The sequence below is a fragment of the Ictalurus furcatus genome, chromosome 3, assembly GCF_023375685.1.
Source record: "Ictalurus furcatus strain D&B chromosome 3, Billie_1.0, whole genome shotgun sequence".
NCBI classification, from domain to species: Eukaryota; Metazoa; Chordata; class Actinopteri; order Siluriformes; family Ictaluridae; genus Ictalurus; species Ictalurus furcatus.
In genome coordinates this window covers 2,274,731-2,418,909 of record NC_071257.1, presented here as the reverse complement: position 1 = coordinate 2,418,909, position 144,179 = coordinate 2,274,731, and the positions used below count along the sequence as shown (strand labels likewise).

Below are 144,179 nucleotides of genomic sequence, written 5' to 3'. Positions count from 1 at the left end.
CCTCTCGCAGAAAACGTCAACATTTACACACATTTTCAAAAATTTGTCCATGTGGAGCATCCGACATACAAATCCCTATGTTAACTGTTGCAGTAGAAACAATAACGATTTAGAACGAGAGCATCAATACAAACCTGGGATTTGCTGCTATATAAAATTAACCAACAGATTTTGACCAATCGGTGTTGAGAATTCGAAATCACTGCGGTGTTGCACGCGACGCTTATCGTACATATCTGATCGACATACGATTGACGTCTTTTACCGCTAATGCTCGCACACTCTCAGATATCGCACGTGTATGTAGATTAATTGGTCGTTCTCATTTAGTTACCTTACCTAAAGTCTCACTCTCACCGCACACGCATCATACACACTTCCCCACATGAACACAAGTGAAATTAGCGATGAGGGAGCGCTCCCTCTGGCTCTTGCCTCTCCATTGCAGCAGCACTCCATTCATATTCATGCACTGACATGCTATTTATAAAGCTCTATTCCTAAATTTGCAACTATTCTATGTGGGTCACATGAAACTCCAGGCATGTAGAGAAATACAAACAAATAGCAGCACGTTTCACTAGAGTATTTCCAGCTATTATACACACTACAGTCTGCTGCTATGACATCCACGTTAAGTTAGAAACGGTTGGCATGAAAAACGTATTTGCCTTGTGTTTACCTCAGCACCTGCTCTGGGTCTGTCTTGTCCAAACACCTAAACGTCTCAGATTGTCTCAAAATGTTGATATTATTTGTCATGTGAACCCTAGCTATGTTTACTGGTTCTCCAATGGTCTCATTTCTCCTAATCATCTTCCCGTATTCATTTCCGACCGTCGTTATTTCATCACTGGAATTGATATTAATATAATAACAGCAAATGTTGCCACCTCACAGGTCCAGGGTTCCTGGTTCAATCGTGGGCTCAGGTAACTGTCTGGACTTTCGCATGTTCTCCCCATCCCCATGTGTGTGGGTTCGTACAGTAGGTACGCAATTCAGAGTACTCAAGGATCGTGTACAGATACAGCACAGATTGTAGAAAGCATGTAATAACAAGAGTCATCAAATCTAAAGAAAGGAAAAACAATATATCTATAAATTTCATGCTAACAGTAATAACACGGGTAGAACAAATAAACAATCTGAAGTGGAATCAACGCAACAAGATCACATTTGGCTTGTTAGGCTTTCTTCCCCCCGCATAATATCACGGAATCTGTTTTCTATTTAAGACGTTGTGTTTACATCCTGTTGCCTCTGACTTATAATGTCATATAATGTTGAACTTTTTCTTTAGCTTTTAATTCATCTAAGTTTACCCGCGCTCGCTTGTTCAAATTGCTGTGGTTTTGGCTTGAGATCACATCAAACTTGCCGTTGACAATTAAGACCAGGAAATTAAACATCCTTTTTAAAAAATAAATAAATAAATAAATAAATAAATAATATTTCTTTATTTTTTTTAGCCAGCTAGTCATGAGGACGCCTTGTTCAAGATTTCAACCACTTAACACTGAAAATGTGACCATGTGAGCATACTACAGAAATACCGTATACTCAGTGTAAACTAGACGGCGTGAAATCATTTAGAACAATAGATTTTATTATCTGAATAACAAGCTCAACTCCAGATTTCACAAGAAGATTGTAGAAGTGTCCTAACATACCAAAATCCCCTAAAAAAAAAAAAAAAAAGATCCTACATTTACGATAACCCTAATGGTGGCTTAAAGTTCTGTTGGTTTTTTTTTTTTTTTTACCAGAAGACAACATAATTTATTTACTCACTTCAAACAGCACAACAGTATGACAGTTATTTATACTTCAACCCGTAGACACTTCATGATTGAAATTCTTGTAAAAGCTGCCCAAAATTATTTGATGTATTTCCATGGCAAACCAGTTATTTGGCAGCTCCAGCTTCCACAAGTTGTTAAAACTGGCTTTGAAGAGACTAATAAAGCAGTTTTGCATTTTTTTTTTGCTGGAAATGGCTCCCTACTCCCTATGTAGTGCACCCTATGTGGCTTTTCATAATGGTTTTTACATGTAGTTGTCACGTTACAAAGAGAGATACGGAAGCAAGCGCAGATCTTCTAACGTTTAATAAACAAGCAAACAAACAAACAAAATACAAAGACACAATAACACGAGGCAAAATACTGTGGCAAAAACTAAACGTGGAAGCATGGACAAAAGCATAGCTAGACGATACGTAAGACGAGGAAGCAGTACAAACAGTGGCTATATATATATATATATATATAAGTTAAACAGAAACGTGATACAGGTGCGGGTGGTCATGTGACAGTGATGTAGTATGGTGCAGTGGCTGCTGGGAAATGAAGTCCAGAGTTACTTCCGTGATATGTGACAGTAGCGGTGTATATATGCATGAGTGTCATTTTTCTGATGAACCATTAAATGTGTGGTCTGGTTTGTCTAACAGCTGCGTATGCATCATCACTTGCTAGGAGTTCATACAGTATAATGAGATACAATATACCGTCCGTGTTCCTGCGTTGGAGCTGTCGCAGAAACTGGTTCAAAATTTCATAAGCCACCGACGGAGGTGACTAGAATCATTTTCCCCGGCTTGCATTCACGGAAAAAGATATATATTTAACCGATATGACAATGCACACAATATTTCAAGTCTCTTGGTAGTCAGATGCGATCTTTGTAAACTGTACAAATGCATATCTTTCCTCTCAGCGTGGTTAGAAAAGACACGTCACATCGCGAGTATAAGTGCGAGCGAGAACGAGCGGCTTCAGTCTGAGACGTCTCTCTTTTATCCTCACCCTCACTTACTCTTGAAACACCACCTAGTTGAGAGAAAATCTCTCCTCGCAAAGTATGACTGAGACGAGAAGATTTTGTTTAGCGCTGTATTGTTTTCATCCTCTTTTCCATTTCATCTGTCTCTCCCACTCTGTCTTTGTGCTGCCTCTCGTCAGTTTGGAATTCTGGGCCACGGCTTCCTTTGATGCTTTATCTATTCTTATGCATATCAGCGAGGAGACTAAAGTCCAAACACCTTTCTTTATACTTGCTGTGTGTGTGTGTGTGTGTGTGTGTGGGTGCGTCTGCTGTGCATGAAGACGAAGGTAATTTGAGTTGGTAAGAGAGGGAATGCGTGCGAAACTGCATGGCTTTTTGCTGCCTGCAATACAAACTAGCATAATGGCAGTGCACTAGCTGATTCATTTGTACTCTTGCCAGACTCGCATTGTGTCGAGCAAAGTGAGCCGTGCCAGGACTAATCTCCTCTTCACTGTGCGGGAAGGTATTAATATTCGTCAGCCTGCTGATGAAGGACACACATTCTGTCTCTCACACGCACTACTCTGTGTGAATTGTAGTAATCTGTATTCGGTGTTACACAGTTAAAAGGGCACTGATGTGCATTTACTGTGAAATTGTTACTTACCGTATGAATCAGTTTTACGAATCCGTTTGAACTTCCTCCTCGCGCTACGTTTCAGTCTAGCGTTCCTTCGTAGCGTGGCGTCTCTCGTTGCAAGTGTGTAAGAATTTGCCCAAGTGAACTTGTACGAAACGCTGCACATTGCTAACCGTTAGCGCTTGTGGAACGTCTAGAAGAAAAACTACTATTAAATTGAACAAAATTGCTCTCGCTCTGTTTGTGAGTTTCCCGGTTCCTTGTTCAATTGCTAAGCCATAGATCTTATTTCTAAGGACTAATCAACCTGTATCCATCCTGATCTTTCAGAAGTTTACAGCAAGTGCGAGGAAATCCCTAGGATTACTTATAAACGAAGTAATAAGAAAAGTTATGCTGGATAACGCTGCCTCGAAAAACATCAGCGAGTAGTTACCGCGTTACCGTGTCCACCCTGAAGTCGATTCATTTCCGATAACCGCACCCCTCGAAGCGTTTTATTCCGTTCATACCACAGCAGTTTGCAAGCAATTAGAATTTTCTAGTGATTTAAGAATAATAATATATATATATAAAAAAAACAACAACGAAGGCTTGTGATGTTACTGAGAAAAAGGGAAGAGCAAATTCCTCTGTGCTGAAGACTTTCCTATGAAAGAAAATGTGGCGGGAAACATGGAGAATATAGCATATGCGTTATAGAAAAATAATGAACACGTTCTGACCAATCAGAACTGAGAATTCAACAGGGTTGTGGTGTAAATAATAATCAATGCTGGGGATAAATCTGATGATATATTCGCCAGCCAACATCAGTTGAGCTTTAAGTTCACGCCTGAGTCTACTTGTCTGATTAATTTGGGCCGGCACAGACTTTAGCTGCCATTAATCCACTGTACCTAGGAGGTAGCATTTTAATAATGGACCTATTAACCCTAACCCTAATCCCTAACCCTAATCCCTAATCCTAACCATAATCCCTAACCCCTAACCCTAATCCCTAAACCTAACCCTAACCCGAATCCCTAACCCGAATCCCTAACCCTAATTCCTAACTCTAACCCTAACCCCTAACCCTAAATCCCTAACTCTAACCCTTATCCCTAACCCTAATCCCTAATCCTAATCCCTAATTCTAACCCTAATCCCTAATCCCTAACCCTAATCCCTAATCCTAACCCTAACCTGAATCCCTAACCCTAATCCTAACCCTAATCCCTAACCCTAAGGTTTAAAATGAAATGCACAAATAAGTGTGGCTCGTCCAGCTCTTGTGATGCTGTTGGCATGAGGAGTCTCCAGCAGCCTTGATGAGGCTGGTAATGAAAGCTTTTAAAGAGATTAAGGCTATAGCTAAAATAAACGAAGCAAGGAGTCCTTCTCTTCTGCTGTCTTTCTCTCACGTTCAATTTAATTAGGGAAGACAAAAGGTATATTGCAAATGTTAGTGTTTGAAATGGTTATTATTAGAATCGGGTTTAGCGAGTAATGATCATTGAGGAAATTTGAAAAACAAATAAAACATGTTATGGGCTGTGTACAATTGGAGCAAGTAAAAGAGCCTAGGAATGGAACTTATTCAGTGCCTAGTTAATATGCCAATTAGCAGCGTTATGCAGCATCATCACTAGTGTGGAAGCTTTTGTTCTTTTTCCTTTTTTTTTTTTTAATTGTTTGTCCAGCATCCTCTTTTGATTATTATTTTTAAATAGAATAATTAGTCATAAATGTGGCATCATACCTCAGTGTTCATGGGAAATTAGGACATTTTTGCTAGAGGTTGTAGTGTAGCCAGTTAAAAAAAATTTTTCTGAAGCAGAATTAATGTAAATGAGCTACAATTTTGGCGCTATCTGCATTTTTAAAGTATCTGGACTGACATTAGCAACGAAACGGATAGCACTAAAGATAAAACCTCAAAGCGAATACAGGGAAATATGGCTTGTAGCTACATGCTACAGATTATGAACTTACATGATACATCTCAAAAAATTTCAAAAAGTTCTCTCTTTTTTTCCCGTAACTTAATTCAAAAAGTGAAACTTTAATATATTCTAGATTCATTACACGTAAAGTGAAATATTTCAAGCCTTTGTTTGTATTAATGTCGACGATTACGGCCTACAGCTCACGGAATTCAACAACACAGTACCTCGAAATATTCTCCAGTCTTCCTCCAGACTCTGGGACCTTGATTTCCAAATGAAATGCAAAATTTACTTGTATCTTCCCCGTGATTGTGGTTGTGTACTGACTGAGAGATTTAAATGCTCAGGAAGCTATTGCGGGTGTTTTGAGTTAATTCGCTGATTAGAGCTCTTCTCAGGTCGACATTTCTGTATCATAAATGCTTTATTCTAATATTTTAAGACACTGGATTTTTGATTTCCATGAGCTGTAAGCCGTAATCAAGACTAAAACGACAACGACGACGACGACAACAACAAAAGCTTGAAATATTTCACTTTGTGTAATGAATCTAGAATATATTAAAGTTCCACTTTTTGAATTAACTTACGGAAAAAATGTACTTTTCCACCATATTGAAATTTTTTGAGACGCACACGTATATATCGAGGAACCTGGTAAGAACATAGGCCTTCAAGCATTTGAAATATTTGGTATCGTGTTCTAGAAAGAACCCTAAGTAGCTTATTTCAAGCGCCTGTGACAAGTCACATCTGAACTGATATTGCATTTTCAACACGATAATTCACACCTAGGGTTAATTCAGAGTCAACAGTGCACCTACCATCATGTTTCTGGGAGGTGAAAGGAAACCAGAACACCCAGAACAAACCCACATGGACATAAGAAGGACATGTGAAAGACCGTAATCTGAACCCAGGATCGATGCAGGGACCCTGGAGCTGGGAGAAGGTAACCCCTACTGCTGCACCACCATGCTTTCAGTTTTATTATATTATTTATTTCTAAAAACGAATAATTAGTTAATTCCAGATGTGTGTGCGTGTGTCTGTCCCACAGGATTAAAAGAAGAAAAATATAGCTATTAAAAATTTCTTTAAAAAAAGAACAATACACACCGATGCAGAAAGGATCATATGAATAATAGCAGTTTTCTCTTTATTTTGCAATGTTTCAGTCCCTTGTTAATTTAAACGAGTGAACCATTCACAATGCATAATCACCTGCTCGAATACTGAAATTTAAAATGTTCCATTGAAAGCAAAGCTAAGGGCCATCAATAAAAGCTCCCAGGACGAAATGTAGCTTTTACAGCAATTTCATATAAAAAGCCTGTGTTTGAGTGCTTCGAAGATTAAAGCCGGCCTATTTCCTCTGAAACAGATTTATCATCTCTTGTCACTCAGAAAAGTGCCACAAAACACAGGTGGCATAGGCTATAATTAGTCAGCATGCGTTGGCACTTAAACCTATTAACCGTAACTGTTAGAGACGGGTACGAGGGGCTGACAGCACTATTTTCACTAAAGCAACTTATTAGTGAGCATGAGACGTTCCCTGTGGCCTTCCGTGCTTTTCCACCGTGTTATTTCATAATTGTCCGTTTTGAAAAATCGTCCTCGCTTTTAGTCTCTGCAGATTATTTATTTTGACAGTATTAAATAATATCCGCTTTTCACAAAGACGGTGTATGTATTGCTCAACGTTTTCTGGCCATTTACGCAATCTAGGCACTCCTATGTTCTTTCCCGACAGCACATTGATTAAGGAGCGTTCGGGTCGAGCACTCAGTGACCGCTGAACTAAAGCATTAGTCTCCCTGTGGATCCCGGAGAGCTAAAGCAGCAGTAAACACGGTCCAGCCCTGTGATCTCCGCAGTTCTTCAGCACCTCCCTTAAGTCACATCAGCCTTCAAAATACTTCTACTGAACACAAAAAAACGGGCCAGGAAGAGGAGGTGTACTCGATACAACAGCTTGGATCGATCAGATCTACATCCAAGCATGCGTTCACATTTGCAGGTTTGTGTGTTGCAGTTATAAACCGGTACGCGTAGAGTGGGATGGGGTTCACAGCTGTAGCCTTTCCCAATCCTTCGTTTGTATGCAATCCACTGAAATTCTTTCAGATTTTGCACAAGGTTGGGTTGTCATAGGTCACTTGGCGTGGTGTGCTGACGCTGAGTTATAAGGAAACTCTCTTCCCTCCTGATCTCGTACTCATCTGAAGTTTTTTGCGACCATGAGACTAGCTTCGCATAATAAACCGTGTTTTTGGCTGCAAGCTTTTAATTCGTAGACATTCACAGAAACATGAAACACTTACACCCTGCTGAAGTGCTAGCTTCAGTAGTATAGCTCTCCAAAATGCCTCTGAAGTCACTTTATAGCTACACGTTACATGCCATATGTCGACCGAGTACGGTTAAATCAGAGCAATGCCGTAATTTAAGAAGAAGAAGATCTGCTCTGATTAAACAGTTCGCTTAAAAACCCTGTAAGCTTGTTAAAGTGGGTGCACATCCATGTAAGTTGGTGGCTGATCACTGTTAATTACAAACTTATCTCCACGGTTCCTCATTCATGTACCTTCACCTGGTGGCTTTGTGGTGTGAGATTAAAGACAAAAGAGCATGGCAACATTGCCATAGCGTGCAATCTAGACAGGGGACTTGGCATCGTTCTCAGTGTGCATCAAAGGAGCTCTGACAGTGAAGGCTCCCGTAATGTGTGTGTATACATGTGTTAGTGGAGGTGTAACATTTATCATGTCTGACAGATGCGACGCTGAAGAAAATGAATTGTTTCAAGTGACAGGTAGACAGTTTTTAAGTGAAAACTCTGGATGCGCATACATATTCATTAGCAGCTTCCCTGTGCTGAGGGCTTGGGGAAAAACCAAGGAGTGATATTCATTTATTCGTTCATTTAGTTACTCTTATATTTATACAGCACTTTTCTGGACACTCAAAGCGCTTTACATTGTATGGGGGGGATCTCCTCGACCACCGCTAGTGTATGGCGTCCACCCGGATGATGCGACGGCAGCCATAACGTGCCAGAACAGCTGTTAGCGGAGAGGAGAGAGTGATGTAGCCAATTCAGAGATGGGGATTATTACGGGGCCATGATAGAGAAAGGCGAATTTCGCCAGGACCCCGGAGTTATACCTCTACTGTTTTACGAGAAGCGTCCTGTGATTTTTAACGACCACAGAAAGTCAGGACCTCGGTTTAACGTCTCACCCAAAAGACTGTGTTGTTTTTACAGTATAGTGTCCCCATCACTATAGCGGGGCATTAGGACCCACTCAGACCACAGGGTGAGCGCCCCCTGCTGGCCTCACTAATACCACTTCCATCAGCAACCTTAGGTTTCCCCAGTAAGTCTCCCATGACTGCATTAAATATTTAATTCATTAACAGAATAAAATAAATATATTGAGTGATAATAATGAATAATGCATACAAAAGCAATAATCCATCCGTACGTCCATTTTCTATATCACTTAACCGACAGGATCGTGGGGAACGTGGAGCCTATCCCAGGGAGCATGGGGCACAAGACTTTAAGTATTTAATTAGTTAGTGTCATTTGTGAACGACTCTTTATAGCTGCTATAACGTAAGTGATAACAGGAAAAACATGTTTTGTAGACCTTAACAACTTTAATCTATAAACTGATAAAAGATTGTGCTGTTATAGGAAAGTAATCAACTAATGGTTACCATTGTTTGTCATTGATTATGTATATATAACTGCATACTTTATGATGTTTTATTCCTAACAGTGTTATCTGTAGCACATAGCCAGGGCGTATAATTGTTCACTTTTTAGCGAGTCATTGTTGTTGTTGTTTTTTTTGTCGTTTTCATAGGTTTCGACGACACATTCTTTGAAGTTTTCTTGCGAGAATAGATTCTATAAAAAGCTCCTTCTATCAGACACTAGACTTACAGATTCCGTCTCTATTCCTTTCTTCCTTCTAATTGCTGCCCTGACCCTTTCTTGTCTAGCTTTTTCCCTTATTGCACACAATAATACATCATATTGTTCATAATCTCCCCCAGGTGCCGTCTGGAGTTTACAGACCTACTGCAAAAGTCTTGTGTTCACAGTTCAACCATCCAGAAACATCATCCCTCGACTTCATGACAAGAAGAAGCGCCATTGACCACCACTGGGCGGATGTTTAGTTCTCCTCTCGCGCATCCGCCTCGCTTTGATAAATGAGGTGAAATGTGAGCAAGGAGTAACGAGCACTGCAGCAGGAAGGCAATGTACAGAGACACAAGACAAGTAGCGCACGGAAAGAGAGATACAGAGTTATAGAGCCAGACAGAAGGGAGAGATCGGGTAAATTAGAGTCAGATAGTGCTGACACCTGAAATCTGGCTGACAGAGAAGGTTAGTGCACTGGGAAAATCAAATGCCAATCGTAGTGAATGTAGCCTCATCGCTTAAGCTAGATGTCTTGTACTTGCCAGTGAAGGACTCAGCCTGCATGGAGCAGACATCCTCACTGATCTAATGAACGTTGAAAGGCTTGATAGTTCTGCTGTGATTTGTACATTGTGCAGCCATTGGCCACAAAAAGAGTTTTTACTGATGTCTGGAAAGGCCGGTTCATAATCGAAGTGTCCTACTCCCACCCTAAAGAAATGCATGCTTTTAGCAGATACTCTTGAACTATCCCGACAGTCTCATAGAAAGTCTGGTCAACCCCTACCACGTATTTCTGGGGTTTTTTTTTTCCTAGTATACCACCGTACTGTTGAATTCTCACTTCTGATTGCTCAGAAGGTCGCGATTAAGAGCAGAGATGACAGTTCTTCTGGATGCAAGGCAAATCCCACCCGGAAGAAGACATTTCTTTAACATTTATGGAAGGAGAGTCCAGTGTCAGCACTTTATAACAGGCCAGAAAGTCTTCAGGACAAAGTATGCACTTTAGGTTTTTTGGTAAGATGACAAGTTGTGTTTTTGTTTTGTTTTTACTTCAAGAGAGAGAAAAAAAAGAACGACTGGTGATGGAATGACTTTATAGCTGCTGTAACGTAAGCGATAACAGGAACTAACTTTTTTATGGACTTTTCACAACTATAAACTACATTATTGGGGGGCAGTGGTGGCTTAGCGGTCAAGGTTCTGGGTTACTGATCGGAAGGTCGGTGGTTCAAGCCCCAGCTGTTGGGCCCTTGAGCAAGATCCTTCACCCTCTCTGCTCCAGGGATGCCATATCATGGCCGACCCTGCCCTCTGACCCATGCTGGGGTATGTTAAGAAAATCATTTCATTGTGCTGTAATGTATAGGTGACCAATAAAGACTCTTAACTCATGCAATAAAACAATGTGTGATGTTGTTTTAAAATAAACAACTTTAGATTTTGCATTACGCAGCATCACTCCACCCAGTCACTGATCCAGGATTTCACGATCGCACACATTAACGCAAAATCAAGGAAACTCCGCAATATCCGAAGGAGCTTGCAATTACCGCAGATTTGGGGGGCACACTGTGGCTTAGCGGTTAGCACGTTCGCCTCACACCTCCAGGGTCGGGGGTTGGATTCCCCCCGTGACCCTGTGTGCGCGGAGTTTGCATGTTCTCCCCGTGCTGCGGGGGTTTCCTCCGGGTACTCCGGTTTCCTCCCCCAGTCCAAAGACATGCATGGTAGGCTGATCGGCATGTCCAAAGTGTCTGTAGTGTATGAATGTGAGTGTGTATGCAACAATCACAAAAGAAACAGTGTGAAAATCCTGTATGGACTGAATGATTATTTTCCATTAACACCGCATTCCCAAGTGTTTTATTCTTTACTTATACAACTTAGTTCCAACTAAGCAATCTGGTTAAAAAAGCATTCTAGACAACATGTCTTCTTATCATATTCGGCATGTTGCACCAAACCTGTATCATTCTGCTGACCGTGGGTTGCTAAGCAGAAGCAATGACTGTTACTTCAAGCTGTTTTGAACCTAAAAATACCTTTAACAGAAACGAGGTCACTTTCCAACCTTATTTAAAGTGTAAACAAAAGCAATCAATATATATCTTAAGAAATACAGTCACTCATGTGCACTACTGAAGTTGCAGACTACAACCCCCTTGATCCTCTGTCCACAACCTCATCACAAGAATTCCAGTCAAACACCTGTCCCCACAGTCGCCTGATTACTAATGGGACTCACCTGGTCACCCTCGTTGCCATTAATGACCCAGATTCCCAAACACACCTTGAGAAACCTGTGAAGTTGTTCAATTGTGTTACGTATGAAATGAAATTGACTTCAAAATGAAGGGAAAATTCCATGACTGATACTCAGTGGGAGAATATGGCACTGGGAATTGTGGCTGCAGTACTGCACTGTGGTCTGTATTATAAATTACTTTGATATAAAAACCTTCTGCAAAACCTTGAGCTATAACTACCCTGAGTGGAATGTGGAGTTGACTGAGGTATGAATTCGGGCAGTTTTTTGTTCTTTTTTCTTCAGTGCTGAAAGAAGGAGACAGGAAGTGAGTGGAGTGGTGAATGATGAGCATGCTTGTTGGAGTGTTTGTGGAAGACTCTGAGCTTTCATCTCTGCTGTGCTCAAAGGCACAAGATTATCCAAAGACTGCCAGCAGCACAAAACCTATTTGTTCCCAGAGAGAGAGGCTCTCTTTGTGCATATAAAAGGGTCTAATGCAAGGTCAGTCACTTTTCCTAGCTTCTCCTTCCCTTTTAGTCCTTTTTTTTATTTTATTTTTTATTTTAAAAAAAGGATGCTGATCAGAATGCTTGTTTTGCTAGCGGCCACTGTATGTGTCCCTGGTCCTGGTGATTATCAACCTAGCATTCAGATAGCATTCCGACCTCTACTGTGATGCATCCATATTTATTATTATTATTATTATTATTATTATTATTATTATTATTATTATTATTATTATTTCTTACAACTTTGGTAAGCGTCATAAATGTGTGCCTTCAGAACTAGTGCTTTAGAGTAAAAGGTAGATACTGTTTATTGGCTTCCGTGATCTTCTGCTCATAAAGGAGCAAAAACAAAAAATTCAGGAAGAATGGCCAAATATCGGGGTGCTCTTGGCAGAATGCTTCGTTGCACAGCCTTCCAACACCCCAAATGGTACAGGGTGGTATTTTACTATATTCCAATTGGAAATACAGTGTCTGTGAAGTTAGTTTGCTATCTTGGAGTGAAATGTGAAACCCTCATGTGATGTACCTATACATTTACCCACTTCATGTTTCCATCCTATTTTGATTTTATTTTTTCTAAAGAAAGACTCCAAGGGTTTTCGAAGCTGGCAGCATGCTGTTCACGCTTTACTCTCTTGCCACAGTAATAATGCAATTATCGAAGGAACGCTGTGCTTTAGGCACTTATTTCAATGGCTCTACACACAAAAAATATATAGTATTGTTCTTGGGGCTCTCAGAACAGCTTTCTAAAACAGTGATTATCATCCAGATATTACATGCCACCGTTTACAATTTGAAAGAAAGTAAGAAATTACATTTGTGTTTTGTTTTGTTTTTTTAATGCAAATTGCTGCAAAATTCACACAATCTGCCATGAACAGTGTAGTTTATTTCCAGCTTTAGCGGAGCATGTAAATAGTTTCTCTGACAGTGAGACGGCTAATGCTAATAAAACACGCATACACAGTTTGTAAGTGATTTACAAACCGTTCTGTCGGTGTAGCGAGCGCTCGTGTGAAGAGCTTTTGGCAAAGTGCCAGATTCCGATGCAGTCCAAGTTCATCATCCGCATCCTCTTTCTGCTCATACTTACTCCCTGACTGATTTTTCCCGTTTAGACGATTTTATTCAATTATTTTATGATACAAGGAAATGTCTTTGAATACAGAGCTGTATAAAACATTAGCAAAAGCTCATTTGACATTTATTTATAACTGACCCAAGATATTCAGATATATGACCTCACTTCATCTTGTCTTTCCAGCTGCAGCATCTCGGTGTGTTTGATACATATCTAGAGTCTAAGTATAAACCAGGTATTCTAGTCCTCTCTGTCTATCTATCTATCTATCTATCTATCTATCTATCTATCTATAGTCTGTTGGACTTGACTGTATTTATCAAATCATTGCTAATGGTCTAGGAAGCATCTCATTATATGCTGTCTTGCCTGTGCTGTTTGGTTTTTTGTGTGTGTATGTGTGGGGGGGGGGATTCTGAAATATATATTCTCATTAATATTAACCAAGTTCTTTGAAGTTCAAAGCCATTACTTATTATAAGGTATAGTGCAGTAGATACATCCTAATTACTGATAAACCTTCTGTAACTTACACTTCCTCATTGTGTCCATTGGTCATATAGTTTTAACACTGGACCAGACCAGTCATGCAGTACCTTATCTATTTATTTATTTACTTCCTTACTTATTCGTTTATGGATCATTCCTTGTCATTCAGCAGAACCGGAGCCCAGCTTCCATAGAGGGCATTATATCGGTGGTTCCCAAACTTTTCCAGGGCAAGGCCCCCTAAATGGCAGTAACATTTGACCGAGGCCCACCTTTTGCAAGATGTCTTTAAAACACATTAGAAATAGACTTCTGAATATATCCCCCTTTTTTTTATTATTAATAATTACATCTTTCATCTTTACATTAGGAATTATATATATATATATATATATATATATATATATATATATTAAAAAATCATGTATTTATTTTTCACACCAAATTGTTGAGGCCCCCCGGGCGCCCCCTGGTGGCCCCCACTTTGAAAACCACTGCATTATATAAGTTGCCCCGTGACTTTGATCATCGATTCATTTTTTTTTTTTTGGTAAAAGCAGCTCGGACAGTACATCTGGCCACAGGGCCGTCCGTGGAAATTGCTTTGAAATGGAAATTGTATCAGATACCAATGCCAACTGCATCTACAGTTCTACTGATGCAAAACGGTGCTTAATACTGAGAATAGAATTTAATTAATGGGAAATGTTGTGTATGGCTGTGTTGAGCCTTTTCAGAAAGCCCTCAGTTTTTATCGTCTTCCTAAATCTAATTCTAGTAATGCAACTCGTATCAGATAATCCCCATGTAGCCGGACGATTTGTCTGCATGTAGCACGATTCCATGTACGTAAGTGGTTTTTGTTTTGACTAAACAAAATCAAATCGGAGTCGTTTCTGATTCCGTTAACGTTTTAATTTCGCGTCCGTCGTATCGCAGTGCGCTGATCGCCTGTTCGGCGACCGAGTTAACACGGTCTTCTTATTAATCAAAGTAACACGTTATAGAGAAACGTCTACATGACGGATTACGAATATGATGATGAATGACGGTAGTTTTATGTTCACTGTTGCACTGTCAAAGTAAAAAGTTTTACTAGCAAAACAGTTTAGCATGTCTAGAAGACTTAAGAAATATTTTAATTGCTCTGATATGTACACTACATCAGTTATTTAGAGTGTGTGACTGGCAGGATTAAACTTTGTCTGATGATGCAGTCTGTCTGCAGTCCTGATGTATGTCTGAACGAGTGAAGGGATGATTGTAGGCAAAATGTTAACACTGTAATGAGGACGGGGCATTTTAGAAAGCAAACCGTGATACTAGAGGACTAGCCTAGCTTCACAGCATCCGCTGGGAATGAACGAAACGCAGGAGTTTGAATGTGGAATAAGTGAGCAATAAGGTTAAATTGATGTATCGTTGACCGGCACTCTCCGTGGTCACGGCCTCGTGCGTTAAACCTTCTGAACCCTGTCAGCAATTATGGACCTTAGAGGCTGGGTGCAAGTTTTAAGCATCAGGCTTAACCCTGCATGTAAGAGCCTGTCTGCCATTTTATTTTTTTTTCCAAACGAAGACGAGAAGGACATGTTCCAGACTCGTTTAAATTGAGAGCTTCGGTGCTTGTGAACATTTTTTGACTGATTTCAATGATGTGCATCTGTATACTATGGATTTGCTCATTTAAGGCTTTCTGGTTGGTTTTGAGGAAAAAAATATATATTTCTCTCTCCCATGCATTATGTTGGAGGTTATGTTAAATTAAATGATGTAGCTCACCTGTTTATTAGTAATTGTTTTCCAGACTTGGTAACCAGTCGGTATTTTACTAGCCGAAACATATCCACTTCAAACCTATGTGTAGGGTCTCCACTTTACTCAAATACTTTATACCACGTTGTTGTTGAATTCTCACATCTGATTGGTCAGTCGGCGTTAACCTTCGATAACATCAGCTCTGACGTTAGTTCCGGGAAATCAGTTTAATATTAACGCAATTCTAATACATTATCAATATTATGACTAATAATAGTATTATAATAACAACGACTAATAATAAACTATTTTAAAAAGGTGTTGTCTAACAAAGAAAAAAAAAAGTTGAAACGTTAATACGGTAAAGCTTTTTTTTTTATTTTTTTTTTTAAGAAGTTATAACTAACTTAATAAATTTATCACTGGATGGTGTATATCCACGAGTAGGCTACCTGTATGAAACGCAAGACTGCGTACTAAATTACGTAAAATGTTCTCATTTTACCAACGGTCTTGTCAAAATCTTACTCGCGAAGCTCACGAAGAAGAACGCTAAAGACATGTAGCATTGGCGTAATCGTTGCTTTCTTTATATTTAATGTTTAGGTGAAAGTGCCAGCAAAATATCAAAGTGGTGTCTCATCTCTTCAGACAGTTCAGACCGATCTAGTGACCCGCATCTAGCCGACACTGACAGAAGGACAGCGGGGCAAGCACAAGGTCAATTCATCTGCAGAAGAGCATCTGCGAAGCTGTCCTTTCCATTCACTGATGTTCTCTGATATCACGCTCTGAATTATACCTGTTCTCAGAGCAATCATAGGACCCTCTCTAGGAGTTTGACAGTAACGGCATCTATTTAGTGCCGCCTCTAAGCCGACGAGGATGTTTTATCCGGGTCAAAAAAAAACCCTAACTAGGAAGACTACCATAAACTTCTCCTGTCTAGTTAATACCAGAACCCCTCGACGTGGGGAGTACGGTACTGAGATAATAGTACTGAAGAAAATGATCTAAATGTGTAATTTAGACGGCTCATGTGTTTAGAGTCACTGCTGCAGTAAAAAAAAAAAAAAAAAAACAAACCCTGCAGTATTTCATCCAAGAAAGCTGCAGTATTCCGTAATTGCTACAATACTGCCGAAAGCTTTTGGCAACGATATTTCACAAAATTACATCTTGTGTTCCAGATTTATCTTGGCCAGGAAATTTGATCGTAGAAACTTCACGCTGTCGTTTATGTCATTTGTTGTATCGGCCAGTAGCCAAACATATTTGGATGACATTTAACAGCACTATTACTCCAGACTTTCTAGCTATATTTAGTGATTTCAGTGCAACGTACAGTAGCTGATTTGAAACTTCAAATCCAGCCCATACCTTCAGTGTTCCTGCCAAAACCACACTCCTTGGCTAGAATGCTTAAATGCAAATCCAAGGAGTAGACTCCTGAATTGACAGGAAAGTAAAATGTCTCATCTTGATTAGTTGGCTGCGGGTGGTTTGTCTTGTTTTTTTTTCTCTCTCTCTCTTTTCTCGCATTTACAGTGACCAGGATGTCTTCTTTGAGCAGATATAGTATATTATTCACAGCTAACGCCATGTTAGGATAACTTATGCTAATTTAGTCTTCCGTTCTTGTAAGTCTAATCGCTAAAAGTGACTCGGAATCACCTCCCCCACGTTTACGTCTGACGCACCTCTCTTTAGACCGCTTAAATGCTTCAGTTTTTCTTGATGTGTGTTTTCAGTGTCACCGTTTCTCCATTCTGTATTATGAAACTGACATTTGCATTCAGTTGGGTTAATTGGGTTAAGGGTTACCTAGAAATTGCAAACACACATGTTCGTAAACACACATTTGAGCCGCGTGCGAGGTTGAGTTGATGATCTGTTCCTATTTCAGTGTATTTCAGGTTGTTCAGGCATGCCCAAGACAAAGTATACGGTCCCTCCAGGATCTTGCGATCGCAGAAATGAACGCAAAATCAAGCAGACTCCGGGATATTTGTAAGAGCTCGCAATTTTTCAAAATTGCCACGGATTATCCGCAGGTTTGGGCCACGCGATGTCATCACAACGAGCATTCAGCCCTCTTCTTCTATTCATGTGTGTCAAACATCAATAGAGCCGGAAGGTCTCATTTACCAATAAACATCACCGTGAAAGACCGTGCGAAGCAATTTAGTGCAATTTCGCCAATTCAAGCAGGTTTCCGCAGAAGAGCACACAAAACTCTTGCAAAATTTGAAAAATACATTCCAGACCGAGTACGTTTTCAATGGCTTAAACGGTTATCTTTTCACACAAGCGTACTGCTGAGTCGGTTATGTATCATTACTTTGTATCATGCTGTACTGAGCCTGTATGAAAACTAATAAGGTTTTTGTACTTTGATACTCTTTTATAAAGGTGTGGGGTTTTTTTTTTTTTTTTTTTTTTTTTTAAACGGCTACGGTGATGGAGAACGTTTTAACTCTAATGGTCCGAGGCCATCCGACGGTAATTAGCAGTCTAAACAGATACGGCTGCTTTGTCATTTAACTGAGCAAGAAATCCGATTATGATATGTGGCCAAATTACATCAGACCATCGCACCTCTGAAGATATTCCAAAGGCTAAGTTAAAACTAGCGCTCGTACCACGGAAATGTGTTTAATCGACAGATTTTCGCTGAGATTCTTCGCTTCAAAGCTTAATCGTACGTCCACCGAGCACGCCGTTCGCGAACATGCGTAGTGCGACCGATACGAAAGTGTGTTTTGCGCGCAAAAAAAGAATTCTAAACATTTTCTTTAAATTGCGCCGTATTTTAAAAGTAACCCTGTGTTTACAATTACAATGACTCGCACTCCTTTCGATCGTTGTCTCATGGGTCTTTATAGTGCTGATGCTTTATGGATGATTCCCAGGCTCGTTATCACTCAGTGGGGGGGGGAAAGAAGAAGAAAATCACAGGAGATGACTGCCTTTCCTCTGAGCTTAACCTTGGAATCACATGGAGACTGAAGTGTGGCTGATTGCTGCTGGGGAACGCTCATCAACGTGACGGATGACCTTGGTGTGGCGTGATGACACTTCACCTCAGGAGGCTCTTCATAAAGGGCCAGGTGGTGCGATGAAGACTGGCTCGCCTCGCTAAGGCATCTGCTATGTGTCCTTTGTGTAGTATTCACGCTAGTGATGCGTCCTTACTGTTTTACCATCTTAAAAAGTGCTTCCTCTGGTTTTTTTTCCCACAAAGGCTTCATGAGCTGTTCCTTAAGGCTGAATGAATGGAAACACAGCAACACCCTGAAAACAAATGAATAAAAAGCTTAGCAAAAAAAAAACAAAGTTGTTTAGGAAGTCATATCTAAGCTTTACACTCCAGTATGATGATATAAATAATCATGTAAAATTCAACTTCCAGGCTGTTTTACTGGGAATGCCTAAACAGCGCATTTATAATCTTAACTTCCATGATGTGGATCGTTCTCCGTACGAATCCCTGTGAATTAGCGGTCCCTATAAAAACATTCCATACAGAACATTATTCAAGTCTTTCTGATCACCCAGAGTTAAGAATACAACAGAGCTGTAGTAGAAGTGTTTGTAGAGAATGCTTCAACCTTAAGTTCATAGATGTTTATGCCGCTTATTCACATGCTTCCATTTACAAAACCGTAGCATTCACGGGGGTCAATCATCCAACCGGCTCAGGCGACCAAACCGCGCTTTAACGAGTTTGACGTTCCATTAGCTAAAGAGCTCTTTAGCCTTCTGACCATCCGTGCTCTGATTTGATTGTGCCTTGTAATTAATTCATTTGAGATAGACATCTGTGGTCACCCAGAAAATGTGTTCGTCATTACAGATGTGTTCATGAGGCCACAGCGGTGTGTCGTGTTGGATTAACGCTAATAAAAATGTGTTTGAATTACACTTGCTGTCAAAAGTTCGGATCCACTGAATCGTTTCGATAAGGGTGTTCTTTGCTCTGTTCTACGTTTTTAGGACCGTAACGAAGATGTCAAAACGACCAACACACAGTTGCACGGTGACCGAAAAGGATACGATCACCGACGTGCACGCTGTTGACGTTCTAGACGTCCATTTTGAAAAGATTTACACCGATTGGATGTGTTCAAATTTGTAAATAAATAAATCCATGCACATGAATCAACTTTGCTACTTATATTTGTGTTTTCATGTAAATCCATCCATCCATCTTATATACCGCTTAATCCTTTTCAGGGTCACGGGGAAACCTGGAGCCTATCCCAGGGAGCATGGGGTACACCCTGGACAGGGTGCCAATCCATCGCAGGGCACACAAACACATACACACACTCACACACCCATTCATACACTACGGACACTTTGGACACGCCAGTCAGCCTACCATGCATGTCTTTGGACTGGAGGAGGAAACCGGAGTACCCGGAGGAAACCCCCGCAGCACGGGGAGAACATGCAGACTCCGCACACACATGGTCACGGTGGGAATCGAACCCCCGACCCTGGAGGTGTCAATCTATAATTGAAATAGTTTTTAGCTTGAATTGGTATTCGCTAAAACGGTAAACGCGATAATTAGCCACACAAACATCTCCCCTGTGCCAGATAATCTTTTAATTATTCCATGTCTCTATTGTTGGGGCTCAGTCCAGCAGCGAATGCTCTGTAAAGCCACTTTTGGATCCCTCATCAGACCAAACCCGGGCAGCATGCGCTTAATCGGCTTAATACAGACAAAAGCTGGGACCTAGTAGCATGTGAAATGTATCAACGCATCTACTCCCAATTACACGAGCAGAACAGAAGGCCTACTTTCTTTGTTCAAGTTCTTTTTCTGCGCTCACGTTAGCAGGAGTAGCCTCGCTCGTACCCGAGTGCACGACCAAGCCAAAGCTAAGCGGCGATTGCTCGCTCATTATATTGAGTTCATTCACTTTTGCAGTGACCCTACAAGCCCTACGCGAGGATAATTTTGGTAAAAGTAAAATAGTAACGTTTTCATCCCATTTCAGGATGCTACCTTTTACCTGATGAGCACTCTTCTTTGAAGTCAAGTGCTCATCCATCCTGTGTTTTCTCTTCAGTTGTTGCCATAGATAAGGCATATCTAGATATCTCAGAGCAGGAACTTCAGATATTACACCAGCGAGTGTGTGTTCGAAACGCTTGTTGACCCAGATATTTGTGTTAGACTGTCTCATGTACGTTTTCGGCATTCGGATCTTATCCAGAGAGACCTACGTTTATACAACTCAGCGGTTGAGGGTTAAGGACCTTGCTCAAGGTGTCCAGCAGTGGCAGCTTGGTGGTGCTGGGATTTAAACTCACGACCTTTTGATCAGAAGTCTTAATCACTGGTAATGGTTTATTTCTCAGCCAAAATACTTTGATGAAAGCTGTTTTTTATGGCAGCTGATGCATATTGGAATAAGATTTTATTAATGTTTATATCAATTCAGCTATGTTGTCACGAAGGGATTATTTAGATTTCATGTGGACCTTCGAACGTGTTATGTAAGCGGCTAAGAGGTTTACTTCGACTAATAGAAATTGTGTTTAGGGGGCACTGTGGTTAGTGGTTAGCACGCTCGCCTCGCGTCTCCAGGGCTGGGGGCTCACGTCCCACCTCTACCCCGTGTGTGTGGACTCGGCATGTTCTCTGGGTTTCCTCTGGGTACTCTGCTTTCCTCCCCCGGTTAAAAGACGTGTGTCGTAGTCTGATTGGCATTTCCGAATTGTCTACGGTGTGTGTGATGGGTTTGCACCCTGCCCACAAAGTCTTTTCAAAACCACTCTCTCTTATTCCACTCCGCACTTTTAGATGTTGCGTTCTCTCAGCGCTACCATATTTAAGCTCTTAACTTCTCTAGCACCAGTGCTTCTCTATTCAAAACTGTAGCCTACAGCCATGATTTATAAATGTTTGTTTTTTTTTTGTAGCGGGAGTGTAAATGACAGTGAGCGAGTCGTCATTCGTAATCTGCATACACTCCACAGTTGTGCATCTGTCCTCAGGATTTATTTCACCCTTCAAGTGATGGCTGTATTAGATTGTGATTTGAGGGTGTGCTTTGTTTTTTTTTGTTTTTTTTTTTTTTTGTTTTTTTCCGTGATCACATGCTGTTAGAGTAACGCCCGTGAAGATTAAAATGTGACAGATGGAGATTGCATTGGATTAATCCAATGCGTAGCCAGCTCAGCTCAAAGTAATAGAAATTGGGTGGAGTGGATTGTAGTTGGACTTCATACACTTAAAAAAAATAAATAAAAAAAAAAATACCCTAACCTTTTTTTTTTTTTTTTTTTTTTTTTTTTTTTTTTTTTAATACAAGGTTGTGAGAGTCCTTATGAGGTTAAAGTCATCTCAGTATAGATTTCACTCATGTTTCTTCTGTTACACTCGATAGCCATGTCCTCTTTATGTTACATGATCGTTGTTTCTGGTGAAGTCTATTTAACTTTTACACCTAGCATGCGAATTCTCCCATGAGAGAAATAAGAGCAGATGGTTTTGACCTCTTTTGCACGGGCCTCCAGGCTAAATAACTCGAATGTATTGTGTCCTCTGCAAAAGTAGCACGTAGCATGTCTCTCTGTTATTATATTCGTAGGGGAACTTTTTGACATTTTCTACTTGTATATACTTCAGAAAACTAGACTTTCCTGACTTGAAATATGTTTGCACATAGAGTCTCTCATCCACAAATAAAGTTCTAGCATTTTAAAATCCGTTTACGGCCAAACGCGGGTTCCTTTCCGATTTCCATTAAAAGGTGATTGTCTAAAATCAGTTAATTATATTAATTCATTTGGAATAAATATACATACAATAATGAACAGGAGGCTCATTGTTACCCGATGTTCGGGAAAAAACCCCCAACTTTTTTCTGTCGCCATCTCTCAGTGTGAGCGGGTGTATCTCGAGGAAGTCTACAACTGGTTTTTAGACCATTTACAAACGGATTAGGCCCATGTTCATATCGCTATGGCATGATCAAAGCATGACATTCACTGTCTGAGGAAATCACGCATAGCTAGTGAGAGCAATTCAGGCAGGCCGATCATCCCATTACTTACCCGATGTGATCTCTGCAGGCAGAAAGCATACGCACGGTTATACAATATCATTTGGTGAAATATTTGTTTCTGAAAAGTTGAGGTGTCAAAACAGGAAAAAAATTTTAAAAAATCTTTGTTTAACCCATCCCTCCCTCTTCTAGGATCACCGCACATTTGTTATGGTCATAATTAAAGAATTGTCTCTTTATTTGTTGTCGGATATTAACAGTAATGTTGTCATATATTTTAATTGTCGATCACCTCCCTGATGTGGGCTTAGCGGTTAGCACGTTCGCCTCACACCTCCAGGGTCGGGGGTTCGAGTCCCACCGTGGCCCTGTGTGTACGGAGTTTGCATGTTCTCCCCGTGCTGCGGGGGTTTCCTCCGGGTACTCCGGTTTCCTCCCCAGTCCAAAGACACGCACGGTAGGCTGATTGGCGTGTCCAAAGTGTCCGTAGTGTACGAGTGTGTATGTGATTGTGCCCTGCGATGGACTGGCACCCTGTCCAGGGTGTTCCCCGCCTTGTGCCCGATGCTCGCTGGGATAGGCTCCAGATTTCCCCGTGACCCTGAAAAGGATAAGCGGTATAGAAGATGGATGGATGGACCTCCCTGATGTAAGCTGTAGCTACAGTGTTCTTAATTACAGCATCAAAGGTAAATGTTTTCCGAAATTTCTTTACCAAGCCGTAGGGTCCATTACTTCAGTATGTCCAAATATTACTCCACGATAGCTGCGTCCATATGCTATAATTATATACCGAACATGTGTGTTCATACAGTAGATCGTACAGTATGGGAAAACCGGCAGAAAGGTCCTGCATTTTCATGGGAAAACATTTGCGCGGTGAGAGCGTGAGTTGTTTTTGTATGACTTGCTTTATTCGTTTGGTTATTACAAACAGCTGTTTAAACGTTTCACTGCATGAAGAGGCGTTTGGATCATTTTTCAGAAGCGATTAAACCCGGTGGGTCAACATCTGAAGAAAAGCTGGTTTTGCCTTACAGACGTACGTGTGTGGCCATCTGTGCTGATGTCTGAGACTGGGGGTACACGGAAGTATAGCATATGGAAGCAGCAAAGACTGAAAAGTAACTATGAGCAAACATGACAGGCTTTTTAGTCTTTTTTTTTTTTCTTTGTCAAGCTGTCAATCTGTAAAGGTTATTTCAAATGATTTTCTTCTTCAGTGATATAAGTTAAGATTCTTTCTTATTCACTGACATTTGGGGCAATAATGCACAATGCATAGAGCACTATAGTAATTGATTTATTTGTTTATTTATTTCAGCTATTATCAGATGTTAGTCGTTAAGTAGTTATGACTGTTTCTTTAATCCGACCCCAGTCTATTCCCATAGAAACGCTGACTATGCCTGATTGCTCCCACGCATATTCTTGACCACTCTTGTACACGCCTGCGATATTTCCGAGCCTAGTTCATCCAGTTCTCCTAGATATAAACAAATCTGTAGTTTAAACATTAAAACTGAAGAAGCGGTAGGTTTGCATCCGTTTTATGTTTTACGCGTACTGAGAATTCGGACATACGTGTCCTTTCGCGTACTGCTTTCCGCCTAGTTTGGTAGTAGGGTTATTCAGACACCATTCGCCTTTCTCGTACTGTATGTGTCATGTTTTCTTAGTCTTATAGCGTTCACAAGACTAGTATTACAGTGTAGCATGACTCCTCTGCCCATTGTGTTTGGACACCCTCGTTCAGATGACCTCAACACAGAAGACGGATAGACTCATTTGTAACCTTAGTCTTTACACAATTATGTTCCACTTATGCCTGGTAATTGTCCTCATCTGATGGTGGAGGATCAAGTGGACTACAAAGGCTGGAGTTGTTTCAGGGTCACATACACCCACACCGTGAGAAGAATGGCTCTGTAGTTCTTCTGTGGCTAGCACAATATGCTTCATCACTGCTGTAAAAGACCAGCCTTTATATTTCTCGACCGAAACTGATAGAGACGCACAATAGCACTTTTATGTCACAGCATCACGCCGCTCGAGTGTCCTTTTGAATGACGGTATATGTCATGGAGTATAAGATCTCCGTATTGTAAGAAACCCTTTCGTTGCACGTACAATATTTTAGGAGTTTTATTTGAACGCTAAGTAAGGAATAAAACAAAATGGCGTGTGCTGTAACAGGAAAACCTTCATAAAGGGTGTGAGGTGTCGTTACTACACTTAGATTCATTCATTTACAATACCAGCACATCCCAATGTCTTTTTATTCCTTTTATACCACAGCAATTTGCTAAGGATGACCAAAGTCCCCGTTATCCGCTGTTTTCAACTTTTATTTTCGTCACAGATTGCCCATCTGTGAGACTCCTTCCACGTTCTCCGAATAGAAAACTTCTCAACATGTCACCATTATTTTTCAAATTTTAGTTTATTATTGAAAGAACTAATTGCTATGAAACATGACGTGTTTCTCCTTGGTAACTGGACCGAATAGTGGGAAGGACAAAAAAAAAAAAAAAGCCTTTGAGTAATGGATTTGTGAATATAAGAGCGAAAACGCTTCAATAGTCCAATGACGTTTACTTGTTGTTCTTATTTTCATACAAAGGCCAAAGCGAACATAAAAGTGGTCTTTCGAAAAAAATAAATAAATAAATACACACAAACCGAAGCTCTTAGTAAGGCAAATATCGTTTCCGTATTGTCGCCTGGAGGTTAGTGATTAGACTTTCATGAGGTGGCTGTTCATTATGAGAGTGTTGAGTGGTTGTTGTGTTTACCCAGTGTAAACTAAGACTCCTAAGGCATCCCTGTTACACCACCAATTATTACTGCTATATTATCAACAGTGGCTTCTTATTACTTCTGAATATTCCATCCGCTAAACATTATACTGAAGCCACTGGAAGGACTTTTCATCCGAAAATGGCGCTATGGATTTTACGGTACCTCAGATTTAGTGCGCATGTTTGGTGTGCAGATTTATTTAATTACAGCAGCTGTAGCTCACAAGTACTGCTTATGCGTTTACTAGGACTTTGCAGTTAGGACTTATGCTAAGACTTTGAAGGATTTGTTAGAAACTCCTCCAGGATTATTTCCCGAGAAGCAAATGAAGTGAAATATGAAGACCGTCAGCCATTACTTAACAATAACCTGATCTCAAGTTTTATTAAAATTCCTAGATTTTCTTTGAGCGAGTATTTTATCTTGACGTCGTGTTTATGCCGGTCGCGTCGTTCACTTCGGACGCACCTTCTGCTTCTGTGGATGCTCCCACGTAAATCTACCTAAAGATCTGCACTTCCCAAACACAGATAATACCCACGTCTCACCCTAATCTCACCTGGATCATGTAGATTTGCACCTGCGAAACGCTGCCGTAAACATAAATCCTGTCCTATGCTCATCTGTTCATACTCAACATCCTTTCAACACACTTAATACTGTTTGTCTTTACTCTCCTTCACCTGTATACAGCGACGATCGATAATCCCACTGTCCGTGTCACCCTCGTGTCATCTCAGTGTCGCCTCTGGTTTGATCTTGAAGGATCTAAATCTGCGTCCGGATTTCTGTAAAGCGTAGATTCGATAAGATCGAATTGAATTGAAGTGTTGCATGAAGTGTATAATGAAGGGATCATGAAGCACATCACATCTCTAGTAGTGATTAGTCATGAAATTAAACCGTGTCGAAAAGGTGAAATTTCTTTTCGTCACGTGTGTTTTAGTGTCCGTTTCAGACCTGTTCCCGTGCTGATGCGTGTTTAGTGTTTAAAAGTTCAACTCAACTGGCCAGATCATTTTGAAATCAAGATATTCTTGATCTAGCATATGGATGTTATTAAACAGCTTTTATTGTCAATTTCCCTTAGAAAATAGTGAGTACAAGCAATTTCCTGTTTTTTTTTTTGTTTGTTTGTTTGTTTTTTTGCATTAGCTATTGTTCCTTGGTGGTGAGTTTGACACGATATACAATATATATCTAATCATTAGGGTTAGGGTTTTCATTCCAACCAAGCAGAAGCCACACCTGAGTCTATCGAAAGCCAAGATCAACTGATTTATCATATATTTTACTTTGGACTCAAATGGATTATGAGTTGCAGGGATATTGAATATCATTACAAAACCTTTGTTCCTTTACATGCTACTTCCTTGGTTGTCTGTTGTTTGTGGTTTTGGCTTGGTGTGTACTCGGTATTGAACTCTTTCTTAACTTTGAACTCTCATACCTGGATGAAGATTCACTTAGCATTCAAGTTCCTTGTATTTAACTTCCTTATTGCTATTAGGCAACCTGTATAGCCTCCTGTAGTTTTATTTATTTATTTATTTTTATCACAAACGTACTGTATATACAAATTATATATTTCCTTTACAGTACATACTTTTGTGCGTATTGTAAAACAAAATTGTCGTTTTTAATACTCGGTTCATTTATTTCCCATTTAGCTTACTCTACTCTACTCTTTTTTTTTTTTGTGCTTTGTTTTAGAATTGTATAACTTATAATGCCAAATGAATCCCATTCTGAAGCATTCACCATAACTACAGTTAAATAAACGGTCTTCCTTTAGCTCTTCCACCACATCTGTTGATGAGTAGCACTATCACCCAAAGCTAAAGAAAGAAAAACACAGTATACGGTCGGATGAGTCACCATTTTAATCAGTTTTCATAGAATATTTATTTGTACATTTTCACAAGCTAGGAAGAAATATGTCAGAGGGGGAAACCTTTTTATTTATAAACAAGAACAAGTCGTTCATTTTATCAACCGGTATAATGTGGGTGTGTAAGATTATTATTATTATTATTATTATTATTATTATTATTATTGTTTTGCTTTACCATGTTCTGACCCAAATTTCCACGAAACAGAACCAATTTTGCAGCATACACTGAGTGTGCAGAACACTGTAAAAGTGTGCTTATTTCCAGAAACTGATTAGCTGGATAATACTATAATCTCCACTTGATTTTTCCCTGGTACATCCACTTTGATTAGTGTAAATGAAGTTAGGCGAAGAGGTTGTTTCTCAGTACCAAGAATCTGAAAAATGGATGAAAACTCTTTTACAAATGACCTTTTAAGACCGAACTCGAAACAACAAGAATGAAGAATATTCCTGTAACAATTTGAGACGTGCTGTGTTCTCGGCTTTAGTACTAGGAACTTTTAAGCCTTGACACATGAGAATGCAAACTAGCTACTGTACGACTAAACTCCAGAATTATTAGCACTTGTCGAGAGAATATCCAAAAATATATGTCAAAAGATATACAAGTAATTGTATAAAATAAACATACACAACGATTATGTACAACATGAACCTTCGGTAAGTTTCTGTAACGCATCCTCTGTTGTGGCTTGTTGCAGCCAATCGCATGCAGTTACGCAAGTATGTAAAATATTTATCTGAAGCCAGCTCATGAAAGAAGGGGGGAAGGGGTGATTTAAAGACGACTGAACAGAGAAGTATACGTTAAAGCTTTGATTCAGGTTGAAAACAGACTGTGGCGTGAGTCTGTGGCGCTAATTAAAAGCGGTAACGTTAAGTGTCGGTGCAAAATGAAACAAACAAAAAAAACCCTTCAAATTATGTTATTTATAACCATGAATTAACCCCTAAAATAACTAACTCGGAAAATGTAGCACTTGTACTTCAAGATTTGTAACTACTGTACATATTAAATATGAACAAACAGACTTTAAAATAAAACTACAGCTATAGCATTCCTCTATGTTCAAGCTTACTGTAACAGCCCTCATTTTCAAGGAGGATGCCAATAATTCTGGATTTGCCTGTATAGGTGTTCCAATGTTAAGGACACATCTGAAATATTTCTGTAGGATAAGTAAAACAGTGCTGGGTATTTTTATACATCTTAATACTTCTTGGTATTAACATTCTCCAGTATTGAAATTGAATTTAGATAAAAATATAATAATAATAAGAAAAGAAAAAATGCCAATGGATTGTGGCAGAAGATTAAAAAAAAAAAAGAAAGAGAAATGAATTGTGCAGGTTAGCAGATGGCCATAATGAGAAGTCAAGTAGTCAGAAATTGCATTGTAATATCCAGAAGCATTGTGTTTTGTACACTCAGTGTAGCCCTTACTACACAGAAGGGCAATGCACCTGCCCCTAAAATGCCCATCTAGACCTGCTAATGCCATCTCTAAAACCGTTAATGCAACAGTTATAACCCATATAACTTTGTTACATGGCATGGGCAAAAGTTTTGTGATAAATCAACTTCACAATGCAAAAGATACAAAAATAAGAGATTTTCCCCTTCTTTACTTTCCCTTCTTTTTTTTCTTTTTCTTTTTTTTACACCATTAAACAATAGTATTCAATTAAATCTCTGTAGTACACTTTAGGGCAGCAGTCATTATAGGTGGCGTCTATTCTTTTATACGGGGTGTGTGTGTGTGTGTGTGTGTGTGTGTGTGTATGTTTATCTAAACAAGTCATTATGACCTTATGCAGTAGGATAAGACGTTGCAATATCCGATCAAAATTCGTATTTATTTTCTCAGTCTGTTTTAAGTAAATACGTCTCTTAAGATCTGGATGCCCTGTAAATAAAGAGAGCGATGCGCTTCTGCGTTTCTTGTTATTTTCAATTTAAAAAAAAAAAAAAAAAAAAGCCAAACATCATGTCATAAATGCTTCAAAGGTGCAACAGCTGTTCAATCTGCACATGCTTTGAGTGTGCATCGCTTTTCTGGTTCGTTTCAAAGGAAAGTCGAACCTTCTTATCCGATTAGAGCGTACAGCCATAACGCAGCCTCTTTCTGTAATGCCTGGAATTACGACACAAAAAAAAAAACCAAAAAAAACGAAAGAACACTATAATATACATAGAGTATTTCATTTGGACGCAAAGGGTCCGAGCACGGTCTACACTGCAAAGGCATTATGAATGTGCACTCTGAGGACGGATGAGTTTGGACCGGTGACGGCTACAATTACAGTGAAGCTTCATATGAGAGAACGTAAGCGTTTGAGGAAATCATATACAGCACTGGTGACTGTTAATAGACTTGGAGGCACTCTGCTCAGTGCGTTTTAACTGGCACTGCCAAACTGACCCAGGCACTATAACCCACTCTTTCAGACACTCCCCAAAAAAGTAGGATCTCAAAATATATACTGTACACATATGAATAGCTATGCAACCCCCCCCCTCCAACCCACCCCCCAAAAAATCAGATTAAAACTTCAATAGCAATCGTTTTATAAGAATAATCATGCACAACAGAAATGCCAGCAACCCAAATCGTCCTTGGACTTTGTGTGTGCCTCCAAATGTTACTCCAAGTCTCTGACGTTATGTGTTTATGCTAAGGGGGGGGGGGGGGGGGGGGTGAAACTGACAAAACCTCCCAGAAAGCCTCTGTTTCGTGTGCCAGTTAGAAGTCGACGCATATCATACCGTACACAACGTATGCAAAAAACACACAAGATTCGCCAAACACTTAAGAAAGCTGCTCATCTTGACCACCGTTGCAAATGATCTCTCACCCTCGAGACCAGGTTGCGGTTCGGCTCGAATCCTTTTTTCGAGGTACGAAAAAATCCCGACGGGGGAACGGACAGAAAACTCAAATTACACACGAAATCACTTTTCCGCATAAACCGAAGCTCATAAAACTCAGAGCTGTAAAAATACAGAGAGGAGACAGTGAGAGAAGGTGATTACAACAGGTAGACCTGGAACATATATATCGGAGATATATTTTTTTTTTAAAATACAAATTACGAGCGTCCATGTGTTGCATTGGCCAGGTGGCTACAACAGCGGTGCCAGGTTGGGTGGCAGGACTGCCAGGGAGCAGTGCAAAGAGCTGAGCAGCAGGAGGAGCAGGGTGCTGAAGACTGACGGGGATGCTGAGTTCCCCGAGAGGGAGTTGGAGGAGCTGGGGTTGTCGATCTGAGGGTCCTGAGAAAGACATGATGGAGATCAGGAAAGAAATTCGAACGTGTTTATGTGCTCATCAAACAAGCCAGATCAGAAAGTAAGCTCTCGATTATTGTACTAGAAAATGTAAAAATGTGATTCTTTCGCCAGGCCCTTATCAGATAAAACTCTAGAATTGAAAATGTTACTAAAATAATTAACTGAATCCAAACTTTTGTTAAATAGTGATATATGAGAACTTTAATTGAGTTTATTTAAGGACAATTGAATTTATTCTTTAAACCCTAATTTAAACCCACAGCTGTAAAAGTCTCCTATAAGAAAAGTTCTCACCATAAAATTGAACATTTAATGTAATCAAATTTAAATAACTATCTACAAATCTTACAAAAGGTATTCTTAAAGTGGCTCTTAGCTATATATGAGTATGTACACACAGTTGTGCTCAAAGGTTTGCATACCCCTTGTAGAATCTGCTAATTATTGATACTGTTGACAAAATAAGACGGATCATAACAATCCCGTGTTGATTTTTATTTAGTCCTGTCCTGATTAAGCTAATTCACACAAGCTAGTCCACAAGACAATAGCTGAATTTATAAAAAAAATTTCCCCCTTCAAAAGTTTACGCACCCTTGATTCTTAATACTGTGTGTCGTTACCTGGAGGTTTGTCCTGAGCAGTTAAACTGCCCATTGTTATTCAGAAAAATCCTCCAGGTCCTGCACATTCTTTGCTTTTCCTGCATATTTGACCCCTTTCCAACAGCGTCTATTTGATGCTGAGATCCGTCTTTTCACACCGAGGACGACCGAGGGACTCGTCCACGACTATTACAAAAGGTGCAAACGTTCACTGATGCTCCATAAGGCAACACGATACATTAAGAGTCGGGGGGGGGGGGGTAAACTTTTAAACAGGATTGTCTTGTTAACTTAGAGAGCCAGACAAAGGAGAGGCTGGTGAAGGAGTGACTGTTTATATCTGCTATAATGTAAAGGATAACAGGAACTGACCTGTTTCGCAGACGTTTTCCCCAACATTAAATAAACGTGGCGCGATAAATGAATAAAAACTACGGTATGGTGTGCTGTTCTTTAAGTAAATAAATTGTAAATGTCGGCATATTGCTGTGGTATAAGAGGAATAAAGTACTTTGGAACATGCAGTTATTTGAAAAGAATAAACTTCATAGTTGAAACAGTAACAGAAACCTTTGTTGATTATTTTCCTATAACAGAAGTAGCCATTATGTCTTATTCTATACTTATTAGCGATTAACCTTACTATTTATTAAACCTTTATAAAAAGGAAGAAAAAAAAATCGGAACTAAATCTCTTTTCTGTGAGAAATTGTACAATATCTTAATATAAAATAATCCAAATGCAGTGCTTCTTTTCTCCCACTAAAACTTTTTATACATCACCACAATGCTGTTAAATCAGACGTAGCACTAAAGCCCCAACATACTATAAAGTGACTTACACTGATGCGTTTTTAGTTACGAGCCGATATAAAAATCCCTCTTCGTATTTGATGTACATTACACAGATGAAGACGAATAACGCCGTGATGAAACGTAGAATCTGAAAAAGGCTTGCGTGTGTGCGTGTGTGTTTTTATTTATTTATTTTTAAGGCTGTTTGGACACGCCGGAGTAGCACTAAATGTCACTCTGGCGTGTAATGCTGCTTTTATTACGTACAATGACATTTACTGAACTTTAAAAGCCGAAAGATAAGCAACGTTTCCAATTCAGCATTTTGCACTACAAAGCCCACAAGCAGGAAGTTCGCTTGCGGGTGAGGTCAAAGATCGAGTGGAACTTTCCACTCGATCATCACAGGACAACTAGCATCTTTTGGTTATCAGCGCCGACGCATAGCAGAGTTACTATTAGCACCATGAAGTTCATTATTCTCCGATATCGGCGCGTCTCGACGTGTTTTATTCCTCTTACACCGCAGCATTTTGCCAACAATTATTTTTTTTTTTATCTATTAACGTATGCCATTTAGTTTAGTTCTCTCCTTCAAGAGAATGTAGTGATGATGACTGTTGTTGTTGTTGTTAAGAACATGCACTGTCCAGCGTTCTTTAAGTTCCAGTGAGAAACAAGAGGAGCCAAAATGTACAGCATACATCCTACTATATGATTCATACACCCCTCTTTTTTTATTTACATGTTACATACCATGTTTAACTTTTGTTGGCGAATTTAACCGTACTATCTACAGTACGTACAGCGTCACCAACGAAATCCACTACTTCATTCCAAGCTTAATTTATCTCACTGATGTCTGTATGCACATTGAATGAGAGGTCATTCATGAGGGAATAAGATGAAACCAAGAGTTTATGTATTTCTTCCATTTTTGATACGTCAAACCGTTAAATAATCGCATGTAGGAACTAAAGTTGTGAGTGGAGAACTGAATATAAACATCTGGTTCGAGCCAGTTGTTTAGATTTGTTGTATCGCCCCCTCATGGAAAAGTTTCACTATAATCGGTGATTACACACGAATTTTAATCCGTTCATGTAGAGCATCTTCTGTTCAAGTCCCTGTGTTGGTTGTTACTACAGAAATGATGAACATAGTAATGTAAACCCGTCTTGCATAACGGCTGCTATCGTCAGAGCCGCTGTGAGAGGAAATGAATCCACACCTTCTGGCCAATCAGAATGGAAACTTCAGCAGGTACAAATATGGCTAGCGTGAGTTTGATGTTCTAACAAGGCAGTCACACTTACCACACATACCACACCTATTGTTTGGTTGGACTTCAGCTTCTGTGCCTAGAGAGAGAGAGAGAGAGAGAGAGAGAGAGAGAGAGAAAGGCGAGAGTGAGAGACGTGTGTACACGAGATAGTTATGGCATGTCCTAGCACTTCTGCTGCTACAAAGTGTACGTGAATGCGCCCATAAATCTGGACACCCTTAGAAAGCTACATAAAAAAGCTGAGTTATGAAGACGGAATTGAGGCAAACTAGAGGAAATTGAGGGACCGTCATCACCACAATCAGACCTCAAGGAAAAATTCAGGTGGAAATTGTCTGAGTGCATCCCCCCCCCCCCCCCCACCTTCCTGCTGCTGTGTCCTTTTGTTTATTACAGGCATTAAAGAAGTGCAGATGCAGCTCGGCCTAATGCACGGGGCTTAAACACGGCCCTGATCATCCTAAATATGACTCAAATGGACTGTGATTTAGTACTGACTTGCAAGATCGCGGTTTTAGAGGCTATAATATCCCGCAGTAGAGTTTCCTAGAGCAGAAGCAATACCCTGCAGTCCGTAGGGTCTTAAAGAACGAGTCCACTAATGAGAATTGTGCATAAAAAAATGCACATCCGGCGCTTATTTTTACGGAGCCTCTGAGACGACGGAAGTTATATTTCAATAGAATCGCTTGTTTACGAATTAATACACCGAGACCGCAAGATGATAGTTCGTGGCCACGGAGTACTTTAGTTTAGTATGAAATATTACATCACGGCGACGATCTATGGAACCGGAGCCCGTGATTAACATGTTAAAACCGTTGTAGTTTTTGGCCACAGTGAACAGGCTGCATTTTTGTCTATGAAGACAAATGCGTAAGTCATAAACAGATAAAATATCATGATGTGTCATCCTTAAATACATCAGTTGGAAAATACTCGACGTCGGAGTGGTAAAAGTCACTCTGCGTAATGTCAGGCCACGTCACACCACCCAGTCGTTTATGATTTTCCAATAACAGCACACCGCGATTATTTATTTATTTATTTATTTATTTATTTATTTATTACTTATCTACCCACGATAGCATTTACATGTCACTGATATTTAGCTCAATTTTACATTTACTCCATTTGCCTGAATTAATATATTGCGGATATGAATTATTTATTATTATTATAATTACAGCCACTCGTGTAACTTGACTCATGAGCTCATGACTTGATATGCTGTGGAACGTTGTACTTAATATGTGGCCTCTAGTTAATTATCATTACTAGCTTGGAAAATTAGCAGAACGGCTCGACATTGCTTAATTAGCTCGACATGGTGCAACGCCAGTGACCGTGACGTATCCATCGTTCCGAGCTGAAAGCAAAGTCATCTCCAGGCTTACGGTTCGAGATTATAAAATACAACAGTTACCACGTGTTAAGTACTTCATAGAAACAAAATCGATCTTGAGAGACTTAACCCGCGGCCTTCGGTATATTAACGCGTGGCCACGCCTTATTATAATTAACCACCATGTCACCTCAGTGGCTCTGTATATTATTAGTAAAATTCAAACGATTTGACCATCAGACTGGTTCTCTGGCAAACCGAGAATTTGAAGCATTTCCTCACAAGAACCATCACCGCTGAGTGCTAGCACAGTGTGCTTTTTGTTTCAGGATCAAGTCTTTACTAAATACCTACCTCAAATTCACTACAGTACGTCGTCTATGATGCGGTGGACGTGCGGATAGATAAACAGTTGCGAGAAAGATTTAATGAGTTCACACCATCTCACGCCCTATTGAAAATCATTTCAACCCTCCAGACGTTATCGGCACACCATGTGGTAGCTTGCCGTTGGCGTGGTGAAATCTGGCCGTGCGCTCGGGGGAAATGAGTTTTATGCAGATGAGCAAGAGCTTCTGTTAGCGCTCTGTGTGTTTGGCGTGGCCTCTCTCTGTGTGCCTAACATGAATATGTGAGGAACGGTGGTTTTATAAGAGGTTGGGTGACAGTATAATGAATCGATTCCTGCGTATGCCCGCGTGTGATGGTGGAACCGACAGAGCCAAAGACCAGGATGATAAAGTGGTGCCTGATCTGCGCAAAAAAACTGTTTATAATTTATGATTCACTTCCAGAGAGAGGTCCTGACCTGACACTTGGATAAAAGAAATGGAAACAAATGCTTCAATACATCTAAATGTTGCATCATTTATCACCATTAAGATAGGAAAATGTGCATAGTTGTGATCGGGTATAGCATCCATAAAGCCATTACTGTACACTAGAAGAAGCAAAAATATGCGATAACAGTCCAGTGTACATGACATTAAATAAATGCACTGCTCTCTCCGTTAGCTTTAGCTTACTTGTTTGTAATGCCCGCTGGATCATAAGTTGGTTGCTCAGTTTTTTGGATGTTTTAAACGTCTCCTTTGATCAAAATCTGACGTTTTTGTCTTAAATATATGACTTATTTGAGTCATTTACATATATATAATATAAAACACCACTTTAGCCGCTCTAGTAATACATTTCTGAACACCTTCTTGTGTATAAATAAAGAAGATACCATATTTGTTTATAATGTGGTATATTTGACATTTTCAAAGGGTACAAATAACCCTCAAAATTTTATGAAATGAAATGAACCCAGCGTTATGTGAATGAAAATATCCTTTGGGTTGAAAAACAACCCATTTACTGGGTTAAAATTAACAAGCCAACTCGATGGGTTAGTTTAGCCCAAAATGTGTTCTGTCCTATATTTCCCCAGCCGTTGGGCTAAAAATAACCCGATTTGGGTTGATTTTAACCCAGTGGTTTTTTTTTGTTTGTTTGTTTTTAGAGTGTATAACCAAACTTTGCTGTGTGCCATGGCACAAAGATGGCCGTTGTAGTTAAACCAAGTAAAACAAAAATAAAATTAAAAATGGTGGTTTTGCAATGCCTAGACATAGACTCAAATAAAAATTTAAAATGGTCAAGCAACCAACTTTGCAATTATTGGACCACTTGAGATGGGATGACCCTATCACTATAAACTATCAAGCACATATGAATTGTGCCTTTAAAAATAATAATAATAATAATAAAAAAACAGCTCCCCTCATTGTTTATAATATTATTATATAACTTTGCCACGTCTGCTCAGCTAACTCTCTGATAAGGCCCGGGACTGACCTGCAGGCTTCCACAAAACTGATACAGCGGGTCGTCTCCGGGGTTCAGGTGGTTGCCGTGCGAGTCCGGCTCCAGGGAGTTGGGTGATTTCTCATGTCCTCGACCTCTGTGTGACGGAGTGATCACGGTCGTGGTGCTCTGCACTGGAGCCGAATGCCACACGCTCACATCTGTCCCGTTTCCAAACGCCTGAATGGCATTACCTGCAGAAATAAGACAACGTTAGCGTGACATCAAAGAGCCTAAGAGCCAGATATTTAAATAATAAAAAAAACAAAACAAATAAAAACAATAAATATATAAAATAAAAACAATCACTTTGGCTGATTGTTGTTGTTATTCGATAGAATAATACATTATCTTTTTAATAAATAGGACTGTCTTGTAACCCACTTCACAACCGTTATTATGGAAGATTTAAGGTTCTCCAATATATACAATATTTATACAATATTCCATCACCTGTCAGAAAACTTTTGACAGATTGCCGTGGTACCCAGAGAGTACACTTTGGGACAGGCTGTTATTGGAACTTCAGGCTGGTAACACTAACTCAGCTTCTCATCTCAAGCTGTTGTTTATTATCGTTAGAATAGTTTTCACACACACATATATATATATATTCACAGAACATCACTAACAATTAAGAAAGCCACAGTTTTCCTGCACTAAGGCTGAACAGTGGTATACTTTGCCTGACACTACCGTAGGTCTCTAGACCAACAAAACGATGAGATTTTACCCTGCATCAACTGTGGTGTGGTTTTAGAATACGAAACCAAATCATTTCTATTTCCCAAGTAAGATTCACTTACAAGCTTTTTCACTGGCAGATGCTCGCATTGCCAGACATTGTAACGACCAAGAGAATGAAAATAAATGACGTATTAAATGCAAACGTGAACGTGCAAACCGTGTGTTAATTAATTAGAAAATGGATACGTTTATGTAAAAAAAAAAAAAAAAAAAAAAAAAAAAAGGCATGCTAAAGCACTGCTTTGTGCTGTTAATCACACTTCCGGGCTATTCGAACGATGCTTAGATGTCATCGGAGCTTTCATGAGGTTATTAAATAATATTATACCAGCACGACAACATACGCGAGATGCCATTGTATTAATTAAGCTTTTGTTTATTTCAATCATGTTGTGTTACATTCTTTCAACACTGGCTATAACGTTCAGCAACTTTTATTATGGAAAAAAAAAAACCAACCTTAATTAAACCTGACTTTAATTACATCTGAGTTCTTATATAAATAAAAGCCTAGCTCTAAATGGTGCTCACATGTGGGTGAAGCTTTATTAATTAAACGTCAGCTCGATATAAATAATGAATTAATTAATAGTTAGAAAAACAAAAGGTTACGGTTGGAGAAAAGGTTAATCTGTGTTGAGCTGACTTTTATTTGACTTCAAGTCTTCCAGAAAGAGTATTATGATTGGTAGCAACCAAGACGCAAGCAGCTCTAACTCAGATTTGCAAGCACTGCTGAAGCTAATTCACCGTTTGCGCTTAAATGTCATACGTCCGTCTCAGATTTGTCCGAGACTCTTGGGAATAAGTGCTGATTCAACGATATCCGGGAACGAGATTTTTACTCGTTGTAACATCTGATGTGTACTCGTGGAGGACGGCGCTTTCATTTATTGACCTTCATCGATCCTCCAGATCGATGCCTGAAATATGTCGATTTTTTAAAATTTTTTGTTACCAAAGTACACACTCTTGTCTCGGAGCGAGGTGTGTTTGTACTCGAGAGATTAACATGCCGGACACCGCCGCCGTGCATGTGGATATCTAAATTCTGTCCCTGACGCCCCACGGAAGAGTGATACCGTACCCTTCAGCTGGGTAAATATTGGGTCAGACCGATGATTAAGCGCTGCTGATTGTACAGGATGTCATTGAAAGGGGAGCAGTTTGATGATCGACTGTTCGTTGTCCATGAGCATCAATCACGATGGAAATAAGCCGGACTCGACTAGTTAATTATTAACGTAGTGTTTGTTCCGACCGGCCTGATCTCTCCTTCTCTGTAATACGATACCGATCCTTCCTGTTCCTGCGCGATTGGAGCGCATATTGCGATTAGCAACGTCTTCAAGGACTTCACGCCGAAACATTCGAAAGGGATTTTTTTTGTATTCGTACTGTACCGTAGCGGCGTTTCGATTTCTCGGATCGGTCAGAAGGTGTCGGTTCATTTTCTGTAACCGGAGCACTGATATTAATGCTAGCTAATGGCACATTATTGCTCATTCGCATGTACATGAAGTGAGGAAAGAAACGTGCGTTACTGTTGATATGGTGACGCTTTCTGTGAGGCGTTTATTTGGCGTTTTTGGAAAGGAGTGCTTTGGAACACTGTGTTCACACTAGCACACGACCAAGGAAGGAGGACTTTGTGTTTTTAGGTTTCTCAGTAACACAACAAGCTGATTTTTTTTTTTTTTTTATTTCAATTTATGGTTTGTTTTTTCATCTCTGTGATATTCTGTCTCATTACAGAAGCAGGACTGTTAGCAAACTTTGTTAGCCCCGCCTTATTTTCTCGCCCCCTCCAACGACTGCTCAGCGGAAGTTGCTATCCGCTATTACCTCAGTTGCTTCAGAAAGTTACCTCAACTTCCACCTCTTTAGCAGTTTCTGCCCAATTTCCATGGACATGTTTTGCATATTAAGCTCAGAAAACATGGCAGTGGTATAAAAAAAATGTGTCAACAAATGTTTTTGTGTGAAGGTCTGTGTGAAAGTCCTCAGTATCACCATAATCAGTGACACCTCTTCTGTCTGCTTCACGGTGAGTCATTTCATCTGCTGTGTACTCAACCCTAATCTACTCTAATGCTAGTCTGACTATGAAATATGCTGTGTGTGAAAATACCCTGTCTTAGTAAACTAGCTAAAATTAAATAGCTAGCTAGTTAGTCTTTCGTGAACCATCCAAATTCTCTACATATGAAGCAGGTGGCTTTTGTTTTTTTTTTTTGTTTTTGTTTTTTTAGCTAAGTCTAATGTCTTATTAATGTTTTTACTACATCATCATCTATTATCATTGTTAACTCTATTGTAACTTCACAAGCATACAAAGTAAGCTAGTTAGCCCAGCTCAGGCGAAGAGTGCTAGCATTTGTTTTACATTTGATCTTTTCTTCACATTTCCACCTCTGGAAGTTATTTAACACTGCCATGACACAGAGTTTGCTCTCTAGCTAGTTATTTAGCTAGCGAGTTAGCTACGTTAACTCGCTTATTATTATTGTTGTTATACACAGTAACAACCTAGTCTCCTGTAATCATTACAAGATCATAAAACAAAAGTTGCACACATTTTGTTCCTCGGGTTTCTCAGAGTCGGTACTGGATGATCTAACGGGATCGCGTTTAAAGCTACTGCAATACGATGATTGTAAATGATGTATTAAAACTGTTGACCTGAAAGAGGCCTGCAGGCCGCAGAGAAAATCTCAAGCTCTGACGGCGCAAACGAGGTGCCCCAACACCTGTCACTGCGCTTAACGCTCAGCTCGGCTAATGAGACACGAGAGAGGAGAGAGACGAGGAGAGGGCTGTCTGTCTCTGTGCCCTAGTATCCGCCAAGGGGCAAAAGGAAAGGGAATGATGTGAGCGTCTGAGTGTTTTCATGCTGCCGTGACCTGGCAAAGAGTAAAGAGATGATGCGTGTGTTTGGTAGACAGATGAGAAGAGGAGAGAGGAAGCTAAAAAGCAAAGGAGAGAGAGAGAACGAGAGAGAGAGAGATGGACGGCATGCAACCCAGTTTAACCTGCAGACGAATGTCCTTCAGTTCAGACAGGAATGAATCTCCGGGCAAACACACAACCCCCTCTTAGCTTCTTATCCCAAACATCACTCCTCCGTCCCTCCAGGATTTTGCGATCACAGAAATGAACGCAATATCATGCGCACTCTGGAATATTCTGAGGAGCTTGCAATTTTTCACTATTACCTAAGACTTCCCGCTGATTTTGGCCAAGACGTGCATTCTATAAAAGCCCTCTTTTGATTCACATGCGTCGAACAGGAGTACAGCTAAAAGGTCTCTTTTACCCACAAACATCACTGCGAAACACTCGGTACGTTTGCACGGACAACAATAATCCGACGTGAACCCGATTAAGACGATACTCTGATTAAGAAACTAGCATGTAAACGGCGATTATTGATGACCTTAATCCGATTAAAGTCACACTCGAAGTAAACACAAATGGAATTAAGACGTGTGGAGTATTCCTGTTTTAGTCGCATTATCGATGTGCGTTACAGACATGTAAACACCTTAATCGCACTATTAACATCGTGTGCGAGTTTTTCACCGCATTTTGCGACAGGACACGTACACGCACGGCAGCGCTCGACCGTTTGACGACAAACAAGAGAGCACGGCTGCCTCCCAAACCGCGTCCTTACCTGCTATATAATAGGTGAAATACACGTACTTTGGCTACTATACAATAGGCAAGTATGCGGTTTGGGACGCAGCCCACGGCTTCAAGCAGTCGTCTATTTGCACGTATGGCACGACAAATAATTAACCGCACTTGAAGCTTTCGTAAAATTCTAAATAAAAACACCCAAAACTGTATACGGTACCACAACGAAGACCAACTGTATGTCGGTACGTGAAATTCTGGAGGGACGTCGGACGGCGTGGCGCGGGGACGTAACGACGTGTGACGTTAATCGATTCATGTTCTATAACATAGAAAACGGGAACATGAAAGGAATATTCTAAACACGACTCATGTAAACACCTTAATCACAATATTGTCTTATTCAGATTAAGGTCAAAAATTAGATCACTGCTGTCCGTGTAAACGTAGTCAGTGTTCTGCGATTGTAATTTCGCCAGTTCAGGTTGTTTTATGCAAAAAAGCCTCAGAAATCCTCATACCACAGCATCATGAAAAGTTTTGTAGTCAGTCTATTCGTCTCGCCTCACGCTGGGTTGTGTTTAATTAAAGATATGCTGAAACATGACAGGTAGCAAGAGGGAATTTGGAAAGAAAAGGAGCGTACATCTGGTTAGGATAGGCCTGAGGTGATGTATCACAGTATTCAACAAGCACAATATTGCCATTGTGGATACAAAAACAACTGTATTCCATTTGAGAGATAAACCTCTGTTTTCAGAGCAATGGCAAGAAATATGGCAAGAATAATCTATCATAATGCTTTAGGTTTGAAAAAACATTCAGTTAGTAGAAAAAAAAAAGAAAAAAAAAAGCAAATGCCACATTTTTAGAAAGCCTTATTGAATAATTGTGATACTGTATGTAAGGACCAAACCACAACAAGGTGTGCTGTTGCAGGAAAATAATCAGTGTTACGGTCGAACTGTTTCATTCCTCTTATACTGTAGCACAGCGATTTTCCGATCCCAATTTAAAAAATGTAATTTACACTTACGTTTACATTTAGTTCGGTTGATCACTTAAATAATAACCGCTACTGTATCTACAGTCACCAAGTGCTAGCACAAGCCGATACAAGCCTAGCTCTTTTTCTTCCTCCGTATAATTATAGAGCATTTAAACGTGGATTTAAAAAAAAAATAATAAAAAATTGTAATTGCGTTAAATCAAAAATCATTTATTACGCTAATGTCGAGAATAAATGGTGTAAAAGGGTTAATATCTCATCCAATCACGGTAATCAAGTCACGATGTGATGCCGCCAAGCTCCCTTTTCAGTAAATAGCTGCGTAAACATAGCGGTATAAAGATGTTGAACAATTTCGAAGAACATTTTATTACGGAAAGACACGGGATAATAAAAGAAAAAGTGGGTAAAGAACGCGATTCGACAGGTGTCAGGAAGTGGTGCGAGAAAGACACTGTGAAGAGTGAAGAATGAAGAGTGTAGGATGCACAAAGCATAAAGAACGACAGGAAACTGAAAGCTCGTGGAGATCAGACCGCGAGATACAGGGTAGAAATATTAGAAAACTGAAAACAGTGCGAGATAAAGGAGGAGAGGAGGGAGACCGTGGTGTTACTCACGCAGACAGGCGTTATCCGTGAAGAACTCCGTGAACCGCTCGCAGTCCTCTTTGCTGTTGCCGCTGTTGCTGCAGTCGCAGAACGGCGACACGCTGATTTTAGGGGATCGCAGGTAGTTTGGGGTCATCACCGTACCTGCGGAGGAGAAATACACCGCTACAGTATGATTTTCTACATTCTGAACTGTTGCAAATCTCATCTGCGACCGGTCAGAAGGTGTTGATTGATCTTCTATAATAGCAGCGCAGACCGTAGTTCTGGCTGCAAATCACAGATTTAGATGAACGCTCTTGTTCTAATATGTTATTGATTCAGTAGTTTTGGATGTTGCACATTGGTGACTCATAAAAATGATAAAGTAATGTGGATATATGTTTTGGTGAAGTCATGAGGAGATATCATTTTTGGAAGGAGTCTCCAGTGTAACAGAGTAAAGCTGTAACTTTAAGTCTTAAGGACTGGTTTCTCTATAACATGACAAGATGTTGTTTTTTTTGTTTGTTTGTTTGTTTTTGAGAGTGAGTAAAAAGAAAGGCTTCTGAGGGAACTGTTTACGGCTGTTTTAACGTAAGTGAGAACACGAACTTAAGACGTTCCACGACATTAAATATAACTATAAATAGACAGAAAGGTATTTTTAGTATCTCCAAATCAGTAGTGTTTCCACCTTCCCTTCCAAAATTCCTGTAAGAGCACAGCGACGACTCATCCAGGAAGTCACAAAAGAGCCCAGGACAAGATCAAAGGACCTACAGGCCTCTTTTGCGCCAATAAAGGTCATTGTTCATGACTCCACTATCAGAAAGACACTGGGCAAATATGGTGTCCATGGAAGAGTGGCGAGGTGAAAACCACTGCTGACCCAGAAGAACATTAAGGCTCGTCTAAATTTTGCCAAACACACCTTAGTGATCCTCGAACCTTTTGGGAGAATGTCGTGTGGACTGATGAGTCGGAACGGTTTGGAAGACAGCGGCGCAAACCAAACACCAAATTCCACACAATGAACATCATACCTACCATCAAGCATGGTGGTGGCAGTGTGATGGTGTGGGGATGCTCTGCTGCTTCAGGGCCTGGGCAACTTGCAATAATTGAGGGAAACATGACGCATCGTCTTAGCATCATCATTGGTCGTTTGTCCGGATCTACCGTTCAGTTACGTTGGTTTCCTCCCCTAGTCCAAAGACATGCTATGTAGGCTGATTGGCATTTCCAAATTGTCCGTAACGTCCGAATGGATGTGTGCGATTGTGCCCTGTGATTGGTTGGCACCCTGTCCAGAGTGTCCCCTGCTCCAGGCTCCCTGCAACCCTGTGTCGTATAAGCAGTACGGAAAATGGATGGATGGACCGAAGTAAATATCGTACCTGATGATGATGATGATGAATATTAAAATAGTGCTGTTGTTTTGGGTTTGCTTAAAGCGTATCAATCCGTGACTCATTTTAAATGCTACCGCATATATTATCATGTTCTTTGTGACTTTTATCTCCACCACAAATCCATTTGATGTCACCCAGTTTGGAACAGTTTCAACATAGAAGATTTGAATGAAGTCAGGAGAGAAGCTCTAATTGCTAACCACGCATCGTGCCCTAATCTAACCTTAATCCGTCAGCCTCGACAGTGAAGGAATAAAACCCCACAAAATCTCCTTCTTGAACAAACACATCTGGTGTGAAAGCCTTTATCTTTCTCTCTGTCTTCCCCTACATGGTAACAGGCAACAATCCAGAGGCACTCATTGATGTTGTTGGGGGTTTTTGTGTTTTCTTTTTGGCAGAACAGCACCGAGTTTGCACCAGACATATTTCAGCAGTGGTGTTTTGGCAGAATGTGATTGATGAAGTGGGAACGTTCATTTCAGTGGATGAGAAAAAGGACACAAAAGGATCTGTGTGCATACCCACCACCACACCACCACCATTCTCTCTTTGCTATTCTCCAAGTGTTTGACTTGGATTTTCCCATGTTTTTACATCATCAAATCCTATTTTGTGACTTGCTACAGCTCTGATGTTCTTGCAAAAAAAAAAAAAAAAGGCAACAGAGACCGTTTGTCTGGGAAAGATGAATTTTTTTAATTTTTTTTTTGGGCACCAATTTTGTCTCATTGTGTGAACTCAATGGAGAGGAAAGCCTCGGATTATTAAAGGAAATATACATGAATATGAATGGGGGAAAAAATGAAAGCTGGGCCTGCAGACGAACCGGGCCAACCTGATCACACACGAAATTGTGGAATTCTCATCAATGATTTCGTTCTGGCGCTTATACAAATGAGCTGATATGAAACACCATGCCTGTTAGCACCGGCTCTCGACTCGACTCTTAAGTTCAGGACGTTTCATCTGAGTTGGCTCGTGCAATTTCATGCACGTTTCCAGCTGTGATGACCAAGATGAATAGACGCCATTTGGAAGTTTATTGCTGGAGCATTAGTACTACCACTAGCGTAGCTAGGGTACAGTCACAACGCTTGCTCTTAAGCTTACTACGAATCACGAACCAGGCGTGCTTATATAGGAACGTAATCGGCGATTTTCAACGGGTTTCCAACAACAGCCGGTTTTATCCGTCGTATACCACGGCGATTTTGTCAGCAATCCGAAGTTTTGTGGTTTTTTTTTTTTTTTATCAATTTATTCATTCATTTAACATCGAATGTTGTAGAACATCTGTGAAACAAGGTATGAACGCTTATGTTATACCAGCCCACCAGTTTCTCTGTTTTTTTTTGTTTTGTGTTTTTTTCCTCGTGAAGTTAATAAGGAGAATTTCCTGTGTCCACACACGTAAAGGAGCAGCTTCACGTCTGTTTATTTAAACAGTTTATTTGGAACGTACGCCATACGAGTCCCTTTCGAAGTGCTTACTATAGAAAGGATAATCATATCGCATTCCAACGAGCATATTAATGTGTATTGATTTGTTATGCAGCTGGACCTACTATCAGACCTGCTGTTCTTGAAAATCTATCAACATCTTCTGCTCGATTTGTTTCTCATGCTTTATTGAACGATGCTGTTTGTTTTTTTTTAATTCGCATGCACGTTTAAATGCTTGATGATGCACTCGGTGGCATGTTTTTATAGCTTGTCAACTGAACTAATCTTGAACGATTTACATATTTAAAAAGTTAGACCTGGTGAGAATTTTGCGTCGACTTTCGACACACTGGATATTTCTTACCCCTCAGTAGAACTAATGAAGTGTCTCAGTCTCAGAATGAGTTTTATTACAGTCCCTTGCCAAATCCTTACCAATGAGGCCCGAGTAGGAGAGTAGGCAATCAGCGTAGCTCTCTTTCAGACAGCCAGAAAGAGAACGTGGCTCAGCCTTACAGTTGGAGAAGAAATCCGCTAGACGTGACCTGAAACACAGAGAAATTCACGAGAAACATGCTGTTTGTTTATTTATTTATTTATTTATTTATTTATTTATTTATTTTTAACTGGAATATTCCGAGATCTGCCAAACATGCTCAATAGGGGTGGCAAGTTACGGAACCTAATGGAGTTGGACCTCATCCTTTGGTAGTTTGTTAAAACAATGTAGAAATACCTCTTTTAAAAAAAATAAAATAAATAAATGGATCTGTTTTTACGGGTTCTGTTTGTTGGTCGCGAAACATTTTTAAAATCCTTTGTTTTGTGGTAAGTTGCACTATCGCCAGTCTTAGTCTTAACCACAGCCGTATTTTATTGGCTCTGGTTGCGGCGGCGTAGTAATAGGGTTCCGTGACCATAAAGTCTGTTTAAGTTAAAGGAATACTTGAGCATTTTCAATAAAAATCTGTTTATTTCCTTTCGTGGCGTACGACCGATTTACGACGGACGAGAATTTCGATTGGCGGTACACGGAGGAAACGTTACTCGACTCGAAACTCGCCATGTAATGACGTGAGTCAAAGAGCAGTTATCCGCCTCGTGTTTAAAATACACGACTGTATGACGCGGATTCGACTCTAGAAACTTCTCGTCATACTCTAATAATGAAAGCTTCAGGATAGTACAGACATGAGAAGTCTTTCTAAAGTTGTTTTCTGCATTGCTTCCAATGCTGAAGCAATAAAAAGAAAGAAGAAAATATAAAACATGACAAAAATCTAAACATATTATATATAGAAATAGTATAAAATTGCTATATTTATTACATTATTTAACATGTTATAAAATCATACATATATATTTAAAAAAAAAAAAAAAAGAAACAAAAATCTCTCTACATCTATATATTATTCCTCCTTAAAAGAATAATTAGTCTCTGAAAAAAAGCAGATTTAACAGATTTAGAGCTTAATTTACAAAGATTTATTTATTTATTATTTTTTCCATTACAAGCAAGCTTTAAGTAAACAAGTTTTTCTTTCTAAAGATAGTGGAAATTGCTGAAGCTATGATCTGTATTAATCACACACACTCAAGAGATCCAGATGCAGTGAAGAAAGGTCATGTTGAAAAATGCTCGAGTTTTCCTTTAATGTATGAAGTAATGAGTGAAAGACATTTCAGCGATTTTCTGCGCTTTTTTTTTTTCCTTTTAAGAAACCATTACATTATCTGTGTAAATCTTTCCCATCTTTGTTTGTTTTTTTTGTTTCCCACGGTATACCATTATACTGGTATACCGTCACACCCCTGACACATGCATGCATCTTCTAAATGATCTCAGCAGTGCTTTGTTGCTAAGCAGAGAGGAGGAGAAACTAAATTAATGCGGTGCGCAGTTGCTTTCGGCATATGGTGTGGGATTAGCGGGAGACTGGAGGTGTCAATCCATCTCCAGAAAACACCGCGAACCCCTGCGTGCTGCACATCAGACCTCCTACAGTAACCTCTGAAACTCAAATTGCTTCCAACCGTCTGTAGAAAAACATGCAGTCACGAGAGATAAACAGAGAGCGAGAGAAGAGTGAGGAAAAGATGGAAGTACAAAGGGGCAGGAGTCCAAATTGTTCTCTGTTAATTTGTGTGTGTGTGTGAACACCTAGTATGCAGGTGATCACACATATAGCCGTGCTCTAATTGAGCAGGAGCAGGACCTATCCCTCTTTTTATTTTCTCTTCCTGTCTTTCCTTCTCAGCTTTCAGACTTCTCAGTGCTGTGACACTTTGAGATCCCACCTCCACAGCGCCTTAATCAGTCCTTAACAAGCCACTTACAGCACTTCGGGGTGCGCTCCAAACTGCAAAATGAATTTAAGAGCTCGTGCTTTATTGCTACACTTCGCTAATCATGGTAATTGTCCTGTCTATGTTCTGTGTTTTGGGTTAATGTGCATTTTATTTCCCAGCAGAAATGCAGATAGAGGATTAACACTAGCTGTCGCCGCTGGTGATGGTGCGTAATCGCAGACGCTGGGATCCTGGGAGTCTCGGCTCCTCGTGTGGGTGTGATGTTTGTTAGCACCTCTAAGTCCTCCGCTTTACACCGCTGTCTTGTGTTAATGTGTGCTGCCGTGGAGTAGCACTTCATGCTAAGAGCTAAGACAACAGTGGCAGGGATTCTCATCGAGTTTGCGAAATTATAGTTCCTATAGAAAGTATTACAAAGTAGGCGTGGGTGATACGACAAAAATATTATATCGTATCATATATCATACGGTACTTAAAGATACTTCTACGATATGTGATATGCATCATGATATTCATATAACAAATTGTTGCATTTAAAAACAATTTTTTTTAAAAAACATCTTGGGACGTGCTGTTAAAGGAAAATAGTACCATTACCGAGCCTTTATCATGTGTATCGTGTATTCCAGTCCATACAATACTACTGGAAATCGCAATCGCACGGAATTGTTCCGCACGGTCTTTCACGGTGATGTTTGCTGGTAAATGAGACCGTTTAGCTGTACTCGTGTTCGTCGCACGTGTTTTTCGAAGAGGGCTTTGGCTGAACGCGCGTCACATGACGCGTTTCGTCTGAAATCTGCGGTAGTTTTGAGAAACGAATGTTGCGGAGTTTCCTTGATTTTACTTCATTTCTACGATCGCAAAATCTTGGAAGGACTGATGTATTCTGGGTTTGATCTCGCTTGATTTTTGCTTTTTTGGCGTTTGGATTTGCCCTGTCTAAGTGCTTTGCTGATCGCCAGACTAATGCCTGTTTATTGTTTACGTAATGTCGTATATCTAAAATAAATAAATAAATAAAAGGTATTACGCTACCCATGTTATCTCAGAAAAGGGTTTTGCAACATAATTTATCACAAAATTGATATGTGGTTATATTACCCAGCCCAACTACCTGTTTTATTTGATCATTTATCAGAAACTGTTTTTTTTTTTTAATTATTATCTACTCATACTTGGACAAGGTGACGACATTATTCACTAATAAAAGTAAAAAAAAAAAAGAGAGATTGCGCTTACTAATAATAATTGATGATGCCTGCATTTGCATGTATGGCATTTAGCAGACATCCTTATTTATAGCAACTTATAGAAGTTTAAGATTCAAATTTTCTAAAGATGACCTTATAATTACTGTATGATCAGGAATGAAGTAGGGACAGGTGTGTACCTGCAGATGTAGTTGCTCTTGCAGGAGACTTGCAATGCCAAGCAGTTGGGCTTCTCTTTGTCCTCATAGGAGCACGCGGGGACGATGGTCTGGCGCCGGCGCTCGGAGCAGGCCGACTGGTCCCCCGGAGGACACGAGCAGTACAGCATGCCGTAGCTGTGTCGGGCAGGCACTTTATCGAAAAACTGACGCAGAGCCTTGTGGCACTTGCGCTTGTTGCACACTTCGGCCGTGGAGACCCGGCTCGTGCACGGGCTGATGTAGGCCGAGCGGTACTTCTTACACGTGTCGTTCAGGTTGCACGCCTTGGCTGCGTTGAGGCAGTTGTTCTCCCTGGCCAGAGCAGGGTCACCTTTAGTAGAAAGGAGAAAAGAAAAGAAGAAGGGATTACATGTTGGTGTTTGATATCCTATTACAAGCAATAACTTCCTTTTTTCCCCAAAATGGCTTCCAGCGTTCTAAAGGCCAATTCACAGCAGATGTGTTTTTGAAGTTTTTTTTTAATAATTATTATTATTTATTTAATTTTTTTGTTTGTTTGTTCAATGACGCATTTACACTTCCATTTTCACAAGTGTTTTAATCCACACCAGAGATGTGTGGATTTACATAATATATCTAGATCTATATCTATATCTGTCAGGTTTTGTTATTTAAAAAAAAATAAATAAATAAATAGACTTTCATTTTTTTGAAAATCCCACAGAGCATCATTAAATCCGTTATTGAAATCTGGCACAACCGTGATTCTGCCTAGAGGAGGCTGTCTAATAAAAGTCAATGTCCAGGTAAAGAGGGAATTAGTCCCCAGGGGTGAGCATGTCTCAACATGATGCGATCACCACCATGCTTCATTGTGGGGATGGTGGTCTCATGACATAAATACATTCCAGTTCCAGGTTGGAGCATTAAAAAAGTGCGAAAGTTCAAGGAATCAAGTCGAACACCTATACAAGGTGATTCAGACAGCAAGATAGGCGAGGAGAGAGAGAAAATGAATTCCTAATGCATCCCTATTCCCTATATAAGTGCACTACAGGTTAGGAAAAGGGTATAGGGCACTGCATAGCGCACGAAATGCTGAAAACATATCCAGCAGGATTCAGGCGAAGGGAAAGATTCTGGATCTCATCTGACACAATAAGGTATTGAGTCATGCACGTTCCGAAGTGCATTCAAAATGATTTGGGATTCAGCCAGACAGAAAGTGAGAGACTAAGATGTACAGAAATGTTCCTTCTCCATCCTGCTCCAGTATGTATTCTTTACTGCCATATAAATTAACAATCTTTACTACAACTCTGTCAATACGGTTGATAGAAATCCTGTCAAGTACAACTTTTTTTTTTAGTAGCGTTAAATCAAACCGAACCATCCATTTAGAGCCCTGCAGGCTAAACAAACGTCCTCGGACAAAAAGCATAGTCATCAAAGATGCCAGCCACACACACACACACACACACACAAATACACACACACACTCTCCTCGCCTGTCAGCTCCCACTAATTGCCCGCTTTCTTACAGATGCCGCCATTAATTACCATTCCTGGAGACTTTTCAGAAATGCGGCGCAACAGCAGCAGTTTGGCTTTTAATAAGGGCCAATTAAAAAAAGTGCAGAGAGCAGGATTGCTGGAGAGTGGAAGTGTGTGTGTGTGCACGCTGTATAAGCATGTGTATGAGTGAGTGTGTGTGTGTATGTTTTCTGTGCCACTTTAGGGCCAATAAGCACTAGATAGAGTGTCTGAAAGAGCTGGTCGATGGGCCGTGCGCATTTTTCAGCATCACAGCTGGCTAGAAAAGATGTGCTTGTTTGTATATTTGTCTCAGGCCCAATTAAAGGCTGCCCGAGCTGGTTCTACTGTAGATCAGTCATTATAAACTGTATGACACCCAAAATTCCTTCATTCTCTTCCACGGAACCAGATGTTAAGGGTTGTAGGTCTTAACATGTGCTGATTGCTTTGTACTATTTGTCAAGATTCGTTCCTTGGCATTCTTTTTGTTTCTATATTATTTCCCATAGCAAATCACGCGTCATCGCAAACAAACATAGTCTGGCCGAGCTCCTTCCTTGCGATTTTCGGTCTTGTATCTCGAATCGAACAGGACGCGTGTGCAGAATCGTTTTACTTTGAAGCATTAATCCAACATGTTTTTGGATTCTTTTTTTAAATCTGTACTATGAACTTCGGTCCCTTGTTGGACGGGTTTTTTTTTTTTTTTTTTTTTTTTTTTTTTTTTTTTTCTCTCTTTCCCCCAATCCCCAATATCATCAAGTGATATGCAATTTCAAATCCTAACAATCAACAACTATTTGTGGTTAGGAATCCAAGCATTTCTGCTTTTTTGAATCCCCAAAGTAAATGTAGAAATTCTGGCCAGAGTGATATCATGTATAACTGGCTACAACAACAACACTGTAGAAAGACGACAACAACAACAAAAACCCCGGAAAACCAATTCATTACAAATGCACAGGCAGTCCTACTGATGATAGTTTAAAGAATCTATAACAAGATATATATATATATATATGTGTGTGTGTGTGTGTGTATGTATGTATGTATGTATGTATGTGTATGTATATATATATATATATATATATATATATATAATATATATATATATGTATATGTATGTATATGTGTGTATATACGTAATAGAAGTATGCGATTTCAAACAGTTGCCAAACTTTTTCTCCCATCACCACGGATTGATTTGCATTTTTATTAAATCCTGTCCATGGTATTAATGGTTTGGTAATCTCCCAGTTTAGAGTGCATGATGCAAGAGCAGAAGAGACAGTATGCAATGTGCAGCAATGTGAAGAGCACATGCAACAGTTCTGGTGGTTTAAAAAAAAAAAAAAAAAACAGATTTGAAGTTTTACATACTAATTATTCTTCAGTTGAACATATTCAATATTGTTGGATCAGATAGAACTTCCATTCAGATTGGCTTCATTAAGTCCACTCTGTTCAGATTTGAGCGTTTTTTTGTTGTTTTTTTTATTCCGGTAGTCGGATCAGTTGGATTAGTCATGGATTACTGTATTAGGCTGCATGTAAATGTAGCTATTGTTTGTTTACGTTGTTAAGCAGAACTCTGTATTCTTTCTTCTGTTGCTGCAAATTAAAGGATTAATAAAGTCATCTTTGGCTGTCTTATTTGCGGGGACCTTAGGCATCACCTAGCATGAAGCGATCGTCTCGAATCTCAGTCCAATATGGATACAATTCAATGTAACTCTCCAGGAAATGGTTAAATCTGAAGGGAAGAGTACTTATAACATCAAAAGTCATCCACAAAACTTGCTAACCCTTGTAAGCAAAACAAGCAGAGCGTCATGACTTGATTCGCCACTGTTGTGTTGGTTACTGTTGAGGTGAAGCCGTTGCCACGATTAGAACCTAACACTGATGAGAGTAGGAGTGTATCTGTTGTGATAGAGGAATAGCGTGCTAGTATTTGTGCAGCAGATAAAAGGTCAGTCAGCCGTTATAAAATGGCGAACATTTTCATCTATTAGCAAACCTTCTGATGCACACGGTCTGATGCTAATCGTACACACTAAATTAAAAGGTAACCTACTGTAATACTGGCCCTGAGTCATATTAGTGGGATTAAAAAGGTCACGTAGATGATGCAGACAAGACACAGTCGCTAATAATAAGGTAAACAGACCCACTTTGGAACAGCACTGGTAATTATCTCTGCCAATAATTAGCCCATCTACAGACCTTCTGCAGTATGGACCTTCTGCGAGCTTGGACCTAAGCTGATGAAATAACACGCCAGTAAGGTTTATCGCATGAAATCCTACCATGGCAATCTTGTTTTAGTGTAGCACTGTTCAATTCTTGATTCCGATTGGTCAGCAAAGCAAAGTACAGGCTTCATATTAATGTGCGCATTCTGATGTATCATTTCTATAGCAACTTACAGATATGTCAGACACTCCACACACACACACACACATATATATATATATATATATATATATATATATATATATATATATATATATATATATATATATATATATATATATGTATGTATAATATATATATAGCCTTTTTTTTTTGCTTGTGTAGTCATATCCCTTCACTGCATGGTGCTGCCATATGTGTACGTACGTATATGCATATGTATGCATATATTTGTACTCAAGATATCCAGTTTTTTTCTTAGGCAATGTTTTTATTTAGCATTTTTGGAAGGAGTCTCCAGTGTCTGCACTTTGTAGTCAGAGTTTTCCAACATGGTAAAGTCTTCAGGACAGAAGATTTTTTTTTTAAATAAATAAATAAATAAATAAATAAATAAATAAAATAAAACACTTCGGGATATGCTTTTATGGGAAAACAGCCATCTTCGGAGTGCTAACAGTAACTCGACCACATCGCACCACATAGTCACTGATTGATTATTTTCCTATAACGGCACACCCCCCAAGTATTTGACACTAATGAGGCTAACATGAGTATACACAATTCTGGGACATTCTGTTATATATGTATAATATTATATAATAAACTTATAGTGATCATCATTACTAAGAATGGCAAAGAATTTCCTTCACTACCATTTCAAAGCATTAAAGATTTCCAGCTACAATCCCTCAGAAACCTGGCTGCAGCGATCGTAGTTAAAATCGGGTAATGTTATAGTTATAGTGATGGTTGTAGTTGGATCAGCAGTCTTGTTTCTTCTCACAGCGATGTCGAAGCGTAAATAATAGCTGTTTTTAATTTCCTCGAATTTCTTGTTGGAGGTAACAATAGAATTTTTTAAAAAATACACCATTTTTGGTGTCTTATTAGTATAAGAATGTAATATTAGTATTACAGCTTATCTAGTAACACACACACACACACACACGTGCGCGCGCACACACACACACAGATACTGAAGGTATTAATCTTCTCAGTCAATAGCAGTCATTTTGCCTTTTGACCTTCTGCCCATTTTATAGGCTGCTGTAAGAGCACACCACAAAGACTCTTCTGCTTAATGTCTGGTCAGTAACTTGAAACACACACACACACACACATTCGCACACACACACACATCTGCAGTGTAGGAAAACCTTCAAGTTCTAGCAAAGTGGCAAACATTCCCACACCTACACCTAACAGACTGAACATATGCTGAGGGCATCAAGTGTGTGGGTATGTGAGAGAAGAGTGTGTGTGTGTGTGTGTTACCTAAGTGATAGGTGCATAAATATGTGTGTGTGTGTGTGTCACATTGTATACGCAGCTGTCTGCCTTTTCATAAAGAGTGCGAGTCATACCTAAATCCTGTGTGGGCTTGTGTTTCACTGTGTGTGAGCAGACAGATGGCTCTGTCTCTAACCTCCGTATCCAAGCGCACACTGACTGAACAAAACATTTTATGGAACGGTTGTGTGTCTCAAGACCGGAAATTGTGCCGAGATTACACAAATACACCTACAGTGTACTCGCACGTTCACAAAGGTTACTAAAACTTATTCAAACAGATTTATTTCCCAAAACTACTTCTTCTTATGCCGAGTGCGCAGACTTGTTTGCTCAGATTGTAGCATATGGCAACAATTCATTTATGTCCAGTGTTATGATGGGCATTAAGACAAAACTATTATTTTCCATGTAAGTGGAAAAAGGGGGCTTTAACTTTGACATAACAAAAACCGCCATGTCACATGACCAGGTGGCATGATGAAGGGCGTCATCGGAGGACTCTCAAAAGTTCATGAATTTTTTCAATATTTAGGCAAAAATGCTTGAATGAAAAAACTTCAACACTATCGGAGATAAGGTCACATTTAGTTATTTTTTTTGTCATTTATACAAGTTTATATATTTTGAGTGTTCTGTTAAATGGTAAAATGTCAACCATCAACAACATGCCATAATGGAACTGTGGTATGTGCATTCATGGCTTACACTGCAAAAAAGACACCAGGCTTCTCTAATAGTATAGTTCTTTTTTTTTTTTTCTTTTTTTTTTTTTTTAACTTGAAAGTAAGACAAACTGTTACAACTTCAGACATTTTGCTAGTGCACCAAATTAAGAATTCAAGAGAAAGAACTGAAACGATACTTCACCCAAAACATGTTGGATCTAATTTCTGTATGTATTCTGAATGAGTAAATCCCTCCAAATATTCTTTCCAACTTTAATTCTTTTTCTAGACGATATAACTTTTACCTGCTCACTAGGTGGCAAAAATTTATAGCATGAAAAATGCAGTCATTTTGTTATTCCTGACTGCATGATGCTTTCCACTTTCCACCGTTGCACACTGTTGCCATATGGCAACAAGTTACCAACTACCCCATCCCTAATTTAAAAAAAAAAAAGTTTTATATATTTGTATTATTTAGAACTAATTCAAGTAAAAGAAAACAACATAAATATATTTTATGTAAATGTAAGAACTTGCATTAGAGGGATACTGGTTGTCATGGGAACAAAGTAAGCATGTCCGAGTGATGCACAACAGACAGAGTTAGCTAGCGACGAACATGGAGATAATTCATCACCGTGGATTGTGTTGTTTATACTCGGTGTTGGTCTTCTAGCTTTCTCTATATTTCAGGTAGGAATGTTTAGTATGAGTGGTGAAGATCTAGAACAGATTACCGAAACACAATCGTCGTGACTGATTAAAAAACTACAAAAAAGCAGCTTAATTATTTATTATTTGACTTGTTACATTTAAATGACTTTTATATCCTCTTTTAAAACCTTTTTAAATTATTATTCTTTTTATCCTTCTATTTTTTTCCTGTTACTCTGTTTTACTATTTTATTTTTGTCTCCATTTTGTGTATTTCTGTTTTTTTCCTGTATGTATTTTACACTGTAAAGCACTTTGAGCTGCATTTAAAATATATGAAAGATGCTATATAAATAAAGTTTTCTTCTTCCTCCTCCTCTTCTTATTATTATCTTTACTGCTGTTAACATATAAATTCAGCACGTGCTGACACGTATATGGAGACGACCCTTTCGTAGCCTTTCACAGAAGATGCCACGTGTGACACACACACAGACACGGGTGCACGCTCGGACGAACGGACGAGGCCATCTGCTCACGTCGCTGCAATCGGAGCCCCCGCACAGCAGCTCTAGTTTCTGACACAGCCTCAAATCGATTAGCGTCACCTGTTTCCTCCGTCTCTAATTTTCAATTATCGTGGGAATGTGTCTGAATAACGACCTTGTCTCCGTCGTGCCGAACCGAAATAACACGGCACGGATTATATTGCCAGGGAGGGCTAGCGTTACGCTAATGCGCGACATGAAAGACGGCCCATGTTAGCCATAAAACCTTTTCTGCCCTTGTCATCCAGTTTGATGGAGATGTTAGCTGTTTTATTCTGGGATTAAATCTCAATCAAAAAAAGGTTCACCTGGGGCTTCGTGGGGAAAGTACGAGGTGAAATGAGCAGGGAGTTGCAGCTTTGTTTGGCCCTGTTGCGTCTGATAGTATTAGGGTCAAGGGTTTGATTGAATTGCAGGCATTATTAGAGTCTAACACGTGTGTGTGTGTGTGTGTGTGTGTGTGTGTGTGTAATAGATTGCTAGTATGCTACTAAACAGCAAATAAGATACCAGAAATTGCAAAAGTTTCTTCTCAAGTTTCACTGTGTGTGTGTGTGTGTGTGTGTGTGTGTGTGTGTGTGTAGGTGCAGCATGGAATTAATTAGCTGCAGTAATAATTATGTCAGTAGAAGGTCCTCACAACGACAGTAAGACAAATGTGTGCGTCTGTATGTGTGCAATGCAGTGCTACTATGCTAGTATACAATACAGCAAATTCATGCTAGCAAACAGCTAGTCACTAGAAATTAGCAATGGTTTGGTCGTTTACATTCACATAAACACACACACACACACACACACATCCATTCCTTGCTCTGCGTCATCTCGCTGAGGTAAAAAAGGTCAGATTCAGATTAGCCCCAGAGACTAATTATTGTGTAAACAGACCTGCTCCACTATCCGCCCTGCTAATGCTCTGCGCTAATAATTAGCCGGTGGTTTCCTGAAGAAAAAGTCTAATGGAAATGAGAGAGGGATGAGAAAGTGTGTGTGTGTGTGTGTAAAGAGATGGACTTTAACAGCTCAGATTACGTCCCATGCAGAGTAAACATGGCGGATTTGTTTGTGCCCATGTGTGTGTTGATGAATTGATGAGTGTGTTTGGAGAAGTGTGATGTAATGGAGCAGAAATGATGGTGGGGGGGGGCGGCTTGTTTTGCGGATTGGTTTTCACCGTTCTATTGGGCTAAAGTGTGCCATGGGGTTGAAAATTCTCTCTATCACACTTTCATGAGGAAAGTTTTGCAGGTTTGAGGGTTTTACTGGAGCGTTCGGAAAACACATCTTTATAAAAAATTTTAATGACAATATACTGTAAGTCAGTATGTATTTACATTATATATATAATATATACAATATATAATCATATTACCACAAAGTAGATTTATGCTTTTTTTTTTTTTTTAATTTATTAAAGAAAAAGACTCTCATTTTTATCCATTTAGCGCTGCATTTAACGTTGTAGAAGTTAACATTAACACGTTCGTTGCAACAGTTATTCTCTCTCTTTTTTTCCTCTCTTGACCTCGATAAATCAAAACTGTTGGATGTCACGATGCAGAGAAAGACCTTTCGTGCTGAAAATGTAAAGGCTGCGTTCCCGTTACGTCGTCTTGTACGCAATTCAGATTTTTTTACTGAGATCGGATCTGTCTATCTTGATGGTTCAGATTCATATCCACGAGTGAGCCGTTATACAGTATATATCCTTAATGTGAAGGCATCTCTTCCCCCAAAACACCCAGCATGCCCACTGCAGTTTCTCGGATTCAGACGTTACTTGATTTTCGCTAAGTTCCATCCAGTTTGCTTGAAATGATTGACTAATATAGCTGATTCAGTGGTATCAAATATCGAAGTATTGAAATCGTATCTTAGAAGCCTGATGTTTAATCTGCTACTGATTTGTGGAAAAGCCACATGAAGTCTGATCTACCAGTTCTCAGCCATGTCACACGGCCATAATGATAATAATTATTATTATCATCTGTCAAACTTTGATTTGATCTCCCCAAATAAGATTGTGTGTGTGTGTGTGTGTGTGTGTGTGTGTGTGTGTGTGGTCTCTCATTTCTCTTTTGCCCCTTTTCACTTCCCTCCACTATCTTTCTTTTTCTCCCACCTAATAAAACTCACCTCATCCTTATTGTCCCTAATAAAATAATTGTGTGTGTGGGTGTGTGTGTGTGTGGTGATCTCATTTGCCACTGGACACTTCCCTGTACTGTCATTTTCTCTCATGTACTCTCTCAACCTATAATAAAACTCGCATCTTCCTTATTGTTCTTAATAAAACGTGTGTGTGTGTGTGTGTGTGGTTAGTCCTCTCACTTATCACTTCCCTTCTCTCTCTCTCTCTCTCTCTCTCTCTCTGTCTCTCTCTGTCTCTCTCAAAGAGATCAGAATGCTGAGAATAAACAGTATGGCTCATTACAGAAGAACAACTGATGTATTTATATAGTTAGGTAGTTAGTCAGCTGTTTAGTTACAAACACAAAAAGCCACACATTTTTCTTTCCTGTATTGAGGATAAAGGTTGACACAATGTACGGATTAGTGTTCAGCGTTGTCTTAGTATTCTGTAGCTACACACAGCTCAACAGATATGCTTTACAAAGATAGAATTACGTGTGTGTGTGTGTGTGTGTGTGTGTGTGTGTACACTGTCCTGCTCATATATTACATTGCACTGCTGACTTCATGAAGGGGATGTTTCCTGCTCAAATGCTCAGAGTGTGTGTAAGGGAAGCCTCCTCTGGGAGCGCTGTGTGAGGATACGGCTGCAGCAGGCCTTTAATAATGTCCACACACACACACACACACACACACCCTCAGGCAGCATTCCGCTCCGGCCCCAGATTGATGAGGCTGTGTGTCCCAAACCGTCGCTTACTTCAGCCGTGCATGACGTGGGCTGTGAGGGGGGAGGGGGGATGGGGGGGGCAGGCGCTTCAAACCCATTATACAGATTTAATGTACACTAGCGGCACTCGTGCAGCACAGACACCATCACTAAATCACACAAATGCACTTTAAGGGAATCATTAGCCACTTTCATTCACACAGTCTGCTCCAACTACACCTAGAGTAGGGTGCGAAAGTCTGAGGCTACTACCCAGAACTACTTTTAGTGTGTCTTTTTTTAACTAACAGTACTCAGAAATAGCTGAGAGTAGATGGAGTGATGGGGCACGACGCAGACGAGACCATTCATTCGGTCAGTATCATGTAGATATGCAGCACAGTGACATTTGTGATGCACCATGGTTACACCATTTTTGAAGCCATTTTGCAAAAATAAATAAATAAATAAATCACAAATGTATGCTAATTTCTGTTTGAATCACAACGTACGATTCATGAGTCAGCCCGGGAAAACACTTCACCTGGTGAAACCGTGATATTGTCCTCCATAAATACTTCCACTATAAATCTTATAGCTGTTTCTATAGCTTTTGCGTATCTGTGCAATGGCTATAAGACCGCTAGGACACACAGCTACCTAGCAACTCGATCAAGGCGCGACGTTCACAAGGCGCGTGTAAGGAAACCAGACATTTTAGACATTCTTCTGCAGACTAAACTAAATACTTGATACAAGTTTTAATGATAAACTGCTGTTGCATTTCTAACACTTTTATCGTTTTTTTCCCCTCTTCCTCCACTTGGAGTGGCTTTAATAAACCCAAAAGATGTGATTTTACAGGCTATACTGCTAACAAAGTCCTTACTGTCCTCAAAAAGCCTTTTTTTTAATGTCTTGTTTTGGTTTAAATAAACAAACGTAAGTTACAATTTGACATGGGACGTATATGTAAAATTGTGGTACATGTCCTTTTGTTCTTCTCTGACCTTTCCATCGCTACGGATAACGGTGACAAAAAGAGAACGGACAGAGTCTACACTGATTTAATATCGACCGCTTTCTTATCGTTCTCCGACCTTCGCTAATCTCCACAGTTAACAGGATCCGATCGATTGATCAGCTACAACAAACTGTCCTTTCGACGTCCTGGTCAAATACACAGTAAAGCGAAATAAATAAATAAATAAATAAATATAATCAACAATTGTCTTTCTTTTCATGTCAGCGTGTTGTCTTTTTTTTTTTCTTTTAATAAAAGCGTTACATGGGGTATCAATTTGAAACTTAGACCTCAGTTTGCTATCAACAGCTGAAATGATTTCAGAGTGAAGTCACATGAATGTATAATTCTACTCGTTTTTTAGTATTGCCAATACCATGGACGTAACCCCTCCCCTCCCTTCCCCACACTCACACAAACACGTCAATCACCCCGTCATCACTCGGACCACCTGTCAGTCCTCATGCCTTATCGCTGGAGGTCGAGCCAAAAGCCGAGCGTCGACGGACACCGAGCCACGTCGATCAAACCCGCTTCCATACGAAGGCACTCCGATGGGAATTTTTTTAATTCCAAAGAATTCGGCGCAAGCTGTCTTTAAGAGTAGCGAGAAGAAAACTCGTATTTATTTTGTTTGTCCGAACTCTTGCGCGCAGACGGTCGGTGGCGTGACTTTAGAGACGAAATCTCTAACAGACACCCGTGTGCATGCTCATATAGGATGTATATGTGTCAGTGAGAGGAAATCTGTTCATTTGGGGAATTATTGACTCACTGAGACCACATGAAACATCATAATAACGTAAACCAATCAAACCAGCTGGCAGATTGAGTGTCCGTGCACACGCACTCAAAGATATCCCTGCTAAAATAAACAACAACAACAAAACAATCACAGAAAGTCTAATGGTTTCCACTACAAATACCATTACAGATTATCAGCTGTTAACCATTAAAACCATTACCATATGGTTTCCATCGCGTAGTAGGACGTATTAAGGAAGCAGGTCCTTAATGGTGTCCACTAGACATAACATGCCACCAATAGAAAGCAACAGATTACCAGGAGAAACCCACAGGGACCATTACAGTGTCTCTTAAAATCAATACAATTCCCATTATAACCAGTAAAACCATTACAAATTCTGGGAGGGTTTGTATCGGGGTTTTGACCAGAATTCTGCCACAGCGATATCAAATGGCTTTCCACAGACTCCTGGACATCGTGTTTACTAGCATGATTGCATTCAAGAAATGTATCCTCTTCAGAATGTGCTGAAGTTGGAGAATAATCAATATCATCGTAACTCCATCCCGTCATTGATTATTTTCTTATAACGGCACACTGTCATGTTTTATTCCTTACAGTCCTGGTAGCAGACTTTAAGCCCCGACTCAATGGCTAAGCTGAAGCATTGGAACAGACAATCTTAGCGAGGTGATTACGAGAAAAGCTGTGAGGTAGCGCGTTATTCCCTGGTGACATCGTTGTTCGTTTGTGTTTGGCGAGCAGCAGTGTTCCTCCTTCTAATTGGCCATGGCAGCGCCGAGCTGTATTCACAAAGTGCCGTGAACTCTCCTCCTTGATTGATGATGTTCATTTTCCAAGTTGTGTCTTCAAAACTTAAAAAGTGCATGTGACCCAGTTCTCTGTGGACTGCAACGTCCAACACGCCAAAGATGGATGACTATTGCTCCTGGATTCCTGGCATGTAAAGCTGGGTAACTTTGCGGACAGAGATGCATGGCCATCAGGAAGAGCTGAGTGTGCCGTCCTGTACGGGGGATAAACGTGCGTAATGTGCAGGGATGAAAAGGAAGGGAAGAAGTCAATGCCTAAGGTCAAGGGAAAAGAAATCAAGACGGAGATCAAATCCGGATCAAATGTGGGAAAGCTGGAAATCCTGAAGCGAAATCTCTGAATTCAAAATCCTAGCTGAGTCTTCAGTGTAGCCACACCAACAGAGGTCACTGTCCCTAGAATTCTAATCAGCTGTTTCGTCATTTCCTGTTTACTTCCCGGTTCTCTTCTATAACCGCACACATGCATCGCGAAGTCTTGCCAATAACTTCTTCGTTGTTGCACTTTATAAAACGACTCGTGAAGGTCCGGAGCAAATTTCACCAAACCTAATTTCAGTTCGTCAATGGCTTCATATTAGCTGGTAAGACATACTCGGGTTATTTAATAAGATTACATGATTAAACTCTTCGGTGCTTTCTCTCCTCATGTTCGGAGTCTCGAGTCCCCTGAAGACTACACAGCAGAGTACACAGCAAATGGTTGTTAAATCGCTCCAAACTGTCTTCACGTAAAAAGTGTCGAGTATTACATTATTGAATGTGGGTGGGACTCTTGCTTTAATTGCAGGGAAGTGCCTGTCCCAGGAGAGTACAACTTTTGGCAGGTCATTGTGCTGCTTTGTGTGAAAATTAAACACTGATTGATTTTTCTTTTTGGATCCACAGAGTTTGTGTGTTAGTTCACAACTTGGGTTTGTAAGTACTGTGACAATTAGGACTGTTGTGTTTAAATTTTGTGTTTCAATCATGGTACGTGAGTAAAATACTGATTGGATGGGATCTGATTTAGGGTTACTGTGCGGATTATTTATGATATTTATAAAGGTTAAGAGCCTTGCTCAAGGACCCAACGGTGCCAGCTTGGCAGTGCTGGGACTTGAACCCCCAACCATGTGATCAGTAACCCAGAGACTTCAACTTTGAACCACCTCTTAAAACGGTGACGGTCGCAATAAATCAATAAACACGTACAACTCAACTCCACCAACATGGACCGGAACTCCAGACTCCAACAAGTCTAGTCCTTCTTGTTACTCATTTGTACGCCTGAAGTACCCTTAAAATAGCTTTCGGACAAGAAGGAAGCTTTTAAAGAAAAACAATTTCCGACATTTGACCTTGCTGTGACCTTGATCAACTCCAAAATCTGTTTAGTTCATCTGCCGGTACAATGATAATTGTACATAAACCGTATAAACGTTCAATCGCTCGTTCTTGGGAATCTCGGACGAACGGATACACGGACAACCGAGAAAACATATCTCCACCGTGTAGTACATCCAGAAACGAGTGTTTTCTGTGTGTTTGGATGAATCACACTCGAACAAATTCAAATCCTGCTCCGAATAACACGGGCCGATCTTGAAGCGTGAACCAGTGGAATCGTAATAAAGAAGTTCTGGGCGGTGTGAAAAAACGACCTCTGTGACATCCTGTCCTCTTCCGCGAGGGGTAAAGGGACAACCAGCGAGGTCGTTACCCCCCTAATGAGATTACTCGATGATCTCAGGGGAGTTCCAGAGCCATTTACTGCCAGATTACTTCCCCTGTAATTATTTGGAAGCACTAGTGTGTGTGTGTGTGGGGGTGAAGCGGGGGGGTCTAATCATATTGTGTGAATGTTTCATGGACTAGAAATTTGTTTCAATGCCCTGTGATCAATCCATTCTAAGAAGCTAGCCATGGAATGAAAGCAGTGACACACCTCCTGATTATCCTACAGTAGAATGTCACCGGACCTTCAGTTTATAGCTCTAAATTGACTACTGAGTCAAATAGGATATAATCCAGCAAGGAGTGTATTGTATATTATGATATCAGCTTATCATAGAAGCTTCTAATATATAAATAAGCCATTGAATCCATCACTGCATGATGTAATAAATGCTTTCTGTGTTTGAATGAATCGCAGAGTCCACACGATCCAATAATCACAATTCATTTCTACCAATAATTTTGTATCACCATGATGCTGGCCTTTGATCTTTAACCGTGTCACTACGATGAAAATCAGAAATGCTCTACGTAGGAATATAATCGTAAGTATTTTCTCTATATTGCGTAGATCTGAACTTAGTTCCGAGCCACAGCTTTAGCTCATGACGTTGCTCAATTTTAAATGGATCGCAGGTATTCTTACTGCTGTTTTCCTATTAGAACTTTTATTTCAAAAATGTCCGTTTATTGACGCAAACAAGGCTTCGTTTAGTGATTTGTCGTTGTTGTTTGAAATAGTTACACGTGCATACATAATACAACCAAAAATCTAGTCTTTCGATGTTGTTAGACGTTTCAAATGTTTTCATAGTACATCATTTATGCTATTTTGCTGTGTAATATTTAGCTAACATAAATCCAACTATAATTAACATATTGGGAAATTCCTCTGTAATATCATACCTTATAATTAGGGATAAGAATGGAGAGAAAAAAAGAACTCCTGAACGCTGGTCATCTAGAACCAGAGATTGTTCGCTTTGAATATAAAACGAACTGATTTAGAGAAAAACGGTTCTAAAAATACCATGTGGTTTAATGCAGTTAATGTGGTTACGCAGTTTCTAAAGAAAATTGACATGTATATCATAATGACATATAAACTAACATATATTTCAGGAAACAAGGGATGTTTTAAGGGATGTATGACATGATGTGATTGGAGTGGGCGGAGCTTAAAGCCTTCTTTAAAGTCACAAGTGCATGAAAACATTTTTGTTGTTGTTGATTTTTTTTAATGACTACTTTTTAAGATGCAAAATTGATGTGGCCAATCAGAGTCCTGCATTAAATGTTCCGGCAAGTTTTCCTCAACCACGCCAAAAGTTATATGGCGTCTGGAACACACACACACACACACACACACAGTCTCACTAGAGAAACCTCATCCAAGAGTAGAAATGTATGCAGAAATTTCCAGACACAAACTCATAGCATCACCGTGTCAAAGTGCATCTTTCTCTGATGGATCTAATTTGATTCGAGTTCGTCGGGTCTCAGTGGAACCGTTGTGGTTTTTTACTGTGGTCATATAGAACGCTTATTAATGGCCGTTACACTGAAGGTTACCCAGGATGCACCATTGCTTTATAATACTACTCCATAAACCACCGTCTGCCCATCTGTCTGACAGCTACCATCACTCTTACAGCACAGAGAGAGCGAGAGAGAGAGAGAGAGAGAACGGGTGGAGAGCTACTGTATATATCACAATGAGGCTGTAACATCAAAATCCAAATTGAATAGATCACTCATTCATACATTCATGTTGTCCAGATGAGAAAATCGATAGCGGTATGAAACCAGGAGGACTCGGCCGACTGGAAAATAATGATCTGATGGAAAGCAATACGACGGTGGAGAAATCATTACTGAGGGAGTCAAAGTTAACAGAGTTAGCTGAACAAGAACAAGACGTGACGGAACGTCCAAAACGTATGAGCGTGCTACAGAGAACCGTTTTCATTTAATCAGTTATGGAAAAGTCAACTCACTGCACTGAAGGTTCATATTCAAGAATACGATTTGTATTTTCATATGAAACGAAAATGTACCAAAAAATCCCATTTGCCTCATTATTTCTAATATGATGCCGCTAATTCACCTACTGGTTATAGTCAACAAGCATAAACTATTTATTAACATTATTAAATTTTGAAAAAAAAAATAATGAAATAATTAAATGAAATTTGCTTTTCCTAATTTAGTTTTCCTCATTTTTAAATTCCACAACACTGTAAAATTCTTGAATCTGATTGGCCGGATGGTGTTTCCTATAAAATTTCTATAAAAATGAATTCTGTATTAATTCAAATCAGTCTTATATGAATGCGCTAGTACTAATACACAGCTATTTTTTATATATATATATATATATATATATAGTAACAGCTCATTTACAGGTATTTGTACGGTGGTTAAAATAAAGAGTGTAATTGTTTGATAAGGTCAAGTTTTCTGTGAGGAGACATTCATTTAACATGTTTGGAAGGAGTCTCCAGTGTCGGTGCTTTGTAATAGTCGAAGGTAAAGCTTTACCAACCTCTGAACATTTTCCAACATCTTGATTGTTTCTCATGAACATGACAAGCTGCGCTACCTCCCTTTACAGCTTTCTCCTATAACGCCTGATGAGGTTGGAGAATACATGGCGAGGGATCTGAGACCGTACCTCCATACGGAATCTCTCCAGATCTTTCACATTTCGAGGTCCACGCTGGTGGACTCTCCTCTTCAGTTCACCACACAGGTTTTCTATGGGGTTCAGGTCAGGGGACTGGGATGGTCAGGGCAGGACCTTGATTTTGTGGTCGGTAAACCATTTTTGTGTTGATTTTGATGATGTTTTGGATCATTGTCCTGCTGGAAGATCCAACCACAGCCCATTTGAAGCTTTCTGGCAGAGGCAGTCAGGTTTTCATTTAATATCTGTTGATATTTGATGGAGTCCATGATGCCATGTATCCTAACAAAATGTCCAGGTCCTCTGTCAGAAAAACAGCCCCAAAACATTAAAGATCCACCTCCATATTTAACTGTAGTCATGAGGTACTTTTCCATATGGCTACCTCTCTGTGTGCTCCAAAACCACCTCTGGTGTTTATTGCCAAAAAGCTCTATTTTGGTTTCATCTGACCATAGAACCCGATCCCATTTGAAGTTCCAGTAGTGTCTGGCACACTGAAGACGCTCGAGTTTGTTTTTGGATGAGAGTAGAGGCTTTTTTCTTGAAACCCTTCCAAACAGCTTGTGGTGATGTCGGTGACTCCGGATTGTAGTTTTGGAGACTTTCTGACCCCAAGACGCATCTAACCTCTGCAATTCTCCAGCAGTGATCCTTGGAGATTTTTTGTCCACTCGAACCGTCCTCTTCACAGCGCGTTGAGACGATATAGACACGCGTCCCATTCCAGGTCGATTCATAACATTTCCTGCTGACAGGAACTTCTTAATTATTGCCCTGATGGTGGAAATGTGCATTTTCAATGCTTGTGCTATTTTCTCATAGCCACTTCCCATTTTGTGAAGCTCAACAACCTTTTGCGACGCATCACAGCTATATTCCTGTGTCTTACCCATTGTTAGGAATGACTAATGGAATTTGGCCTGTGTGTTACCTCATATTTATACCCCTGTGAAACAGGAAGTCATGGTTGAACAATTTCCTGTTCCTAGTCACCCAGGTGTACTAAAGAATTATTTTTTTTTGGATAAACCTGTGCTCTGTTTGCAATTGTTTGATATCCATGAGAACAGAGTATTTTGGTGAATTTTGTGAAGAAAGACAGTTTTTCACAGCCTTCTTTACTCATATTTACCAAGGGTGCCAATATTAGTGGAGGGCACTGTGTGTGTGTGTGTGTGTGTGTGTGTGTGTGTGTGTGTGTGTATGTATATATATATATATATATATATATATATATATATATATATATATATATATATATATATATATATATATATATATAATATAATTGTATACATAATATATTAAATATATTCTGGCACATTTAGAGCACTGGATACACCTTCAGCAACCACCAAAAGTGATCCCAGTCCTCTAAGGGCGTAGGTGTTAATTCAGGGTCACTGCATGAATAGAAGTGGGAAGGAATGTTATGAAAATAGCCCGGAGAGATTCAAGAGGAATAAAGGGGCCATAAAATGGACAATACTGGATCTGAATGAAGGGTCAGCAAATTCAAAGCAGTACTCAATAATCTGAATGCTCTAGAGCCAGTGCACACTTTTAGATTTTTCGGGCGTTTTTTTTCAGGCCCTGTATTCTTAATAAAGGTCTTATCTTCACTTATTCTTATCTTCACTTTCCTGTAGTCTCTCTTCAGTAACAATATCATTCTGTTGGTATAATTATCAATGTCTACATGTTCAATTTGATAACTTAATTAAAAGCTTAATGAGAGATTCATTAAAAGTACTTACCACAAACATGAGTAATTATAATCCAAATTAGAAATCATAGGTTTATATTAATGTGCTTCTTCTAATATGCTCTAATTTCTATTGATTTGGACGACATCACAACGCGCATTCAGCCAAAGCCCTCTTAGAGACATCACTGCGAAAGATCGGGCAATTTTGCAATTTGCAAATTCATGTAATTTTCCACAACAAAAGCAAAAAAAAAAACAAAAAAAAAAACACGTCGCAAGTTGCATCGCAAATTTTGAAGAAAAAAAAAAAGCCGCAACGATCACAAAAAAAAACTCCTGGATTAAAATCCTGGATTTTATAATAATCCATGAATTGAATAATAAATCACAAAGATCTTTGACCTGGAATGAAATGCAATGCGGAGTCACAAACATTTTCAAGAACTGATTGTTTCCATTAATGGAAGGAGAAAAAAAAAAGTCATTTAGGAAGAAATACAAAAGAATAGGACAGAAAACAAATGATAAAAATAGAATGGCTGGGGAGATGCTGGCATCCTGTGTGGAGGGAGACGTCTGCCTTGCAGAGAGAGTAGGAAATTGATTAAAATGCAAATAATCGCAATGAAAATGTAGGTAGACGGTGTATGCATATCACAGAGTATTTGTGCATCTTTCCTAATGTATACGCTTCTTGAACACACCATATATTACCTATAGATTTCTGGCTTGGACTAGAGAGCACGTGTAATTTCAACATCAGGGTTTGCCCTGCAACTGTCAGACGATTGGAGCTCGACGTCTCCGGTACGAATCCCAAGCGGTCCTGCCTACAGGAAGAGCGAATGCAGAGATTAAAGTTCCAGAAGGAGCTTTAAGCTTGGGTTTTTAGATGCAGATGTAGCACTAAGTGCCAGCCTCAGGGGCATTAAAAGAAAGAAAATAAATAAATAAATAAAAACGAGTGCTAGGGCGTTTGATTCGTGCTTAGAGCTAAGTGGTCAGACCTAGTAATGTATATTTAAAGACTAGCACCTACTTAGTGGTGGAAACGCACAACAAAGGGCTCGTACAGACCTGGATTCGATGTATTTGTTGGTTCTCGATGAGCATACCTTCTTTCTTGCATCAGAACTTTCCTCTGTGGGAGATTGCATGAAGGCAGAAAGTCTAGCCAAGAGTGAGGAAAGGACTCATAAACAGATCAATACTCCTGTATTTCATGGCTTATGGAATACAAGCCTCTCACGTTTGAAGATTAGTGTTGGCCCGAGATCTGTGATAAAGGTCGACGTACACCGAGTGCAATTACTCTTTGTAAAGATGGCTTAAAGGTGCAGTTTGGAATTACCGAACATGTTTCAAGACGTATAATAATCATAAATAACAACCGCAAAAACAAAGATCTGCAATACTGCCATGACTTTGTGTTGTTTTCAGTGTTTTTCATTTCTTAAATTCAGACATCTGCTTAAATTTTTCCGGGCCAGAAATGATCACTGCCCCAGCCAAAGAAGGACCGCCCCATTTCCGTTAAAGTCCACCCACAACCCACAGTGTAGCACGTTTCTGATTTCTGAGTAGAAAAAATTTCGGAAAAAAGTCGAATTATTTTTAAAGAAAAAAAAAACAATTTAAAAAATTGTGTTTTATTCTTTTGTTTACATTTTTCCTGTCCAGAAATGCGCTCAGCCCCAGTGACAGAAGAAAAACTCAAAAGTTCTTGATTTAAAAAAAAAACAAAACAAAAAAAAACTCATAATTGCCACTTAGAAAATAAAAGTTTCTCAGGAAGCAAGAAATAACAACGTTTTATCTATTTTAAAAAGATTTACACGTTTGAGTTTCTGTATAATTCACCAAATCTGAATATAGAATATTTCCCCCGGTATCGCACAGAATAAACACCGACTTTACACGTTACCATGTATTGTTCCTTTACCTGGTCACGATTTATTTATGATTAATATCCTATTCCCCTGAATGAAAAACTATTTATTTTTATTTCCAACAAAATTTCTATTTCATTCTGTACTAGCGTTCCCCTAACAGGGATTTCACTCAGTGGTATTCCTAGACCGTGACCTCATCACCAAAACCCTAACTGAGGGAATATCTCATGGTGGCGAAATACAACACACTTTGTTAATTCTTCCTTTAATTTGTCACCCATCTGTAGGGAAAGCGTGTCCTTTAAAACCTCTTTTGGCTAATTAGCATTTCCAAATCATTAAGAGGGCCTTATTAGTCACATCAGTGTGTGCGATTAGAGCAGCTTGGTGAAGCTTAATGCTTTGTTCTCTGGCTCCAGAGACGGAGAAGTGTGAGAAGGATGAGAAAGGTGTGTGCTCAGGGCTTTAAGGAAGGCTTCGGTGTTTTGGCTAAAGGGTCAGGGCTGTGTGTGTTTGTGCGTGTTGTCATTCGCGGGTGTTAAAGCCACGGCTTTGGAGAGCTTTATGGTCGTTTTGTAGGCTAATACCTGTAGTATTACAAGGAGGAAAAGGTCATACAAGCACACATTCAAGGGTAAACAAACAAAGTTTCGCTTCGCTATCTGCTCTCTCTCTCTCTCACAACTCTGTATCTGCCTGAGGCCTTTTATTTATTTATTTTCAACAAAAGTCAAAGTTGAACCCAGAAATCTGAGCTGTTGTGTGTTGTTTTTTTTTTTGTTTTTAATTGTATTTATTTATTTTATTTAGGTCAGTAATATTGAATAATTTAATTATACAAATATTTCTAATACTTAATAATAATTATTTACCATTTAATGGTATTACAATTTAATTCAAATCTAATTAAAAACTGAATTTCTTGCTTGATTATAATTCCCAAACAAAATAAAACAAGATCGAAAATGATACACAAATGAAGGGGGGAAAAAAACAATTATACAGAAGTGTATTTATTACTTCGAGTAAATATATGGCACCGTGGCAATTTATTCAATAGACAGAACAATTCAAATTCGTCCAGATTTTAAACAAGATATTCTTGAATATATTATTAAAATGTAGCATTTATTTTATCAAACGGTTTACTAAAAACAGATCTCAGACTTTTGGACTCTGTGTAAATGACTAATTCGGGTTTGCATATGTACACGTGTGTATATTCCGTAAATGCAATTCCATAAATTGTTTATAAATTGTTTATAAACTATAACCTCAGAAACCTCAGGATTTGTTATTAAACTAAACTGCATTTCGTTCCTTTAAGCTATAGGAAATCCACAGAGCCTCATTCGATGCTGATTTACGGAGAATAGTAGGCATGAATCTGAGCCAAAGTGGTAGACACCAGCAAAAACAAACTAATAGAAAGATATATAAGTACAAGTGTAAAGGAAAGCGGGAGGGGAGTTCTCTCTTGATTAGTACGCATGCTGTGATCGGGCGGTTTGATGGAAGTTCTCGTGGAAAGAGTGGAAATTCTGTCATCCTGCACAGCAACTCTGACTTCCTACCGCCTTCATTCAGCGAACACATCAAACGCGAGGCGATGAAGGCTTTCAGTCATCCAGGTCACGCCGAACGTCTAGCAGAGAGCCGAGATTGACTGGACGGTCTTAAATACGTTTCTCCAGTTATCCAGGAGAAAATAACTTTAGAACTCTGTAAGGGTTATTCGATTTGTCTCTCTGGTGAACCCTTGAAAAAGTTCGATGTTAAACTATGTACAAAAAGTTTCTCTTTTTTAATCAAAGCTTACCTAAAGCTAACGTTTTTGTGTGTGTGTGTGTGTGGCTTGTTACGTTGTACAAGCGTCCAACTGATGTCAAATTATTTCACGATTAGCTAGAAATTACTATACGCAGTAATATCCGTCAGTATCGGTAGTCAAAAATGAAAGTAAATATAGTACTGAAGTGTCACGGTTCAAAGATTGGTGCGGAAGCAATCGCAGATTTGAAACGTTTTATTAAATAAACCGATAAAACACACAAAAGATACTATGACTAATGCAAAACACTGTAAACATAAACTAACAGAACCAAAACACGGTGACACGGACAACGGTAACGTAAGACGAGGAAGCAGTGCAAACAGTGGCTATATATATGGATATAAGCGTGCTCGTTAACAGAAACGTGATTCAGGTGCGGGTGGTCATGTGACATTGATGTAGTACAGTGCAGTGGCTGATGGGAACTGAAGTCCAGAGTTCCTTCTTGATATATGACATGAAGAGTATCCTTTAAAAAAACAAAAATCAAAAAATTACACTTTTTTTTTTTGGTAAAATTTTCTGTGAGGAGATGTTTGTTTAGCATTTTTGGAAGGAGTCTCCAGTGTCAGTCACGGGTAAAGCTGTAAGAATTTTCTTTTGTTTTTTTTTGTCTTATTAACCTCAAGAGAGAGACTGGTGAGGAAGCAGACATTTATAGCTGCGGTAAATTAAGTGATTAGCGGGAACTAACTCGTTCCACTGTAAACAGATAAAAAGTATGACATATATATATATATATATATTTTTTAATGACAATTGTTGGCAATCTGCTGTACTATACAAGCAATAAAACACTTCCGAATGTGATGTTATTGGTATATAATCAACTTTGTGGGCTTTTATTTGAAATTGAAATCCTATACTTCTTTGTCCTGTCACATAGTTTTTCCGTTAAACTTTCAACCAGACATTATTTTTGCTTGTACGGCATAACCATATTTCCTGAGAAATACGTGGGTTAATCTCCACGCCCACGCGGTTTTCTTCTTACCAGTCGGAGTGAACTCTTTTTCACATTCGCTAAAATCATCTCTGCATTAAAGCGCCAAGCGGATGATTTCCCGTTTTAGACATGATGAACTGCAGAGCACCTGAGCGCCACCGAGCAAATCAGATTTCTCCGAGATTAAATCGGATCAGCCGGCGACGGCACGCGCGTACCTTTTTATTAGAAGAAGAAAAGCGTGCTAGCGGATGTCTATTTGACGCTGCGCAGATGTAAATGTGCGAACCCCAGCAGGTGTCTTTGTATACATTATAGATTCAGCTCTGTTTGAAATATGGAGCGTTCTGATGGAGTGAGCAGAGCATGTAAAAAGCCTATTAGTCAGTCCGTGACTTCGGCGCCGCATGGCGTGTTTGGAGAAGGGAGTCCTGGACAGTGCGTTTACAGGTCTGTCTACGGGTTTAGCAGGATAGGAGGTCAAAGTGCATGACCCCAGCTGACCCATTAAGATAGCATGACCTTAGAGAGCGAGAGAGACAGAAAGCGAGAGAGATGATATCCAGATGTCACACATTCTTATGTCTGATTGTGAAAATGATCATTCCCACATTTTCTCTCTCCCTGTCAAGTTTTCTCAGATTAAAAAAACAAAACAAAACAAAACCTCATGCGGATGTTCTTTCCCGAGACTCGTGAAGAAGTGCAAGAATGTTTATAGCTGCTAAGGCTAGATTTCATGACTTTCATGAAACAAAACAGTCGGGTTCCCCCCCGACGTCTCTAAATAAATTAATCACAAGACCACTTGCTATTCTTTTTACTCCTTCAGTTGCAGTAGTCATGAGTGATTCTACGACCGAGACGTTATTTGCGTCCCGTCGATATTACGTTTGCAAACGTGGCCGCCATGGACCGCGATTCCCAGAACACGCCTTCATTCTAATCACGCACTCCTGCATCCAATCTACACTCAAAATCACACCACACATATAAGAGACCGTCCAAACACTTAGTCTCTGCGAAGTATTGCGCTCAGTTGCTCAGACTCCGTCGTTATTCCAAAGCCTTGTATCGGGTTTGCTTTTCTGGTTCTTGATTTTGCTTCCTCTGTCGATCTCGATTCTCTGCCTTGCCTAGTTTATGCCTGTTTGCCTGATCATTTGACCCTTGCCTGCCTATATACATCGATTTCTGCCTGATCCTTTCGACCTTTTGGATATTTTATTCAACTGCCATATCTGCAATTCCTTCCATCATTACATTACATGACTACCAGATAAATAACTTAAGAACTTACTAAAACCTCGAAAGTACTTAGAAAACTGTATATGTTCACTCATCCCAGTTCCCTTTAACTACATTTCACCTTGAAATTTAATCAAATCAAATACAGTGAAATACTTGCGCACAGCACTATTATCCGGTGAAATAACAGCTTTAATTGCACTTCTGGTGTGGAGTATTCGCGTAACCGACCTGCACTCTTCAATTCTTTTAAGAGATTTCATTTTGCATAATCAGATCTGAGCGATTTTTAAATTAAGACACAACCGTGGCGGATTTAGCCGTTTTTGCATTTTTTTAAAAAAAAGAAAAATCTGAAACGATGCATAAAGATGATAAACGCGTGATGAATCTGCTCTTCCTACAGGTTCCTACAACCGTGCTGCGATTGACTGTTGGAAGACGAGTAAGTCCTCAGGACAGGAGTACAGGAATCAGTTCGGTTTTATTTCTATGGCACGTTTAACAATATGCGTTGTCTCAAAGCAGCTTTTTAGAAACCGTGATGTAGATTCAGGGAGTCTACACACCTGTTAGTCTGTTACTCTTTTTGTGAGTGTGTGTGTGCGCTATTTTGCTTTGGTTTGGTTTCACACTCCACACATTTTACATGAACCAAAAATTGGGGTTGAAACCATACTCGTAAGCCCTGTTCATTCATTGGTAAGAAATACAATGGAAAAAAAAAGATCAATTTTTTTGTGTGTATTTCGTGGAGAAATCTCTACAATCACCCAAGCACGGAGAAGGTGCTAAATAAATAAATGAATCGATAATTCTATACATAACTAGCTGTGAACATTATTCTGAAGTCTTAGAACGCGACGCGGAACTATGAAAAAGATCCTTTTTTTATATATATATATATATATATATATATATATATATATATATATATATATATATATACATAATTTTTTAATCAGCGTTGTGCACAGAATTTTTATTTTTCTGCATGGGAGCATCATCAGAAGTGCACACTAGCACAGTGTAGCGTGATCAACGCACTGAATAGTGGGAGTGTATGATCAATCATTACAGTATACGGGTGTAGAAGAGTAGGAGATGCGCACAGGACAGTCTTTATGATTATAGCATTAGTTCTACAGTATCCAGATGAGATTATTTGGGTTGACTGTTTTATTGGCTGAAATCCTCAATGTTAGCCAGTTATAAATATATAAATAAATAAATAAATAAATAAATAAATAAATAAATAAAAGCCTGGCTAGCGGACCTCAGGAATACGCTTGGCACCAGTACGCACTTGGCTATTAAGGACTGATGGGGTCTGTGAAAGAGTTCGTTTGATCTGTCCTCTGAGAAATCAGGAAGAGCTCATGGCCGTTCGCCTTAATGGAGGAAAAATGGAAACAGATAGTTGGTGTATTCCCATTACTCGGTGTAAGCAGAGACAGAGAGGGAGATTTAAGCATCTGGTAATCTGTTTGCGTTCCACCTGAGTGCAGGCTGATTAGACCCGAACAGAGAGATGAGGAAAAGAAGAGATAGATAGATAGATAGAGAGAGAGAGAGAGAGAGAGAGAGAGGCGTAGAAATGTCACATTAATCTCAGCGACATCAAACCCAAAGCTCAGAGCAATGATCTGATCTCGTTGTATCGACTTCAGCGAAAAGTACATGAATGGTTATAAGTGGCATTTCAGTGACATTTTCGAGGTATAAACTGGAAGCTCAAGAGGGTGTACACTATGAACTCGGGAACAAAAAGAATCGCCAGAAACTGATTTATCTGGATATTTTATAGGAAGTTCTCTTAGAACATTTTAAATCAACCGAAATAAAGCGCTAGTTAAATGAATTAGGGGCGCAGCGGTGTTGTTTGGGTCGGAATGGAATAACAACTCAGGATTTATAAGGTAATGCGGGGGCTTTTTGTCGCTATAGTAACCGGCAATAAAGCCGTTCGGAAATGCGCATTTCATAATGAAAATCATCTCGAGGAGCAGAACGCAGGCAGCCCTGCGTATGTTATAAATCTCTGAAAAGCACATTGCTTATTAGCAAAACAAATCCTGCGACGTGAAGAATTACTGTAAGTAGAATATAGAGAATATCCTACGCTGAGATACTCTTCGAGACCAGCAGCACAGATATTGACGCATACGATTGAAGAAGCTAATGGATGTTTCGCGATGGGTGCTCGGTTGTTTGATCAGCTCTAATGTAGGAAAACTACTGATGTCTACTAAAGTAGATTTAAAGATAACCTCAATAGGCATACTATTCATAAGGTCAGAGCATGTGTGTTGCATTATTGCTGTCCTATTTGGTCATACATCTAGAGAACCTTGCTTCACGTTCACAAAGCGGGCATGTGATAGACGAGCGAGAGGGTACGTTTACATACTCGCTCGCGTATATTACTGTACATGGGGTTAAATGCGGTGTCCACTAGGCGGCATGTCGGTCCCAAGATATCTCTGTCCGTCTGGTTTCCAAGTCGAACGTGGACCGGTAATGTTAAGCGATTTCCTGCACTGCAACTTTAAACAGACTGATGCACCCGGTTACTCTTCACTCGAATTTTCTACAGTGGTCGTGATTGTTGTCGTCGGGCCGTGTCTCAAATCGAAAATGCAAGCTTAGGTTTAATTGGATTCACTAATCTAGAAAATCCAGAAGACTGGTACTCGAAACGGACATGTACTGCAGTATGAGAAACATGAGTGTTAATCATCACTAGTAGTGGTTAGTATGTTCGCCTTGGACCTACGGGGTTGGGGGTTCGAATCCTGCCTCAACTCAATGCTTTCCTCTGGGGTTTCCTCTGAGTACTCTGGTTTCCTCCCCCAGTCCAAAGATACGCATCGTACAGTAGGTACAATTGGCATTTCCAAATCGCCTCTGGTGTGTGACATGGGTGTGTGATTGTGTCCTCTGATGGGTTTGCCCCGAGTTCCCTGGGATAGGCTCCAGGCTCCCTGCGACCCTGTATAGGATAAGTGCTATGGAGAATGGATGGAAGGATAGTCAAAGTATTCTTCCTACTTTTGATTAAAGTCCCCAGTGAAGGCTGTGGTCAAAGGCAACAAATTCATGACATCAAAAAGTACAGGAAGTGTGGAAAATCAAATGTCTTCCCACTAAAAATGCCTTATTTTAGTGGTTTTCAAAGTGGGGGCCACAGCCCACTTGGGGGCCACCAGGGGGCGCCCAGTGGGGGGGGGCCTCAACAATTTGGTGTGAAAAATAAATTCTCACTCTGACAACCACACACACACACACACACACACACACACACAATCAATTCCTAATGGAATGTAAAGATGTAATTATTAATAAAAAAAGGGGGGGGGGGATATATTCAGAAGTCTGTATTTTTAATATGTTTTAAAGACATCTTGCAAAACGGGGGCCTCGGTCAAATGTTAATGCCATTTGGGGGGCCTTGCCCTGGAAAAGTTTGGGAACCCCTGGACTATTTGACCCAAAGGGTCAAAGTTCGGTCTTTGCAGTTACACATCCACAACATTCTGTAAGTAATAAAACTCTTGGGCATGTGCAGTTTTGGGAAAATAATCCCAAATGATGGGGTGCAGCCTGTCGCAAAGGCAAGTTATTGTTCCCTTCCCAAAATCGTATAATTTTCCAGTATCATCGCATCTCAAAGTGATTTATTCCTTTTATACCACTGCAGCAAGTTTCCAATGATTACAAACTGATTTATTTTTTCTGCACTTATAACTAACAATAGCCACTCCTCCAGTAGAGTGCGTTATAAATACAATCTCATCTCATCTCAAACCCTCTACCTCGAACGTATTTAAAGCTCTGTATGAGTTTATTAAACCCAAGATGACATGCACACTATCGTTTTAAACCATGGTTCTCATTACAGTAATTGAGTTAGACCGTGTTTCTCCGATTCAAACGAAAGCCAGCAAAACAATGAACGAATTCCCTTTTAGCTCCTGCCAGCGCCCATAATGGCTCAGCGTGCATAAATATTAAAGGCATGTGCACGTTAATTAAACTCACAGAGAGGTCGCGTACAATCACGATTCGCACACAATGGAATTCATTCGCCGGCCTACGGAAAATAATCATAATTATAATTACGCAGTGGAGCATCTTTGAGTCTCGACCCGACGTGAGATCTCCTTTCATTTGCTCCTCTGTCCCGTCTCCTGACCTACAGCGACTTAGGAAGAAAAAAAAAAACATGATCTATTATTTAGCAGCGCAGAGAGAAACACAGAGAGAGAGAGAGGCCGAAAGAGAGGGATAGGGAGAGAAAGAAAGTCAGAGACCGACATGGAAAGAGATGGAGACAAAGACAGAGACAGAAAGAAGACAATGAGAAAGATAGTCAGAGTTATAAGTTGCTTGTTCATCAGTTGCTTCGGTACATTTTGACAATAAACCTGAATAATTTTGATCACAACTGTATTTTCTGTAAGTTTTATTCCTCTTATACCAGTTTGTAATAATAAAGTCCAGCTGATCGACTGCTGTGAGGTCAGAACGACCATCGAAACTGTTTTTATTCCGTCTGATATCAAGAAACTACTATAAAATTCCATTGGGTTTCAATGTTATTATTCAGGAATATATTTTCTACTGGAATGTTGTGAATATTTATTTATTTATTTCATTTCATTTCATTTCCTCTCTCTGCACTGACCTGGCGTGGCGTGTGTCCCTGGCTGTGAGGTTGAAATTGAATTGAAGCCGTTATTAAATTCTGCATCGATGTTATTTTTTTTTAAAACTTGTGTTCTTCTAATGAGACACTACACGCCTAAACACTTTCCTCCTCCTCCCTGATATTCCCTCCCACTGCTGTGTCAAGCACTATTTCTTTCTTATAGCCACGTGTGTGAGAAGCTCTCCGTGTTATTAAGGAGGCTCCTGGGCAGCAGCTCGGGGCTAAAGCTCCATCCTGGGCTTAATCTCACGCTCGCTGGAGATCAGCCCCGCAGCCACTCGGCGTGTACGTGCGGCTCGGCTCGGTAATTATAAGCGTGCGGTCAGGGGGCCGTGTCTCCGCAGCGGGGATGTGAAGGACGCCAGGAGGCTGAACTGTTCCACGTTCGGCCTTTGGTCCGGCGTGTTTATGTACGAAAGCAGGTCAGGCGTTTACTGTGTGAGGAATCGTTTAGAAGCGGCATCTCGGCCGTTTGAGGAATCGGGGTCAGCGCTGTGACATACAAGCACGCTGTGTGTTGAGGTTCAAGAGGAAATGCCGGTTTACCCTTCACTCATCAAAGGCGGCGTGAATTTTAATGTTGTGCACAAGAAGGTTCAAACTTGGAATTAGAAAGAAGGAAGGAAAGAAAGAAGGAACTAAGGAAAGAAAGAAGGAACTAAGGAAAGAAAGAAGGAAGGAAGAAAAGAAAGAAGGAAAGAAAGAAGGAAAGACGGAATGAAGGAAGGAAAGACGGAAGGAAGGAATGAAGGAAGGAAAGAATGAAGGAAAGATAGAATGAAGGAAAGAATGAAGGAAGGAAGGAAGGAAAGATGGAAGGAAGGAAGGAAGGAAGGAAGGAAAGAAAGAAGGAAGGAAAGAAGGAAAGATGGAAGGAAGGAAGGAAAGAATGAAGGAAGGAAAGACGGAAGGAAGGAAAGAAAGAAGGAAAGAAAAGGAAAGAAGGAAGGAAAGAAAGAAGGAGGGAAGGAAAGAAAGAAGGAAGGAAGGAAGGAAAGACAGAAGGAAGGAAGGAAGGAATGAAGGAAGGAAGGAAGGAAGGAAGGAAGGAAGGAAAGAAGGAAGGAAGGAAGGAAAGAAGGAAGGAAGGAAGGAAAGAAGGAAGGAAGGAAGGAAAGAAAGAAGGAAGGAAAGAAGGAAAGATGGAAGGAAGGAAGGAAAGAATGAAGGAAGGAAAGACGGAAGGAAGGAAAGAAAGAAGGAAAGAAAAGGAAAGAAGGAAGGAAGGAAAGAAAGAAGGAAAGAAAAGGAAAGAAGGAAGGAAGGAAAGAAAGAAGGAGGGAAGGAAAGAAAGAAGGAAGGAAGGAAGGAAAGACGGAAGGAAGGAAGGAAGGAATGAAGGAAGGAAGGAATGAAGGAAGGAAGGATAGACGGAAGGAAGGAAAGAATGAAGGAAGGAAGGAAGGAAAGAAAGAAGGAAGGAAGGAAAGAAGGAAGGAAGGAAAGAAAGAAGGAAATAATGAAGGAATGAAGGAAAGAATGAAGGAAGGAAGGAAGGAAAGAATGAAAGAAGGAAAGAAAGAAAGTAAATTAGAGAGAACCAAAAACTTAATGTGGACGTAGCCTAATTAACTAGCAGCTTTTGTGTTTGAATAATGGACAGTTTGGACAGACAGACGGGAGCATTAGATAAAATTAAAAAGTATTAAATTAAAATGATTAAAAAATGAATGAAAGAAAGAAAAAAACCAAAACTAAAAGCATTTCATTTGAATAATGGACAGGTTGAAGAGCAGAGGAGCAAAAATACACATTTGAACAAATTAGAGAAAAAAAATTAGGTATTAGAGAAATAAAATACTGAAAAGGAAGAAAGATAGAGGGAGACAGAGTGAAAGAGAGAGAGAGAGAGAGAAAAAAAAAGACAGTCAGAGAAAGAAAGAAAGAAAGAAATGAGACAATAGTCAGTTATGGAGAAAAAACGATAGAAAGAAACAATTGGAGAAAGAAAGAAAGAAATGAGACAAGAAAGACAGTCAGAGGCAGTGATGGAGAAGAAAGAAAAACAGTTTGAGAGAGAAAGAAAAGAGAAACAAGTCTATGACAAATATGGTCAGAGTCATTTATGGAGAAAGAAAGTGAGAAACAGTTGAAGAGGGTGACAGAGAAAGATGGTCAGAAAGAAAGAGCAAGAGAAATACAGAAAGAAAGAAAGAAGAAACAAGTCTATGAGAAAGATGGTCAGAGTCAGTTATGGAGAAAGAAAGAATAGAAAGAAAGAAAGAAAGAAAGAAAGGAGAAACAAGTCTATGAGAGATGTTCAGAGACCAAGAGACAGAGAGAAAGAAAGAAAGAAAGAAAGAAAGAAAGAAATGAGACAAGAAAGACAGTTAGAGGCAGTGATGGAGACCAAGAGACAGAGAGAAAGAAAGAAAGAAATGAGACAAGAAAGACAGAGGCAGTGATGGTGAAAAAAGAAAGAAAGAAAGGAGAAACAAGTCTATGAGAGATGTTCAGAGACCAAGAGAAAGAGACAGAGAGAAAGAAAGAAAGAGAAAGAAAGAAAGAAAGAAAGGAGACAAGAAAGACAGTTAGAGGCAGTGATGGAGACCAAGAGACAGAGAGAAAGAAAGAAAGAAAGAAAGAAATGAGACAAGAAAGACAGAGGCAGTGATGGTGAAAAAAGAAAGAAAGAAAGGAGAAACAAGTCTATGAGAGATGTTCAGAGACCAAGAGAAAGAGACAGAGAGAAAGAAAGAAAGAGAAAGAAAGAAAGAAAGAAAGGAGACAAGAAAGACAGTTAGAGGCAGTGTTGGAGAAAAAAGAAAGAAAGAAAGAAAGAAAGAAACACTTGGAGAAAGATGGTGAGAAACAGTCGAAGAGGGTGACTGAGAGAAAGACGGTCAGAGAGAAAGACCGAAAGAAAGAGGTCAGCAGTCGCAATGCCAAATCTGCACACAACTGCAAATGTTTAAATCTCACGAGTGGTGATTATAGAAATAGAATAATCTTCTGAATAAATAATAATACAGTTCTGACCCTAAAGAGAACCTAATGTCTCTAATGAAGAATGAGGAAAAAAACCCAGTAGAGATTCCAGTCCGATGACTGTGACCTGAGAGTAGCGCGGCTCTCTATTTCCATAACTACCGTCCTATTGCTGAATAATTCACAGGAAGATGTGATACGCTGGCTTTTTAAAAGACACTGTACAGTAGTATTGTTATAAAACCAGGGTTAATGCTACTTTATGGTCTTTAATGCTGAAAGAGCCGAGCCTCTGGAGTGCGCGGGACGGCTTTTGGCAGCGATGAAGGAGCAAATGTACAGTTTCAAAGGTTATTAAGGATCGATTTTTCCTGGATTAAGAGGCTTCACATCATTAAGGCCTATGAATTTCAAATGTACCCCGTAATGCTGTTGTCAGCTTCAGAAGGACACACACACATCATTCCCTAGCCAAACCTTGCATCCACGCACCATTCGGTTCACTTCTTCAAATTATGTGCAGTCACTAAACCTCATCCAAAACTATTGGCACCCTGGTCTGTTTCCCGCCGTGTTTCAGAATGGTGACTATCTAGAACTCTAGGGGCGGCTGTGGATCAGGTGGTAGAGCGGGTTGTCCACTAATCGTAGGGCTGGCGGTTCGATTCCCAACCGGCATGACTCCACATGCCGAAGTGTCCTTGGGCAAGACACTGAACCCCAAGTTGCTCCCGATGGCAAGTTAGCGCCTTGAATGTCAGCTCTGCTACCATTGGTGTGTGAATGGGTGAATGAGACACAGTGTAAAGCGCTTTGGATAAAAGCGCTATATAAGTGCGCCATTTACCATTTATAACTCAGATAGCCTTAGTACCCGAATGACGCTTTCTTTTTCTCATTATTTTAACCAGCCGTCGTTGTTGTTTGGCTGTAACTGTTTCGTGAAATCCTTCTCGACCTCTTGATTAACAAAACAACTTTGCATCCGTCAAATACATAGAACTTCTGCGGCGCCGCAGTCTACAGTTTCCATCCTACACCCTATGTAAGTGTGCGAAGCCAGTGAATTAATCCACTTGGAACTGGGATAACTTGAAGATGTAGGATTGTCCATCGATCAAAAGTGAAGACGTGCGAACGTTACTCTATCCTGAGACGTTATCGGACCGATTCTGTAACCGAATTCAGCATGGGTACGTGGGTCAAGCTTAACTCGTGCGTAATCCTCGGTAATTCCAAATCACCGTGTGTCTTTCTGAACTTCGCTTTCTACAGATAGAGAGACAAATAGACAAGTACATGAAAATACCGGGAAATGGAAGTGAGAAAGAAGTATGATGGAGATGGACAGAGATTGCAGAAGCAGTAGGCAATAATAGAGATATCGCAAACGAGGACAAAACTCAATTTCATTCTGTAATACAAGTTTTTTTTTTCCCCCCATCATGTGTGATCACATTTTGAAGTGCGAGACCTTTTCAGAAGCCTTGCTCTTCGAAAAACCTTCTTAATCGCAAGAATTTTTGGATCAGTGGACAACGAGACTTCTGAGAACGGGGAATACGTTACGATTACCAATGTCACACAGTTTTTAAAGATTTCTTCTCGCCATTCTTCCATCCTTTTTTTTTTTTTTTTTTTTGTGGATGTTTCTTACTTATTTAAATAATCGTTCACATATTCAAGGTCTTTGTCGTAGAATGAGACATTTGGACAATGCTGTATTATTACCGTAGTTCCCTTTTTCGCTTAGCTTGGCACGGATGAGTCTCTCCGAATAGACCTCAAACTACGGTAGGCTGAAAGAAGTTTCATAGTTACGGAAGTAAAAAAAACAACAACAACAAAAAAACCCCCAAAAAGGATTCACTTAAAGTTCCCAGCTATGACATTTCCAAATATTTATAACCATATGGAAAAGTACCAAAAACATTTACATCAACATTTTCAGGGTCTTGTAAATACTTCAGCTTATTCTGTCACGCCTCTGTATCAGATACGGTGTGACAGAATGAATGAATAACGACAAACTTTATTAATTCAGGCTTGCTGTTTGCATAATTCTAATGTAACAGCTCTAAGCTTTGCTCATTTATTAGCAACCTTATTACGCCAGTGAACAAGGCAAACACCCGACGTCAGCGGTCACGGCTGATCAGATGCACTTGGAGTAAATGTGAGGGTTCAAGTAGGAATTTAAGTGGTGGTGGTGGTGGGGTGCATTTTCTATAAAAAAAATAAAAAAAATTTACCCATAATGTGTGAACGCTATGTGCTGAGTTTTTTTTTTGCCAATGCTGATTTTATGGAAATATGACTTTGATATACTGTACGTTTCCTTCTTGTAACTGAGTACAGTTTTCAGCGGAGACGTTTTCAGCAGTGCATTTTGGCATCAAAGCAATATAGGAATGTTTTTCTGGCAATTATATGTGTATAATGTTTACACACACAATTGCCTGGACTGAAGGAAGTTTTCTAAAACTGTATTACATTTGAACTACACAACCTCGGCTCAGTTTGCCGTTAATATAAACCGAAGCTCAGTTTCCAAGAACTTTTGTGTTGTGTAACAGCTAACAATGGCAAAGCTCCACTATTGTGAATGTGCTGCATTTTTTTTTTTTTCTAAGACCACAAAGAAATCGATCTTCGTAGCTCGACTGATCAACATCCAGATCGAGGAGCGTCCAGAGGATTTAAGTAGGACTTATGAGTACTACACGGGTGTCCGAGAGAGCTAGAGCTGAGCAGATAAAGAGAAATTTCCATGTGTTTTCTGTGTGAGTTGCGCGTATTTGCATGATGTGATCAGCTGTCCTTGTCCGTCCATCTGTCTAGGTCTCCGAGCGAGACGTTCCTCTAAGCAGATTACAGAGCACTAGCATACTCATTCAGTCCTCTCAACGCGTTCAATTTCCGCGCTCGCTTCAAAACATCTCCGTCAGCAGACTGGCACTCATCATTCATTTCCCACAAGTACACACCCACGTCGACTAAACATGGCGTCTCTCCAGAATTTCGACTCCCCCCACGAACGAACAGCTTCTCGGTTCTCAAACGGACGGCCGCAGTTCTCGACTCCAGCTGCTTCTATTTATCGAGTTTTCCCCCAAATCATCAGCACACAACACGACGCGATGTCACGAGATCGCTGATGCATTTCCCAGACGCTCATATGATAAATAACGACGGGCGAAGATCATCTCAGCTCAGACTGTATCAGAATAACCGAGCTGATCCGTTTTGGTGGAATGTTCGTTGTAAACATTTGGTGCGAGTTCAGGTTTTGATGGACGGGAACTTCACTTGGAGAAGGTAGACCGTTGACTGGGCTTATGTGTAGGGTCACTCTTAAAGGGATAGTTCACCCAAAAATGTATAACTTTCTTTCTTCTTTGGACCATAAAAGAAGATATTTTGAGAAATGTCTCAGTGTTGTGTTTGTGTGTGTGTGTGTGTGTGTGTGTGTGTGTGTGTGTGTCCATACAATGAAAGTTAATAGGCACCAAAACTGTTTGGTTACCAGCATTCTTCAAAATATCTCCTCAGAAGAAAGAAATGCGTACATGAGGGTGAGAAAAAACATGACAGAATTTTCATTTTGGGGTGAACTATCCCTTTAAAGATATATAGTTGGGTTAAAAAATAAATATATATATTTTTTTTTTAATTTCCACTTCACCCAAATGTAGTCACTTAGCCAAAATACAATTGGGCACTAATGTAGGTTCAAGTAATGGATGTCTACTTCAGACAAAATGTTTTCCTGTAAATCTCTCCTTGCATAAGTATTCACCCTGACTTTCTGTACCGTCACAGCCTGAAAGTGGTCTTAATTGAGTATGTCATGAATCTACACAATAAATCTACATGGTTTTCAGAGTTTAACCCCTACATTAGAAGTTACATAATGAGTTTAATACAGTCGACCCTTGTGAATGAAAGTGTCACGTGATCTCTGTATGAATGCAACGTTTCCTGGAAGAGCCCAGAGTTTATTAGAGACAAAAAGAAATGAAACCGCTTCATGAAGACCAACGAGCTATCGAACCAAATCTCAGACAATGTTCTAGAAAAATATCAATCAGAGATTGGTTATAAATAAAACATTTACAAAGCTGAACATTTGAAGAAGCACCATTTAAATAAATAAATAAATAAAATAATAATTAAAAAAATGGAATAAATACAGCCCAACCGTGACTCTAGGGGAGGAGGAAGCTGTCCACCAAAAGTCAGTGAGTGGGTAAAGAGGGGATTAGTCATTGAAGCAACCAGAAGGCCAAAAACAAAACCAAAGGACATAGGGAAATAAGCAGGAGTAACTTTCGGTAAAGGGTAAAGTGACATTAATTCAAGGGGGCACAGTGGTTTATTGGTTAGCACGTTTGCCTCACACATCAGGGGTTCGGGGTTCGAATCCCGCCTCTGCTCTGGATGCACTGAGCTTGCATGTTCTCCCCCTGCTTCAGGGGTTTCCTCTGGGTACTCCAGGTTCCTCTCCCAGGTCAATGACATGCACTGTAGGCTGATTGGCATTTCCAAATTGTCCCTAGTCTGTATGGATATTAATTCAGTTTGTATAGTCATTATCTTATCATCCCAATGCTTTAAAAAAAAACAAAACAAAAAAAAAAACCCAAAAACTTCTATCTTGAAAGCTGAAGAGTACTTTAGTTTGTCTTTCCGAGGGGAAACATTCTTGTACATTACTGAAAAGGTTCAATCTGTTCAGTGTAAAGCTAGAAATGAGGAATTTAGTGTTTCTCGGAATGCCCAGTTTTCAGTCAATAAAAAGTATCAGAAATATTCCGACTTTCTAAAATGCATGGATGCTTTATAGAGAAGTTCTTCATGGTGAACCTTTTGGAAACTTTACACAGTTTCCGCTGTAATCTAATCATATCCCATGTACCGTCTCAAATCATATTCGGCCTGGGCCCTGATCAAACCCAAGAACACGATTTGAACCCTAAAAGCCTGAGTTTAACGATCCCGCTTAATGAGGCGAGCTGTAATGATGTTATCGAGAAAACTCTGAGACTGTGTGTGTGTGCGTTTGTGATTCCTCAGATCCAGCTCACAGCAGATGGCAAACGGTCACATGACCCCATCCCGGCGTTCCGGCTGACTTTTCTTCCGAGGCGAGAACAGGTGTCTTCACTATATACATTCCCTGCTGAAACCTTAGCCTTTGCTAACGTTCCCTAACGCTAACAATTCAAGGCAGACTTTTATTTCCGAGCTGCTTGTGTCACACGAGACGCCGTATGAGGCATCGCGGGTCTGAAATCTAATTTAACACAAGACGTAGCATTTCTACGTGTTCTAAGCCCTGTGTGTGTGAAAACATCATTCAATTAGTGTCCTGTAAAGGGGTTAAAGCCGGTTCTTATTGCTTGGTTTGAAACATAACCCGTGACACTGTCGCAGCGGCTTTGTGTAACCAAGGCATTAAATACATTTCAGACGTGCGAGGGTTTAAAGCTGAGGTCTTACCAGGGCAGTATATCTCACAGTGTCAACATGCTTGTGTGATTTGTAGCTGTACTTTCACACTTTATTAGCTACTAGATATACTCTACAGCATGCTCGAGCAGCAATCACGTTAATTAATACTATTGACATTGACTTCCAACTGAGATTTTTCATTACTTGCCATGAGGTTCTTTTTTTTTCCTGTGGAAAAAAAAAAAAAAAAAAAAAAACGTAAAATTGTAATTTTACAAACTGGAAGTAAATTTAGTGGGTGTACTTCTCATTAGCAAGACATTATTGATACATTTCAATACTTTTACGTTCACTTCATGGCTTTACAGATAAATCTGTAGTTTGGAATGTATCTTCTTGTACATTTTTGACACATTTTTCATGCAACAAATTATTGGTGCCCAGTAGTTGTTTCTTAATTTGCTCATCACAAGACAAATTGAGGGTACTTACAGGTACATATGTACAGAAATGATTCTGAAGGTGATAGATTGCTGTTACTCGTTACCTCCTTTAGCTTCGTAATGGCTTGATCAGACTCGTTCAATCCAATAATAAACGAATTAAAAAAAAATCAAACTCTGCAAAAATATATTTTGGGAAATGAAAATATCTTGAATATGTTAAACATGGCCAAATTGATCTAATATAATATAATGAGATTACTGTAAATCGAATATAAGATTATTCGGCTTGTTTTAGGTGGTTTTTCCTCATTTTGAACTTTAAATTGTCTTAATCTTTTGGCACATACATTTGGTTTATTTCTAGAAATAAATGCTTAAAATGAGAACAATTATCTGCCAATAAAAAAAAAAGACAAGATTAAAACTGGTTAAAAAATGTCTAGAAAAAGGTTTAATGATTGTATATCTGATTTAATGTAAACTTCTAATGGGAAATACTTGATACTTAACATTCAAGGAACGAGTCTCCGGTGTCAGTAAAGCTGTATATTTAAATTTTCCATCACATAAAAGGTTTACAGGTAGGAGAACGTTGAGGTTTCTCTGTAACAAGAGGACATGGCTGTTTATAGCTGCTATAACATAAGCAATAGCAGGAACTAACTGTTTTTTGGATCTTCAACATTAAATTAGAAGATTGCTGTTGTATAAGGGGGGGAGGGGGGGTGGAGTAACATTTTGGGACATGTTGTTATGGGGAAATAATCAACTTCGATGTGGTAACAGTAACTCCGCTTCATCACACCACTTCGTTGTTGATTATTTTCCTTTTACAGCATGCCTCTAAGTGTTTTTCCCTCCTTTGTTTAAGGAAAGCATGCTATGGAAGTGGAGAAAAGTCCAAAAGGTGAGAGCAGTATCCATAAATATTGTTTATACCGCTAATAACGGAGATGAAAGTGAGATGGATTGGCTACAGATGTTATAATTGTACAGCGATACAATTTAAACAGCCGGTCAATTGGACATTTATTGCTAAGTCACGACCTGAACAGATGTGTTAAACCACCATGCTTCAGTTTTCATGACAAACCCAGTCTGGAGGAACGTTTTGTTTAAGCCGGGCTACATTTCAGCCTCGGCTGACTTCTTTAAGAGCAAAATGTCCCCGTCGCTTTGCATGTAAATCTGTGAATTAAGAGCCGAGGAAAATCCCTGGCTGGGGATTTGGCCTGTAATACAGGACACTCTACCATGACTGACGACACTTCAGGAGGGAAATAAAAATTAACCGAATAAGTCGAGCGAAAGGAGTGGCACTTTTTTCTCCCAATAAAGGTGCCAAAGCGCGAACACACACAGGTGGGAAGCTTTACTACCACGGTGTATCCGACGGAGATGTCCAAAAACCAAAACCCCAGTGGCAATCAGCTTCGTGCTGAGCTTTTTGGAGGAAAACTGTTTTGTCCGTCACTCAGTACAGTCTCAGAAAATGGCGCACAGTATGAGAGTGCCAGGTGTGAACTACTCTACATTTGTTTTTTAAATTATTTTAAGATTTTATTGGTATTTGAGCTTTAGTTATTTAGTTTAGCTTTAGTGTGGGTTTGTCTATTATACTGAGATATATATATATATATATATATATATATATATATATATATATATATATATATATATATATAGCATTTTTAGTTCTGTTAGAAAACATTCTAAATTATTACTTCATTCATGTATATATTTAATTATCTATATATTACCAGTCGAGGGCAAAAGTTTACACCCCCGTGGTAGCTGGGTGAAAAAGGAATTTGTTGTGAGCCCGATTGGGTCTCTGCTCAGAGCATAAGAAAGAGGTTGTAGACAAGTAATAAAAGTTATTAAGTGATGAATAAAACAGAATAGGGACATGCTGTAATCGGGAAAATAATCAACAACAGGGTGATGTGATGAAGCCTAACTTACTGATTTTTCCTACAACAGTGCATCCTGAAGTGTTTTATTCCTCCTATATCGCAGTATATCGACAATATTAGCGAGTTATTAACCCTTTCTCACAGTACACGTTATCGGACATTTTCGAACGGTACAAACAAAAGAATTATTTGATCACTGCAGGTTTGTTATAAGATTAGTCAGGACACCGTTGGGTTTCTGTGTGTAGAGTATCGTGACTCTGTGAGCAGGGCGATAGGAAAGCGGAGGGGTGTGAGCCCACTGCTGGGCAAATACTTCATACCTCTCTACAATAACCATGGTAGAGAGATCAAATTGACAGCGCGACTAAGGCTTTTTTTGACAGTACAACACCATATATAACTCCCACAATAAAATTATAACATATAAACTACGTAGGCTAGGTGAAAAAAGAAAAAACTTATGAAAAACTGCAAATCCTTAAAGCTCTGAGTGTCTACTTTCATATGAACCATTAACTACTACTGTGTAGTGTGACATCACAAATAAATTCAGTGCTGAACACAGGCACCCCCAAAATATAAATCAGGCAGACAGGCAGCCACTCCAGACAGGACACGCAGTCCTACCAGCGTACTCATCCTCTCTTCTGCCTCCTCATGTTTCAGTCAATCAGCTGTAGTGAATAATGGATGAGGGACAAGGTGCGAAAACCGCCAACAGTGGATCTCAACAAAAATCTCTCCACAGCCCGGTTTGACTCATCGTTCCAGGTAACAGGTGGCCTCCGTAATGAAGGTGGGGAATTAAAGCTAGCTACTAATTTAGTGGTTGAAAAACCTTTGGCTGGTCTGGGCCGCCACAGACAAACACTTTCATTACCCACACCGCCCTGCAGGATGCTCGCCATGCCAGCTTGGATCGTGATAATGCTCTAAAACTGGAACGTAATTTCAAGGTCTCTCTCTCTATCTCTCTTTCTTTTTCGTCCAGTCACCTGTCGCGTGGCGCGGATTATTCATGCGTAAATAGATCGCCCAGAGCCCGCTGACTCGCTTAGCGCCTTCATGCTTTTATAAGCACCGATCACAAATGGCCAGTGACTAAATGAACAACACAAAAGAGAGGGGGAGGAGAGTAAAGCACAGAAACAATTCCTCCCTCACAACCAGCTCGGATTATTTACACCAGGGCCACGGTGCGGTCTGTTATGCTAATGTTACGAGTTTAATTTCTGTTCCGCTGCCAAAAATACAAATATTATCTAGGGCGCCTGGGATGGGTATTTGCCTGTCTGGAGGGCTGCATGCTAATATGCTTGGGTGAAGTTTTAAATATTCATAGAATTCTCTATGAATTAATTTTTTTAATCCATGCTGTCTATCATAAAACACAGTAGTTCTAGTGTGAATGGAAAAGAACAATGTTGGGGGAATTAAGAGAGGTAGATACTCGACAAATAAGTTAACAGGTGTTAAAGGTAACAGGATCTCAGGTGCAAATGAACGCCTGGGTAGAAAAGACAGAGAAAAAGCTTTGATGGAAAGATTTCAGCACGTATGACGAATCCAGGGATTATATTGTAATGTTCTACACGTGATTATCCTATACACAGGCATTTCCTACATGAGCTACCATGACATTTGAGGTCACGTTGAAATCCAAGATTTCAAAAAAAAAAGTTACTTTGGAATACAGGATGTATTTTTTACAATTATTATTATGATTTTTTAGAAATATGACACATAAATGAGACCGTGAATGCCTGCCTGTCACGTATCATAAATTCACACCTCCATGTCTAGTGTCTCGCATTCGGAATGCTGGGTTTCTGCACATTCTCAGCGATACCACAGAATACATTTAAATGAATTGGCTGCTTTTGTCTAAATCGAGAAATACAGCTGAGCATTTGAAGGTTGGAGCCTTGCTCAAGGGCCAACAACTGGGCTTTCTGTGATCTGAACTTGTTCTGAATCTTAGAAGAACTTCTGACCTACGACTTTATTGGAAAAATAACGGAGTGCAAAAACCTGGATCGTATTTAGACTCTGTCTAGCACCTTAAAGGATTTTCGGGAAATCTTAACGATCCCCAGAGGGTTTTATTTTCAGAAACGTTTCCAAGAGTAGCGCCGTTTGAAAGCTTGAACCCTTAACCACCCAAAGAACCCGCGAGAAACCTTTTTTTTTTAAAGAATGCAATACTTTTAGAGTTCTTTTTAATGGAGAATCATTTCCCCAGCACTAATGTGTGGAAATCTAGAGCTTAAAATATATGCTTCTTGTTTTGGCTCATTGGCTCATGTATTCATCATAGCCAGTTAAGCTATTTCAGGACAGCTACCACACATGCTTCTATCTCATGTTGTACTTAATGCTATTGGGCAGCTAAACTGTTTGGAGAAGAATGGTTGCTATTTTATAGCTAACACTTGCTTGAGATTGGTTAGTATTGCTCTAAACAGCATGGAAGAGAGGAAGGCCAGGCTTTCCATCCTGAACGCAGAACCAATTCTCTTTGAGGGACAGTTTGGATTTGAAATTGTGATCTATTGATTAGAGGTCTCCACTACCGATTGTCAGACGTTTGTCTTCCAATATCTGGTGTTTACATTTTACTCATTTGGCTGACACTTTTATCCAAAGCAATACAGCCTACTACTGAGCAGCTGAAGGATAAGCCTCTTGGTCAAAGGTGCAACTGGGGCAACCTGGCAGTAATGGGACCTTCCGATCAGTAGCCTAAAGCCTTAACCACTGAGCCATCAGATTAACCTCTGAGCCAGCAGATAATACCAGATTACATAGAACCACGATTTGATCACATTGTTTGAAAAGGTTTAAAATTGTTGAGATGAGGTCAGACGGCCGGAATAGCAGTCATGGCTTTTCTTACAACTTCATTGAAGTGAAATCCATCTCCATCTTTAGGAACCGCTTTATTTTGGTCAGGATAATGGTGGATCCAAAGCCTATTCCTGGAACGCTGGGCACAAGGTTGGGATGGGATATCATTCCATCGTACTCCATGCATTCACACATATTTTGACCTAGGGGCAACACTGGACAACCCAGAGGAAACCCACATGGACGCAAGGAGAACATAAGGAAGTACACGCAGACAGCAACCCAAGCTCAGGTTCGAACCTTGAATCGGTTAACAATTTGAATCCCAAAGATGCCACACCCATCCATGGGCAGGAGTCCAAAAGAACAAAATTGCCTGTTCTGTCTGTGTGTGAGGGATGGCCTACTCTCCCTGCCCTGTCAATCACAGCAACACTAGCCAATTACGGGCATTTGTGTGCTTGTGTATGTGGAAGAGTTCTGATAGCACTTTTCTCTGAGTGTGTTACGCTGTTTCATTGTAATTACAGAATGCTTTCTGGTAAATAACTCTAATTATCCATGCCTTTAAGAGGTTAATCCTGACCAAGAACAATCCATATAAGATGTCTTTTTCTTTCCTTTTGTCTTGCAGCAGGACACGGCAGTACATCTTGTAAGTGATTGCTCAACATGTCAACAAAAGACCCATGTTCAGCAGGCCAAACGCAAAATGGCTCCTCTTCCATCACTATGCTCAGACTGTGCTAAAAGCCATGAATAATTTATACTCTGTAAGTATAGGCTTCATCAAAGAAAGGCAAAATGCTGGCGCTTTCATCTGCACTTCATATTCCACATCACTTTTTACACCTGATTTTCATTTTACTTTGGCAACTAAGAATGATCCTTGCACTAGTTACAAACCAAGAGTCCTTCTCAAATAGCCATGAGCTCAGGCATTCACAGAGTCTTACTCTACATACAGGTTCAAGTATTTGTAAAAGTTCATTGCTTTTTGTAAGGAATAAAACACTTGGAGGCATGCTGTTATAGGAAAATGATCAATGTCAGGATGCTATGATGTGAGGCGGCGTTACTGCCACCGTCCCAAAGTTGATATTTTCCGAAAACCGCACATCCTGACATGTAGTATTCCTCGTATACCGCAGCAAATTGCTAACAGTGAAGAATGTCGCTGTGCTTTTTATCCATTTACAGTTATTGTTGTGGAACATCTGTGAAACAGGATAAAGCATGATGGGTTAGGTTTTGTTGCCATGCTGAATCCATTGGCTCAACCCAAAAGTAAGCAGTACTTCATTGGGATCACAGTATTGGGGTCAGACAGTGCCCCTGGCGTATAGCTTCCCACAGTTACAGTGAATCAGAGCTACAGTGATGTAATCCTGCCTACAGCCATGACATTCAGAGAGATAGAGAAAGTGTGTTAAGTGAAAGCTCAGGTTGGCCATGCTAGTCCTCATACTTTCATTTCGAACCCCAACTCTATTCGATAATGTTGTTGTTGTTGTTGTTATTATTATACATTTATAGAGTTACAATTAAATGTAACTATAAATGGCTAAAAAACAAATTACGTTATTCTTTAAAAATGTCACATAAATAAATAAATAAATAAATAAATAATAAAAAAAAGTTGCTAGCATTGCTAGCAAATTGATGTTGTAAGAGAAATAAAACACTCCAGGTCATGCTGTTGTAGAAAATATTCCACTTCGAGGTGGTAACAGTAACTCGGTAATTACAGCTGAGTACTTTCCTTATACACTGAGTATTTTCCTTATACATAGTACTCATATTTTAGATGGTGTGATTTTTCTGCTAATCAGTACAAGTAATACTATGGCAACGAGCAGGAAACTCGTGTCAGGAATGTCTACATCACTATTACTTTTTAAACATATCTTAAAAACCTAACTTTGTAAACATGTCTTAGTGAAGAATGATGAAATCTTGTTTGAGAAACCCAATGCATTGTTTTTTTCCAATGTTTTGACTGACATGTTGACTTCGAGTCAACATCTCCGCCCTGTAACTCACACCTTCTTCACTTCTTCTATGGATCACCACTTCAAAGGCATGTCACTAGAATCCAAAGTCTTTATATGATATATGACCTTAGAGCACTCGTACACACACTGCTATCCTCTCTCTCTCTCACACACACACACACACACACACACACACACATTTTATTTTCTGCCAATTCAGCATGCAGTAGTGGGTTATTTACCCAGAACAGCCCAAGCGGGGTTTGATCTCTTGTTTCTACCAGGGTTTTGGGCCGGTGTCATGGTCGCTGGAGAGCTCCAGGGGGCGCTGTTTGTGTCTCCCTCTGCAAAAAGACTCATTAGGTTTAGATTTTATCATCGTCTCTGGAAAACTTCGATTCAGTTCTGTTCAAATGTATTCATATAACAAGACTACATTTCAAATAACGGAATGGAATCAATTACTGGTAAGGGGCTCTGACTATTGCGCCCTACTCTAAAGATCATAAGATCTAACTCATGTACATTCAAAGTGTCTTTGCTAGAATAATGCACTGGATATTCCATTGGACTTAAGATCAGAAGTCATAGTCAGGAAGGAAAAAACAGCAACCAGTAACTAAGCTCATTCAAACAGCCTGAGGATCGCAGGGTTAGTACAGTTTTAGATCTCAAAACACAAAATTCGGAATAAAACAGGAAAGTGAAACAAAAAAGTAAAGAACAACCGTCCCAAAAAGAGACCCATAGAGTGCAAGAAACATGCTTAACACACGCAAAAGAAATCATCTTTATTAAGGGCATAGGAATACACTGGTCAATTTTTATGCATTTAATGCAATTTTTATGCATCTATGAATTAATTATACCCCCCACCCAAAAATCTCATCAGCAGTCCTCTTATCATCCTCTTTTTTAAAAAATGTACACGGTCATACCATTATTTTCCTATACTCCAATAACACTGCCCCCAGTCCCAAAACAAACTTGTTTTCTGTTTATGAAATGCACAAATGAAACCAATTTCCTGTTGATCAGAAGTCACTGAGGAAACACTGCATAAAGAGTACGAATATATTTGCACTGGCGACGCGGGCGTGTCGGCGGGACGCTGCAGCTATTCTCAGCTTGATTTAAACGGAAGAACAAGTGAAAAGCTATTAAGCGGCATGTGTCCCAGAGAAAGAACCCGAGGAACAGCTGGATCCCGATGGAATACGATGGATTTGTTTGGTCGTGCTGTTTGCATTTCCTGGGGGTGGAAAAAAGCTACGAGTTCCGGTAGTAACGGAGTGCAGCTATAAATACCGACACATGATTAGAAGATTCACATCGTTCGGTCTCCATTTGTCTCGTTTTGACCTGGCTTCACAAAGCACAGCTTTAGTGGAGACCTGGCAGGAGTATAAGTTCAGACTGAGTTCTTATTAGAGTAATGGGCTTTTGAGGAGTGTTCCTCAATTACTCAAGTGGAAGCGTTGGATATTCTCCAGACAGGGTCAACGAGTCCATAAGTCCGTAGGATAAGTAAGCCAATGGTCTTAAACTGCATCAATTTTCCAGTGACATTTTTTTATTAAATAAAGAACAACACTGCATCATTTTGACTGGGGAACAAGTCAGTTCCTGTCATTACTTACGTCACAACAGTTATGAACAGCCGTTCCTTCACCAAACTCTCTTTGTTTTCTCTCTCTCGCTCTTGAAGTTAAGTGGTAGAAAGGCTTGTCACATAGTGTGTCATGTTAATGTGAAACTGGAAAGTGCAAACTGCAAAAAAAAAAAAAAAAAAAGACGACTTCCCAGTTTTGGAAAACTTACCGAGCGATACAAATCTCTGACACCGGAGACTCCTTCCGCAAACGTCTCCCTTGGAGAAAACACGACACCATAATCGACGTCATCTATGTTTTTACTGATTAAGTAGCGAAACGTTATACTTTTGTTTATGTTCAGACTGTATTATGTGGTGATCACATAACTGTGAATTAGCTGTTCCTATAGAAATGAAAATGTATTACGCCGTAACTTTGAAAACGAATCAAACACCTTCTGACGAATCAGAATCGAGGATTTAAGAGGACGTCGGGGTAACAGAATGTAATGTTAGTCATGCAAATCAGCAAGCTACGATGTACACATTCATGACGATGCAAATCTGCCAGAGTTTGGTTTTCTAGTAAGAAGAAAAACGCTGTTGTGTGTTACAACTCGGCACTATTGATTCAGCCGCTGCTACAGAAACATGAGCGTCTCCGCTGTCAATCATTCAGTCTTGCAGTCACTGTATTATTCCCTTAGTGTCTTCTCATATTGATCATCAGATCATCGATTCAGCTAACATTAGCTTAAGCAGAAGTTCAGCATGCCTCTCTCTGAACTGAAAAGAAACAGAAAATCGATACTGTGTGCTCACTTCCAGATAGAAAGGAGTGCACAAATGCATCACTTATATTTCAGGAGGGGTTTTTTTTTTTCTTTACCAGTTTCAAGACGATTAGACGAATGGCGGACGAAGACGCATTTTTGAGTGCAGCGCTCATTTTTTGTTAGGATAGAATGGGCAAAATGGCTTTTTTTTATCTCCAAAGTATTCTGGCAGTCATGACTGTCCTACTGGATAATACATTTATAATGACCTGACGTATATAATACAGCATAATAGCGCTCAAGATTGGTTTAAGGTTGATTTATGTTGCTATTCTTAAACCTGGATTATACAGGGTGATAAAAACACTTATGATGCTACAACACTGTAACACTATGTTGGAAATACTGTAACATTATAACACAAGGAGGTTAGGTTACTCCTTGTATAATGACTGACATTTCTTCTTTGCTTCAAACTTTGATTTTTACCAAAACAATTACAACAATACTACAAAAAAAAAAAGAGAGAAAAGAAACCTGTACACAAGATGACCGCCGGATATATCCTGTAGTCGTTTGGAGCGTAACTTGGAAAGTAACGCTACACATCTGCACGGTGCAGTGCCAACGTAAATGGTGTGGATGCTGTAGTATCATATCAGCACCAGAGCGAGAGAAACATACTCTCTGATTTCATGATAGTGAGTATAGGTTTTAATCCTCTTGATGCATATAAGGTACGGAGACGTCTATATACATCCATTTTCTGTACCGCTTATCCTACACAGGGTCACGGGGGAACTCGGGGTGCAAGGCAGGGGACACCTGGACAGAATGCAGGGCACAATCATACAACACACACACACGCACACCCTTCCATACACTATGGAGAGTTTGGAAATGCCAATCAGCCTACAACGCAGGTCTTTGGACATGGGGGAGGAAACACCCCGGAGCATGGGGAGAACATAAGAACTCTGCGCACACAGGGCGGAGGTGGGATTTGAACCCCCAACCCCGGAGGTGTGAGGCAAACGTGTTAGTGCTAACCACTAATCTGACAAGAAGGCTACGGTATCTCAAATAACCGCTCTTTATAACCGAGGTGAGCTGAAAAGCGTCTCGGAATGCCGAGCCTTGAGACAGACGAGAGCAAAAGCCCACATCTGGTTTCACGGGAATCTGAATCTCTGGTGGACACATGTTCACCAAAACTCTGTAGTTATAGATTGGAGAAAGAAAAAAACATCACCTGGTCGTTTTTCCCCAGTCATCAACTAATTGGATAAATACATGGGGTGAACAGGAGTTCCTAGTAAAGTGGGCGTGTATTGAAAGTTGCATTATCTGCAGCTTTAACCTTTACACAACGCTGCACTTGACATCAAATCACTGCGCTGACGTTTGACGTGAATACAATACAGCTGTTTGTGTGATGTAGGATTTCTGCTTGACAAAATGCTTGGCTAAAAGATAAACCAATGCATGGTAGCTGATTTTAAATATTCTGACTGGCCCGCTGAGCAGCACCTGTTGCCCTGGGTTATTGTGTAAATTGGCATGCATTGGTGGTGATTGACTGCGGTTTCGGCTGGCACGAGCGCCAGAGCCCCTGCTGATTGCAGCTGTCACCAGCGTCTATTAACCATGATAAATAACTCCCTTTCGTTTCAATCCAATCAAAAAGCCCTCATGAGAACTGTGGGCTGGTCAGCTTGGGATAAATGATTTTTCAGGCTGCGTGGCGTCGATGCAAGAACCGAGGGTGACACATCTGCGCACACCGTTCTGTCCTCATACTACAACTCGAAGAGTGCGGTGTGGAGCAGAGGGAACGCTCAAAACCTTGAAACGATGAAACACCTCAGAAAGCAATCTGTTCTCAGACTTTCTTAAAGGCCACAGAGGCTGGAACAGAAGCTCAATACAGGAAACGATTGGATCATAGATCATTTTTAGCACACGCCATGATTGTACCGGAACAAATGAAGTGCAAAATGGCATTTGAGCAAACTTTGCAGCTTGCTCTTGGCCCACAAAGACACTCGCATGCAAATGATAGCTTTTCCAAATCAGCAAGTGCTCAGTGGCATTGTAATCAAAAAGGCAAATTGCTCCATCACTCTGAGGCTCGGCTTGTCTTCTCACTCCGAAGGACGGTAATAAAGTGGCATGAATAAATGATGAACAGGACTGGGCATGGCAATGATACAAACTTTATCAAACTGCAGTATGCACAGTTTTGTTTTGAACCAAACTTTAGAACAAACCGGTATGTCTGGACTATGTCCAATAGGTGTCGGATAGAGGATCTCAATTTTTTAATATTGTTATACTGTACACATACTGTATATACACCAGCCATTTTAATTGGAACACTGGTACACCTGCTCAGTCGTGCAATTATCTAGTCAGCCAATCATGTGGCAGTAGTGCAATGTATAAAACCATAGTTAATGTTTGTTAGCCTGGAGCCTTTGTCAGGGAACTCGGGGCTCAAGGATGGGGAAACCCTGGTCAGACCCATCACGGGGCACAATCAGACACACACCACACACTACAGACAATTTGGAAATCAGCCTACAGCGCATGTCTTTGGACTGGGGGAGGAAACCGACTCCGGTTTCCTCCCCCAGTCCAAAGACATGCGCTGTAGGCTGATTTCCAAATTGTACACAGGGTTTGCAAGTTCTCCCCGTGCTTCGGGGGTTCGGGGGCAAACGTACTAACCACTAAGCCACAACATCCATTGAGTGCACATTTTCATAATCATAATAGAGAGTTATTTGGGCGGAAATGCCTTGTTGATGAGAGAGGTCAGAGGAGAATAGCCAGACTGGTTTGAGCTGACCGAAAGACTCAAATAACCACTCTTTACATACTGTAGTGATCAGAAAAGGATCTATGCCGAATGACATTGGGTTCTACACCCGTCAGCCAAGGGCAAGATTCTGAGACTACAGTGGGCTTGCTGAAATAGTTGAAGATTTGGAAAATCTTCACAGGATATGTGTTTCCAATCTTTAACTGTCCAGTTGAGGTTATACTAAGGTGGCCATCAATATACTTCCAGTTAGTCAGTGAGCAAAAACGTCTGATCTTTGGCGAAAAAGAGTAAACTCCATAAAGCATCTGTGTCCAGATTTGTAAACCGTGTCTGTGCGATCATCACGCCTCATAATCTTTCGCTTTCATCACAGTATGCGGCCTGCTGAGGCCGCTGGTCAAGGTCAACGTGTATCCATCTCCCACTTACTCCTACACGCTCCTTAACTTGCCACATGTCCCATCAAAGAGCTTTCTATCTCTCTTCCATCCGCTAGTCTGTGACTGTCTGACCTCCAAACTCTAGTCAACCAGATGGTGTGCTGGGCGTGTAGGGAGCTGTGGGAAGCCGCAGGTTTTACAGCTAAAGGACGAGCTCTAATGTTGCGTAAGGCCTCATTATCACCGCACTAAGCTGTGTTAACATCCCTCGAGGAGTGCCTAAATGCTCCGTCGCGGCCCTAAACGTCCCGCGCACTCCATCAATAGCGAGGAGCTGATAACAAGCTCTGCGTGAATAGCGGTGAGCTGCTTTCCTAGCCTAATGACGTGTGACCCGGCGCTCCATTTCCCTTTCCCACACTGAATTGTTCTCTTTAAAGACTCAAAACGCCTGACGTTTCCCCTCTGACTCTAGCACATTGAGCTTGATGATGCAACACTATACCTGAGCATTACAAACAGAAGGATAATCCTTTGATCCACTATTAAACAGAAGAGCTTTGGGGGAGAGAGACAGAGAGCGAGCGTGAGCGCACGAGAGGCTAAAATCGATCATTTCTTGTACACACAGCCTGGAGTTTCTATTTTAACATGGCACTCTATCGATTTGCTTTCGCAGGAGATTTCTCTCCGAGCCGTAGCCAGCTCCAGTAGGACAGCGGCGTATTTCCAAGAACAAAAAAGCCAGAAACGGAGAGAAGGGAGCTGGAAAACGATAGCTTCTCTAGCGCCTCTCTTGATGTTGGCTAACAGGGCTAATGGGATAAGCGGTCTCTAGGAGTATACAACACAAAAGAGCTTTGTGCTGGAATGAGTGACACTTCCCCAGGCTAGTGCCATGCTACACTGAGCTGCTATTGTGGAAGTAAAAAGATTCAAGTTTAAAAGGCGAGCTGGTTAGCAAGCGTCTGCCTTTCGAAACACTGTAGACGCCATGTTATCGGATTTGCTGATGCAAGTCATGAAGCAGGGAAGATAAATGAGGAACCAGAGAGCGCCTTTGTTGATTTTTTTTTCTTTCTTTTTTTTACTATTGCTTTGAACACTGAGCCTTTCAGTGTTTCTATAGGGAATTATCATGTCTTTATCCTTATTAGCTACATTATCATCATGTTACGTGAATTTCCAAAAAGTCGGAAAAAGGTGCAAAGATGAAGTACTACAAGAGTGTTCTAGAAAGACTCGCATCGTTTATTTCTAAATTGAGTCTTTAATCATACGTCTCTTTCATGCTATGCGAATATTTCTGCTCAAAACAAAACAAACGTTAAAACAAAAGACCCTTTTTGGAAGATTTTTACGCACACCCGGAGGCTTGAAGAATCTACGCCAAGGCACTAGCTGTTCTTTTGGCTGGTGATTGCAGAACAGGAACACCTCACTAACGCAGACTTTATGTTGGGTTTTCTTTTCATTGCTCACCCTTTTGACCAATTAAAGCAGGCTTAGCATTCATGACTGAATGAATGAATGTTGAGGTGTGAAGGTATTAATTGATGCTTGTTTGAACGTTAAGTACAGACAAAATACCTGCATTGTACTAAACTATATCCAGGATTAATAACCCCATATAAAGCAGCGAAAATATAACTACAACGTTACTAAATGTCGATGATTTGGTTTTCCTTCACTTCTAATTCTATTCCAGTATTCCAGTCTTTGTCTGTCTCCTGAATGTTACCATAAGAATCAGCTTCCCTCTAAAAAAAAACAAAAACAAATCACCAGCTTCTGTATGTTTTCCGAAAGTTCACGCTGTGTAAGAAAACTAGCCTCGTTTTATTTTTTCCAACAAGAGCTAAGTTGAAGAGAGGAAGACCTGTTGCGAGGAGTCTGGAGGCGATTAGTGCCGCTCTGCTGTAGCGTGACATCCTGACAGCCTCTCAGAGCCGCGTCAGATTCGGGATGTGCTGCAGAACCATGTGTCTCGTCTGGAAGGTTGCCACTACAGATGTTTCCATGTGCCCCCCCCCAAACCCCAAGTTGACACCGTACAACGCACACAGTGACAGAAGCTCCCTGTGAAAGATTGTTCCTTACCTCACACACACACACACACACACACACACACACACACACACACACATTACGACAAGTCAGAAAATTTTGTTAGGAATAAAACACTATAGGGACATGCTGTTGTAGGAAAATAATCAATGAAAGGATGGTGGGAGATTATTAAGCACATTTACTGTTACCATCCCAAAATGGATTATTTTCCTATAAGCTCCTTCTATACCCCAGCAAATTGCTAACTATGTCAGGTGTTTTATTTATCGAATAATGACATCATATATATATATTTTTTATCCGTTTATAGTTATGTTTAATGTTGTGGAACGTCTACGAAACAAATGATCACTTTATGGTTATGACGGCTAAAACCAGTCTCTCCCTCACCATAAGAAACATTACTAGATTACTAGGAATTACTACAGGAAGTGATATCACACAGCGACACACACACAACTGGAAAGATTTACTTCTGCAGCTATGTTCTAGCTCTGACTAAAATCACTAAAAATGAGAGGAATTGTATAAAAGTGTTATATAGTATGTTATATTTTAAGCTTTTACTGTGAATCCGTGATGCCCCTCAGCAGCTAGCGCTAATCTACTAACTAACTCGCTAGCTAGCTCATATAACCGAGGTGTTTTTGAAGGATAAATTTAAAAACGGTTCAATCATTTGCTTCAGTAAAGTATTGGAATGTTACTTGCTTACTTCAGGGCCTGTTTCTGCTCAACTATTTCAGTGTTTACTTTTTGTTTGTTTAGGGTAATTGTGTTTTTACTCCTAGCTCTACAGCCATGCCTAGCAACAGTTACTGCTAATGCTAATGTTGATTTTGGAAGGACAAAGTAAAGACGTTTGTGCTTTGAAACGAATTTTGTTGCAGCCTTAGTTAGCGTTGCTGTTTGTTTCCTTCTCCAGAAAGCCTTTCTTCTAACAACCCCTTTCCTGACAGGCTAGAATTGTTTGTTGTTGTTGTTTGTTTTACGGCGGGTTTCTTTTACATTTTGGCAAGTCGTACCAAACACTGTAATAATAGCTTTGTACGCTTACCACGGAGTGATGATTTTTTTTTTTATTCTCTGTACAGAATAAGAATGAGAAATTAGCATCTTCTTACATGGTAAAGAATATGTTTATTATTTCATAAAGCTTTGACAGAGTGCTGTGATTTTAGCATTTTAGCATGATGGATTGTTATAATTGTTAGAATAATAATAAATAAATAAATAAATAAAAACCTCCTCTCTGGAGAATCTGAGAACTGACTCATCTTTATTCATAGTTGCTTCTACAGATTGTCTGATGTCCACGTATTTTTCTGAGCTCTACCCCGTAATTTAAGCAATTTCAAGCCAACCAACTCTGCAGACTGCTTATTATGCTTTGTGTCACATTCCCTTCCCAGTCCCATTTTTCCTCAAAGACCTCGTAAGCGGTAAATGACAAGCAGCTGACGGCGCCGATGTATCTATCCACGAACTCGACGGTTCGACGCTGTGCATTTCCTGACAATAGATTTCATTGTTTTCATTTCAAAGTGAACATTTCCAGTCAAACTGAATTAGGCTTTTCTGACATTTTTTATTTATTTATATTTTTTTAATGGCTGGATTGCGGATTGTTTCGCAACCGAGCAGCCGCATGCAATTCCTAGGCTTTTCCGGTTGGCCGGGTTTGGAAGAGCGCATGATTGAAATAGGCGCGTGTGAAACATGGAGGTGGGTGTGTGTGTGTGTGTGTGCGCTTCATGGAGAGGTAATGTGAAAGGGAGTGGTGTACTGTGTGTTTGAGCTCTTTTGCTCTCTGCAGCTAATGGTGTGCCAGTAATACAGAGTCAACTCGCATCATGAGAGAGAGAGAGAGAGAGAGAAATGGACAAAATGTGTTCTGACTGTCTTCTACATGGATCAGTGCTTCACAAGAAATGGGAAATTACGTGTGTGGAGAGGAGCAACGTTTCATCAAAGTCTAAACCTAACAAGTGTTTACATTACACAACTCCATCCACAAATTGCTGTATTTTTTTTTTTTAATTCCATAAAATCCGTAACAGTCAGGAATTAAATCTGCCCCGGAAATGACCTTTAGACTTTCATGCATTGTTTAAATTGTTTAAATTTTCCTGATCTGTCCTGAAGTGTTTTACTCCTCTTATACCACACCACATTACCAACAATTCTGCATTAAAAATTTTTTTTAAAAAAAACACTATTTAAATATATAAACACCATTTCCTCACCGACCTCACTTTTCTTTATTATCTCTTGAACTTTGAACTATAAAAAAAAAAAAAAAAAAGAAATAAACACAACTTGCCGTGTTAGCGAGAAACCTCAAAGCGTAAACTCCTCTGTCCTGAGCATTCTCCTGTGTCAGAAATTTCTTTACATGTTTATCAGCTACTGGTGTATCAGAATGTAGCATATTGCTCTCTGATTGGATAGTAACTAATAAAATCGGTGTAAACGCTTCCAGTACCAACATAAACCTTGTAGCTCCATTACAAAACTAAAGAAGCAATAAAGATTCTGGGGTGAGTATATTTGAGGTGATTACATGTATTTCAGCTAAACTATTCACAACAGTACAATGAAACCTTGAAGTATTGAGGTATAATAGTTTCACCATATTTGTCAATTTGTGGCTAATTACGTTCAATTTGTCCACTAGTCCATCTACTGTTTGGTTATTCCCGTCTTTCTGAATTGTCCTTTTACCCACCCCGTATCTCTCTGGCTTAACATCAGAAAGAGTTTGAAATCTTTTGCTCTTAACCTTGAGCACAACCAGGAGATTCATATCCTGGTGATCTGTCTTTAAAAACTAAATATAGTTTTCCTCTGATTGCACCACGTCTGTTTACCTTTCAGCCCATTAGGAAGCAGAGGTATATATGTGTTGCGTTTATGAGTGCCTGAGTACTCCTAGTCCATCTTCTTCCTTCCAGCATACGTGACCTTTCGTCCAGGAACTGCTCTGAGTTGTTTATTTTACCGCCACTGGTTGGTGTTGGAGCACGTGGTCTGGTGTGAAGAAGAGACGGGACGAGACGTCTGATAAGCTATTTAATTGAGTGGAAACCCCATCGTTATGGCATAGTGAGAGACTCGGAGGGTGAAGGAATAGAGTAAACATGGACGCAACATGTTTCGCCTGCTTGTGGTGGTCTAAAGCCTCCTTTATCATTTAATTGTGTGTGTGTGTGCTAATGCCGTCTTGTATGCTGTAGGCAAAATGTAATCTTGCATCATAATGTAATCTTAAAATTCAACTGCTTATCTAGAACATTTGCGACAAAGTGGAATCCAATCCTAGGATAGAGCGGAGTAATTGAGGGTTAAAGGTCTTTCTCAAAAAGCCAATAGAGGCTGTCCTGGGAATTGACCTCACAACACTACAACCTTATCCACTATACTAAACATTATGTAAGGAACACTTGTTGCTGGTGTAACATGTCTTAATCCTCTTATATCACACGGCAGTTTACCAATGCAACATCGACACATCATACTACAGTATTTATCCATTTATAGTTACTTTAAATGTTGTCGAGCACCCACCAAACAAGATAGTTCCTGTTTTCACTTACAGCTATAAACAATCCCTCACCAGCCTGTATTTGTATTGTTTTGTGTCTCTTTTTGAAGTTAATAAACTCGTCAAGTTACTGATTATCCGCAAAGCGCAAACTCGTCCGTCCGGTAGACTTTCCCGTGTCGGAAAACTCAGTTACAAAGCGCTGACAATGCAGACTGCTGAGAGACTCCTCCACGATAAACGTCTTCTCACCATATTAACCAGTCCATCAAGGAATTTTTGTTGTCGTTGCAATGTTACGATCGCAGAAATGAACACGAAATCAAGGAAACGCCGCAGAATTCGGCGGAGCTTGCGAATTTTCAAAATTGGCCGCAGATTTGGGCCAAGATGCGTCACGTGACACTGCGATTTTAACCCAAGGGCGTCTTCGATTCACGTGAGGCGAATACGAGAATAGCTGAAAGGTCTCGTTAACAATTTAGTGCAATCGCGATTTCGCCAATTCAAGCAATTCGCAAAAGTACACTCGGCAAATTGCATGATTTTGAAAAAAGCCACAGCAAAATAAACCATTTTTGATTCCAACAATCAAATAAAGAAAGAAAAAAAAACTCAGCGAAAACCTATTTGAACTGATCAAGCTAATGAAACTTCCAAAAACATTGTTACAGCTTTCTCTCTGACTGACACTGGAGACTCCTTCTGTATGTACACGCTAAATACGTTTCCGTCTCTGAAAACTTCACCGTATCACTGGGCATGTGGCTTGGCGGTTAAGGCTCTGGGTTACTGATCGGAAGGTCGGGGGTTCAAGCCCCAGAACTGCCAAGCTGCAACTGTTGGGCCCTTGAGCAAGGCCCTTAATCCTCTCTGCTCTATCATGGCTGACCCTGCGCTCTGACATACATGCTGGGGTATGTGAAGAAAAGAATTTCACTGTGCGTGTGTATATGTGACCAATAAAGACTCATTATCATTATCAACAACTGCTCATTTACTTGGAAAGAGAGTTTGCCTTTGTCAAGTCCCCTGCTAGCTGATACTATAGAAACCATAACACATTAGAAGGAGTGCAATAATATAACCCTACTACCGTCAGAGCTGCTGTTCTGCAACCAATCAGATTTGAGAATCCCACAGCGCGGGGGTATAAACATGGAGAAATCATTTAAACCTCAGGCCAACAACAACAAAAAATTCTAAGGAGTGGATTCAAGCTTCTGGACTGTTTTGATATTTGGTGTTTTATTGCTAACTCCGTGCCTGAACAGAGCTAATCCCAACCCAAACAAATCATAATTCTTTCCACCCCGACTGCTGAGAAAGAGCCGCAAGCGACGGCGGCACACTCCAGAGACCCGAACACTCCAGACTCCACCAGCGTATTGTGTCTGTCTCTGGAGGCATCTTGACTCGTAAGTCCTTTTTGTAGGTTAGGAATCCCAGCCTCACAGCACAGCCGTCAATCAAAGTCGAGAGCTTTTCAATGGGGAATAAAGAGCGATCTCACATTCCAGGCGTTTCCCCCGTAAATCTCTCTGTTCTCATAGCTGCCGAGAGTCAAACGTAGAAAAGTCGCGAGGCGCACGGCATGCTATTTTAATTAGCGTAGTGTTTTCTTCGGTGACTCACGTTCTCTAAGGGGAGCTCATGATTCTTTCCGTTTTCTTTTTTTATTCCAATGACATTGACATTGAGGAGAGAGTAAGTTCTCCTCAGGTCATCAACTTACAAATTGTTAGGAAAGTAAAAACTGGGATTAGAGCTTCTGTTCGGTATTCGCCAGAACACAAATTTTGGATTTAACCACTGCATTTGAAAACTGATCGTATCATTCCGAAACTGGTATACACATGCATGTCCAGTGGTATAATCAAGGGACCAAGACCAGAACGGTTATAAAACACTGGAGACTCCTTCCAGAAATCTTTCCAAAACAAATGTCTCCTTAAAGAAAATGCCACCGTATCAACAACATTCTTTGCCAAATAAATAAACGTTAATAATCTGTTTATTATGATCCGTGTCCATCGTACAAGTCCCTGTGAATAGATGTTACTATAGAAATGATCACGTATTTCTTTACAGTAAGGTCGTGGCATTACGATCGTTTTATCTAGAACAGATTCTAGAAACTTCCAAAAATAGCCAAGGAAAGGTTATAGCTACCACGTTCCGAAAGATGTTTTGTTTTGTTTTTTTTAATTCGTACTAACTTTCAAGATGGTACCACTAATCCTTTTAGCTATGTAACATACGTTTGTCCATTTTTATAGATAACAGAAAGTGAATGTGTGGTGATTTAGACATGCAGTGATAATAAACTGGTAGCTTTAAGTGTCAGTTTACTTAGTAACATTAGCCTTGTGGCTTTAATGAAACAAACGTCAAAAACCGAATATATATATATATATATATATATATATATATATATATATTCGTTGTGTATATATGGTGGGTGTAGACATATAGGTTTGCTGTGTTCAACACTATAGCTCAGGATTGACAGGATGCAGATGATATTTCAGTTCACGCGCCATAAATACGCCACTCTCTCGAAGACTTGAAGAGTTGTACTGTAGATTCTACATCTCACGTGTCTCTCTGACTCCCGCACTAAAGGACAACGTTTAGTCTACTTGAGATGAGCAGCTCGAAACATTTGACTTCACTTGGTATCCATGAACCCTTATGCTTTCACCATCTGCTGCACCGCTCGACTGGTTGTGAAATAGAGAGCACCACTGCCACCCAGAGGCCGGTCGTGAACAGCAACATCAGAAGCAAAACACACACACACAAGATAGACACAGACAGACACACACACACACATACACAGCCACACATACAGGCTCTAGCATTCCACATCGTTAGTAATGAAGTACCCTTGAAATAAACTTCAGTCCAAACAATATCTCCTCATGCAGCGTTCCACAGCATGCAGTCACAGAAAAGGAAGTTGGAAAGCAGGAAACAAGAATGCCTGATAAATCATTCTGAAATCAAAGAGACCGGAGCAGTCCCTATGTAGGCTCTGCACAGTAATGCCATTTAGCGAGTAAAATCGGCCGGTCCTACCTGAATAGATGGGCGCCAATCGGAATATATCTGATGCACGGCTAGTCATGGGCTCGTAAGGAGATTCCTCCAGGAAATCATTTCCTGTCGAACAAACAAACACCAGGATTAAACACGTGACGCTGTGTTTAAAGCTCTGTGACTTGAATCACAGCAAAATTGCCGTGTTCATATGTGGTTCGCTTGTTTTTACGGCGCCGTTTTTAGCCCGTTATTTACATTTCCGCCCGGTTGAGCATACGGGTCAGCGGGTGAAGAGGTTGAGAGATCAAACGACTTCACACTCGATAAACACTAACTCACGTTGTCCTGAGGAATCGTGTGTGTGTGTGTGACTGGGATATAACCCAGACACCTCGCTGTGCTTTACAACAAAATGGCTACTCTGGAGTTTGAAATTAAGACCTACAGTGCTCAAAAGGGTATGGTGGTTGTCTCCGGGATGTACCTTTCACCTTTACACTACATGTACCTTTCTAGGTGAAATCTACACACAGGATGTACAAAAGGTGTAGCCTGGAAAGTACCACCACAGCAACAAGGAAAGAGACAGTGTAGTGCCCTTTTTCCTGGGAAAATGTCCCGTCTGCATGCTGCGACGGACTGTATGAGGGAGACAATGAAAAGAATTCCACGTCAAATCTTTGTAGTGATCTAAAGGGATCTAGCGTGATCCGTAGGGATCTATAGTGGTATATTGTGATCTAGATCGATCTACAGTTGTCCACTGTGATCTGTCGCGATCTACAGCAGTGTGACCTGTAGTGATCTATTGTGATATGCAGTGATCTATAGTTATCTGTGGTGATCTAGTGTGATCTGTCGTGATCACGTGTTCTCTGTAGCGGTCTGTAATGATACATCATGATCCATCGTAAACTAACGTCTACAATCAAAGGTTAGCGACTGATCTAGTGTGATATTAGTACCCATAGTGCTCTATATGGATCCATCATGACTTGCGTGTGATCTATAGTGCTCTGTAGTGATCTATAATGCTATACTGTGATCTGTGTTGATCTATAGTCATCCGGTGTGACCTCTAGTGCTCCTTAATGATCCGTTGTGATCTGCCATGATCTGCTGCTATCCGGAGAGATCCACTGTGATCTATAGCGATATATTGTAATCTGTAGTGATCTAGGGGGACCTGTAGTGATCTCTTGTGCCCTGTGGTGATCTGTAATGATCCATCGTGATCTATAGTGAACTAAAGTCATCTATAGTGGTTGATCCGGTGTGATCTTTAGTGTCAGTAGTGCTCCATATTACTCTGTAATGACCGACGTGTGATCTACGGCGCTCTGTAGTGTTCTATAACGATACACTGTGGTCTATAGTGCTCTGCCGTTACCTATAGTGATCGATTGTGCTCTATAGCGATCTCTATTGATGTGTGCACCTTGTAAATGTTGGTAGAGTCCCCAGTAGATGCGTAGGCAGTTCTTCTCCTTCTTCATGCCTCTTTTGCACCTGCAGTTGTACAGCGGGCTTTGCTTGAGCGCGTCCAGGGCGCTGCGGCACTCGTCCCTCCCCTCGGCGCTGATGTTGCCCTCCTTCCCCGTTATACACTGCCTCATAGTCCGATACTTGGTGCTGCATCCCGGCTCCTTTAAGCACAGCTCGCTGGCTCCGACACAGTCCGTCCGGCTCGCTGCAGCAAACGCGGACTTTTCTGCGGACAGCACGACGTCTGTGCGTGGAAACATGTTATCCTTAACTCGTCCGTTTACACCACATCTACAAGCCTACGATGTAAATGACTTGCAAAGTAATTTCCCCAAGTTAACAGCCATATTTATGAGACTTCTACACATCTGGGTGCAGAGGATTAACCACATACAATCTGCTTTAAAGATTAAACCCCAAACAGATCTTTTTTTTTTTCTTTTTTTTTTTATTTCTATTCAGTCTGCACTGAAAAACAAAGACTCTGGTCTCACTGGTCATTAAAATAAAACGTAAGTGAGGTTGTCGAGTCTTCCACAGCAAACACATGTTGTAATGTTGTATTGACATTGACTCATGCAGTGTTTCTTTTCCATCCAGGAGAGCACAGATTGTCTCTAAGAGTTCATTCAAGACTGGTGTTACAGAAGACTCTTTCATTGCAGTCATAAACAGTACTTTAGGTTACAGTTTAACAGGTCATGTGTAGTGTTATACTGTACTGTATGTAGACATGCTGGGATTGAAATTGTCTACAGAAATGAGAAGTTTGTGAGTCGGGGTCAGTGCGTCTTTTTAAATAAAAGAGTTGTTAGAGTGTTAGCAGGACATGTGAGGAGAAAGGGAGAACTCACCCAGCAGCAGAAACAGCACGCAAACCGTGGAGACGATCATCGCGGGTCCGATTCGCGTTTCCAGCCAGCGCGCGGTGTGTGTGTGTGTGTGTGTGTGCGTGTGCGCGCGCGCGCGTGTGCGCGTGTATGAAGCAGTTCACTGATTACAGACCCACACGCCGGTCTTTACTTCCACCGGAGCATCTCTCCTCACTCCTCACACACGCTCCTTCTTGCTGCACCGGGATTCCCACAAGTAAAAAAAAAAAAAAGTGTAGAAAAGCAGCAGTGATGGTAATAAGGTTCCTTAAAAGCGTTCCGGAACGGGATGGTCTCGCTGTGCTCGCGCATGAGGGGTGAGGCTTATAACAAGACGCGCGGGTCGCTATCCGAGGTCTCCAAAAAAATGAACTCCGGAGTGGCAGCACGCGGCAGGGCGCGCGGTGTGGCACTAAACTGGAGGGAGCGCGCGCTCCTGCGCTCTCAGCGGTCGCCCCCCACCCCTTTTTTTTCTTTTTACGCACGCGCTGCGATTCGACGCAGTAGCGGGGTTTAACTTTTATTTCCCTCAAACGAGTGCGTTTTTTTAAATATTTATTTTTATTTATGCTAACACGTGAATTATGAAAATAACTGTGATTATGCTTCTTCTTCTTCTTCTTCTTCTTCTTCTTCTTATTATTATTATTATTATTGTTATTATTGTTATTATTATTATTATTATAACACTAACAACAACAAGTAGAAGAAGAAGAGGGAAGAGGATATAATAATAATAATAATAATAATAATAAGGAGAAGAAGAAGAAGGGACAAAAAAGGAGCAGGAGAAGAACAAAGAGAACAAGAAATAAAAGAAAAATTGGTGAAAATGAAGAAGGAGTAGAAGAAGACACAAAGTAACAGTAGGAGAAGAGCAAATAGAACAATAAAGAAAAGAATAAGAAAAATTGGTTTAAAAAAAAAACACACACACACAGAAAAAGTTAGATGTAATTTACATATCAGCTTTCTTACATGCCAAATCACTTCATAAGAGAACATCAACTTATGTTGAACCAAAATCTGATCTCAACTGCGGATATAGATCAAATTCTTATTTGTAAATGTTCAATAACATTATTATTTTTTTATTGCTGAACTGTGACTGTCGTATTGTTCTGCAAAATCTTCTACTGTTCTACTCATTTCCCACAACACACGGAGTCACACAGTCACTGCTTAGAGGCTTTAAAGTGTATTAGTCCTTACATTGGCCCCTAGATGATAAAATTATGAAGTCAGCCCTTCTGAGGTCATTTTCTATTTGTAGACCCAAATGCTCGGGGTCACACTGCTCAGATGATGATGTAAGTCAGACGCCATGGTCTGTGTCATAGTTATTCATTTGACCTGAGAGAACCTTGTATACAATAAACAGCTCATGTTATACTCTTTAAGAAGAAAAAAAAGTCTATACTTATAAACTGACCTTTTTTAATAACCTGAACAGAAGCATTACATGCAGCGTATTCAAATTGAACATGTGCCTTTACTTGTAATTCATTTGGCTTCCCACATTTGGGTGATTTGTCTGAGTCACTTTTCAGCAGAAAAAAAAGAAAAGAGAGCAATATGAGCTTTAGTCCACTCATGAGTTATGAGATTAAACTGGTGGAGATTGCCATCTATTGGTGTAGGCGTCTTCTTCACTCTGGCGGTGCCCTGCTGAACATAAAGTGCACTACACATACACTTTTGGAGGGAATAAGGAGCCATTTGGGAGTCAGCCAGTGAAATAATTAAGAGTAGTGTAGAGAGCGAGAGAGAGAGAGAGAGAGAGAGAGAGAGAGGCTGACTCACAAGTGTGGCTTACTACTCTACTGCATGTACAGTATAGTGCACTGTATATTATTTCATACCCCATGTAGTGCACATATGTAGGTAGTGGGAAGCCTTCTATAGTTTGTTAATAGCTCATTCATGCATTTATCCAGTCAGCCAATCATGTGGCAGCAGCTCAATGCATAAAATCATGCAGACACTGGTCAAAAGCTATAGTTAATGTTTACATCAAACATCAGACGGGGGGGGATGATCTCAGTTGCATAGTTGCTACTGCCAGATGGGCTGGTTTGAGTATTTCAGAAACTGCTGATTTCCTGATATTTTCACATACAACAGTCTCTAGAGTTTATAGTGGAAAAAAACATCATCATCATCATCAACAACAACACCACCACATCCAGTGAGTGGCAGTTCTGCTAGACGAAAAGTCTTCTTGACACGAAATGTCTGAGAACAATAGCCAGATTGGTTTGAACCAACAGGAACACTATCATACCTCAAATAACCAGTCTTTCCAAACACGGTGAGCAGAAAACCATCTCCGAACGCACAAGACATCAAACCTTGACGCAGATGTCGCCTCAGAACAACTGTTATAACTGCTGTAGTGTAAGTGATAACAGGAACGTATTTCACAGACAACATTAAATGTAATTTTAAATGGATAAATAAGTGATGTGTGTCATTCTTTAGTTAATAAAGAGGAATAAAACACTCATACCCAGTAGTAGTAGTGCACATCTGTAGGGATTTGGATTCCTTTCTCATTCCAGCACTATGGTTAGTCCTATAGAACTAGATGCTAACATTACTTACCTTGCACATGTAACATATTAGACTTTAACATAGCGAGTATAATTTGCCCGCCATTGATTGATCTAGATGCAGCATTTGAGCTGACCAAATGGTATAACATTTCTCAAATCACTGAGTCGATTGATTGTAGATCTGCAGTGAACTACCATCGAGTTCAAATGCACATATAAATCAATGTGGTTCTCTTTCCTATCCTAATGAACTTTAAGTGGCGAGTGTATGTTTACTTACGGACGTTTGGCAAGCAGTGCTCAGGAAATTTACTGCTCTAATGACTAGACTGATTTGTATCCTTTGCTATTGAACTTAGTGACAATTCTGATTGTGATTTACATGTGTGTGTGTGTGTGTGTGTGTGTGTGTGTGAGTGTGTGAGAGAGAGATCCAGTGTCAGGAAAATCCTATTTTAATTGTTCAGTCACGATGAGTAAGCAGGTCCTGAAAGTGAAGTAGAATGTCTAAAAGGTATCCGTCTGAATCATGTGAAAAGGCTGAGTCGATATTGATGGAATAATAGTAACGAGTTCACACTTTAATGTGCTTCATGGCTTCAGATCAAACACCATTCTCTGGAAATTGGAAGAAGTAAAGGATGATGTGACAAACACTGAAGAGCCAAATGGCCCAAGATTAAAGTTATTGAATGCTGACTGTGCTTATTAATGTGAACAAACAGAGAGGCTGGTGGCTCTTGATAGTCTTTGGAGCACATCACGGGCAGTGTTGGAACTGGAAGGAGTGAGAAAGATCATATTTGGCACTGATGATCTGTTTATTTCAGAATAGTTTAGTATATGGTTCAGGAACACATTGTGAGCCAATGCACACTAATAATCTCATCATTATCTGATATAAGTGCTAATTTAGACAGCATAATATAAATCTTTTATCCGTTTTATCAGGTAAAACTGATATACAGACTGTACTATGGAAGTATAAACAGATGTAGACTTCCTCCACCTCCTTATGTAATAGGCTATGTGTATGCCCTCTAAGTTGAAAAAGAAAATAAATAAATAAATAAATATTTAAAATGTGTAATCTTGGTGGTTTAATAGTCCAGCTCAACATATTCACAGTAAATTCTGTTTTTATTTATGTCTCTCATTTTCAGTAAAGCAACTGATTCGACTCTTTCAATTGGCTCTTTTAGGTGAGTCGGCTCATACTTCTAAAGAGCCGTTTTCGACTGTTTTCATTGGTGGGGGGAAGAAAAGGCGCGTGAGGAGTTGAGTCATTTGAGTCTAAAGATTGCTGAGTCGACTCGTCGGATTCACTGAAAAGAACCGTTAATTCCTTGTGAAATGTACTCGCGTGCGCGCGAAAAGGTGGGCTTGTCCGCGCGTGCAATTTTATAAAAAGCTCTCGCGCTCTAAGATTCCCCTAGTCTAAACAAGTCGTTTAGCTGAATTTTTAAAATAATAATAATAATAAAAAAATGAGTTCAGGTGTTCATGATATGAGTTTGGATTCTCTTTATCAGCAGATTTTGCTCACTGAGCAACAGGGGTCCAAGAACTCTCGGCAGCTCCATGAAGGTACGTTAGCTAACTAAGCTAGCTAGTCCGAAATCTCGCTAATGGCGTTCATCCGTCAACAGCAAAAAAATTAAATAAAATATTTTACTACAGAAACACTCGAGAGACACTTTTACAGGACAGTTTAGTTTCAATATAATTTCTTTACTTCTTCAATCTTCTTTAATTACGCAAAAAGCATGGGAAATAATAATAATAATAATAAAAAACCCCTCCATTTTCTATATAAAGTCTAACATGAGTTCAACCATAATCAACAGTTTGGGAAATTATTAAATAATATCTTTCTAATTAGGGATTAGAATGAACATGTAAAATGTCATGAATGTGAGTCATAAGCAGTTCTCAATATAGCAAAAAAACAAACAAACAAAAAACCCCAACATGGACGACCTGATTTTGAGGGAAAGCCATTTTTGAGAGAAATCTATGACGTGAGGTGATTGTGAAGTGGGCGGAGCTTAAATAATTAAATGAATTAATTATGCGCAGTTGCTAGTTTCAGTTAGATAATGCGCTTTGTCAAGTAGACAACAAAAAACTGTTAAATAAATTCGGTTGAACTTTGAAGAAAAGTTTAGTTTAGAAAAGGTAATTTAGTCCGAAAAAAAAAAAGTTAAATTAAGTGACTAAAATTGCCCTATCTACCTGTCGTGTCTCGCCTTAAGCGTTTCTTGCGCATTAGACCAAGTGCGGTTTCTATGTACTTTTTTTGGACCATGCCGACAGTTTTTATTCCCAGGTTTACCTCATGTGTTCTCTCTTTCAGTAAAATCAGCCATCACCAAGGCAGAGGAGCAAATCAAGTCCTTTACTGAAAAGCTGGAGCATGCGCATACTGAACTGGACGAGAAGGTCAGGCCACTTCTGTCCATCTCTCTGTTCAGTTCGATGGACTTCCAGTCATTTCCCGCAGGAATGCAGTCATTTATTCGGCAATAAACGCAATCCCAGGACTGTCGAAACACTCCTGCTTTAGAAACCATATAATCATTAGTAGTAAGCACTCAGTAGTACTAAGGAACTACTCAGTACCTAGGGAATATCTCGGCTTCTTTAATGAATCTGAACAACGTAGATTTGTGCTAAAAAGTACGATGTATCCTTTTGTGCTCTGACCGTCAAGTTGTTCATTAAAAATGATCCCAGAAAGGTGTATTCGGTCAGAGTTTATTACAGCACAATATGGATATTCTCTCATCTCTTAATAATGCCCAGGTTTACTAACGTAGTAGTGAAAAAATGAACAGAAGCTGTAAATAAAGAAACGGCAAGATCCAGCAGGATTCTAGTTTAAACCCACATGTGTGGACAGTCTCGTAGTAAAAGGGGTGATTTTGTTTTATGACCGAAACGCTTCATCTATGTGGACGGCTTCATTAAAGTTGAACCGGATCGATGGGATGCGGCAGTGTAAAAAAAAAAATCAATCGCCTGTTTCCGCTGGATTACATTAGTTCAGTTAACCCTTCATAGATCCCGGATTGTGCTCCTGTAGCCGTGACGGATGTGTCCATAAAATCTAAAAAAAAAAAACAAACAAAAACAAGCAGTACAACAAGCTAGGGACATTTTTCCAAATATGGCAATTTGGCGGTGTTTCTTTGTGCAAATTAGTAATAAGTGTGATAAATGCCTTATCAATAAATTTTAAAAAGATTCCCCTATCCCCCCCCCCCCCCCCAAAAAAAAAAAACTTCTGCAACATGTACTTTTAAATCTCAAAATGTATCTTCATGTATTTACAATCATCAGTCATTTTATTAATTTATTTTTTTTTACACTTGATTGATATCCAAGTGATATGTCATGGATCATAGCAGTGTTTTGGTTGTAGATTTAAAACCGTATTGTAGCTGCGTGATGTAGAGACTCGACCCTGTTCACAGGCTCGGCTGGAATCTGAAACGACTCTGCAGCTGCATTTGATCAAGAGACAACAACGAGAAATCCAGAAGAAGAAAGAGGACTTGCTCGAGCGACAGAAAGGGCTCAGACAGGACAGGGTGCGTACAGAGCCATTACTGTAGTTATTTCAGTTTGTCGCTGCTGTGAAATAGTCAAACAGGAAGGGAAGCTGGAAAGCAGGCTGTTGGGAAAACAAATACAGGCAGCATAATGAAGGTCCCAAATGAGCCATGTTCTTAAATCGACGTTTTAATAGTGGAGAGAAATTATGATGGGGGTCTAAATGATTTCTCGGTTAAATGTTCCGCGCGCTCGGATGAAATCTCTCGGTGTAAGACGTCAAGGCGGTTTTAATTCTGTACATTCATTAGGTTCTCAGGCAATCAAAAACGGTCAGGCATAAAACGCTCGTGGGCGTGCTGTTATAGGAAAATAATCAACAGTGAGGTTGTGTGAGGTTGGCAGACATGATGCAGAGTTGATTATTTTCCTTTAACAACACATCCTGAAGTACTTTATTCCACTTAAAACACTTATATGCTAACGATTGCATTTTTTAAAAAATTGCTAACAAATAATGTGCTTTTTTTTAAATCCATTTTTAGTTATATTTGATGTTGTGAAACACCCACGAGACAATTTAGTTCCCGTTTTCACTTATGTTAGAGCAGCTGCAAACAGTCGTCCCCTCACACGTCGCCTCTCTATTTTTCTTTGATGTGAATAAGACCAAAAAAAAAAAAACAGCTTGCCATATTATCGAGAAAATGTTAAAGCGGAAACGTCTCTGCTTTCCAGTAATCGTCCACAATATCGAAATGTTCACTATTATAGGGCTCAGACGTTCTCGGTACATACACACATGCAAATTTGACAGCAGTGATGCTTGATCCTGCAGTTGAGACACAGTTATTGAGACTTTATTTGATCAGAAATCAATAAAACCATTCGAATGCATCATTTTATGAGCATTTATTTGTATACATTTCAATTTATTTATATATTTATAATAATTATAATTATAATAATTTAAATATTGTATTATTTATATTTTATAATATATAAATATTTTCATATTATTCTAAATAATAAAACATATTTAGATGTTTACATTTTCTAAATATTTATTTTGTAATCCTATTTTATCTGAATGACTTTTTTTTTAATTTATGGGTTCGTTATTCTTTTGAATCATGACTTGTAATAGCAGACTTGAACCACTAGAGGTCAAAATTGGACCAGATTTACTACCAGTTTTTTTTTTTTTCCAAATTCATTCATCCAAATGTTAATGATATAACCAAGTATTTGTTAGTCTTTAGGTGGTCAGTTGCTCTTATATTTTGACAGTCACTGTTTTTTTTTTTTATTCAGACAATGACGCTCGCTTTTATATTTGTACTTTTGTCACTACCGCTAAACCTGCAGGAGCGAATGAACAGAGAGGCAGCTGAGGAGAAAGAGAAGTTCATGACGGCGATCAGAACCTTCAACAGCGACTTTAACCTGCTGACAAAGAGGGACGCCGTGTTCCAGAGTCAGACCCGATCTGAAATACAGAGTCTCCAGTTGGAAGCTGAGGCACTAACCAAAGGTACGGTAGGTTGATGCGCTTCCTTATGGAGCTTAGGTTAATTGAACTCGTTTTAGTGAGCGGGATTTAAACGGGCAGCTTTAGGATTACAGAAGTGACATCTGAACTCGTACTGTACCGCCTGCTCGAGCTTGGTATACCTCACCTGGTCATGTGACTTTCTACAGCGCTCGATTATTTAGCGCTGTTGAATTCTCCATTCTGATCGGTCAGAAGGCGTTGATGAATTTTCTATAACTATGCTTCATCACACCACACTGAAGTTAACAACTAAAAAAAAGCTTGAATGAACACAAAAGGCATTTAAAAAAAAAGCGTATGCATTACATGTACTATAGAGGTCACATGACTGTGGTTAGCTGTTGTATGGAAGACAGTGAAATGGGAAATAAAACTTAACGTTCAAATTTGACAGCTTTCTTTTATTAACATCACTGTATTTGCTCATGTTCTTAGAGATGGAGAGGATGAAGCAAGAAAACTCCCAGCTGATCTCTTTGCAAACAGAGCGGGAGTCTTTATCAGCAGAGCTCCAGGGGCTGCACTCGCATCTAGCAGGTGAAGGAGAAAACAGGATACTGTTTAAAACAATACAGTGCTGACTGAAAAGTGTTTCACTACTGCACGTGTGCTCAGATTTGGAGAGGGAGCTGGAGGAGGCAGCGGCTCTCACAGACTCCCTGAAGACTGAAAGGGAAGCGGCCGTTCAGAAACCTCAGACAGACAGCACCTGCCTCAGGTAAGCCAATGTAAAAGTGAAGGCTCCTGCTAAAAGCTGCTTTAAACACTGGGATGAAAGGAAAGGCACGGTCAATACGTCAAAAACCCATCAGAGTGGAGTTGCAATTTGTTTACCCTGGACCCTTTTTCCTTCTGACCCACGAGCAGCCCCTTCGTTCATCTCCTTGTCTGTCTTCCTCTCGATATGCGTGTAAATAACACAACACCAGGCCCATCCCTTTAATTAAGCCTTTTATATATATTACCCATGTTATCCGGTCTGGAATCAGGCAAACGGATAAACCCCCCTCCCCCTCTCCCCCGTACAGCAACGTCTAGTTGGTATATCATGTCCTCGATGAAGGGAAGGGGATCAATAGGTAGCGTGTCTCTGGCAGGAACCGTCCCCCACGGCCGTGTAAATCATACGTACGGCCTTCGACGTTCGCACAAATCTCTTTCGTTAACAGCAGGCCGGATTAAAGCCCTGGGATTTGCTGAAGATGCGGCCAGTGCCATCGTTCCTCTTCGTGTGTAACCATGAATCACTTTCAAATGGCTGTTGCTTCAGACACAGGCTATCGATTGTGTGAAATCGAATGCTGAAACGATGCCTGTCTTTGAAACACGTAAAAAAAAAAAAAAAAAAACTGGGTTGAATGAAATGGATTGGGAAGGGGCTACATTCACATGAATTACATTTTAAAAGAAAAAAATCTAAAACAAGGAAACCAGAAAACATTGAACTGAAAATACGAGGCGAGAGAAAAAAAACAAAAACGTAACGCTTCTCAACGTTGAACAGAAATAACTAATCAAGGTGAAACACAGAACAGGTGAACACGTTAGCATAATCGACTAACAATGATAAATATTACATTACAGTGTATATATATCAGACTGTAATTGCAGGATTATCTTTAAGTTCAAGGTATAATCTGGCTCTGACAAACAGAGTGTGTGTGTGTGTGTGTGTGTGTGTGTGTGTGTGTGTGTGTGTGTGCACTCTGAAGACTGAAGAAAGAGCTAGAGGCACATAAGGAGCTGGAGATGCTGCATGAGGCGCTCAGCGCGGAGATTCAGTTCTTACATTCGGTAATTGTAATTATAAAAGAAATACAGTGAGGCACCAGTTTTATGTCATCGTAACAGTTTTTAAACACATCATGGCAGATGAAATCATCTTTGACATCTTGATATGGTTATTTATAAAAATTAAAAAAACAACAACAACCTGGCAATGTTTAATAGCTGTCTGATTTGATCTGATCTTGGAATGGTGATGTTCCTCTCTCTTGACAGAAATGATGACAGGAGGCGAGCGCGTGAGTGCGTGAGGTTCTCCGATCGCTCTGTTTTCAGCAGTCACGCGTGATTCTGGTGTTCGTGGGGAATCCGTTCTGTTTTTTTTTTTGAAGATTTGAAGATTTCACGGTTAAAGCGCTTGAGTGCAGGTTTGTGTTGGTGCACCGGATCATCCACTGGTTTTCTTCAAGAAGAAAAAAAAAAAGAAGAAGAAAACCAGTCAGACCATTCTACAGCTTGCTCTCGAGTCCAAGTTTCTCTTAGGAAGCTGACTTTGCTCGCTGTTAATCTGTAGAAGGCTGCCCTCTAGTGGATGAATCTGTAAATGACAAGACAAAATACAGCCCAGTTCATGCTAATACTGTAGAAAGAAATCGCTGTGGTGTAAAAATCCATGAGTCACAGTGATCTGTTGAATATATTAGTGCATATTATTAGTTTAAATGTATTTGCAGGTAGCCATATACAATACTGAGATATGAGATTTCAGATACAGTGAAGGCATTGTGTATTAAACTGTATATTTGTAGCTCATGAGCTTTTTTTTTTCCTTTCATCAGCTGCCATCTAGTGGCCATTAACCAGCATTACGTTCAATAAATATATACAGTTTTGCACACAGACAGTGTAAGTGAGTGTACACTGTGTGTAAGAACACACTCTCTCTTTACACACACACACTCTCTCTCTCTCTCTCTCTGTCAGACTTGTCAATGAGTCTTGATTCTTTTCCTCATATATCTTTTTCATTATATATCAGACTGCCTTTATAGTATGAAGATGAACATGCTGGCTAAAGTTTATCATCAAGTTTATTATTATTCTTGGCATTTATCAATTGTGCATTTTTTTTTTGTGCACTCTTACGATTCTCGGAAGCATGACGATGTGTACATAACAGGAAAAAAAAATCCTCCTGATTTTTAAAGAGAACTAGGAAGTTTACGGTGATGTAATCAGAGCTTCTGATATTATTAAGACGGTTTTAATACTTACAAAAAAAGATTACCGAGCACCGGAATCGGCTTTTCGTTGCCATGTGCTAGAAAAACGAACAAGTCACGTACTAAGATTCAGATCTTCTACAAATCAAGGAGCAACCCCAAGAATGGGGTTCTACATCAAAGTAGCTTAATTGTCTCACCCTCTATTGTTAAATCATTCAGTTCATTTTTATATATGTTATGTTCTTTGCGTTGTAGTTTTCAAAAACTATACGTAATCCCACTATTTTTTTGTTCTCCGATTCTCATTAGCATAAATGAACGTATTTTAAGACGGGCTTGTGGTGTGTTTTGCTAATGAAATAATTAGGAATTTTACAAAACTGTATGTGTGTGTGTGTGATTGCAAATGGTTAACTATACAAATATTGCTAAACGTTCATGAAAATGTTCAAAATGATGTGTACACGTGATCATATTCTGTTTTCTTTCTTTTATGTTATTTTTAGCATGTATTTATTTTTAAATTTTTATTATTTTTTTTTATTTCTACACAGCCCCCTTCACAGGCTCATACATCTGTGAACATTGAAAAAAATTCAAGTATCACAAAAACAACACTATTGGACGAATTTAATAATAAGCCCACATCGACTAACACCTGATTTCCTGGAGTTACCCTAGCGTGCATTCTCACCGTAGGAGCATTTAAACCTGCTCTGGGACACCCAGTGGGCGGATTATCCCCGAGGCCCGCCGAGACGCCAGATTGCTTTGTTTCTCTCTTTGCCTGCTCGTAATTAATGGGCTGTAATCATGTAGCGGATGATGTGTCACGCTCTTGAAGAAACTCTCCACCCCTGCAATTAGAGCTATTATACTCATAGCAATCAAAGCCGTTTCTATAAACACTAGTGTCTCGCAAATATTTACCCGCTTGTTGTTCATCCTGTAATTGGGGCAAGACATCCATCCATGTCTTTGAATTGCACAAATTGCCAGGTGCCGATTGCGGCGTATTCGGCGCGAAACCCGTCACACACGTGTACACTCTTGCTGCGTGATTTAACTAAGGGTTTTTTTTTTTTTTAAATTAATGGCATGTAAATTGAAATTGTAGTGTCCATTGAAATGACATCCACTAATTAGTGTATGCTAATTGCAAGTCTGGCCACCAGTACTGCCGTCCTGTCTGTAAAGTACTGCACTGTAAAGTCGCTACGCTTCCTATTGTCCACGATATGATTAACTCAGTGTATACCACGGTGCTCTTGAGTTCCTCATTCTGATTGGTGTTGATTAACATTCTGTAGCAGCACCTCTGACAGCAGTGCAGCTTCGAGAGGTTTATCTTAACGTACATGTTTGATAACGTTTTTTTTTTTTTTGTCAGTTCTAACTCCTTCACAGGGACTTGTATGGTGGAGGGTCCACACGAGGAGACGTCTCAGGAGACGAGTCGAGAGCGTCGGCACTTTCTATCACTCAGAGGTAAAGTTCTATGTTTAGGTTCTCAAGACAGACGACTTTGTGGTTTCTTGCTTTTCTTATTAACTTAAAACGACCGGCTGGTGAGGGAAGGACTGTGTAGAGATGCTATAACATGAGTAATAACGTAGTGTTTTATTCCTTACGTAAATATTAGTAATATTATTATTAAAACACCCGACGTTTTTCATTTTCATTGGCTATCCAGCGTACAGGAATACACAGCCTGTATATGTGAAACAGCTCTCTCTCTCTCTCTCTCTCTCTCTCTCTATATATATATACATATATATATATTCCAGCACTAAACGACTTACAGCTCGATTGTTTTATATCCACTCATTTCATTGACACCGGAACTGTTACGAAGCACAGCAGCGAACCCTCCGTTCTTTATAGTTTTAGTGAGTGTTTATGTGATGTGATGGAATATCCACAAGGCATCTGTTACAGGCCGGAGAAAGGAAAAACCAGGAGTAAACGGCAGGCCACAGGGCAGACGGTCGCCACGCAATCCGGGAACGAGCACAAATCAATTTCGGTATCGCGCTTCCCCAGGGCGTGCCACTTCATCGGATCAGGTGAGGATTAAAGCGCATGGCAGATGAAGCGAACGCGTCGAGGTTAATATGTTTCTATTCGGTATGCTTTATGAAGTGATGTTCAAAGATAGTAGAGGATGAAAAACTTTAATAGTGCTGAAAGGCACTCCTGATTATGGAGCAGATTATAGCTTGATCAGGGATTTGACTCGGATTATCCGGGATCTATTCAATACCAATAATTTGATGTTTACAAAGATTTTAACAGTGATTTTTTTTCTTCTTCTAATGTTTGCCAGATATACTGATGTTTGATAAAGGAGAACCTGGGTTGTGTTTCATGCACCGAACTGTAACACAGGGCCATCGGACAAGCAAGATTTTTAAGATACGTAACACGTTTACCAAGGTCCGGTGTTTCTTGTATGTTTATTCAGTTTACTTTACGTACGTTTGAGTTTAATTAAAATTTTTGCTGCGGCCATCGTGATTTCACAGAGACGCTTCAGTTTTCAAGTGTATCGTGTTTAAAGTCTTAAACCTAAACGCGACCGCAGCCGTCAGGATCGTAGTTAAGCGTTCGAGCGCCGTCCGAAAGGCAGTAACGAGAAATCGACGCCCGTTTCCTCGTGAAAAGTCGGCAGTACCTTCAGCTTCTCCGAGAACTCGTCGTAGGCCCAGTGAGAAGAGGAGCGGTCGGTCGAATTGGGCCGTGCTTGAACAGCAGCTGAGGAGAGCACTTAGTAACACACGCACACACACGCATTTAAAGTGCCTTTGGGTTCAGACCTGATGAAACAAAACGCTTGTTTTCCATTCGGTGCATCCTGTGTACTCGTCGCTACGCCTCAGGTGTTCCGAAAAATACAAATACACACGCGGATGTTCTGGATGTTAAGTATGAAACATACCTATAAGCAGGGAAAGCAGTTTCATTGCTACAGCAGTGGTAGTTTTTCCAGAAAAATACGTCCTAGCTCTCTTTGTTTGTTGTTTACTGTTTGCTTTTTTTCCTCTCATGTGTGTTTGCTTTTTCAGGGTCACGCAGCACGTCGTTTATGTACTTTCCCAGATTACGAAACTTTTTACTGGAAACATGATTTTGCAACAGTAGTCGCATGCTAAAGCCTCACGCTGTGAGTGCAGACGTTTTACCTAATAATATCTTGATGTATCTTTAATTTAAGGATATCATTTGTCCTCCCTAGACACAGAACACACCCACGTATTTTCCTTGCCCAGCATGCTCAGTGCACGATTCGTAACTTGGAGATGAATCGTTCGCAACCTACGGGCGGATCTGAGTTCGGAGAAAGCACACCGCGTTCAGCTTGACGGAGTACGTCTGTGACAGCACGTTTTGTGTGTGTGTGCGTGTGTGTGTGTGTGTGTGTGTTTATGCATGTGTAGGTGGATGAAGCTCTTCTATCTTGGCGCTCAGTCTCACAGTGGCAGGTGGGGAGAAGCTGACTCTGTTGGCAGGTTTTCATTTTTTTTTCACCTCTCATTCCCTCTTTCTTTTTTTCTTTTAGTGAAAGAAATGTACAGCACACTTTTGGGTGTCACCTAATCATCCACCAAAGTTCTTCAAAATATATGATCTATGCAAAAATGATTTCGGCATGACAGAGCAAAAGGTTCGCTGGGAATTATAGTGGAATGGTTTGGAGTGGTAGCGACGCTTAGATCAGCCCAGACTGTCATTATGCAAATAGGAAACATTAGCACTCTTGGTTTAATCATTTGAGCACAACATGTGACTTCAGTAGGTCCAAAAAGGACAGGTTGAGGTTGTTCTCGTTTTGTAATATTATGTTTCAGGCATTTGCATGAACACCAAGGAATCATCTGTTATGGAGACAGGAATTCAAAATGTCCTCCTTTATTACGTACAGCAAGAACAAACTGAGCTCGGGGGCACATTTATTAGGTATGCCTAGCTCATCTCTACCCCCGAGGTCAAGGTCACTGTACCCCAGTGCCCTTGCATTGCAAGGACAAGATATTATTAAACGATGTTATTCAAGTGTCTTTAGTTTCTCTCAACAAGTTTAACCCTGAGGTGAATGCATGTTGGGGAAGGACCTAAAGAAGGAAGGGAGGAAAGGAAAGGGAAGAATGATGGACGGAAGCAAGGAAATGAGGAAATGAAAGAAGGTCGGACAGCAAGGAGGAACGAAAGGAAGGAACAAAATAATGAAGGAAGAAAGGAAAGAAAGGAAGACAAAGCAGGAAAGGCAGATGTAAGGAAAGAAGGGAAGGAAGAAGAAGAAAGGAAAGAAAGAAGGAAACAATGAAAGACGAGAAGGAAAGGAGGATAAAGGAAAGGAGCAAGGAATGAGGAAGGATGGAAGAAGAATGAGAGGAAAGAAAGATCAAAGGAAGAAACAAACGAAGGGGAGAAAGAAGAAGGAAAGAACTGTAGAAGGATGGGGGAAAGGAGGAATAAGGAAGGATGGAAAGAAACATGAAAGAGGAGGGAGGGAGGGAGGGCGGAAAGAAGGACAGAAACATAAACGGCAATAAGGAAGGAAGGACCGAGAAATGAAATAAATATGGAAGAAAAGGTCAGAAGGGAGGAAGTGAAAAAGGAGAAAAAAGGATGCAAAGGAAAGAAGATGGATGAAAACATATCAAGAAAGAACAAATGAAGGAAGGAAAGAAATGTGAAAGGGAAGGAAGGAAGGACAGAAACATGAAAGTAAATAAGGAAGGAAAAGTAAGGTAAGAAAGGAGGAAGCAATGAAAGACAAGCGAAGGAAAGGAGGGCAGTGGAAAGAAACAAGGAATGAGGAAGGATGGAAGAAGAATGAGAGGAAAGAAAGATCAAAGGAACAAACAAATAAGGAGAAAAAGAAGAAGGAAAGGACTAAAAGGAAGGGAGAAAGGAATAAGGAAGGATGGAAAGAAACATGAAAGAGAAGGGAGGAAAGAAGGACAAACAAACGGCAATAAGGAAGAACAGAGAAATGAAAAGAAATATGGAAGAAAAGGTAAGAAGGGAGGAAAAAAGAATGCAAAGGAAGGAAAGATGGGCGAAAGCATCAAGAAAGAAGGAAAGAACAAACGAAGGACGGAAAGAAACGTGAAAGGGAAGGAAGGACAGAAACATGAAGGTAAATAAGGAAGAAAAAGTAAGGTAAGAAAGGAGGAAGCAAAAAGGAGAGTAAAAGTCTGGAAGAAAGGATAGAAGCAGTAGGTGAGAATGAATACATGGGTGGGAGTTTTAAATAATCGCATTTCTGTAAGTGACGCTGGATAAATGCCATGAATGTAAATAACTTCTTTTTTTTTCCATGATAAAAAAAATCATCATTTTCAGGAAGTAAAGCATTTTACTGAGTGGTGTAAACATCAGCTTGGAAGCCTCTTAGTTAAAATCTCTACCCCTGACTGATAACAGATCAAAGCTTGTTTCCATATTCTCTTCATTCTTTTAGCATCTGTAATTTTCAGAATTGATACTTTCTTTATATTTATTTATATTCATTAGCTGCTATGCTGCACAAACAAGCAGCAGTCTTGTCAAAAAGCTTTGCTTGAATAAGTGCTAATAAATATTCACACCGCCACGCTACCTAGACATTACTTGTTTCGGATTGTGCCTCGACGGAGAGTTTACTCCAACGAATGAAATACTTATAATGAATTTGCCCCTCGAGGTTGAAGATTAACTGTAGCTGCAAGCAGCAATTGCAGGGGCCAAGCACCATATGACAGTATGGCTGTGGCTTGGAATGAGTCACTGGTAAGAGGCGTTACTAACTGTTGGGATGTTGTTGTAGCGTGGTTCTTGTACAGGGAGCACTTAAACACCCATGTACAGATCCTGGTAACATAGGAATTCCAGAAATAAAAAAACATGGATACAGTAATAAGGTTCAGACATTTCCTTATTTTATTGACTAGCTTTTTCTCTCTCTCTTAAATGTTCTGGGCATTAGTTCATCATACCTTGCTGCAGAATACTCTAATTCGGTCTCATTAGGCATTATTTGTTACAATCTGTTGCAACCATCAGGGTCATGTAAGGTTGCACACTGAAGAAATCTCTGATTCATTCGTTTCCAGTTAAATTTCGACATGCCTACAGAGTATTAAAAGGAAGCATGGGAAACGAACCGAAAGAGTGAATCGGGTAACGAAGACCTTGCTAGAGCGTGTAGTTCTGCTACATGGTTTAAACAAATCGACACAGAATAAAACAACGTTCCATATGCCAGGGTACTTTCCAGGCATGTTTCCAGGGAAATGATGCTTTGGTCCCTCAGCATGACTTCTGACCGAAAGTCACAGTCACATCTTTGGCAACTTTGGACCTGATATACTAAAGGTTAACGTGTGTACAAACATGGGGAAAATACGATAACGGCAGCGAAAAGCGTGCAAGCCGAACAGGACCTTTTGGAGGACAGTGCTATACCGTAGCGTGCCCATGAAATGGTGTGTTGACGTTTTTCATTTTGAAACAGGAACTCAGGAGGAAACATGTAGCAGGGCTGGACTGATTTCCACAACAAGACAAGAAGAAGAACAAGAAACGACATGCCAAGACCCATAGATTTTTGTTCTCCAGACCATCAGAGAGTTCTCCCCAGTCGACTCCGGCTAGATCAGATCAGACCACATTTGCTCGGAGACCCAGCCTAGAGCCCCGGCAGCTTTTCAAACCTCCCGCCTACCAGACTTAATTTCATTCAGCATTCCGATCTGTCTTCCGAGACGCCACTCAAATGCCGACCCGCCCACTGACAAATAACCATCGCGGGAATCCCCTCAACAACACGACGTGACGAGACAATCCTACAGATGTCTACTGCCTTGAGATGCCGATCTTACTACAATGCGCTTAAAGAAACAAAGGAAAGACTGAAGAATGAAAAAAGGACGATGTAAAGAAGAAATGAGAAAGTAGAAAAGAAAGAAAGGGAAATGTTTTTGAAAGGAAATCAAACAGGATTTACTGTTGGTGGGCTGAAACACTACTACTTACATTAGCACTTTGTGTATTTGTGTTGGTCTGTGATGATCGCTTGCTTTATAGAGTCATTAAAGCAGTATTGTCATAGTGTAGAGGCGTTTTAAGTGATTCTCGGTGTATTAGAGATTCAACGTGATGCCTGAAGCCACCGCTGTATACAAGCTGAAAGTTCTGTGTTTGAAATGTTTTAAAGAAAGTATCCCAGTCCGTCTTGTAGAAATGTAATTAGATCTCACTGAACAAGAGAGAAAGGATCGATGCTGTATGTCAGGCCAGCCTGTGAGAGAGAACGCCGTGCTTTCTTCTGTCTCCGTTCCTCTGGGTGGCCTGAAAGCACAGCATGTGTTGGATAATATAGCATACGTAACGTCGATGCTAACGAGCGACCGGAGCACCGTCATAGATGAATATTTAAAAGGAGCTGAAGTTCAGTGGATGTAGCGTTGCTCCAGGAGAGCGAGAAGAAATCATTAAAGAAAAAGTTCAGCTCTCAAGTGTGTCGCTTAGACACAAGCACAGGAAGTGGAGAACTTTTAAAGAGGAAGTCCACGTGAAACACAGTAAATGATATTAAATTGAAACGTAGATAGGTCTGTTGGACGTTGCAGTATTTCGTTATTTCTGTCAGACCTTAGTGGTTCTCTCTCACTATTTCCACATTAATCAGAAGTCCAGTGTAGAGGTTGGTGCAAACGCTGGGACTCGATCCAGAATGCATTGCGAACACCGTAGTGTTCATGGCACAAAAGGTTGAAGCTATGGACAGTGAGCAGAGTGTACAGATTAGGAGGTGAAAGCGCTGGGCAGACTAATGCAGTAATGCTCCGTTGTATCACTCTCAAGAGTTTGAGGTGAATCAAGGGCTAAATCCTGCAGAAAAAAAAAAAAATTAAATAAAATCAGCTCAGTTTCTTTATAAAATAAAACATGGAAGTCACATGTTAATTTTTTTTTTTCTTTTTTGGCTGCTCCAGTTTTCGGGGTCACCACAGCGGATCACCATCCACGTATCCTGATTCTGGCACGTTTTACGCTAGATACCCTTCTCGACGTGACCCTCACCATTTTCTGGGCTGAGAGTGCACTGGCTCGTTCAACCAGAAGTCAAAGAAGTGTTGATTACAAAGATTAATATGCAAAAGGTGCATATTAATCTTTGTTTTTTTTTTGGTTTTTTTTTTCTTCAAACCACGTTAGTCTTTTAATACAGTGCCTTTTTGATCATTAATTTATTTCCCATGACAGATGACTCCCTGCCATGTAAACATACAGGACACATTTTTCTACTTGTTTGGCAACAGTTTATTGCCATGTTTCTCTGTGATCTATTAGCTGCCAACAAATACATGCTGAGAAAAGCCCTGCATTATATATAGCCTTCTGCTATAAGGCCAGTCAAGCACGAAAGCAGTGATAATGCAACAAATCGCCATAAATTACAAGTAACCCCCAACCCCTGTCACCCCCCCCCCCACCCCAATCCACACGTTCTGCATCCCGTCTCTAATGGGCATATGAGTTATAGGTTTAATTCCAATCTTTACACTGCTATAAATGAAGCCATTTGAATAAACCACAACGGCTCATAAAAGTGCCAGGCAGGATGGAGAGAATCCTGTTAAAATCTCTTCCCTATTAGATTCTGTCATCTCTTTACAGCCTAAGATGGAAGTGCCAAAGTGATCCAATGTGACAGAAAGAGCATTATAAACACTGCTGTGTGTGTGTGTGTGTGTGTGTCCATGAAATGAAGCAACCTGCAAAAAAAATTAATTCTTTCTCTTTTCCCCCCTCAGACTTTATATATATATATATATATATATATATATATATATATATATATATATATATATATATACACCTTGATGAGGTCGAGTTTCGCCTGAAGTCCTCCGTGATTATTTCATGACTCAACCCAACATATTGACCGAATTTTACGAATGAAAACACTCTGCATGGAAGGTGCATTCTTATTAGTTTTATTGTGTTTTCCAAAGTAATTTAGATTTTTTTTTTTCCTCGCTTCGCACCACTTCAGACTTAGTGAGAATCTTCTTGTTCTTCTTATTCCTTTTGATTGTTGTTACGACCCAGAGAATGGATCCAGAGTGTTTTCAGTGGCATTCACACTGAAACTGCAACAGATTAGCTTTATTACTGAATTATTATTTATATACTATATCAGCTGTTGGTATAGAAAAGTAATCAGCACGTTCTGTTCTGAGAATTCCTCAATGCCGCGGTATGATGGTGGATTTCAGACAAATGGTGTGGAACATCATGAATGAATACACAGAATATGCGAGATGGATGAACAAAATTAAGGCAGGAGAAAGAAACGGAAACAACACAACACAAGTATTATGGAGCTTAACTCTTATAACATCAGTGGCTTTTGCCGTTACATAGTAAAACAGAGCTGAAACCAATTTAACCACGTTAAGATGGCCGGGTTCACGATGACCTGACTTGCATTACCAGTCTGCAATCAAAAATAATCGATTCATAATCCTCCCGATTGCAGCTTTGCACAAGAACTATTACAACACAGATCATCGCATGCAGCCAATCACCAGCAATTTATCTTCACCCAAATGGTCCTCTTTGAGAAAGAAAAAGAAAAGAGGTTGCTGTAAAATAATGCTTTATACGCTGGCTTAACACGGTCTGTGATCATCTGATATAGTCTTGGGCTTTTCTGCACTATTATACTGACCTCTGCACCATTTATCGATCCATTCGTTATAGCAGCAGGCTCCCTATTCCAAAAAAAATGGCTTGTTAGCACCGTATATTCTTCCCCTGGATCAATGCACCGGTTTACTGATTGTATGAGGTGCTGGTTATCATCACAATCAAACAACAACAAAAAACAAAACATGACATGAATACATATGAATGGACAGAAGTGTCGGTACGCAGCAGATGATGTGGTGATCTGTAAGCTGTTTGGCCCCATTTAGTATTTGTCAATACTTTTCGATATTCCCACCCCCGTCCAACCTGGATCTCTGTCCCTGGTTAAATGGACAGGTTTTACTGGCACACGGGGTGGGATTGAAGATATTACTAACTGCATCGTGTAGGCGGTTTCAGGGTCTGTCTAGATGGATCCTAAAAACAATCGCAAAAAATGCTTTCCGAGGTCTAGAGTTTGAGTTTGTTAGCTTAGCTTGAGGCCAGTAAATATGTGTAGTCAAGCAGAAAGGTGCAAGACTCAAACGGATGGAAAGGAAAGGAAAAGAGGTGACTTGTGTAAGATTTTTAGAGATGCAGTTAGAGAAAGATAAAGACAGATGTTCGAACAGGAGGACATGCTGTGTGTGTGTCATGGCATGCAAAGAAAACATTTATAAATCTATGGTGGGAAATCTCTGGCGTGAAACTGTGTTGTCATTTTAACTTCTGGCATCTAAATTCAGAGTGCAGTTTCTCGCAGGAATCAAAATTGAAGAGGAAAAAAAAAAGGTCTTGACCTCTGTTAAGACCGTCTGCGAGCTGTTGAAATAATTTCAGGAAGATTCCTGACCCCTGACCTTCGCAAGTCCATCCGTGGCACACAGATGAAAATCCCGTTCTGGTTTTAGACGATAGGATAAATTTTTCTGATCATATCCACCGGGTCTCGCAGATTTCAGCTGAATTGGACCTTTCCAGACTACAGATCCCGTTCAGATTCTCATACCGTCTCTAGGAGGACCTGCTTACTGCAACTCTGTACTTGCTGTTCTCCATCCACATGCTATCATTTCCTCTACAGATTGTTCAGAATGCTACTCCTTGTCTGGTTCATAACCTCTTGAAATTGCCTTGTGTGACTCGGGTCACCTCACTTACTTCCTGTTGCAGCAGTAATCAAATTTAAACTCCAAGGGCCTCCAAGGGCTCTGCACTACATTATCTACGTATCCTGGTTCAAAACTAGACACCTGCATACCAACTCAGCAGCCAGTGCGGTGTAGAATTTCAGTTGCACTGCAGACACTTAATGTAGGTCATAACTAGTGGTGTGTACCGTGATCGTAGAGCAAAACTGACGTGTTACGCCATCACCGGACAACCAATTACTGTAGGAAGTACTACGATCAAGATTTAGATGCAGGGGAGTAGCAAGAAAGGTCTAGCTTTTAATAAAATCCAAATACGCTGTTCTTTACAATAAAATTGTGAATTCAAATACTCCATCTCTTGTATTTGTACTGTGTGTACTTGTTCTGCTCGGGGCTCTCGTGCTACAGTGGCGTATTAGTAACAAACCATCACAACGGAAAACAGAAAAGACAATGGAAACACGTTCGGCCTGTCGTCTGGTGATTGGCCGTGATCTCCGGGTGGGTCGACTGCTGGTCTTTAACTTTCCATTTCAGAGATCTACTCATACTCATAATATAATCATAATCTTTACTCTACTGGCTTCTCAGAGGTGGAATGCTTTTCCTTCTTCTCTCACCGATCCTTCAATAAAACTCCTGGCAATATTCAGGAAAGCACTTGTTATTCATCTCCTCCAAATGACTTGGAAATGCAAAATCCTCAAAACATTACAGAAATTGACTAACAATCATTCTCACCACAAAATCAAATCAGTGTCAGCCTGGGAATGATGGATAGTTGCATTGTAATTTCAGCTCCAGAGAGACACCGTACATGGTCAAGTGTGTGGTGAGAGAATTTTAGGCGTACTGAAAATATTCTGGTGATGGATGCTCCTTTCTGTGAATAGGACTTTTTTTTATTATTTTTTTTTTTTTTTAAACCGTACTAGATATTTCATGCTGTGTCATAAATCTTATTTGGCATCTTTTAAAATTTATTCAGAGGACTTATTTCTCACAGAACTTTTCCGGAGATTATCTACTCTGAAAACCCTTTCCTATGAATCGCCCTGCTTTTTTCTTTCTTTATTTATTTTGCGCTTGTGATGTTTGAAAGGAAAAAAAAAAATTAAGGGCTGGATTCTGAGCTGCTATGTGTGCGTAGTGAGGCGAAATTGCTTCTTCAGTGCGTACTTTTATCCACAGGTTTCTTTCGGGCAAGTGCTGTGTTTAAAGGCGGCGGCGACGCCTCTGAAATGTTTACTCAAGAAAAATCTGGCAACCTCAGAGATGTGAACTATATGCTAGGGCTGCAACTAGTGATTATTTTCATAATCGATTAGCCAATTTTTTCTTCTTCGATTGATTGATTAATGGGGGCGGGGCAAACTTTCAGGCGGGGGCGTGGCAAACTGATGGGGCGGGGCAAACTTTCAGGCTAGTAAAAAACTAATGTATTCCATTTGAGACGATATTACCTTTCTAAAATTCATACACTAGACCAGTGGCTCTCAACCTTTTGTGAGCTCTGGACCCCCTAGCATATTTCGAACAATCCACAAGGACCCCCCTCACTCCACAACAATTATAGGCTTATATTAACCAGTCATTTCTATATATGTTGCTTTATTTCATTCATATTTAACATTAATAATAATAACATTAAAATTGAATCAAAACATTTCAAGATTTTATTTTTTACATTTTATTGTTGGTGTGACATTTAATTTGACTCTCTGAATTATCCTTTGTTTATTTTATCCATCAAAGCGGCACTTGAACTTGTCTTCCACTCATAGTTTTTTGCAAATTCTCATTTCATTTGTAAATAAATTTAAAATAAATCCATTAATGAATAATCAGCTAACATGACATTTTCGAATAACCAAATTGATTCATTTTTAAAACATCTCATTTGAATATGTATTGATACATTTATTTATATATATATGATTTATACATTTTTAAAACTTTCCTACTGTGCCCTGCAATTACACCACTAACCACTAGGGGTCAATAAGCTCTAATATATGCCCCCCAATAAGCTCAAATATATTCGGGTGATTGAATAATCTGAATTTCGTAACCCTACTCTGAATACAAGGAACTTTCCCTGTGTAAATATCGATTTAACTTTTGAATGTAAGTCGACAACTCTGAATACCAAAGTTGTGATCTTTAAGAATGTAATTCTGCTTTTTTCAGACCATTTCAAAGATTTAGTAACTCTATTGCACCACTTCACAGCGAAAACGTAAACAAACTGCATACATGATATAATCAGTGGTAGTCTACAACTCTTGTAAGTAGTGCAAGCTCAGCATTTAAGGTTCTTCGCAGTTAAGGAGTGCTTGGTCCCCTAACCCTCAACTACACCGTTGTATTACGTGAATCTCTGTGGATTAAGAATTGTCGACAAAATGAATACGTTTGTACTCGGCGTAATCAGAGAGTGTCTTGTGGAGCAAACTGTGTGGGGAAAAAAACAATGGTATCGCTTAATTTTTTTACCATCTCGGAAAGCAGAAAGAGTTGTTCAGACATCAAGCTGGTTCTAGTCAAGAGTTCTGGATGTGCTTTAGCTCGGAGCAGGGATTTAAGATGCTAGAATCATCAAAAAAAAAAAAAAAAAGAGTCCTTAAAGGTGGTGATAATCCATCTGACCCACAAAACAGCAGGGTGTTCCTTCCTTCCTTCTGATGGAGAAGCTCGAAGGGAGCTTTCACTTCTAAAACAGGATTTATAGTGTTGACTTGGAAAACGAGCGAGGAAGGTTCTTGACAACCGAACACAGCTTTTCTGGGTGAGGAGAGATTGAGATTGCAGGCGAGCAGTTTTTCTTCTTGTGTGAAAATCATTTTTTAAGCTCTCAAATAACCGCGCTTTGGCAGAGTTGCGCTGTCTTGCTGTGTAAGGTGTAACACGCTGGTGTTTGGAAGGACACGGTTTTCATTTGCTGTGCTTTTTGCTTTATGTCATTAACCTTTATGTCATCAACTTTCTGTTGGCTGACAAATATGTCATGTCTAATGTGAGGATTTCCTCCAATTGACTCGGACTACTTTCATGTGCAAGTCACTTAACGTCTACTTTCGCTATAAAAACCGTTAACACATCCCTCACGAGTGTGAAATCACCCTTTAATGACATTTCACTTAGTATTAGCTCTTTATATTTGATGAGACTAATAAATGAAGTTGATTTGGATGCTCGTGAGCGAATAGCGCAAAGCCACGCTCCAGTCAAGCGCCGTCACGCTGACATGAACGTATGAGGCAAAAACACTGACGGGTATCCGTGGCATCTGGCATTTATTTCTCCAATGGCGTGCACAAATCCACAGCATCAGAGCAGCTTTGGCTCAGACTAGAGAGCAGCATCCCTGCTGGCGCTGCACTCCAGCAGATGCTTGCTTAAGTTTTCACTATCCATTTTGTGTCTTGTTTTCTTCTTTTTTCAAAATGTCACCAATGTCCATGATGGTTCAGCAATCCTTCCTCGGAAAAGCTACCGCTTCAGGATAGGACCTGATTGACCACCACACTGGGTTTTTTTTTTTCATTTGTTGGCTTTAAGTCTCCAGTTTTGCCTCTGGATTTGTTCTTGGTACTTCAACCTCAGAGTACAGACTACACCACTTCATACGGTTATTATATACTTATAGCATACACGGCCATACATGGCATGGTTGCTGGAGCCAGATAGGCTGGGCTCACTGAAACTGAGCAGTTTCTAACCAGCTGATACGTTCCTCTACAAAACTATTGGAACCGGCAAGGACAATTAAATTGTTTGTGCTGTACGCCAGAGACATTTGGATTTCAGATCAAAAGACGGACATGAGACGAGAGTTTAGGATTTCAGCTTTTATTTCCTGGTATTTACATCTAGACGTGTTGAACAACATAAAACACAGAACCTTTTGATGTCAGACCGCCCCATTTTTCAGACCACCCAAAAGTATAGGAACAGATAAGAAGTCTTGAAGTAAATTAAAGTAAATAACACTTAATATTTTTTGGCATATCCCTTGCTTGCAATAACTGCATAATTTCTGTGACTCATGGACATCACAAAACTGTCGGTTTCTTCTTTTGTGATGCTTTTCATGGCTTTTACCGCAGCCTCTTTCGGCTGTTGTTTGTTCCAGGGGGGTTTTTCCCTTCGTTCTCCTCTTCAGGAGGTGAAATGCATGTTCAAAGCAAATGACTTGGCCTTTCCGTTCCAGTAATTTTGGACGGGACTGCATTTTTCCAATCGGCTATCCCGTTTGGCTGAGCCTGTGCCCATTCTAACCTCAGATTCCTATTCCTGGCAGACAGGAATGGACCTCGATGTAGTATTCTGCTCTTAGAGCTCATCTGCCTCAAGGTTCGACGTGTAGAGATGCTTTTCTGCTCACCACGGTCGTAAAGAGTTGTTATTTGAGTTTCCGTAGCAGCTTGAACCAGTCTGGCCATTTTTCTTCTGACCTCTTTCATCAACAAGATGTTGATGATGTTGATGTTCTTCCCCCTGCACCGTTCTGTCGAAACTCTCGAGACTGTTGTGTGTGTGAAATGTCCAGGAGATAAGCAGTTTCTGAAATAATTAAACCAGGAACAACCATGCCAAGTTCAAAGTCACTGAGATCACATTGTTCCCCCGTTCTGATATTTGAACGGAACATTAACTGAAGCTCTTGATGTGTACCTGCAGGATTTTATGCAGTTGCGCTGATAATTGCATGAATGTGCAGGTGTACAGCTGTGCCTGTTTAAGCATATATTAAACTTTGCCTTATTTAGGTTTTTTTTTTTTTTATGCCAATGGTGCACCATTGTGGTCCCCGTCCCCCCCTTTTCACACAGAGCTTAAAAGCTCAATAATTAGCACGATCGCCTGTGTTTAGGGCTCCCACAGGGCTACAACAGAATGCATCTGCATTTTAGTACAGGTCACAGGTTGTTTAATCATGATGAGCTTTTGGCTAATGTGTGAGAACTGTAGCAGTAATATCATACCATTGTCCTGCTCCGTGTTATTTCATCACTAATTGTTGTTCGAGACCAGTTGAAGTGTAAAATGAGTGCTATTAGACATACAGTGCCCGCCACTAATATTGGCACCCTTGGTAAATATGAGCAAAAGAAGGCTGTGGAAAAGTGTCTTTGTTGTTTAACCTTTTTGTTCAGAAAATTCACAACAATTCTCTGCTCTCATGGATATCAAACAATTGCAAACACTACACAGGTTTATCAAGAAAAAATAAATAATCTTTGTTCTTTGCTCATACTTACCAAGCGTGCCAATATTAGAGGAGGGCACTGTATCTGCAGATAAGTACTTCATCCTAGACTGTGTGTTAAGTAATGAATAAAACGAGAGCAGAAATAGTTAGACATGAGAAAGCTATTATTTATTGAAGTGTGTGCATGCTTCATTGTTCCTTGGCTCTATTTATGGTGTGTGTGGGTGTGATGGTGAGAGAGAGAGAGAGAGAGAACAGATGAGATGGTACTTGGCATACAGAAATGAAAATAGATGTATTCCGCTGTTTTTCAGATTTGTTTCTTATATCAAATCACCATGCACACAAGGTCTGTAGCTATTCTGATTCTAGTCTTACTAGATCACAGGAACTGTTCAGCCAAAAAAACAAACAAACTGGCGTTTGTATATCTGCTACTTGTTCAGTGTTGCATTGTTGGTCTTCTGTTGAAAACAACAACAACAAAAGTGTTTCGATCTGCAGAGATGTTAGAGCAAAACCAATTTTCTTTGTCATTTTGAAGATGGAGTCCATCAAGGTTCCATGCTCAGACCAATAACGAACCCAAAAAACAAGCAAACAAATTTTCCACAGATGACCCGTCACGTGACGTCATCACAGCACATATTCCTCCAAAGCCCTCATCGATTCACGTGCGTCGAACACGAGTAGAGCTTTGCCAGCAAACATCACTGCAAAAGAGCGTGCAAAACAATTTAGTGCAATTTCAATTTCACCGATTGAAGTAGTTTTCCGCAAGTTTGGAAAAAAGCAAGCGCAAAATCGAGGATTTTTTATCTCGATCGATCACAAAAAATAACTCCTCTATAGACTGAATAAAACATATACTATTCACAAATGCTCAAAAAATACAAATAAATAAACTGAATAAAAAGATCAAACGAAGCTTTCACAGATCAGGTTCATCGTGCACATGGATGGGTTTTTTTTTACGTAAACCTGTAACCACGAATGTAATGCTTTGCTTCCATGTTTTAGTCTTCCAGTTCGCAACTCGATGAAAGTAATGACTGCGGTTACATCGCAGTGACTGATACCGATTTGTTCACTTTGTGATTCCTTCAAGACCAAATGATTCATCGGTTCTGCGGTCGGAAATACCTTGTTGAGTAGGTCGGAGAAGAATGGCCAGACTAGCTTGAGCTGACAGGAAGGTTATGCAAACTCGAGTATCCAGTCTATACAACCGTGGTGAGCAGTAAAGCATCTCAGAACACGATTCGGGCTTTTTCTCGATCTTCAACTGTCCAGTTTTGGTGTGCCTGTGCCCATTTTAGCTTCAGATTCCTGTTCAATGTGTTCTCAGATGCATTTTGAGATACTTTTCTGCTCATCACGGTTGTAAAGCGTGGCTATTTGAGTTGCATTATGTAAACATTACCTGAAGCTCTTAGATTGACTCACAATGAGATGTACCGCGATATATACATATGAAGAATTAATTTCCTCTTTTAACATCTTCCTCTTTACATTTCAAACCAAAAAACCCAAATGAACACAACATACTTTCTACAGAACATGGCAATAATAATAAAAAAATAATTAAAAAAAAAAAAAACCCCAAAACAAATCATGCTTTAGTCTCAGTGCTGCTTCCTGTTAAGGTCAAATGTGAAGTACCGCAGTTTCATCTAATCGAATCCTTCAGCAGAGCGACAAGGACAGAGATAACAGCGATGACACAAAGATGAGATATGTACCAAGATACTGAGACGTCCACCTCCATTTGCTAGTGAGAGAGAGATTAAGGGCTACAAGCTCAGGGATGGGCAAACTGTGTGACTCAGTGAGATATAGCATTTAATTTCGCATGTGTCTGCTTCAAACCCCTCCATACAGCTTGACATGTGGGCTTGTGTTAAATAAAGTCCTTTTGTCTGGAACAGCAGGGCCAAACACAGCACAGATGGACTTCCTACACCTAGCTGCTTCCTGCCTTCACAATTCCTTTTGCTTCATTCAGCTTTTCAGGCTGGTGTGAGTGTTAAAGCAATTACTCAACCGTCGAAGGTGTCAATCCTACCGTGGTTAGGTAAAAACCAGTGTACATTCGCTACAAGCTCATCTTCTTGGCCGTATTTATTTATTTATTTATTTATTGTAATGCTATTCCCATGATAACCTTCAATTAAGCTGAAATTCTCTGCTCATTCACGAAGGTGCTGGTTTCGTAGGGTCTGTGTGACTCCTATTAAAAAAAGAGAGATTTGATCACCTGACAAGAGACTGAACTTCCTGCCGTGTTCCACTGCCGTTCTGCAGCTGCACTCATTTTCAGTGTCGAGACGAATATAGAAGCTTCAAGAATGTTTGTGCGTTTGTGTATGTGTGAGTTTCACAGTGTGTCTGCAAAAGCGTTAGAGAATGGGTGTCATGGTAACATGTGGTTATGTTAGAAGACTGATAATCTGAGTGATAATGCTTTTGGTACAGCAAATTGTACACCATTATAGGGAAGTGAAATTCAATCAAGTCTTTTTTTATGTAGAAATTGCTTTGGGATAGACTTGGTGTTTACGTGGTAACAAATCATTAGAGATGGGTTGTTTTGTTTTGTTTTTTTGAGCCTTTTTAGTGATTGGAGTAGTTTGAATTCAATCAGTTAAATGATTCTTCTACGGTCTGGCTAATTGTGCAGCCTAATCACGCTATTATGTATTATTGTAGAATATCCCTGAATATCCATGTTTAGAAGTATTACTTTTCACACAAGCTACTATTGCATGAACTGAAACACTGGAAATCTGCAGCTTGGCCCTAATGGACTCATTGAACCAACTTAGTCAGCCGACCTATTTAATGAGAGAGGAGTGAATCTTGGCGATGACTGAAAGATTCACTGATTCAAACACTGACCTGATGAATGAGAGAGGAGTGAATAGTGGCTGTGACTGAAAGATTAGTTAATTCAAACGTTTGCTTAACTGAAGATGAGCGAATCTTGGTCAAGATCTTGGGAGCGAATCTCAGACATGACCGAAAGATTCACTGAATCAAACCCCGACCTGCTATGCAGGAGGAACGAATCCCAGCCATGACCGAAAGATTCACTGATTCAAACCCTGACTTACTACGCAGGAGGAACGAATCCCAGCCATGACCGAAAGATTCACTGATTCAAACCCTGACTTGCTATGCAGGAGGAACGAATCCCAGCCATGACCGAAAGATTCACTGATTCAAACCCTGACCTGCTACACAGTCGGAACGAATCCCAGCCATGACTGAAAGATTCACTGAATCAAACCCTGACCTGCTATGCATGAGGAACGAATCTCAGCCATGATCCACAGATTCACTGAATCAAACCCCAACCTGCTACACAGGAGGAACGAATCCCATCCATGATCGAAAGATTCACTGATTCAAACAGTGACCTGATTAACAAGAGGTGAGCTGAATGATAAAGGACCGAATCTTTGTCATGAGATTTAGTGAATCAAACACTGCTCTGCTACAAAAGAGGAGTGAATCTTGCCTATGACTAAAAGATTCACTGATTCAAACACTGACCCACTGAATGAGAGAATTGAATCTTGGTCATGCACAAAAGATTCGCTCAATCCAACTCAATATTGCTAATTCTTTAGTTCTAATTCCCTAATTCCCAGCACCACCAAGCTGCCATCACTGGGCTCTTGAGCAAAGCCCTTTGCCCTCAACTGCTCAGTTGTATAAATGAGATAAATGTAAGTCACTCTGGACAAGGGCGACTTCCAAATGTCATAGATGCAGATTTTCTTTATGATAATACAATTAGCTCTTTCAGATTATATAATAGAAAATGCACTGACTTCAAGTCAATGGTAAGGAAAACATCTTCACGCCATTTCGCTCCATTTTAATAAATGCAGACGGTTGTAGCGAGCGTTTGATTTATGCGCACCAGCAAATAGGAGCTTTCTTAGTTCAGTTGACAAATTATTAACATGTGAATGTCTGAAAGAGCTAATGTCAGGATGACCCTAGGCTGACCCTAATGGCCACCATTAGAAGATCATCATAGCTCTGGTTTTGCCTTCAAGGATGCTGGAAATGCAGACTCCAGCTAAGCGGGGTATGTTCCCAAGCAACTGGCTTGCTAAAAAACACATAAATATTCATGTCTGTTACGCCTTACAAGGTCAGTAGGTTTATTAAAGGCAGGATGCTCTTAGCTAGCTGGAGCTTAGAAACAGTACAGCTGGATTTTTCGGGTTTTCTAATTGAATGTGCATGGTTACAATATTCTAAAGAGCCTTAAAACATCGGTAGAAGAAATGGGTCTACTGAAATGGAGCTTTACTGAAGAAAAATAAATTGCTCTCTCTATGTTGAAGGTAGTGGTAGCTGCAGCATGTCCACTAATGGACGTTTATTAATGGATAGTGGATATGACATTGACCTCTTTCGATGGCCTTGTCAGGCAATTGGTGTTTTAATGCTTATGACTTACGGATGTTGGGTTCTGCAGACTGGATCTCAGAACAGAGTTAAAACTGTTAGAAGTTCGCAGTCTGCCAGCTAGAAAATAGACTCCTGCTGACCTTCCCACTTCCTTACAGCAGAGTAATCATGTGCTTTTAAAGTGATGCTACACGCTAGAGCCTCTTGTTCAGCTTTTCAGTTCTTGCAAGGGTGTGCTACATGGCTCGAGTCAGAGACAAGCGGATCCAGCTCTGTGTTTCACCGTTTCTGTTTCCATGGACACACCAAGTGCCATTCATTAAGCTGCTGCCGCAACGCCATACGTGTCTTAACAAAAGGCGTCACCCGCAGCTCTCAGAGTCTTGCTTATCTCCTTGTGGGGAGCTTTTTAGTGTTTGAAAAGCGGGCTCTTGGGCCGGGCGCTTTATTTGAATGACTCAGGCACTCGCTCCTTTTCTGCGCCGTGCTATCCTTTTTGTTTCCCACAAAAGCTCTTTTGTAGTTGAGATAAGGTCCATTTTGGGTTCGTTTGAGAATTTGCATTTTGTGGTGCACTCTATTCATTCTCTTTTACTTTCAAACAAGTGTTAAGCGGGATTTTAAAAAAAATTTTACTTTTTCTGCAGCCGATCACTTTTAATTCACCAGACTCTACGTACATCCTGGTAACCACATTTAACATTGTATTATTTTAGTAATTGTTATCGCGATATCGTTTTTTTTTTTTTTTGTCATCTTTTCACTCCAAGTGACTGTCTGTTTGGAATTATCATGATTTGTATTAAAAAGAAGCTCTGGTAATAAGATGTGAAATCCATAGCAGGACACCACACCCATTTTGAAATTGTGCCAAGCATTCCTCATTTCAGTCTGACATGAGGGTGTGCGTGGATGTACAGCAGAGTCAATGTGGTTCATATCTGGATTAGAGCGGTTCTTTTGCCTGCCCAGGCAATCGTTAACATTTATAGGGTAATACCTCCTGATTAGGAATATTATTGGGTCATTTGAAGATGGTATTACTAGGGGTATATTAGGGACTTTTATTCTTTCCTTAAAGCCATTGGATTTTCATCTCTGTGAATTTATTTCGGTGATTATGGGTGGTCTTGGTGTAACATATGTCTGGAGAGAAAGCCAGCTAGCAGGCTTGTTGTTTGTAACTGATGATTGGCGTACAAGAAAATCAAGAAAGACGTGACCCAAGCCCCAGTCTCTTGTCTTCTGTTCGATGGGAAATTAAGCACTAAACTAATATGTCCACAGTCTAGGCTAGAAAGAAATCAGCCTCAGCTTCACTTCACATTTGTTAACACTAAATAATCTGACATGCATGCCAAAATCCTTAATCCTTAGATCGTGCTACGGAGCTTAGCTCTGCTAGCACATTTACACAAAGCTGCCCCTTCCATGCCAGGCAGATTTTATTTGCATCCATGATGACAGTCGTTTCATCCGTTTTTCCTACTTTGTCCATTTCGCAGATGGGCGCAGGTTTAATTTATCGACAAATCAATCGATCAGCCCAAAACCATTACTTCAGATTAAACGAAAGCCAGTCTCCATGGGAAAACGGCAGACACCCTCATAAAAGTCCCTATTATTAGGTATTATTGACTAAACCATTAGCATTCCTGCGTCTGAAAATCTGCAGAGATCCGCAGAGGCCTTCTGAGAATGAACTGCAGACCGGTAGAAACGGGGCAGATTTGTGCACCATTAATGAGAAGACAAAGGAATAGTATTGGGGCTGTACAATAAAACAGCCACCAAGAAAGAGAAACAGGCAGGAAGGAAAACCAGTTAAGTCTGTTTCATTATAGGTTATGGACCATTTGGAGTTTCTGAGGTCCCCTGAGCATCTGTGACGTTAATAATACAAGCAGCACTTATTGAACTTTATCCTCATGAAGTTTTTTTTGCCTCGTTGGGAACATGCATACGACTTGCATACACTGCAAATGTACATATACTTGCAAACTCTTATAAACTTTTATTTGCAGTCTGTAAACTTTGGTGTGATGGCAGTAACACATCACCTAGTCGAACAGCAAATATTTTAGTGCTCACGTAATAATGACAGAATTATTAATCAAGGACTAATCATCAGAGTACTTGCTACTTTGTTCGATCATTCATGCACGAATGGTTTTAACAGTTACTTCTAAGTAGTTCTGTTCAGGTCCAACGTGGCCTCTAGGTTGTCTCCAGACAGGCAGGTGGTTTACATTCAGCACTCGTCATGTGATTGGGCGTCCTAGACACAAATACTTTACATTTTGACTACAATGCAAAATCAATTTTAGGATTTCAGCAGCCAGGGGTAATGTGTAGTTATGGAAGACAGGATGCAAGTGTGTAAAATCAATGTGTGATTTATCCGGGCGATCCAAGAATCGTTGTCAGGATCTGTAATGGGTTCAGAGCACAGGTTTGACAACATTACATCAGGATAATCCGTCATTAGAAGACACGAGCAGGATCAAAACCAGGAAATGTGGACGCAGAGAACGAAGCTTGGGCTTATAAGGCATGATTAGACTTTACGACACGGAACAGATACAACAGAGTGGAAATAACTGAAGAAAGAGGGGTGAAACACAGAACAAGTGAACACATTAGGGTAATGAAGCAGAGACAGTACAGGGGCAGGTGGAAGTCTACAACAGAAATGACATGTAGTACATAACAATAAGCATCGTGAAAGCAGCACTTGTCACGCTGAGATGGGACATTAGTGACACCAGTATGTGGAATTATTTAC

General features: G+C 40.0%; 2 protein-coding genes and 1 long non-coding RNA gene across 6 annotated transcripts; 2 read left to right on the top strand and 1 right to left on the bottom strand.

Moving 5' to 3' along the window:
• Positions 1 to 30,231: 30,231 nt before the first annotated feature.
• gfra1a (gdnf family receptor alpha 1a) lies at positions 30,232 to 111,537 on the bottom strand. Of its 2 annotated transcripts, XM_053620353.1 has the most exons (10): positions 110,280 to 111,537; positions 109,379 to 109,669; positions 107,977 to 108,060; positions 93,947 to 94,048; positions 48,827 to 49,178; positions 45,559 to 45,668; positions 42,293 to 42,427; positions 36,269 to 36,471; positions 33,116 to 33,160; positions 30,232 to 30,381 (listed from the first exon to the last, which is right to left on the bottom strand). In XM_053620353.1, exons 1-10 carry the CDS (start codon positions 110,317 to 110,319, stop codon positions 30,232 to 30,234), a joined length of 1,512 nt encoding a protein of 503 aa, XP_053476328.1. In that variant the 5' UTR covers positions 110,320 to 111,537. The 2 variants fall into 2 exon arrangements, with proteins under 2 accessions (XP_053476328.1, XP_053476329.1); XM_053620354.1 differs by lacking the exon at positions 93,947 to 94,048.
• Positions 111,538 to 113,953: 2,416 nt separating this feature from the next.
• Positions 113,954 to 120,076, top strand: ccdc172 (coiled-coil domain containing 172). Of its 3 annotated transcripts, none has more exons than XM_053620357.1 (8): positions 113,954 to 114,439; positions 115,209 to 115,294; positions 116,329 to 116,445; positions 117,776 to 117,941; positions 118,398 to 118,499; positions 118,578 to 118,680; positions 119,675 to 119,756; positions 119,964 to 120,076. In XM_053620357.1, exons 1-8 carry the CDS (start codon positions 114,340 to 114,342, stop codon positions 119,967 to 119,969), a joined length of 762 nt encoding a protein of 253 aa, XP_053476332.1. In that variant the 5' UTR covers positions 113,954 to 114,339; the 3' UTR covers positions 119,970 to 120,076. The 3 variants fall into 3 exon arrangements, with proteins under 3 accessions (XP_053476332.1, XP_053476331.1, XP_053476330.1); XM_053620356.1 differs by lacking the exon at positions 119,964 to 120,076 and having other exon boundaries at positions 113,954 to 114,229; positions 114,385 to 114,439; positions 119,675 to 119,906; XM_053620355.1 differs by lacking the exon at positions 119,964 to 120,076 and having other exon boundaries at positions 119,675 to 119,906.
• A 2,199-nt stretch (positions 120,077 to 122,275) lies between these two features.
• Positions 122,276 to 125,965, top strand: LOC128605169 (uncharacterized). The gene is made up of 2 exons (XR_008385491.1): positions 122,276 to 122,401; positions 122,852 to 125,965. It is a non-coding gene; the product is annotated as an uncharacterized LOC128605169 (long non-coding RNA).
• Positions 125,966 to 144,179: the final 18,214 nt, after the last annotated feature.

Bases quoted from the DNA above. Each gene is read 5' to 3' on its own strand.
- gfra1a (XM_053620353.1), bottom strand. From the start codon at position 110,319: ATGATCGTCTCCACGGTTTGCGTGCTGTTTCTGCTGCTGG. The intron at 94,049-107,976 runs GTAGGACCGGCC...GTCTTTTTGCAG, and splicing joins ATTGGCGCCCATCTATTCAG to AGGGAGACACAAACAGCGCC. The intron at 36,472-42,292 runs GTGAGTAACACC...TTATTTCTGCAG, and splicing joins CACGGATAACGCCTGTCTGC to GTAATGCCATTCAGGCGTTT.
- ccdc172 (XM_053620355.1), top strand. From the start codon at position 114,340: ATGAGTTCAGGTGTTCATGATATGAGTTTGGATTCTCTTTATCAGCAG. The intron at 115,295-116,328 runs GTCAGGCCACTT...CCCTGTTCACAG, and splicing joins ATACTGAACTGGACGAGAAG to GCTCGGCTGGAATCTGAAAC. The intron at 118,681-119,674 runs GTAAGCCAATGT...TGCACTCTGAAG, and splicing joins ACAGACAGCACCTGCCTCAG to ACTGAAGAAAGAGCTAGAGG.